General features: G+C 39.0%; 1 protein-coding gene across 2 annotated transcripts; it reads left to right on the top strand.

Moving 5' to 3' along the window:
• Nucleotides 1-14294: 14294 nt before the first annotated feature.
• Nucleotides 14295-120156, top strand: grin2ca (glutamate receptor, ionotropic, N-methyl D-aspartate 2Ca). Of its 2 annotated transcripts, XM_017705897.2 has the most exons (14): nt 14295-14936; nt 15354-15633; nt 45551-45992; nt 70839-71437; nt 75614-75728; nt 88655-88866; nt 99516-99684; nt 100867-101020; nt 102756-102881; nt 106991-107220; nt 112691-112851; nt 113155-113342; nt 113704-113936; nt 117853-119487. In XM_017705897.2, the coding sequence occupies exons 3-14, from the start codon at nt 45567-45569 to the stop codon at nt 119485-119487; spliced, it is 4248 nt and encodes a 1415-aa protein (XP_017561386.2). In that variant the 5' UTR covers nt 14295-14936; nt 15354-15633; nt 45551-45566. The 2 variants fall into 2 exon arrangements, with proteins under 2 accessions (XP_017561386.2, XP_037400704.1); XM_037544807.1 differs by lacking the exons at nt 14295-14936; nt 15354-15633 and having other exon boundaries at nt 45567-45992; nt 117853-120156.
• The last annotated feature ends 8771 nt before the right edge of the window (nt 120157-128927 follow it).

Here is a 128927-nt window from a genome sequence, read left to right as displayed (position 1 = left end):
TTTACTACGGAGCCACGCTGTTGTAACACGTGCAGAATGTGGTTTGACATTGTCTTGCTGAAATAAGCAGGATGTCCCTGAAAAAGACGTTGCTTGGATGGCAGCATAAGTTGCTCCAAAACCTGCATGTACCTTTCAGCATTAATGGTGTCTTCACAGATGTGCAAGTTACCCATGCCATGGGCACTAACACACCCCCACACCATCAGAGATGCTGGCTTTTGAACTTTGCGCTGATAACAATCCCGACAGTCCTTTTCCTCTTTGGCCCGGAGGACACGACGTCCATGATTTCCAAAAACAATTTGAAATGTGGACTCGTCAGACCACAGGACACTTTTCCACTTTGCGTCAGTCCATCTCAGATGAGCTCGGGCCCAGAGAAGCCGGTGGCGTTTCTGGGTGGTGTTGATATATGGCTTTCACTTTGCATGGCAGAGTTTTAACTTGCACTTGTAGACGGAGCGACAAACTGTGTTCACTGACAGTGGTTTTCTGAAGTGTTCCTGAGCCCATGTGGTAATATCCGTTACAGAATGATGTTGGTTTTTAATGCAGTGCCGCCTGAGGGATTGAAGGTCACGGGTATTCAATGTTGGTTTTCTGCCTTGCCGCTTACTTGCAGAGATTTCTCCAGATTCTCTGAATCTTTTGATGATATTATGGACTGTAGATGATGAAATCCCTAAATTCATTGCAATTGCACGTTTAGAAACATTCTTAAAACTGTTGGACTATTTGCTCACGCAGTTGTTAACGAAGTGGTGAACCTCGCCCCATCCTTGCTTGTGAACTGAGTCTTTCAGGGATGCTCCCTTTTCCTTAACCTGTTCACCTGTGGAATGTTCCAAACAGGTGTTTTCTGAGCATTCCTCAACTTTCCCAGTCTTTTGTTGCTCCTTTGGAACGTGTTGCAGGCATCAAATTCAAAATGAGTGAATATTTGCAAAAAACAATAAAGTTTATCCATTTGAACATTAAATATCTTGTCTTTGTAGTGTGTTCAATTGAATATAGGTTGAAAAGGATTTGCAAATCATCATATTCTGTTTTTATTTATGTTTTACACAACGTCCCAACTTCATTGGAATTGGGGTTGTATATGTGTATATTCAGAGTCGGCATATATATATATATATATATATATATATATATATATATATATATATATATATATATATATATATGTGTGTGTGTGTGTGTGTGTGTGTGTGTATGTGCGTGTGTGTGTGTGTGTGTGTGTGTGTGTGTTTTCTTCTTAAATATTACTATTTTTTTGTATTTAAATTCTATAAGGGGGCTATGCACCTGAGATTTTCACTCACTTTCCACCTGTGTAAATGTGATTTGGCAATAAACGTGATTTGATTTTAACTATATAATTTGCAACACCGCTTTTGTTCTCTTTTAGAACATTTTACTTTCTAGCAATATGTCAGCAGTGCTGTTTTAATTTTTCCCTTATCAGGTATTTAATTTCACATCCCTGAAGAACAGTTTGTGTAACCATCTTCTATCTGACATGAAAAAAGCAGTATGGGAATTTTTGTGCTTTAACACTAGAGAACTACCTGTGCTTATGTACAAGTGCCACCTAGTGGAAATTCACAGCATCATCTGCATGACCCACAGAGTCATAACACAACAGCCATTAAGCAAAGAAAAGATGACAAAACAACAGCAAAATGAGGCACAGAACCGCTTTAAAACACAGCATTTTAATAAGAGTTACAATACAAATAGCCAAAAAAGAAAGTTAGTTTCATTAAAAACTAAAAGATCCGAAACATAAAAAAAAATTTGTTGTGCATTTGTGGATGCTATTAAAATCTTACAGCTGTACAAGTCTCTTTAAGCCATAACATTACCACAGCAGCACTGAAGAAAAAGGCAGATATTTAAAAGAAAGCTGCCGATTTTTTTATAATTTCTTCATTATAAAATGAATAGGGGGTGATATAGTAGGGGTGATATAGTGCCTCCACTAAATCACCTCTACACATGTTACTTTATACATGTCACTTTATACATTACCAGTATTAAGATGTACACCTTCTACCTCGTACTCATGCCGCTGTGGTTCATGCTGCTGTTATTTGCACCCCTTTATTTGCACCTTCTATTTATTGTTTATGTTACTTGGGAATTAACTGGACCGTGAGTACAGCGTTTGTTCCACGTCATGTACCACATGTGATGCGAATGACAATAAAGTCTTATCTTATTAAGCTAAATTATTAGGGCAATCTTCGATTAAGTCATTCAGAGTGGTTTGATGTGAAACTTACTGACTCAGTGATGGTGGTGATATAAACTAGACGTCCAAAGCGATTGCCTGGAACATTGTTTTACAATCGTTTTGTGATTACAAATACCAGCTTTACATATTGTAAATGCATTTATGGTGGAGAAATACATGCAGGTTCACTGGTCATTTTGTATAGTAAATAAAATGTCTTTGGGTTTGGATGGTAAACATCACAGACATCCGCCTCTGTAATTTTCACTATGATTTATTTCAAGCCCCTCTCAATGACTTTGTTTACATCTCTACAATTGAATTAAAAAAGTTAAACTTATTTCCAACATGTTTATTTATGATTAGCATTAGCCTTAGCTTGCAGATGAGTTTGGGAAGCTAGAAAAGAAGAAAGTTGGAGTTAAGTAACCACAGGCTCCATTCATATGGACACAATTTAACCTTACTTAGATCACCACTGTTAACTACCCACAGTAGCCTGAAGTACCTCACTTGTGAGCAACTTTAAAACTCAGCATTTTTGGAAATGTTTCAATTTGTTTAGTGCTGTTGTGGCTTAGTAGTAACACAAAGGCACTTAATATTTCAGTGTTGTACTATTTCGGTTGTAAAAAAACTAAGCCCAAGAATGTGTTTGCGAAATAAAAGCAACAAATTCCTTGGAAGTACAGGACTTAAAACTTTAGTAGCAAACTATATTAATCATTGGTCTACCTATTGAGCAACAGGTAATAATAGTGAATAGCAACACTATTGAAACAGTCCCCTTTTAAAGAAAAGGCGATTCTTCAAGGGTGTGTTAGTAAAGGGAATGGGTAATTAGTGAATTCCGTTACATTAAGCTGCACCCACTGCTGACAGAATTGTCAGTAGAATGACAGATAGATAGATCACCTTATTAATCCCAGAGGGAAATTCTCCAATTGCAGCAGTACAAAGTACAATAAAGTGGGGTGCACTGGAGCAGCCACACATGAGCTGAAGGTCACTATGCTTAATGCAATAGAGCTATGGGACAGTGTAAGCGTGTTCTCTGGAGCTGGAGTCGTGTTTGTTTGCCAGAACTAATCACCCAACATCAGTACCTGACCTCACTAAAGCTCTTGTGGTTGCATGCAATCAAATTCTCACAGCAATGTTCCATCTTCTAGTACAATGACTTCCCAGAAGAGTAGAGGCATTTAGTGCAGAATATGGGGACAAACTCCAATATGGTTAAACTTGGTTGAGCATATATTGATTTATTGACAAATTTTAGGCATTCTTTTGACAGAAAATCAAATATTTAGACTTTTTATTCAAACAAAATGTTTTCCAACATTAAAAATGTGTTGCCCTTTGCCTGTGTTGCATCTTAAATTAGTTAAGAGTTAATGAATACATACTATCCAAATACCTTAAACATGATTCCTAGGTAGGTAATATTTCTCTTCACACAGAACAATAGAAACAAACCCCCTCTAAACAAAGAGCTCCTATGTTCTTTAATACTACATCCCCTCCGTTGGTCATAAGCACTGTTGAGCCTAGATGATACAAAGAAGTTGCAGATATAGGCAAGAGAAATAAAGATTCCACTCTGTGTTCTGATTTGCATCCAAATACAAACTAAATGTATGGTCCAATACTGTGCAAACACAAGACGTTTGTCTTCATTTATTACATGTCCAGTCAAAACAGCCATGAATTACTATTAATTACCTTAGGTTATTCATTCACATCAGCATCAGGGAAAAAAGCAGAAAAAAACATTTAGCTTTAAATTACATAGAAACCTTAAGAACTAACATTCACATCAATAATAGCATTTTTACTAACACTAAAAGTACTTAGTATGCATTAATTACAGCTTTCATTCTTGATTTTCTCCACTCTCTCAAAGATGAAGATGATTTTAAGTACTGTTTATCTGATGGGGACAGTTTTGGTGGCCTACCAGGTCTCGCATGGTTGTTAGGAGTTACATTTTCTCTATATCTATTGAAAACTTTACATACTCCTGTTTTGTACCCACTCCAGTACCATGACATCCATAAAATAGAGCAAAAATGTAGATCTTAAGTGAACCTTCAGTTCTGCACGAAATTACAAAATTGCTTTCTTCACTGCTGTCAGAGAAGCTATGACTGTTTTCTTTTGACTGGGTTTCAAGTTAAGTACTGAAATATCTCCAAGCAGAAACAAGGCTGGATATAAGGGCAAGTCTACTCTAAAAGAGAGGAGAGCAGAGAAGCTGTCATTGCACATGAGAATCTTAAACATGAGCATTTGTTGCAGATCTGGAAAAGTTAACACAAAGGATGGATAATAGTTTGCAAGGACATTACAATGAACAGTCTTCCATCCTCATTTCCAACAAATTAATGAATCACAAGGCAGCAGGTGTAGAGTTTGGCTGCTGTTCCAACATCCACAGCCGCTTAGAATTATGCAACGCAGGGTGGGAAACTCTAGACTGTCCACAATCTTCTCCCAGTCACTGACACCAGATCATCTCTGGGTAATGATGTGGTGCAACGGTCCAGTTTAGTTCTTGTGAAATCTAGGGTTTGCACTGGAGTCCACAAAAAATACCAAGCAAATGAATCACTTATATAAAGAATCGTCACATGCAATGAGTATGTATGAATAATAGAGGGAAACCCTATGTTTCGAAAATTACAGTAGCTCATCAAAAAAGTTATGAAAGTGCAAAGCTGAAAATATACTGAACATGGCAGCAAAGGGCAGGCATGGAGAAATAGTCCCATTACCTGTAATTGCCAACAGGAGAAGCAGCCTGTTCTCAGTGAACTAAATATAGTCAATAGGCCACTTGGTGTGATAATACACACGACACAGGTGGGATATTTTCCACCTGACCTGACCTAAAAGAGAAATGCTAAAAATGAAATCCATTACCACCAGCTAGATATGTCAATAAAGGACGGAGTAGCACTCTTTATCCATCAATGGAAGCAATAAGCTATGGTTTTTATACCTATGATCCCGATAAAAACAGCCACAAGTAGGAAGAGCCAGGGGGCAGAGAGAGAGAGCAAGAGAGTGGAAAAGGTAGAGCAGAAGTTGGAGGGAAAGGCTGGGTTGAGGACGTAAGCTGAGCTGCCGTTGGTCAATACTTAGAGACGTCTGGCTATATTTGGCGGCTCCCCTGAGGTCTGGCCAGTGCCGAGTTTGGCCCCTTTCCCTCCTTTTTCCCTGTTTCTGTCACAAGAGCAAGGCTAATAATACCAGCTGATTCGCTCCGACAGACGGAAGAGTGTGTACTCAGACATCAGGACTTCGGGCACATATGCCAGTCCTGCCATCTTCTTGTCAGTGTTCTTTAGCTCTCTGTCTTCCTGTTGTTCTCCCTCTCTTCTTTTTAGCTATTGGTCTCGTGTGCTTATCCACCTCTCTAGCATGCAAAATGTTGTGGCCAAGCCATGGAGGGGGAACATATGGTACTCTCTCCCTCTCTCTTCTATCCTGACACGTGTAGCTTCCTCTGCCTTGTGCCCACCTGTTCCTGCAAGGCCTCTGCTGTCACTCCACTAACGCTAGCGCTAATCTCTTCAGGGTCGCCAGCAGCTACTGCTGACGTGCTAACAGCCGCAATCAACACTGACCACTGCACAACTCTCTAGGAACTGATAAATCTTCCCCAGGACACCGACACTGTGATGAATGAAGGCTAGAAATGGGCCAGGTTTAGAAACTGGATGCATATTGTGATGATGGCATGTGTCCGATTCCACTTTGTTGCAATTTACAAATTTATCTAAAATAAATTTTAGATTTATTACTTCATAATTACATGTGTAGCATTTAGCCGATGCTCTTATCCAGAGTGAGGTGCTTTGTTGGCCACTCTGAATGTATCCTTTGCTAGAGCAAAAAGGTTGAAATCAAAAAGATGCTTGAGCTAAGATGCTGGCAGAAAGAACAGTCAGTGCTGATATCTAGATATGAAAATACTGAACAATAGACGGAAGACATTTCTCATGTGCAAATACAGGGCATTACAATAAGTGTTAATTTAAGGGCTTTACAAAGAAGTGGGTCTTCAGCCCATGTTTTAAGACAGAAAATAAAAAGTCCTTGATGTTTGCATCATGTCTAAAAATTGAAGAATGACTGGTGAAGCTACACTGTACTTGAAGCCCAAAGGACTCCAAGTCTTAATCACTGCCGTCAGGTAGGGAGCACCAGGTCCAGCTACAGGAAGGCAGTAAATGAGTGGCATGGGTAAACATAGGACACTTAAAGACAAACCGTGCTGCTGCACTCTGGATCAGGTTCAAGGACCTGATGTCATGCATAGCAACACTAGCCAGTAGTGAGTTGCAGTAGTCAAGCCTTAAGATGGCAAAAGACTGAACAATTGCTTAGATGGCCTCCTTCAAGAGAAATGGTCAAATCCTCCAGACGTTGCAGAGGAGAAATCTGCATGACCAAATCAGCAGACACCTTGAGCTGAGAATGATAACTGGTCATCCAAAATTCCCCAAGGCTTTGTGGATGGAGTTCTCGAAGGAGATGGGAAGATCAGGGCCACACCTATAATTCAAGGAATGTACAGCAGCATGGATTTGCTGGGGTTCAGCTTCAGCTGGTGGGCTGCTATCCATGAGGACATGTCAGACAGAGATTTACTCGTTTACCACATGCTGTTATCCAGAGCAGCTGACAAAAAATGCAAACAGTAAAAGTAAAAAAATACCCGGAACCACGTACCTGGAAATACTGCAAGATTATATGTCAACAGTGAGACGTTTCATAAGCACTAATAAGATGTGCGTGTTCAGTCTGCATTTGAAGACAGTGAGGGACTGTCCTCAGGACTTGCTGTGCAGGTGTGTAGTCCTGAACCAAACCAATACCTTGGACCTGGTAGGCTTTGGAACATGAAATTCAATCTTGAGCATATTAACAATATAAGTATAAATGCAAAACACAAATTAGAGGATTCAACAAGCCAATCAGTATGTAGAACTCAAGCAACCAATCAGACTGCGGCATTCATTTAGCCAATCGAAGTGGTGCTTTTAACAAGATAATCAGATCACAGGATTTAACAGGCCAGTGAGACTGCAATTAGAGCTTAGGACTCAATGAGCCAATCAGATTGCAGGACTCAACTAGCCAATCAATAAGAATGCAACAGCATGTAATTAGCCAATCAGCATGAAGTAGTCAAGTAGCCAGTAATATGGATTAACACACTATTAAAAGTTTAATTGTTCAGAATAATCGCAATCTTTCCAACTTGTAATCAGCTCCTGTCTGATGGGTCGTTATTTTTTTTTTTATGGATCCTGCATCAATTAGTTAAAGCCAACATTAGACCTTCCTCATCAAGAATGACAAGCAGCCATAGATGCTTATCGCCTCGGTGATTGATGAGGTCATTGAGAATGCGCCCTGCAGTCCTTGGCAAGCATATATCATCATGACATGACCAAGATCTCTCAGTGTAGACGCGACAGGATCATAAAACCACAGGCTGTTCATCAGATTCATCACTGAGAGATTTCAGGCAACACCAGGTTGAGAAAGGAGCTTTACAGGCTACAAGAACTTTATTGTATGTGATGTCTATTTTTCCTGGAGCGAAACTATCATTAAACTCTTGAGGCTGTGTAATCAGAAAACTGCGAGTCCTGGAGTGGTGCACTTTCTGGATTTCTTCTGTTTTCAGAGTAATACTGCCCACAATTACTGTGAATGAATAGCATTTTCAAGTGTGAGAATATGTGTGAGGTGAAGGCTATTTATGTGTCTTTGTGTGAAGCAGAGAAAATGAGTTTGTGAGCGATTGTTCATGCTTGTGTGTGTGTGTGTCTGTGTGTGTGTGGTGGGAAGAGAGGGGTTGAAATCATTTGCAGGCCCCTCAGGTTTTTAATGTTGCTACCCTGTGATTGGAGGAGGGAACAGGAAAAACACTTAACATACATTTCCACTGAAGTGCTGTGCTCCTCCACAACATGCATTTTGATAGCTTTGAATCATTTCCCTTGCACTCTGCCACAATGTGTATCTTTGATTGTGCAAAGACAGGTAAGTTATACAACTCCATAATGGACAGTATAAATACTTCCTAAGTAGTGCTCTTAATGTTTGTCATGTATAAGTTCTGGTCATGTCCTCAAATGAAATTTAACAACGCATAATTTAACATACTTTTCTATGTTATCTGAGGATAAAGCTGATATTTATTTGTCTTTGGACAGTATGAATACTGCCTAAATAGCTCTGTCTTGAAGATTTACCCTTTAAATGGCTAAAGATTTATTACACACATCTATAACTTAAGAATAGCTCAGCCAGTTTGCACTGAAGTCCCTTTAGTTACTGAATAATAAGCCTTAGTTTGTAATAAGCCTGGGATTTTAAGGGGTTAACGTGAAAGTCATAAAGTCTGGTCAGCTTAGTACAGGACTATTGCACATTCAACTCAACTGACTTTTCTCATACTGGTTCACAGAAACTACAATATGCCACACATGGATAATAAACTCATTTACACCAAACTGATCCACCTCAGGTGGTAGGATGGTCCTATGTCAGGATAAAGGCTATATGGCTACATCAGTTCATTCCATCATTATGAATTGAGATACAGCTTAAGAGTACATCTCCCACATATGTTCAAGACATCTTTAACTGTTAAAACCTGCAAAACTCACAGATTCCTAATATTGTGGCATCAGCAAAGAAGAGCCATGATCAGGAGGCCCTGTTAAACAATGCATTCACACAGTGACTCTCAGAAAAATGCTTGTAGATCTTGTGAAAGTTGTTTCTGAACATGAAGACTGCTCCACCAAACGAATGACATCTTATAGAACATAATTAGTTCCATACCTTAATAAGGCTATAAAAATAAGTGAGTCCTATACATTAAAGACATTATAAAGGAGGACTTTACATCCTCATTCATTAAATGCGGTCATGGCTGTAATGTTTTCCCTACTATGAAGATAAGTCAAGGATCTCATGACAGGTTACCCAATCAGGTTAGCTAAAGTTAGCTGCCTAGTGTTAACTAGAACATAGTCAATGTTGTGTAGGTTGGGAATACAGTTAATCATCAGCTCATTGACTTTTCTGGTGTTGTTAAGCGTCCAGTGTTATAAATCGCCATGTCAATGGTCCTGTGCTTGTTAATGACATGGCAATGTTTTATAGGCATCCGTGAAAACACTGGTGTTGTTGTAATGTTCTCCCTACACTGATGACTACCTTTTCGACTCATAAAGTGTAAAAACGGTCCAAGCACCAGACTAAATGCTTGACTGCTGGTCACAGAAAGAGACGAGAAAAACAAATACATCTTGAATGGCAGACAGTCATGAGAGCTAAGGGTTAACAGTACATTACATAGTCAGGCTCTGCAACACCACAAAACTCAGGACAGAAATATTTAAATGTTTAGATAACGTTCAGCATTTAAATGCTCAGCTAAAGTTTAGGGGTTTGGTCTCACAAGCCAGACTTCTACAGATCAGAGCAGACCTGCAGGGAATCTGGTACCTTTTATTGCCTACCATGTAGGGAAGAGGCTGTTTGACCGACATGCAAAATGATATAGCAATAGATCACTGTTTTGGAGCGACATGTAGGAGGGTGTAATTGTGAATATCTTTCTTGCTCTGAGAGGCTGTATTTTATTTTTTTTGTCACAATATTCAGTTCAGGCAGCTGTTTGCTATTTCTGACTAGAATTTAGCTGGACAAACAAAACTTCCCAGCCTGAAAAATTAAAAGAGCTGCACTGAAACTGTTGACGTTTTAGTGGTGGGCTTCTTAACAGTACTGTCACACGTATGCAGCTCTGACAGGTGAGAGTTAACTGAAGTGAAATCTTCACAGGCAGACGGCACTAGAGGAAGGGCCCAAAACTCCAGAAACCCAGGCTGACCCACTAGCTACTTCTGCAGATCTCGGACAACCCTTCTAAAGAGGACACTTGTTCAATCGGAGGGAAAAAGGACTTCCATCTGTGGGTCCTGAAAGGCCTCCATCTGTGAGTGTACCAGCTCCTGAATGGGATTTGGTCATCAAGAAATTATCATTAAACTAACAATTAGACTGAACTAGAACTAACATTCTACTGACTGATAAGACATAACATCATGCCATGTTTGGAAAAACGTCTCCCCGTCCACAAGCCAAAGAGTATTAATCATTCTGTGCACATTACGGAGATGGAAAGGAGCTAACTATTAAGAGTTCATATGAATGAAACCAAACGTCATTGAAACTGTTAATTCTACTGACTGATGAGACATAAAATCATGCTTAGGAAAAACAAAAATGTTCTGTTAAATAAGACTTTATTATTAAGACATTGATGAAGATCAGACTGCATGTTAAAAGATATCCATGTAGAACTACAACTCAAAGCTTCTTCAGCTTTTTAAAAAGAATAAAAAATATGTGTATGATGTTTCCTTACAGTACTTTTCTCAATCAAAAATTGATGAAAAAAAAGAAAAAGAAAATGTTTTTGTCAGGCTGTGGACGTTTGAAACATGGAGGCTAAAATTACATGAAAACACCTTGACAAATTGCAGATAATAACACATCTAAACTATATTTGTATGTGAACATATACTACAGAAGATAGACTACATGGCCCACAGAATCAAAATGTTCCCAAAATATGATCTGTGGCATTTTCGTAAGGCTATTTTTAGCCCTTCCCCAAAAAAGTAAATCGTTCTTTTGCTTTGTGTCATTGCTCCAGCCTCTTTTCCTCTAACCCGAATCTCTGACACGTAATCAATAGCTGGAAGCATTTTCTCTCCTGGCATGTATTTCTCTCGCCAGAAAATTAGCTGCTCGCAAAGTGTCCCCGTCCGCAAGGCAGAGAGAATTAATCATTCTGTGCACATTACGAAGATGGAAAGGAGCGAGTTAATATGAATAAAACCATACCTCATTGAAACTGTTAATTACCACCTTCACAGTCACTCACTGGGCTGCTCTATGTGTTTTGCAATCACTGTTAATTTACCTTTAAACTAATCACCATTAACATTCAAGCATTACACCCTGGCACATCAACTGCTGACAGGTACCCTCCAGGATTACTGTTACCTTTAGCACAGATGAGCATAAAGTCTTTGTTGTATCTGATTGAAAACAAAAGAGGAGAGCAATCTCAAAAGGAAAAAAAATCATATTTTTATCAAAAACAACACAATTATTGGCACCACTGCACCCCTGTGACACTTTGTAGAACCTTCTTTTGCCAAGCACTGAATGTTGTCTTATAATGCTGAATAGGGTGGGAGAATAAAACAGAAGGAAACTGAGACCATTCCTCTTCACTGTCTTCAGATCCTTAAGAGACCTGGGTCCAGGCTTGTGATCTATCATTTTAGGCTCATCCCGCACTGTTTCAATTAATTTTGTTTTATATTTTTGTAGCTCCAGCCAAGACCCCATCTTCCTCCTGGAGGACTTGATGATGTCCATATGCAACGTATCCTAACAAGATTCCCGGGGCCTTTGGAATGAAAACTGCTCTACAGCATCAAGCATCCACCACCATACTTCTCTGAAAGTAAGGTTCATTTCTATATGACCTCTTACAATACAGCAAACCCACCTCTGGTACTTACTACCACATAGCTCTATTTTTGTCTCATCTAACTATGGGATTTCATACATTTTCACCATTTTTCAGAAAACATACATTTACACAGAAACCTCCACTAAATATCAACTTTGCTTGAAACTGGGAACAACTTTGATTGAAACTGGGGTCCAGGTTCCATCAACGTTGTAGTGGTGCTGAGCATGTTCTAGGCACTTTTCTTGTTTGATGACAGCAGATATTTCTTCTGGCAAGATTTCTAAATAGTTTGTTAGCACTGAGTTGGTGACTATCGTTTTGGATGCATACAGCTCTGTAATTGTCCAACTGTATTAAAAGGGTTAGCCTCCTGATGTTCATTAAACCTCATTACAACTTTTTTGTTTAAAGCTTTTAAGCATTTGTCTTTGTATGCACATCCTTAAAACAGGATATGGACATTTCCAGGTGTGAAGCTATTTTTATAGCCATTGCCTGATTTATGAAGGTCAAAAACCATTTTGTCCCATTTCATTTGTGTATTCAGTGATCTTTCTCATGCTGATGGATGACTAAGGGGGGTTGGCCTTTGTGTCACCTCATATTTATACTCTGGTGAAAAAAGAAGACATAAATGGCCACTTAAGGGTTCCAAAAGGCTTCACAGTGTTTAAAGACAAAAATATGAAGGGGAGTTTATGTCAACTAGGTTTTGTTTTTGAATGTCTAGGAATACCAATGATTTTGACGTATACATACTTGAGAAAATTGCTTATTTTTATTCTGAAGCTTTTCTCTCAGAAAGGTTAGATTTCTCATATTTTAGTGTAAGATTAGTGAAACAACAAAGATCATGTTTTTCCAAGGGTGCCCATAACTCTAAAGGCTGCGTAGTACTGCTAGGAAATCAGAGACCATTCTTCCATTTATTTAATTTCCAGCCAAAATGACTATTAAGTCAAAGTTATAATTATTATTTTGCTTATTCTGAAAGGATGCGGTATAAAATAATAAACATGTATAAGAAAGGGGAAAGCCAAAGAATAACAAGTGGGAAAAAAAGGAGTTTTCAATACTGGAGTTCCAAAAGTTATTACAAGATACAGAGAAAATGAAACTCCTAACAACCATCAGATAAACAGTACTTCAAGCTTTTATCTGTGAGAGAGAGAGACAAGAAAATCAAGCTTCACTCTTGCTTCAGATCTGAAAAAAATCCACAGTTGTTTCTGTCCATCCTTCCACTGTGAGAAGACAACTGAACGCTAGGGGTCTGAAAGGATGTGTAGTTGTGAAGAATTCCATTCCTGGATAAAAAAAAACACATAAAATAAGCTACTGGTGCTCGCAGAACAATGGACTGGTCACTAAGTCAAGTGTATCCCTGTAAATGTATAAGAAAACCTGAGCATGTCACCCATAAAGAATGGAAGCTGTAATAAAGGGAAATGATGGAAATACTAAATACTGAAAAAATAAGATTTTTAGTGGAGGCTTCTGTGTAAGTTTCTGTCAATTATGTTTTCTGAAAAATGGTGAAAATTTATGAAAATGGTAAAAAAAAAAAAAACTTAATAATCTGTAATTACTTTCTGTTTTGACTGGAACTGAAATAGATGAAGGGTGGTTTCTGACTTTTGCACAGTACTGTAAATAGAGGCGGGCAGTATAGCAAATATATAATCATAGTATTTTTAGTTTTTATGATACACAGTATGGCCTGATATATATTTTTTGTAACATGATAATATATTTTTTGTAACATGATAAAAGACAAACTATTGCCACAATATTATATCAAAACCAATGAATACAAAGGTTTGTATTCAACATTTTACATGCTGTGCTGCACTAATTATAGTTAAAAAGGACTATTTATGCTTTTTAGTCAAATATGCAGTGGAAGTACTGACAATACCCACAGATATACTCAGAAAAGCATATTGTGACATGACATAATTTCTTATAATAACAATAAATATTATCATATTGCCCAACCCTAACTGTAAATGCACTGTGGGAAATTTGAAAGATTAAATGAACGTGGTCGTATTTTTGACATTCATGGCATTCTTGTGTGAGCATTGTATTTATGACAAGTATGGTTGTTTGTGTGTGTGTGTGTGTGTGTGTGTGTGTGTGTGTGTGGTATGCATTAACCCAAATCGAATAGACCATTGTCTGCTGGACCTGTTGATGACTGGTATCCTGCAAGCAGGGCAAATGAAGAGAGGGCAGACACAGCATCAGAATGACAGACAACATTGAAGAAACACGACGGAAAATAAGCGCCAATGATCAATAGCGTCTATTTGCTTGAGTACTATAAGTAACAGAGGGTGGTACTTCGAGCGGGAGGGAGAAGGGGTGGGAGAAGAGAGAGCAGAATGGGTGGGAGAAAGAGAGAGAGGGAGTGAGAGCGAGAGACAGACGCAGGATAAATCCTTACCACATAATGATTACGGCTCACAAGCCTTTGCTCTGACATGGAGTGCAGGAGGAGGAAGGATTACAACTGGACGCAGTAATCCCGAGGCCAGGACTGCACACTACAACTACAAATACAACTACAAAGACCATCTCCATCTACAACTAACAGCAAGTGGGGTGACAAAAAAAGAACCTGAACTCAGCTGCACAGATTTGATTATCCTCAGAGAAACTCGGTGTAAAGACAGAAAACTAAGGTTCCTCTACAAAGGAAAACACTAAGCCCATCCCTGGTCAGGAGTTGTACCCTACAAGAGGTGTCGGGCCGTGCCATCTGTCTGCCACTTTCCACACCCTGCCTGCATCTGGAGCCACCTCTGTACTGCTTTAATGGAGGGGGGACGCTGGACACGTGAGGGGAGAATAGGTGAACGAGGCAAACCGGAGGTTCGGGCTCTTCCACAGACTAACTGAAAATCTTCACTAACTGCTCCGAGAAGCCTCAGGTTTCTTTACTGGCACTCATCTGAGGCTCGGCCACTTTCATACGGGACTATGAAGGATAAATCTTAGTGCTTGAAAAAATGCAGTAATTAATACCTGATGTCGGTGATCTTTTGTAAAGATTTTGAGGCACTTTTTGGACTTCGCTTGGACACAGATGCCTATATGACTCAGGAGGTGAGGAAATCCCTCAAAAGACGTATCACCTTTTGTACCAATTCATTCATATTCAATGCTAAAAAACAGTGACTCTATGCACTGAGTGTATAAACTAGGTAAAAAAAAATATATTAACAAAAAAATATTAAAATACAGATGCCAACAATGGGCTCTTTGGTGTGATGCCATAGAACAGTCATTTGTGATTCCTTCAAGACCCTTTCGACGGCTCAGTTTTGTAAATTAGATAAAGAACCTAATTTAATTTTTTTATTCACACACAAATATAAACACACATAGATTTCTTGTGGTGCTCACCTGTGTCCTCCAAGATATAGATTTCTATGTATAATCATTTACCCCATCTTTCTCTTTCCCTGACTTTCCCTCTATCTCCCTCCTCCCATCTCCTCCCTCTCTTCCCTCCCCTCACAGAGCAAGATGATGTGACCTTCTGCCAAACTGCTCGAAACCATGCCACCGACACAGCGGGCTCCAGTGTCCACACTGAAATAGGCTCAAACAAGTGCGGACTGGAGAGAGCGAGCAGCGCAGAGAGACAGAGAGGGGAGAGAGAGTGAGAGTGAGAGAGATAGAGAGAGAGAGGGAGGGAGAGAGAGAGAGAGGAGGAAAAAAGAAAAAGAAAGAGGACGTTGGAGTGTGAAGGAGGAATGTGCTGTCAGGAGCCTGGGCTGGATGCGGTTTGCCGTCGCAGGTAACTAATGGATCACCTTCACTTTCTTCTGCTGGGACGTGTTAACAGTTAACTGTTTTTTGCATAAACTGTAAACTGTTGTTGGCATGTGTGTTTGTATTTGTGGCGGCAGACGTGTCAGATTTTTAGACGTGGGTCTGTGAGTTAAGTGCAGTGACAGAGCTGTGCTTGTGCTTGTGTGACTGCATGGTGCTGAGATTGTCCTGCTGTGGTGTAAAACAGGTGCTATATCTATTTAAGTTCATCCACAGGTAGGACACTTGCTGGGACAGGCTCCCTATCAGTTTTCAGTTTGAGGTGAAATGAAGCATAAGTACTACACAGCTATTCTAAGAGAGATGTTAGTAGCCTTTATGTGTCTGTAATTGAACTTGAAGTGGCATGAATCGCTAGCCTGAAACATGTCAATATAGCCCTCCACTCTGCTGTTATAAAGTTCCAGCTCCAGACTTGTTCAGTGTAATCAATCTCTGACTCTAGCATCTGTAGCATATTGATTACCATAAATGTATTCCCAATACTTTTTGACTCAAAATGCACTGAAAGTCAAGGTGTTTAGGCAACTGCCCACTGAAATCTATTCTAAGTGTATTTCAAACAGATAGGTTTTCAGTTTGTTTGTAAACACAAAAAAACCTGCCGACATTACTGTCTGTGGTGATCAACCATATTCTACTGATGCTTATAATGGTGATTACATAGAATAATACTAGAGTTTTCTGTCCTGGGACAATGAGGGAAAGGGGCTGGCCTGTCACTGAGAAGTGAGCTGGGCTCCTCAGAGAGCAAGGCAGTAACAATCTGCAGTAATTACTGCTGGGTCCAGTTATTACTCTAGCCAGAGCGCATACTGATGCATTTAGCATTCGGCCCACTGTGCAATGGGAAAGCGCACGCTACACCCTACCTGAGGCTGCTGCTTACTATGGGTGAAAGCACTTTACTGCCTTCTAATAAGAACTGGACAAATGAGGTGGGATGAGATGGAGAGAAAAAGACTGAATGAAAAGGAATGAACAATGTGGAGAAAAAAGAAAGAAAGAAAGAAAGAGCAGACCACAATGACAGAGCCTGAAAAAGGCTTAAACAAAATTTCAAGGAGAAAGAAAATATTACGCTTTGATAAGACCTAAAACATTTCCAACATAATGAACATGATGTTCCACACCATTAGCCCATGCATTTCTCATTTCATTGTTATTAGTTAAAGATCACAGATGGCTTGGCCTACAATACTGTAAAATAACCCAAGGTCACATGAAAGGCTTGTACATGAGTACGAAGTTAAGGCTAAAATATATATTTCAGAGATTTTCTCAGCTCTAGTGTATATTGTGTATGACTCTGTACAGTCTGTCATACTATAATTTTGTAGAGCTTTATGGCAGTTCTGGGCCAATTTCTCTAAGCCTTTCAGAAACTGCAACACCCTCTCACCACCCAACACACACACACACACACACACACACAATTTTCCCCTCTTTTCTTCTTTAAGTCACCCGTCATCTACCTTACCTGGCCATTATTCATGGTAACTGCTTTCTTCCCAAAAAACTGCAATTTCGTCACAGATGAAAATGAGCAAAAGCTTCTTTTCTGCTAGCAAAGTCCCGTGGACGCTGTGTCAAGTGTGGCCAGCACAGTTATAGCAAAAGGCCACTAGAGAAGAAAAATGTTTACCATCCATGGCAGAGTACCTGTAGCTGTATAAACAGCTGTAGCACAGCTTGCACTACTTACTAATGAACATGCTGGTGTGGTGTGGGTGGCTGGTACTGGTTTTCTATGAAGTTTGGTGCTCAAATAATGCAATTGTATTCAATTCCATTCTTAATAAAATGCTCATTCTCAACAGCGCATAACTGCACCTCCACCATGCATATTGTCACAATTTTGCATCACAATATCAGTGTTGGCGAAGGAAGTTCATGTAATCCAACAAAAGTAAATTATTTTGGTCAAATGCAGGCAAATCTTCAACTACGTCAACACATTATTAATATAATGTACATTCTTAAAAAATCTCAACTGGGTTCTGTAATAAACACATTGTTCTATGTATAACTATGAACACCCAAAGAAATCATTAAAATACGTAAATGGTTCTTTGTACGGTCAAATGGTTCTTCTCTATGATGGAAAGCCAGCTGTATATGGTTCTTTAAAGAACTCTTTTTAATGGTATAAATGGTTGTATATAACACCAAAGTATTAAGGAATATGTAGTGTGTCCAACTAGAGAAATAATGTCACAAAAAATGTGTTAAAAATGTTGTTAATTAACTTTAGTTTTTTTGTAGATTACTTAGAGTACTTTGTCCACATCATGCAGCTTTAGTGTGGTTGATGCATTGTGTCAGTAAGCAGGTCAAAGTGATTGAGGCAAGCTATGCTGAGTGTGTGGTACACAACAGTGCAGGTCAGTAAAGAGTTAAGCAGAGAGGCTGACCGGCTCAGTGGTGACTGCGCTCCGTGTGAGGACAGAACAGATGCATTGATCCCTGGGTATGTTGGCTCCACACGGCAAAGACCGGTCCACCACACAGCAGGGCGGTTACACACACACACACAGACACACACACACACACACACACACATTCTCATTTGCAAACACATGCATGCATGCTTGCAGATGCGTACACAATTATATACATGCAAATTGAAAAAACCTAAAGAAATAAATAGAATGATTTTATTGGTTCATGAAATCAAGTGTTATGACATCATGATTAAATACATCCCTTAATTTCACAACACGTTAGTGTAAAGGTCTTTACACACCAAGCAGCATTTATTTGGACATCAATAAGTGAATTTGAACATATGTACAACTGATGGTTTTGCACACCAAACTCAATTTTTCAGACAGAATTTTTTTTTTATTATTATTATTTGCCCTCCATTCGATTTTAGCCACCTTTTGCAGGGGACATGAACTCACTAACCAATCATGGTTGTCTCTTTTGTTGGCATAGCAACAACTAAGATGAAAGGTATACCAGACACAAGAATTCTTATGACAAAATGATTAGTTTGTCTTGCTTTTTTGTGTGAGGTGTTGGGTTACGGAGATCTGAGCTGTATGCAAAAGCACTCAGTTTCAGCTCCTGAGTGAACTGATGAAACTCCCTGGTCACCTTTCAGCTTTGTTCATTTTTGTTGACTATGCAAAAAAATGACAAAATGATGTGTACAGGGGGCAGTCGTGGGCTGGAGGTTAGGGAACCAGCTCTGTGACCACAAGGTTGCCGGTTCGATCCCCTTGGCTGACAGTCCATGACTTAAGCGCCCTTGAGCAAGGCACCTAACCCCCAATTGCTCCCTGGGCGCCATGGATAGGGCTGCCCACTGCTCTGGGCAAGTGTGCTTACTGCCCCCTAGTGTGTGTGTTCACTAGTGTGCATGTATGTGGGTGTTTCACTGCACGGATGGGTTAAATGCAGAGGTCTAATTTCACAATGTGCAAACACAATGACAAATGGTTGTTAATTCAATTCAGTTTTGATGAGTATGTGTCAGCCAAATACTTTGCACTCGTAGTGTTGTTATTATGTTCATACTCATTCCTGACTCAACCTAATATGTCACATAAGCAGATGTCTATGGTATCATGGCCACCAGGGCCCCCATACAAACGTCTGAGTTATTACTAGTAGGAAAGCCTCTAATCAGTAAACCTAATCCTGAAAGTCAGCTGATCATGTCTTTTAATAGTAAGAATAACACTAGCTTTTTGTACAGAGGCCTTAACAATTTCACAAATTGGCTTCAATCTGCTTCAAAACTTTTCAAGATTCTACAACTTTCTGCTGTTTATTTCCAAATTTTCAGTGTGATCTCAGACTTTGGGCTCCGCTGCATGTTATTAGGACTTTATAGCTTTAGGTTTAACTAGAACATGTTATTACCCAACAGAAAAACTGTTTTGATTGTCTTATTTTGGAACCATATGACGTGTGAAAACGGTGACCAGTAGACCAGTACCAGTAGAATGATTCTGCCTATTTATTATTTCTTTTATAATAAATATGACAATTCCACTTGGCTTATACATCCTATTTTAACAGCATTATACACAAACGCTCTTTTAAAGGCCACTAGATGAGTTGAGCCAGGCAGTGTTCAATTTCACACTCATCTAGTATACACTGTTAGTAATAAAGGTGCTGTGCATGTACATTTCTCATTAATCAAGGTACAAACAATGTAAATGTGTACAACAGTGGTTTTAAGGTCTAACTGTGTACCTTAAATAAGTTTTTCCAGGTAAGAAGTATGTATTTGTCCCTTTTCATAACTTAATGTTTTAAAACAGAACCAGGCTGGAGCCTGGAGACCAGACAGGGGTGTGGGGTTGATACGACTTACTTTTATGTCCCCTGACTAAAGGTATACAAACTTGCTCTTTTGGAACTTGAAGATGCAAGGTGAAAAGCGACTAGGCTGTAATGAAAGCTGAATTAACACGCAATTAACACTTGTCTGTATATCTACAAGACCGACTGTCTTTGGGTAAATTTTAAGTCACATATCTGCTATATCTTTCTGTGGTCTATGTATAGTATAATTTAACATAGTAATAGCAAAATGCTGAGTGGTGCAATACAGCGTGCACCAAATGTCGGTGACAGTGTGTGTACTTTCATTAAAAACAATGGTTTTGATTTATTGGCTGCATTTGGTGTGCGGTGACCTTCAGGAATTTACATCTTACAATGTTTCTGTTTAAAATCTTAGCCCAACAGAGGATGATGAGGGCTCTAGCCAACAATGATTACACCCCCAATTCCAATGAAGTTGTGACGCTGTGTAAAACATAAATAAAAACAGAATACGATGATTTGCAAATCCTTTTCAACCTATATTCAATTGAATACACTACAAAGACAAGATATTTAATGTTCAAACGGATAAACTTTACTGTTTTTTGCAAATATTCACTCATTTTGAATTTGATGCCTGCAACACGTTCCAAAGAAGTTGGGACAGGGGCATGTTTACCACTGTGTTACATCATCTTTCTTTTTAACAACACTCAATAAGCGTTTGGAAACTGAGGACACTAATTGTTGAAGCTTTGTAGGTGGAATTCTTTCCCATTCTTTCCCATGCGTCACACACTTTCAATAGGAGACAGGTCTGGACTGCAGGCAGGCCAGTGTAGTACCTGCACTCTTTTACTACGAAGCCATGCTGTTGAAATGTGTAGAATGTGGCTTGTATTGTCTTGCAGAAACAAGCAGGGACGTTCCTGAAAAAGACGTTGCTTGGATGGCAGCATATGTTGCTCCAAAACCTGCATGTACCTTTTAGCATTAATGGTGCCTTCGCAGATTTGTAAGTTACCCATGCCATGGGCACTAACACACCCCCACACCATCAGAGATGCTGGCTTTTGAACTTTGCGCTGATAACAATCCGAACAGTCCTTTTCCTCTTTGGCCCAGAGGAAACGACGTCCATGATTTCCAAAAACAATTTGAAATGTGGACTCGTCAGACCACAGGACACTTTTCCACTTTGCGTCAGTCCATCTCAGATGAGCTCGGGCCCAGAGAAGCCGGCGGCGTTTCTGGGTGTTGTTGATATATGGCTTTCACTTTGCATGGCAGAGTTTTAACTTGCACTTGTAGTTGGAGCGACGAACTGTGTTTACTGACAGTGGTTTTCTGAAGTGTTCCTGAGCCCATGTGGTAATATCCGTTACAGAATGTTACAGCCTTGCTTGTGAACAGCTCAGCCTTTCAGGGATGCTCCCTTTATACCCAATCATGACACTCACCTGTTTCCAATTAACCTGTTCACCTGTGGAATGTTCCAAACAGGAACAGTTTTTTGAGCATTCCTCAACTTTCCCAGTCTTTTGTTGCTCCTGTCCCAACTTCTTTGGAACGTGTTGCAGGCATCAAATTCAAAATGAGTGAATATTTGCAAAAAACAATAAAGTTTATCCGTTTGAACATTAAATATCTTATCTTTGTAGTGTATTCAATTGAATATAGGTTGAAAAGGATTTGCAAATCATCGTATTTTTACACAACGTCCCAACTTCATTGGAATTGGGGTTGTATTTTGAACTTCAATGTCTGCAAAAATTAGCTATTTAAGAAGAGACAGGCAGAAAAATCAAAGGATTGTTAAAAACAAATGAATAAAATAAGATATTAACGTAAAGAGTTACTTGCTTCTATGCACTTTCTGATGTTATTATGCACGGTTGTTGTTCACAGGCTCTCCATAATTGGTCTGACGCATCAGTGTTGTTGAAAGACAGTACACACAATATACTAAGAAAAGGGTATTGGGACATAATAATCAGTACAATAACGATGAATATAACATATCAAGTTGTCCACTCCTACTTTAGTGTAACCGAATCAGATTGATTCCATTTAGATTGATCTCAAAGAAGACATCAAAGTGGTTCTTTGTTTCAAATACCACTGTACTTCGAGCTCACACAGTGAATCAGGAGAAACTAATAGACTTTTATTGAAATGCCATTTCCACTAAAGAAGGTACATCGAGTACCTTCTGTATGAGTGACAACACCGGAGAAGAAACCAAAACTCAGAGGGTGTGTTAGACTCAACTCAGTGTGTGTGTTTGGCTGAGAGAATAGTCTGAAACTTCAATCAAGCGGAGCATTTTAAACAGATGCTGATTTAATCCTGCCTCCGCCCAAACAAGCGCACACACACTTGTGAACACTGAAAAAGATGTACTGAATTGACTTATTCACTTACAATATTTACATGATTAAATAGATTCCTGTTACTTTAATTATGCTCTCATATTGTCATGGAAATGTCATCTGTGTATCTCCACGGCAATTGGACAGATATTTCACAAGATTCACCCTGGTACAGTTTTTATTATGTAGAGGTAACTTTTTCAATTATAAGTGTTTCTCAATTACTGAGATTTGTGACAGTCACACCTATGTTATTTTAATCACCCACTTTGCTAAAATAGCACCATTTTGAAGCATGTAAATGAGTCACAGTAGCTGGCTTTCCAACTTGATAAGAGAGAATGTGAATGAATCAGCTTTCATCAACTACAGATCTGCGAAAATTCCTGAAGATGACATAATTGCGCAGTACGGCACGAGACAAGAGTCCCTCTTGCTGTGTGTCATACGCAACAGAAGGATGTGAACCTGTATTAGCTCATGGTAAAACAGGCCTCTGTCAGCTGTACATATCTGTAGTCCTAACAGTTTAGAGATGCTGGGCAGAACAGCCAATAATCCATTAATAATGGCTTAAGTTGCTGGAAACGTCACCTCAGCAACAGTTCCGATAGGACGTAGCGCCAACTTGATGTTGATTCTCACTACGTCATTGCAGAATGTTTCCATCACCATTTCTCTTTTATAAATGAACCAACTGTTTCACTTCCTCCAAGCTTAAAAACTTTATAGGCAATATTTAGACTTCATCACTTATGGCTTTTTGATTCTTTTTATACATATTTTCCAAAATCGCAAATAATGAGAGATGCCCATATCCTCTCACATAAAAAGTCAATTTTTGGAATATTTTATGCACATGAATCAAAATCATATTTCATTTCAGGTTTAAACAACAGAGAACTGTATTAAATTAATGGTGTATGTATTGATGCATCCGACCCTTAAGCTACTGTTACAACTGCTACCCATCAGAGGCAATCTGTGTAAAAAAGAGAATTTCCTCAAAGACTTCATGTGGAACTGCTGTACACACTTGAATCAAAGTGAATTCAATGAGTCACATTCACAAAACAATGCACAAACATGCATAGGACAACATGACTGCAGAGTGATGAAGAAAAATGAGTAAGCCTATAGTTACGGCGTTTACCTGCGTTGAAACGGGATGAAATGCACTGCCTTTGCGGTATCATTATTCAGGACAAAAGACACACACTGCTGCTGAAGTAAGGGCAATTACCATTTGAGCCAGTGACTGAGCTGAACAAACGCCAATAAGCCAAGATTGCACCGAGGACAGAAATGACATTGTTGTGAATGAGAGGGCAATGCACAGCCATCAAATGTTACTTTACTGGCCACTCAGGCAACCGCTCCATTTCTTGCCTATAAAAGCTGTCACGCCGCTGCTTGACTTGCTAATGAAGGAGCGCTGTGTCTCACCTGGCTCCAGCACATCTCACATTGTCTCCTTCCTTCTCACAAATGACCTCCAGTGCTGCATCACAGCTTCAGCGGCTGCTTTGTCAGCGAGCTGCTCCACAGCGTGCCACTAAGAGCCGATCAGCTTAATGAAATGTTAAAGATATTAGAGCCACACTCATGATAGAGAGCACTTTAAGGACAGCATTACCCACTTGTGTACACATGCGCGCACACACACACACACGCGCACACACACACACACACACACACACACACACACACACACACACACACACACACACACAAACACACACACACACACATTTGTATTGCTGTCTTCATGAGGTCTTCCATTGAACATCTGGATTGCTGTATTGTGCAGGACGGTGCAAAAGTCAGAGACTATTATTCATTCATTTACTTTCCCGTCAAAACAGCCAAGTATAATAAGATTTTCAGTATTTGTGTTCACCCTTTGCAGGGACATTTTTCCAGACCTCCAAAGTTCAGCCTTAGAAATTGGTTGCATTCTCTCCTTTTAACATTCCAAGTAATCTCATACACATTTAGAGATGTTGAGGTGTGGACTCTGGGGGGGCTGGGCTATTTTTTTCTGAGAACACCAGTAGCTTCTTTCTTTGATTTGCATTTTCTTTCTCTTTTGTCTGTTTCCTTTTTTTCAGTAACACATTCTTGGCAGCTACACATCCTTTCAGACTCACAGTGTTGTCTTGTCACAGTGGACGGATCGACAGAGACACCTGTGGATTTTTTTCAATCTGAAACAAGAGGGGAGCTTGAATTTCTCCTCTCTCTCAAAGATGAAAGCTCTGAATACCGTTTATCTGATAGTGACAGTTTTGCTGGTTTACCAGGTATTGCACGGTTGTTAGGAGTCTCATTTTCTCTGTATGGCTTCATTTTTAACTCCAGTTTTGGAAGCTTAGGTTAATTCCTTTTTTGAGTTTCCTATGCAAGTATATCTTACTTCCTTAGAAATATCTCCTGACAAATTCATAACTTGTACTTCTGACAGGAAATTAAATAAATGAAGGATAGTCGCTGACTTTCGCACAGCACTGCCAACATTAGCCTTAGTCTTAGAAATTAAGTTTTAATCTCAGTAAATAAAAGGTTCATTTGTCACACAAATGCTACATTTCCTTTTTTTTAACCGGGGACCTGTCAGATGTGCCCACATTTTTAGAATGGCCTTTGGTCTTCACCAACAAACACACACACTAACATAGGAATCAGAGGTCACAACATATAAAACACAAATATAGTTGTTTTATTTACTATCCAAAACCACCAATGCTCCTACATGTGTTTCCTAAGGTTTTTTAGACCTTGTGTCTTTCCTGTCTATATTGAAAGTCTGGGTCTAAGCTGGTTTTCTCTCTGACAGAAATGAATGGCGCTGGGATAACCGCTGCTGTTGTGTCCCATGGTAAATGAAAATGACACCAGTGTGTTTGCCATTAGGATCCTCTGATTAATGATGTTGTTAAGAAGAAAAATGGACACTGCTCCATGCAAGTTAACACTGAACTAACATCATAAGTCTGGCAACTTCATCCAAAATACCCCATGCAAACCAGCTAGCTTTGTGAGTTGGGGTAGACTTACTTTAATGTGCTGTCATTTCAGTGTGCAGGAGTGTTAACTTGCTAGTATTATGCATGACGTATTTTGTATGTTGCCTGCTAAATGACCTTATTATTCAGAGAATCCAGTGACACTCAGAGAAAAAATGCACACAGGACAAAATGTGTCGGCTTCAGGGCATTTTAATTTACCACGACACGACAGCGGCAATTTTTGAAAAGCCATTCATTTCTGTCATAATTAGATGTTAAATTTCTAATATCAGCATGATGCCAACTACAAAATGACACATGCCTTTAGAGGTCTATATGTAATGTTGGTAAGTGGGTCCTATTTGACCTTACAACACCCTGCATGTACCCCTCCGGGATGAATGGATTAGAAAAATATATTTGGGCCAAATCATTATCTTAAAATGATCATAGAACAGTGTTGTGGGTGTCAGGCTGTGTACTCGTAACCCTTTCATGTAATAACTTTCTGTGAAGAAGCTTTTAGAAGCATTAATCTCTTCAGACGTCTGGTTCCTATCACTGCAACTGTGAGGAATTGTGAGACTAAAGCTAACACTAAACAAAACCTCAGTAACTAAAAGAAGTATTTTTACTTTTGTACTTTTACTAAGAAAATTTGCTCGTTGAAAACAATTTTTCATTCTTCCAGGCAAACGTCCCAGCAACCCAAAAATATTCATGTGTTCTGTCAGTTTGGGGACATTTAGTCCTCACAAGCTAAATACACACGATCCCCCGCCCCTCCGCTCTCTTTCTCTCTCTGTCTCTCAAACACATTCACAGGTGTAGAACTGTGCAGGTTAAACAGCCACTACAAACTGATCAAGGTCATGTGTGTGAAGCTGTGTCCGATGTGTGTGTTTGTCAGATAAGCAGGCTGCTCCACAGTCACCAGGCTCTGCTGCCCTCTCTGACTGATCAGCCAGTGCCAAACAGGGTAAATCACAACTTTACTCTGAGGTGAGAAAATCTCTCCAGCGCTGTGCGAGAGTCCGCTAGAGCAGGCTGTGGAACCAGCCTCCCTCTCGTACGCTTTAATACTTGTGCTCAGTGTGTACACTAGAATGGGCCATGCACTTCTATCTGTATTCAGTCCACCACTCTGTCCACTGCTGGAAACAGAAAAAAACTGACAGGCCCTTGAGCTAAAAGAAAATAAACAAGAAGAGGACTGATTCTTTACTCTGCTTTCCTGACGCAAAGCTGTCTCAGAACTTCTAGCTCAAAGGGGAATTAGTGTAATTAAGATGTAAACAAACATATCCAGAGTGGTTTGATGTGAAATGTGCCAGTTACTGAGTGAGAATTGTGGTGATAATAGGAACCAGATCTCTGACGGGTTTCTTGCCCCTAAAAGCTTCCTCCCAGATATCTCTTACACTGTTTCCAAATAATGCTATGTGAGAATGTCTTTAACCTAAAAGTTTCTAAAAGCCATTCGTGGCAGATAAACAGATGCAGGGCATTCTAAGCAGGCCTAGATCATCAAGTTTTCAGCTACGCGCAAATGTTTGGTGGCCCCCTATCTGGCCATCTCTTTTTTTTCACATGTAAAAACTCAGAAGACTTGTAAAGATTTACCAGTCATTTCAGAAAGTAAATTAAATGGCTATATTTGTGTTAAAGAAATACTAACCCCTTAGGTCCTATCACCACCACTGAAGAGTCGCTAAATGTATGTACAATCCATAGTCTAGTTAATGATACTACTGTGCTGCTATTCTGGTTTTCCTTATGTAGAAGATGAGTACTATAATGAGCATCTAACATAATACCGGTAGCTTATTAGGTTTTGAAAAGGCAGCATGTCTTACACTTCATTTACAAAAACCTACTGATGTCTCTCAAAAAATTAAACCCTTGGAATTTCTTCTAAGTAATGTGAATCTGTATAGTTTCACTTTGTCTTTGCTTTACTTGAGTTCATACCATAGTGGTTTCCAGAGTGGTTCACCAAACTGCAAACTCATCCTCATTTTGGTTAACTATTCAGTGACTGAAAAATGTCGAGGAGTTTTCACTACAGCAAATCTGGTCTGGGATGCAGGTTGGTTGATCATTTTTAGCTCAACTGGCCTCGTAATACAGAAGTAAAAGAAACCGTGTTGTCAACACATGGCAGCCTCCTGAGTCATGTTTTAATGCCATGTTAGTGTGTCCATGAGCTAGAAAGTGGTACATTCATATTCAGATTAACAAGAGTAAAAGTGTATATCTGCGTGTGAGGGTGTGTAACATGTAGCCATCAGCTCAGCTGGTAGAGTCTAATGACATATGCGTATGGGGGATTCTGTGGCGGGTGCCACAACTTCAGCTTAACTAGGGTCTTATACTGATCCCCTACTCCACGCAATACACATTCACTAACACGGACACATGCTCTCCCCACATGCACTTAATATTGGTTACAGCCTCAAGAGTCCTACAGCCACCCACCTCTAAGTGTCCACACCTATCTGGTTTATGTAATTAATTTTATTTGGTTTGTGTGAACACTTCACAACTGAACCTCTGTCACCCAAAAATAGTGGGTTTTAGCTCGCTTCCAAGTAAACCATGGTTCTGTTTGATGCTGGTGGTGGTGATGATGATGGTCATAATGGCCTGCGCCAAACAAGAGAATTTAACATCAGAACAACTGATTAAAGACAGTGATGAAGTACGTCATGACAGATTATGTCCAGTAAAGTGTCATGTTTCCATTACTATTAAATGTCATAACACGTCATAGAGTTTGATGTCACAAAGTCTAACTACAGTACATTAAGCATGTGGCATAAGCTGTCATGACACCATACATTATGCCATCTGTCATGACAATTACCAGTAATGGAAACATACTAGTGTTACATTTATTACATCATCTAACATGACAAATTATGATGGCCTATAATTAGCATCTTCCACAACATTATAATATGGTTATGTCATAACAACATGTATGTCATGAGTCTCTATATTATCGTAGGCTAGCTTGAGTTAAAGCCAAAAATCTGTTGTAGAATCCATGCATACGCACCAAATTCCTGACCAATCAATGAACACCAATGAGCACTTCACTACTGCAGAGTTAAACCAACTGAACCAAATGAAAAGGATACAATGTCACAAAACCCAAACTCTGGTGCTGACTTTAGCAAACAAACTAGGTGTGTAAACAGCCTAAGACTCTATCTACAAGGTGAGCAAGCTACATCCACGATGCTGTGCAAGCTTCAGGTAGGCTAGGGCTACATATGTACAGTAAAATGGATTATTGGTGCCAGTATAAACCTACAGTGTCAGCTCAATCTGCCACCTTTCAAGGGTTACATATCATCAAACATGATGTGGTTTCTTGCTGACTATGTGAAACAAACCATTGCCTTGCCTGCCTTTACACTGTGAAAATTGATGTGAATGGTTTTTGTAATAGTTTTGGACATTGACTACCTATGGTCAGTTACCCTACATTAAGTTACATATATATCATCGCTATGCAAAATAAAGAAAGAAATAAAGAAATAAACCCAACAAAAACACAATTATATTTAAAAGAGTAAGTTTACAGAAGAAAGCAAATGCATTCTTAAATTTTAACGAGTTAATGCATAGAGATTTTATTCCAAGTAATTTCTGAGCATTTCTATCGGTCCAGGTTTGAGTGTAGGGTCACAGAGTTCTTTGCACATTTCTAAGGTCCTGGACCAGCTATACATTCATCTCACTGGACCACTGCCACAGCTGTACAACTAGTTATTACTTTGCAAGTAGGCACTCTACAAGCTATATATGTCCATTATTGTTTTTTGTTTCTGCCACTGCAAAAGGCATTTGCTCCAACATTCTGCGTGCTGATGTTATAAGGGTCCACATGAAGGAGAAAAATGTAAACTTATTTTAGACAATAGATATATACAGAACATACAGACGACAGCAGGGCTGTAGACATCATGCTAGCACAATGCCTTTGGATCTGCATTATCATTTGTTTATAATGCCACTGGATGTCATCCTGGAAGCAAAGGATCAGTTTAATTCTGTAATAAGCTAAGAGACAGCTAGCCTAATAGGGTTGGGACGTTTTTCTTAGAAAGTGGACTTTTTAATTATGAGCACTGGGTTTCTAGTTCACTTATTTTTTCAGAACTGAGGTGTAGCTCGCAGGCTAACCACCTGTAAACACCTAATAAAATGAGAACTAGTGAGAAAAGCTAGAGCTAAAATAGAGCTCTCCATAATTCTGAGAACAACTGTTCTATATTCTGGAAAACAAAGCTGACTACTGCAATTTTCCTTTTGTTGTTCTCCCATCCATGCCTCCTGCATTTAAACATGGCCTGCACTGCACTAGATTAAACACCTTTTTTTGTCTAGAATTGTTTTGTCTTTGGACCTGAAAGCTTCCCTCAGAGCCAAAGACAATGTTCTACAGCATTTTAAAGTTGTTTTGCATTTAATTGGTATGTGCGCAAAGGTGTAACATTAATCAAGCTAATTAGCAATGGGTATTAAGCAGCTGTCCCCACAGATCAGTTTTAAGAAGTGAGAAAAAGAGACGAGCGCTCTCTACAAGGCAAGGTTTCAGTTCTGTTTGTTACTTGTTAAAGCTAAGATAACTGAAAGTCATTTGAATTAGCAATGAACACTATCACATCATCCTGCCAGATTAAATGAACACAAGAGAACCATCTGAAGAATTCTAAAGGGTCTTCGAGGCTGACGATTTTTCTCTACTATCTTTGACGAGAGAAGGTGTTTGTGATGAGGCAATGTGTCTTGAGCCTTTACAATACGAGCCACTGACTCAAGTCACTGAAGAGTTAACAAAGTGGCAGAAAATGATTCACATTGAGCAGCAGTGGTGTCTGAATGGTAGGACATTCCCAAAACTGCGAGAGTTCGCGTCTAATGATCTGTTCAGCAGGTCAATATTCTATATAACCTGAGTCCTGATTTCTTAGATGCACTGAATCCTGAATGAATAAATTGGATTTCGTTGAACACTGTAAGTTTCAATCAGTTTGACATCAAGGTTGCAGACTGCATCACCAGTCAGCCAGGGTTTTCTGCAGTGGCCATAAATCCTTACATTCTGCAAGCTGTTTATCGCACTAAACCGGTGTAACATCTGATTCAGTTCCCTCTCAAATTCACACTCCCCTTGATAAATCGATCCTCAGATGCGCAAACTCACTGAACAGAAATCAATGGCCAGCTACACTGGAGCTTTGTAAAGCAGGGGAAAAGTTTGAGAAAGGCTGTACAGACGAAAGGCCTACACAGTTGGTAACAATGGCCATTTAACTTTAACCTTTCTTGAGCCGCTTCGCTTTCCATAGTTCCAGCGTTGCTTGCAATTGAGTACTGTTCAGTGAAGCGCGCCTGAGAGTTTGAGTTAGGAAAGAAACCATGAATTGAGTGCAGCACCAGCAGCTTTATGGAGACTCTCAAGAATCCTCACTTAATCAGTCCAACATCTTTATTACAAACTAAGCTTATGTTAATTGAGTTATTTACAGCTGGCACAGACAGCTGGCATATCACAGCCTTGTGAGGTGTTGCTGGGGCACTTAGCTTAGTGTGTGAGTGTGGTTGTCTGCTCGCTCAAAGGTCCTGTGCTTTCATATTTATGAATGCGGCACGAGTAGGGCGTCATCAGAGGCGGTAACACTGTTTGACTGATTTGCATGCTGTGAAGTGTCTTCATCATCCATGCCTATAGCAGACTTGAAACAGAGGAGCACTGCAGAGGCAGAGCTGACCATGATAAAAATGATATTTTTACAGTTTGGAAAGATGTGTTCACATTTTAAGCAAGGCTGACATATTGTATTACATTATTACAGAGGAATGCATTTCAGCTATTAATGAAAAAAAAGGTCTTATGGTGCGGTTAGAGATATTCAAGCCTAAAACCTAAAGTTAACATGACATTGGTTGTGTTATGCAGTATTCTGGAGTGCATTATATCATCATATTGTCCTCAAAAAAAAAAAATCAGCACTAATCCACCTCAATACAGATGTGATTTTTCAAAATGTACCTCCTTCAAGGTGCATCATCAGAAGGGGGTTTTCCTAGTCTTTAGAACAGGAAAACTTCCTCTAGAGCAGGGGCATTTAATTAAAATTCAATAAGGTTCAGTTAGAGAAAATTTCCTCAGGCGAAGGTCCAGAATATCCACTGCTCAAAAAAATAAAGGGAACACTTGAACAACACAATATAACTCCAAGTAAATCAAACTTCTGTGAAATCAAACTGTCCACTTAGGAAGCAACACTGATTGACAATCAATTTCACTGCTGTTGTGCAAATGGAATAGACAACAGATGGAAATTATTGGCAATTAGCAAGACACACTCAATAAAGGAGTGGTTCTGCAGGGGGGTCCACAGACCACTTCTCAGTACCTTTCTGCTTTCTGGCTGATGTTTTGGTCACTTTTGAATGTTGGTGGTGCTTTCACACTCGTGGTAGCATGAGACGGACTCTACAACCCACACAAGTGGCTCAGGTAGTGCAGCTCATCCAAGACGGCACATCAATGCGAGCTGTGGCAAGAAGGTTTGCTGTGTCTGTCAGCGTAGTGTCCAGAGACTGGAGGAGCACTGCCAGAGCCCTGCAAAATGACCTCCAGCAGGCCACAAATGTGCATGTGTCTGCACAAACGGTTAGAAACCGACTCCATGAGGATGGTATGAGGGCCCGACGTCCACAGATGGGGGTTGTGCTCACAGCCCAACACCGTGCAGGACGCTTGGCATTTGCCAGAGAAGACCAGGATTGGCAAATTCGCCACTGGCACCCTGTGCTCTTCACAGATGAAAGCAGGTTCACACTGAACACATGTGACAGACGTGACTGAGTCTGGAGACGCCGTGGAGAGCGATCTGCTGCCTGCAACATCCTTCAGCACGACCGGTTTGGCAGTGGGTCAGTAATGGTGTGGGGTGGCATTTCTTTGGAGGGCCGCACAGCCCTCCATGTGCTCGCCAGAGGTAGCCTGACTGCCATTAGGTACAGAGATGAGATCCTCAGACCCCTTGTGAGACCATATGCTGGTGCGGTTGGCCCTGGGTTCCTCTTAATGTAGGACAATGCTAGACCTCATGTGGCTGGAGTGTGTCAGCAGTTCCTGCAAGATGAAGGCATTGAAGCTATGGACTGGCCCGCCCGTTCCCCAGACCTGAATCCGATTGAGCACATCTGGGACATCATGTCTCGCTCCATCCACCAACGCCACAGACTGTTGCACCACAGACTGTCCAGGAGTTGGTGGATGCTTTAGTCCAGGTCTGGGAGGAGATCCATCAGGAGACCATCTGCCACTGTAGGGAGGTCATACAGGCACGTGGAGGCCACACGCAATACTGAGCCTCATTTTGACTTGTTTTAAGGACATTACATCAAAGTTGGATCAGCCTGTCGTGTGTTTTTCCACTTTAATTTTGTGTGTGACTCCAAATCTAGGCCTCCATTGGTTAATAAATGTGATTTTCATTGATGATTTTTGTGAGATTTTGTTGTCAGTACATTCAACTTTGTACAAAACAAAGTATTCAATGAGAATATTTCATTCATTCAGATCTAGGATGTGTTACTTGAGTGTTCCCTTTATTTTTTTGAGCAGTGTCATAACGTCTAACTTGCATCATGATTCAGTGCCATATATTGTAAACTAAAGTAGCCTTGTAGTTATATCAACATCTTATGCAATCAGCAACTGAATGTCAAATAAAATAAAGTATAATTTAGCAATATTTTAAGAATATTTATTGTCACTTTTAGAGTGTGCCATGTGAAATAACATCCCCTGACTCACTTTCTTCCCCCGACTGCTGCATTTCGCCTCGTCCCTCCACTATGTGTGCATCACTCACTTGAATCTTCACGTTCATCGTAATGCACACATCTGATTGACTGAGTAGCATCACATGTAATATTTATAACGCATGCGATTGGTCTGTCAGTCTCCTGGGCTGCTAAAGCTACCGTAAAGGCTAGAAAATGTACACAGATTAAAATAGGACCACCCCGTCAAAATTAAAAAAAAAAAAAAAAAGATCCGTTATAGGTCCAGGTCTGCATAGGACAGTGTCTGAGTCCGGACTGGGACCACAGTCCACCGATTAGAGATTACTGAAGCACTAATGTAGGAAGCAAGCAGGCATTTTAATAACAGATGCAGTCAAATTGTTCCATTTAAGCCGCAGCGTCCTTTTGATGCGGGCATGCCAATAAAGATTCTTTAAATTAAAGTGAATTATACAGAGTAGATGGGACATCATGATGAACTATCTACCTTCTTACAGTAATGACTGTGTTTTATGTTTTGTGTAAGAAAAGTGAGTGAAAGACCTGTTTTTTTTAGTTTGTTTGTTTGCCTCACCAGTGCAAGACCTACTTCACCTCACAAGTGGAAATAAAAGGAATAAAAGGCTCTGGCACTCATCCAAACGTCTAAAGTTTATCTTACATCACAGAAGTCTTATATCTACCTAAACACACAACCATTAGCACCTTTTAGAGGAAAGTAAAGGAACAGGCCACACTGAAGGGTTAATGGTGCTGCTCGGTTGGTCACTTGTTCCAATCGAGGACAGCTCTCCAAGGGGTATAAAACTGCAGACATAAATTCCTAATTTCACCCGTGCTGTGGGTCAGACTCTCAGCCAAATCACTTATTATTAGGAACCAATGTCACATATTTCAAACCGAGACATGAATTTAAGTGTGCCAGGTGTTCATTCTGGAGCAGGGTACAGTAATTAAAGCAGGCAATAAGGCTTCTCTATGGCAGTGACTTTGTTATTCAACATAATGTCTAGTAACATAAGGGCCAAAAATAACTTTCAATGTACGATTTTTATCCGCTGTAGAGCCTGGTCAATGTGTGCATGTTGATGTGTAATAAATTGCAGGCTTTTATATCATATGATATATCTAGCCCCAGGGAGAATCATGGCTGCTGTGAGAAAGTGTGTGATGGCAGTTACAATACTGCTCATAAACATCCTGATATCTTCCCTCATTTCATTGCTGTTGGATGAAAAACTCCATTTTTGTTCTCTTGTGTATTTTATTTTACACCCTCTAAAGATGCCAGCTGGCCTGACAATGCTGTGACAAATGGAACAAAGGTAGAATGAAAAGTTATCATTTTGGAGATACAAGGCTCTATTCCAACAGTGACAATATAAAATCACTGGTAGAGAGTATTTGTTGTGCCATGCTGTACTCTGTAGTGCTGTATTACTCTTGGCTCTCTTAGCATCATCAGTTCATAAACTTCATGATTGATTTTCTTTTTTAACTGCTTTTACATTCTAATTTGTCAGTGTTCTCACTTCAATACCCAGCACCCAATACACAAATACATTATGCAACCATAAGAAATCCCTGTGGTGCCAGCCTAGTCACTGATCTATGAGCTAATATATACAACCAGGTTAGTAAAATCAGCAACTATATACTGTGATATCTTACCTATATCAAAAGATGAAGACTTGATAACTCTATTTTGTTTCCAAATTACATTTTTTAACATCATTTGAAAATGCTAGCTGGATCACATTATATGAATATTCTGCCAAAGATAAGATCCATCTGTGAGAATGTAGTCCCTTTTGCATCATATGTCAAATCTGATGTAAGAAACCTGGGTGTACTTTTAGATCATATCTCCAGTTTTATCCCTTATTTTAATCATTTCTAAGTTTAAGTTCTAAGTTCTAAGGTTGTACTCTATCATTAAAAGCTGCAATTCATAAGATTTCCTGTTAAAACTAAAAGAAGTAGTGTTACTGAGTCAGGACCAAAAAAAAAAAACATGCTAATATATGTATGCACTGTATGCACTGCTAAAATATGTATGCACTGCTGTGAGTCACCCCGTAAAGCCAGAAACGATAATATAAAAGTCAGAAGCATCAGGTTAGATTTAATGACACTTTTTCTTAGACCACATCATTAGTACTGACATATAGACACAAAGGACCAGCTTGGTGTTCAGGTCTCATTAGCAAAATCACCATTTTTCTAATGAAGATACGATAATGATCATTTACTCCCATCCTCAGAAGATACATCCTTCACCGAATTTCTCTTTGAGTACTCCTTCAACACACAATCATCAGATTCATCTGCTCAGGGAAGGGTTCTGGAGCACAAACTTCTAATGCTATTTTACTAATCATTTAAATTTTACATTCTATTCTGTTTCATTCGTTACTATTTATCTTGCATGTTTCTGCTTTTATATAAAAAAACAATGGACTACAATGTGTATTAAAGTTATTATCACAACTACAAAAATTGCTTGGAATGAAATTTAATTTTCACTAAAAGGGTTTGTTATGACAGCAACAATATGCCTATTGAGATGTAAACAATGTCAGAGTGTTTAGACGGGAAATGGCACATTATACAAAACTTAAACTTACAGTGACAGGTCATGCACACAGACAAACACATTAATTACTATCCAATATATATATATATATATATATATATATATATATATATATATACTGACAATAGTAAAATAGTGAAAATATATGTTTTCTTTGGGGACTACTTTGCCTAACAAGACCCTTCATATACCTCTCAGTCACAAATGAATTTTTCAAACTTACATTTTAGGTCAAAAATTAAGTTTTTGTCTCAAAATGATCATGAATCAATGTCTCAGGCATTAGGCCGCATATTAATAATCATTTTGTGAAATAGATTCCTCCGAAGGACCTTTTCATTCATATCACACCACTGTGAACAACTGTGACCCAGTAAGTTTTTCTAGTAAAGCACTTTTACATCAAACCACTCTGAATGACTTTTTTCACATCTTAACCATTTAATCTCTTCAACTACAGCATTTAACATGTGTAAATCTGTTTATTAGGAGCGACGTGGCTGGTGTGCCTGTCATGTTCCAGTTACTGATCATATCACTGAAACCGCATGCACTTCGCCTTTGATCAATCTGTCTCTCATTTACAGGTGTTTTTATAAATGTGGCTTTCATCACACAGCAGATCTATCGCATGTCATGTAAACCAAGCACTACAAGCACATCAGAAAACTACACGCCTGCACCCTGCGCACTCTACGACAAGGCCCGGGATAGGAACAGGGAGAGAAACTAATATTACTGAGTGTATCAGTTTGATGTGCCTTCCCTCCAGGGTCAGAGGGGGTGAGATAAATCAGGACAGATGCTGACGGAAAACAGCATTCTGGAGGGAGTAGACATGAAGGGACAGAGAAAGAGAAGAGAGGAAGCCAGGATGGATTGCATGGATGTGACAGGCCATTACTAAACTTTATCATGAGGCCATAACGCTGGGGATCATTTCATCAGAGACAAAAGGAATAAATCTGAACCGCACTTGTCAGAGACTGTGACGGACAGCCAGACCCCTGGACACCACTGCTGGAGGTCATCCATTGACAGGCAGACGAAGAAAGCTGTGCTTTAAAGATCTGTCCATGTCACAGGTCAGCGGCATACATGCAAATATAGAGCTGATCTGAATAGATGTGACAATAATAACGATCCTTGAGACAGTTTTAGGATGGTTGTTCAGGGGACAAGATCCAGAAGGACGCGTCTTTCATCTGAAACAAATCCATCTCCCACCTCCCACTCATGCTGCAGTATATGGTATGATCTTAAAAATAAATATGTTTTTTGGAGCGATGCCTTAGAAGAACCACTTTTGACAATATGGCGAAAACATCATATCATATAATGCTTAATGACATCTTCTTGATACAGATCGTATTATTTTGACACACATGCATTAGCATTTAAAATGCATTTAAAAATAACCATCAATGATTTTGATTTGTTTCACTTACCGCACCTTATTAAATCCAGGACTAACCAACAGGATTTTGCTCTCTTTTCAATGAAACATGATATGCTGAATGTACTGAAGACATCCACAACTTGCTCCAGAAAGCACTTTGTTTATCAGCATAACAACATATATCACAATAATAATAAATAAATATCATCCCACTGTCCACCTCTATTTGGCAGTGGCTTTCAAACTGTGGGTTAAGATCCGCTGGGGGGTTGCAATGTGGGGAACAAGTGGGTCACATTGAAGATGCATTGATCAGTATATATTTTTTTCTTAGACAGCAGAGCTAAATGAGCTGTTTTAGACCAGAGGCAGGAACCACTACGTTTAGCATGCTAGTGCTCACAAAGACTGCCATACAGGCCGCGCACATCAGGAACGGTCATGTTCGAAATGAGGTTATCAAGCGTCACACAAATAACAACAACAGGGACAGCTTTCAAAAGTTTGGGTATATTTTTGCTTACATGCCACTTGAAGAACATATCAAAATACTTGCTGCCATGGTGTATCAGCTTGTTTTAACCTAAGGATGCCTTTAAGTCCTCCTTGGAGGTCATAAGTACAATAAGTTATGCGTTCAAGTGATTTGGCTCAGAAACAAAAAGGCCAGCTAGGAAAGGTATTTTTAATTTTCTTTTCTTTTTTTATCATCAAAGAGAGGACATTAGTCTGTGTTACTGGAATGGAATAAAGAGCAGACGATGCTCTACGTGTTTTATCCTGTTAGATGCCCTGAATCACATGACATATGCTCTTATCACAAACTTTTTGCACATGGACGTCAGTAAAAAGGCTTTGGTCTGCAGTGTTCACACGAGGCTGCAGAAAAAAAAAGCACCGCCAGTTTACAATACAAATATCAGTGGCTGCCATGACTTTCAATGATGCCCCAAACTTGGAAAGTCAGAGCTGATAAAATCCAGCTAGTAAATACAGCAGTATGGCACCGTTCAATTACAATATTTCTGATAGGGCTTGAACGGTCAATATTCAAAGGTTATTCAAGTTCAGAACCTATTATCTTACTAATCTCACTAACAACACGGATCCCCACAGAATAGAAAAATCCTAAAAGAGATCTCCTTAATATTTCTGTCATGACACCTGTATGAGTTCAGATGGCAAGACAAAGAGTCTCCTTTTGCTTGAATCTCCTTTTGCTCAGATACACTCCGTATCAAGAGGGATACAGAAGTTTTCAGAGAAATTGTTTAACACCCATTGTGGACACCAGCATTCAAAGGATGGGATGAGTTGGCATTTTTCATCCATAACTAGTCATCCAGTACCTTATCTCACTAATGCTCTTGCAGTTGAATGCAATCAAATCCCCACAGCAATGCGCCAGTATCTACTACAAAGACATCCCGGAATAGTAGAGGTTGTTACTGTAATAAAAAGAGAACAACCCCCTATCAGGTGTCTACAAACCTTTGGATGTATAGTGTATTTCTCTTCAGCAAAAGATGATCAATAATTTCATGTCTCCTGTTGAGGTTGAGTACAGATCTCATTAAAGTCATACTGTACTCAAATTTGCCAAGATTTTAACACTCATCTTCAACTGAACTTTCAGCTCTCTTTTACCTCTCCTGTATCTTATGTCACCTGAGTAATAAAAGGGTAACATTTGAACAATAAAATTTTCTACTCGGTCACAGCAAACTTAAAGAACATGTAGTGTCCAACTAAATATGAAATGTATTAATGTTTTCATATTGAAGCAAAGAGCTGAATAGATTAAAAATATAATGAGTCATACTGTCATTATTTTATTAGGACTTTTTGATCTTATTACACTGCACAAAATGTTTGGTGAGTCATATGATAAACATCATCTCTACAAGTTTGGGACCTTTATTTGAAGTGTAGTCTCAGGGTCACCTATAGACACACGTTCTATCTGAATACAGAGGTATGATGAAGCATTGTGAGACTGTGATATCGCAATGCAAAACCACGCATTGTGGAGATGTGACATTACATCATTCATAATTGGGCATTCTATTAATTATGGAATATGATGCGGCTGGATTTTCTGAGCACCAACGTTTGAAAACAACCAGCACCAGTCAACCACTCACTCTAGCATGTTTGGTAGTAATCTGTGGAACAACTTGGGCTCAGTCATAATTTGATATTCATTTGAATATTGTTCAAAATATCATAGAAATATGGAACTATCAACCCAATATTGCAAATCAAATTGAATTGAGGGCCAAATGTATTGTTACACCCCTAGATATTAGCAACATGTCTATATCCTGTATCATCCACAGTGTCTAAAGCTTTCAAAACCTGAAACTCCCACAGTGCTCTGTAACACACAGCAATATAGCTGCTTTTAGCCCCTGCAAGCTAGTACCAGGAATTTTGTAATATGCTGTGATTCTTGGGCAATAAAACTTGTATTCACTTTGATTTAATCTGATATGTCAAATATAAGAAAAGGCAGAGAAGCGCTTTTGGGTTAGTGGATTATTGCTTGGGTCAGTTATTGCATTCCTTTTTTCTTCATTTTATATTACAATCGAACTCATGGTTATTGGAGTGGTATTAAGTCAGAGTTGGTGGGAGGGGTGGAGGCGAGAGAACATATACTCTAAGGAATCAAAAAGAAAAAAAAAGGATTATGGAACTAAGACAACAGTCTTAGTAGTGACTGACAAGTCAGATTTGTATATTTGTTGATGTTTTTCCAGCTCCAGATTGAGCCAATCCCAGACTAAAGAAGCAGGCTTAATCCACAGTGGAGTAACCATTCATATGTTTTATTTATTGCAGTATTAAATATTCTAAAATATAAGGAAAATTACCTTGACAGGGTGATTTTCAATATATTTCTTTTTTTCCACATCATTACATTTTCCAGTGTCTCGCTAGCTTACAGCACATATCTGCTTTTTCACCTACATCTATGTAATAGTTCATGTATCTGCCCTGGTGTACATAAAAAGCTTCCTTCCTTGGTAGAGGAGCTACTTTTCTTGAGATGCTCTCCATCTCTCCCACTAGAGGGTGTTAAGCACTTCCTCAGCACAGCTTAAGAAGTCTTAGATCTTGACTCCTGTGTTTCTGAGACACTGCTGTCTGAAAGGAGACAGACACTGATTACTTTTTCTTTGTTCCCATTCTTTAAAGTTTGAGAGCAAAATGACATAACAATAATCATCCATGTCCTAATAATGACTGCTGCTGGAGCAGGAGAGATAGACGAGACAGGGCAGTGGATCATTTGGATCATTGAGTGCCAGGCTGATGCTTTGATCTAATCTAGTCTGTGTGCTCTCAGGCCAGCCCCAACTCTGAAACAGCAGAGAGAGAGAGAGAGAGAGAGAGAGAGAGAGAGAGAGGTCACAAATTTGAAAATTCCTACAGACAGAAATTGAGGATAGGCAGGGAGAATGACACAGTTCAGAGAGAGAGAGAGAGTAGAGATGTTTAGACTGGATTACATCTCTAGAAAGCACAAATTTGACATGGCTTTGCGCACAGCAATCTAATCTAATCTGGCTAGAAATATTTGGCAGAGCCTATTCACCTGCTACTGCTTCCAGCGTTGTCAATTGGCCTATCCATGCTCCGCCCACTTCATTCAACTGTGACGTTGGACAAAACTTCCATTTTACCTAATGAGCAAATAATTATGTGTTTTTTGGCAAAATATGTCAATTTTATGACCCCATCCTAATCTGGTCGACCATAGGCAGCAAAACAATAACAATAACAAGAATAAAGAATAAGCAAAAAGTAAGATTTGACTATTAATATACAACAGTGGACAGCCTGTTATGGACAGAAGCATTCAGACAAACCAATGATAGGCCTGTTAGAAGCCTATCAGAGTGACAAATGAGAAATAAAACTAAAGATGTATTTTGTATGCATGTGAAAGATGCTGGGACACACCAGGTGTAATTTATTGGCTACGTAATCAAACTTACGTTAGCACGGGGGCAAATAATCCACTGTTAGCATTTCATCATTTCAGTTAGATATAAAAAATAGTCCAGCTGTCTATCACTGCATTTTAAACTGCAAACAGATGGCCAGATGTACGTATGAGTGAAGGTGCAGCCCTAAATGTATCTTGATGTGACTGCACACAATGAGCCTAACTTCAGTGTTTGATTTACTAAGACTGCAGCACATCATGCAAACTGCTTGTGACCAAGCTAACTAACTACTCAAGAGATACAGGTTTTAAAAAGAGGCAGTGAGACAATCTGGCTGTCAACAAGCTTGAGACAAAACAGAAGATGAATGCTCACTGAGAACGATAGGAGTGTTAATTATAGAAGGCCTTTTTATTTAACTCTGGGTAGTGTAATGATAACATTCACAAATCATGGCATATTTTGTGCCGAGACGTCAGTCCATCAGGTCCTGAGAATTTAAACATTCTGACAAAAAAACATTCTTTCAGCACGTGTTTGAGGCTTGAGCCTCAGTGTAACCCCTGTAGCTTTTGCCATTTTTAAAGCAAGTCTCTCAGCAACACACCTTTTGAGACACCAGCACAAATTTCTGTCTGGTTTTAGAAGGTGAAAGAAAGCTGACGCAAAACTGCTTAAACTTTTGTAGTGAGTAGAATATGAAATCAGCTTATATCCCCACCCTCTTTTTGAATGATCTCACATTTTGTGCAGCCCAAATCCTCAAATACATATGCATGAGCAAGAGAAGCGTTGTTTTTTTGCATTGTAGCCTGAACACGGCTAATAAACATTAGGCGTTTAGGCTTGTGCGCCAGTTTCCTACATAATGTGGGCGGAACGCAGGCTCAGTAAATCAGGCCTTGAATGCTGCATCTTTAAAGCAACACTGTAATAATCAGATGTCAATAATAATTTGACCAAAAGTTTGACTTTGCTCATTTGGGTGAATGATGTTTTGGCCAACACTGTGTACGGCTTGTCTACTGTGGGAGGAACAAGGACAGATCATTTATGTAGCTCTGCAACTGCTAAACTACCTTAGCTAGCATTTTTTTACATGATGATCTGTTGATATCTAAACTCCACGAGAAAACATTGACATTTTATGGGCAGTCCTGGCTGGGGAACATTTAAGGAAGTCATTTTCTCTGCATTGATGTGTAAGATTCTGTGCACTAATTCTCACTAAACAGCTTTGGTGCTGGGTTCAATTCTATCACTATGATCTTTGGAAGTAGATCACATGGATCTTTTCCATTTGAACTAGACCCGAGGTAATCAAGTTTCCTCATCCGCAATATAATGTTCCTCATATATCTGTTTGCAATACACCTGAGCTAAATGGGCCATATTGACAGAAGCAAAGCGTTTGATTAAGTTGATGATGAGTCATTCAGCCAATCTGTTTAATTCTGTGCTTTGCTTTATTACAGTAATCCCTCACGTAGCCGACCTTCACATATCCTCCTCCTCTCCCTTCTTCTGTCATGATTAAATGCATGCAAGGTCAAACGTTTTTAGGATGTATGACACGTAGCATCACTTCTAGGGGGAATTAACTCTCTCTTCATTACTAATGAAGAATTTTCGTGCTTTATGGTGTTGCAAGGGCAGCCAAAGTAAAGATTATGTAAGGGTTAATTAATAAGTGACAAACAGCCTCAGTTCATATTTACAATGTCTAGATATAAAGGGAATATAAAGCAATTGCACCTAGTAAGAAATGCAATGGTGCCATATTAAAAGTACACTAACTACTGTAGAAGCTACGTGTTTTTAACATTACGTACTCTTGGACTGATCCCATATTACCATATATATATTTACAGCATGTAGTATGGACAGTAACACTTACAAGATGACAGTTGCTCCTTTCCTTGCTGCTCTACTTAAATGTAATAACATTTTAATAGCGTACTAAATTACACTGTAGGATAGACAACAATTATATTATGTTCAAACAAGCCTCACTGACAGCCTTCAGACTGTACTTCTGACTTCTGTTTATTTGATGACAAGAAAAAACAAGATGTTAGCACCAAAAATGAATGCAGTTGAACTTGAGATGATACATCGGCACAGGAATAAGCTTATTAAACATCAGAATGATGTAATTCGTTATAGGCAAGTTTGACACAGGAAGAAGCTTCAACTTATCATTGCTCTGACTTTTTGTGACTTTTCTGACTTTTGTCTAAAAAATGATCATAGAAACTTGTCAAGTTTACTTTTTTACAGTTTAAAATATATCATCTCCTTACAAACACAAGTGTGGTGCCTACTGAAAGTTGTGAATTCATGCTCCAAACAGAAATACACTTCTTGGTTCAATGAACTACAACTGAGTCATGACTACTGTTGAATTTCAGCATGTTGTCACTAATGATATGCGAGTTGTGAGTTGTGAGGGGACAAAATGAAAGACATTACACAAAAAAAACCAGTGTCTGGAATCCTTTACAATAGAAAGATCTTGTCATCCAATTGTGCGGCTGGTATAGGTATAGGGGAATTACACTCGGCTTCCCTGTCACATGAGACCACTTGATAAGGTGATACAGTTAGGCCATGAGGCATGACAGATTGGAGGATTATGGAGGATAATGTGGTGTCTGGCCCACAACACACGGTAAATTTGGTTAGCATGATAAGATTGGTCTTGCTTCCACTCAATCTGGCAACTAAAGCTCTAAAGTCTGTGTAAACACTGTCTTAAGATTGTGACAGATAACTAAGGATAGATTTTACACAGAGCACAGTTTCATACCGAAAGAACTGTTACTCAGTAGATAAAGGAAGGGTCACAAACAAGATTAAAGTGAGAGTTAACCGAAATTTCACAACTAGGATTTCATCTTTAAACACCATAAAAGGAGGTTACTACAGCTGCAGATATCTGACCAGACACAAACCTTGTTGGGACCACAACAGTGACCATTGGCTGCCTGTTGAGTTTTTTATTTGGAAGATTAAGTCAGACTGCCCTGTAAAATCGAGACCAAAAGGCACAAAAGACTGGAGGCGTAAATCCTCATGTTCTCCATTTGTTGAAAAAAAGGGGATTTTATTTCCACAGTGCCCACCATCTGTTGGATTGGGCTGTGCAGTTTTAGAGTGGTGGGACTGAGTGCAGCTGCTGTCCACAGACAGGGTGATCTGGCCACTGCCCTGCTCTGCACGTGCCTGCCTCTAAAAATACCACTTCTGTTTGCTTCATCCCCAAGCCACTAATGGCCTCTTATATATTCATTCAGGTCAGAAATGGGCCTAAAAGGTTCATAAGTAAAGGCAGACTAAAAACAAAAGGCAGGGAAGGCTAGGATTATGAAGCATTATGACTTTATAACACTACTTATAAATTATAACTATAACAAACTAGCTGCTGCTGACATGCTGTTCACCGACACTGAATAATGATAACAATGACATGTGTGTGTGCCTGAATATCATTGTTGTAAAAATCTGCAGGGATGTGTTTTCTCTCTTTTAAAGTTTAGTCTTGTTTGGATTTTCTATTTCTCATGATCCAAGTAATCCCAATGTTGTTGAGCTCTGGACTATGGTGGGGGTCAATCCATTGGACCGAGAACATCAACAGCTTATTTGTTTCATTTGCAAAATCTATTTATTTATTTATTTTTATACATTTTCTCACTAACAACTTCTTGACAACATAACAGCTTCTTGATAACATCCTGTCAAACTCAGTGTTAAATTATCTTCTCACAGTGGAAGGATGGACAGAAATACCTGTGGGTTTTTTTTTAGAACTCTAGCAAGCATGGAGCAAGAAGAAAGCTTTAAGTTTGGTTCATCTGAAGGTGACAGTTTTGTTGGTTTGCTTGGTCTTCCACAGTTTAACTCTTTTTTTCACTTATTTTCCTCTGACTTTCTCCATCCACACACAAGTGGATGATTTTACATTGAATCTTGTCAGAAACATCTTCTGAAAAAATATTTTGACTAGAAATTAAATACATGAAGGGTGTTTTCTGACATGTGACTGTATCCAAACTTGAACCACATATAAATATTACTCTAATCCTATCTGAAAAATTGTTTGAATAATCAAATTTGTGCCACGTCAAACCTGTAATGTGAAAGCAATAAATGAATATCTAAAAGGGGTACAATCTGATTAAATGGATCAGATTAGTGTACACACAGAACAGATCTGTCACATATGTCTGATTTGTGTCTGTTCAATTGTGGCTCACATCTTATTTGAAAGATCGAAGTATTGCCACACATGCCAATTTAAGCAAAAGAATTGATACAGATATGGGTGACTTCAATCTTGTAATGTGAATGTAGCCTAAACCTGATGTGTTCCTTGTCCCTCTACCCTTTTTTACCTGCCCTCTTCTTCTGTGTCCTGTATAGGCAGTAGGCGACTGAGATGGGCGTTCGTCTGGGCCGCCTGAGCGACACTCTGTGGCCGCCACTGTTGCTGCTGCTGTTGCTCTGTGCCTTGCCCAGCTGTCAGGGCCGACCGTTCACCATGGTCGAGCCCACCGTCAACGTGGCTGTGGTGTTCAGTGGCTCCGCCTACCAGCTTGAGATAAAGGGCCGCCTGAGCCGGGAGAACTTTCTGGACCTGCCAATGGAGGTCAACCCCATCACCGTTCTGGTGAACAACACCAACCCCCGGGCACTGCTGACACGCATCTGCGACACCCTGGCAGCCAACAGGGTGCACGGTGTGGTGTTCGAGGACAACATCGGCTCAGAGGCTGTGGCACAAATTCTTGACTTCATCTCCACTCAAACGGCTGTGCCCATTGTGGGCATCAGCGGGGGATCCGCAGTTGTCCTGCCACACAAGGTCAGAGTTGGTCTTTGATGCCACTGGTTTTGCAGTTTATGCCAGTTTCTAGAGCTGGCTAGACAGCAGTCGGTGACCTAGGCCAGTGGTCCTGAAGTACCCCTATCCCTGCACATTTTAGTGTTTTCCCTGCTCTAACGTAGCCATATCAGCTCAATGAAGGCTAGTTTGGATGGCTTCAGCAAAACATTAGGTTGAAAAATTGCTCTAGTTCTTTGACTGACAGAAGCAGATCAATTTTTTTTTTTCTAAATAATGACTAAAAGGGTGCTTGTCATTCAGCACTTTGGGTGTGGTCATAATTAGAAAATTTGAAAATGTGACATCATTTTGGGTGTGATCATATGTTACATTTTACCATAACCTGATATCACTGGGACTCATTCATTAACCATTCTTGAAATTTCTTCTTAAAACCCACTTATGTAGTTCTCACAAAGATTCTGACATTTGCCAAAGTTTTCTTATCTGGGGTTTGTTCTTAGGTAAGAACAGAACCTGTGCACATTCAAGAGCACAAAGGTGTGAACAATTTTGTGGTTTTAAGGAAAAATTCGGGAAGATATTGAGGAATGACGTCCATTGCTGTGCATGTGGTTATAATTTGAACTCTACCAAAAAGTGACATCATTTTAGGTGTTATCATAATCTGAACTCTACTAAAATGTCAGTGTTTTGGTTGTGGTCATAATTTTAACCCAACAAAATGCAATGTCACTGGCCAAATTAAGGATGGGCATTATGACGATATTTTATCATTATAGTTGCTCCACAGATATGTGACAACAAAAGCACTCTATCAATATGTGACATCATTGGGCATGATTCAGTGTGTGTGTGTGTGTGTGTGTGTGTGTGTGTGTGGAGGGACTGATTCCCGGGCACACCTATCAAAAATATATTTAATTCCTTGGATAGTTCATGGGATAGCTCATGAGATAAGGTCAGAGCAGAGAAAACACCAAATTGTGCAGGGCAGAGCAACTCGAGACCACTGACCTATGGTATATATCATATGCCTACTGAGATAATACTTACCAAAAATGGTTTACATTGCAGCCGCTACTCAATCAGGAAGCTGGCCGGCAGCAGGTAAACAAAATTGAGAACAATTTCTGTCATATTATAAGAGAGCAGTGGATATATGAAAGTAATGAGAGTTTCAAGAGTGAAATAGCTGTGCCTCCCTGAAGGTGAGCAAAACATTCAACTCAGGAAAAACCCTCCTTCCAGCACAGAACTGAGGCAATTACAGTGATGATTAGCAGAGTCGTTACTGTCATTATCGTTAACAGACTCAGTTGGTTGCCCCGTCTTCAGTGACTTATGGCCGGGGACAAAGAGTCAGAAGAATACAGATAATGCCCTCTGCTGTCTGCTGCCATGTGTACCCGTGCAAATCATTTACATGCATTAAGTGGACCACAACTTAACAGCTTGGCTACATTTAAGCATATTGATCATTTTCCATAATATCATAATCATACCACTTCAGTCAGAACAGATAGATATAAAAGTAAACTAATATCAATTGCAAATTACATTATGAATATTAGATAATAGCTTTAGACCATTTGTACATGATTGGAATACCAGAAAAGAGATGATACTTGGGAACTTCAGCTATTTTATCATGGACCTGTTAAAGAGACAGTGTGACGAAAAAGCAGACACACAATTTCCATCTCTCCTCAAATGTAGTCAGTTGGTTAAGGCACATTTGATGCATCTTTATTTCTGAGCTGGAGCTACAAGGCTAATGTACTAAGTAATGAATGCTAATTAGCATGCCAGTTAGCCTTATGCAAAAAAGTGCAAGACAACATCATCCTACACTCGCCTCAAACTCTGTGGACTTGTTACATAATCACAATAAACTGGCTTTTGACTCAACTGTTGAGTTTGTGCGGTGCGAGCATGAGTCAGGTCTTGAGTCTCTGGCATAAAGAAAATAACTGATGCTGTCAAAAGTTGACACAAAGCTCTCACAGGGTAAACTTCTCACATGTAGAACTTCAAACCTATAGAAGTTACTGCTGAAAAAAGTCCACACTGCACAAACATATATCGTCAGTACTATAACCAGTTAAGCTTAGTAACCTCTCTGTGAAGAACAAGGTAGGTGTACCAAATAGTACATGTTTACAATAGTAAATGATGCTACAGCCCTGCAATGGACTGGGGAAGGCTGCAGCTCCCCCCTGCAACCCAGAAGAATAAACATCTTCTAAGCTTAGATGTGTGTGTGTGTGTGTGTGTGTGTGTGTGTGTGTGTGTGTGTGTGTTACCACAAAAATGCTAGTGTTTTGAAGTGCCACAGACACGACTGCAAAGTCTGAGTTAACTGTGTGCAGCTAACCATAAAAGCTAAAATAAGAAAATACATCTCTGTTCTCAGCGTTACCTTGACAAGTCAACATGTTTCCACATCATTTACTGAGCAGAAAATACAACCCCAATTCCAATGAAGTTGGCATGTTGTGTAAAATATAAATAAAAACAGAATACAATGATTTGCAAATCCTTTTCAACCTATATCCAATTGAATAAACTACAAAGACAAGATATTTAATGTTTAAATGGATAAACTTTACTGTTTTTTGCAAATGTTCACTCATTTTGAATTTGATGCCTGCAACACGTTCCAAAGAAGTTGGGGCAGAGGCGTGTTTACCACTGTGTTACATCACCTTTCCTTTTAACAACACTCAATAAGCGTTTGGGACACTAATTTTTGAAGTTTTGTAGGTGGAATTCTTTCCCATTCTTGCTTGATGTACAACTGCAGCTGCTCAACAGTCCGGAGTCTCCGTTGTCGTTTTTTGCGCTTCATAATGCACCACACATTTTCAATGGGCGACAGGTCTGGACTGCAGGCAGGCCAGTCTAGTACCTGCACTCTTTTACTACGAAGCCACACTGTTTTAACACGTGCAGAATGTGGCTTGGCATTGTCTTGCTGAAATAAGCAGGACATCCCTGAAAAAGACGTTGCATGGATTTGCAGCATATGTTGAGCATTAATGGTGCCTTCACAGATGTGCAAGTTACCCATGCCATGGGCAGTATCACACCTCCACACCATCAGAGATGCTGGCTTTTGAACTTTGCGCTGGTAACAATCCGAACAGTCCTTTTCCTCTTTGGCCCGGAGGACACAACGTCCATGATTTCCAAAAACAATTTGAAATGTGGACTCATCAGACCACAGGACACTTTTCCACTTTGTGGCAGTCCATCTCAGATAAGCTCGGGCCCAGAGAAGCCAGCGGCGTTTCTGGGTGTTGTTGATATATGGCTTTCACTTTGTATGGCAGAGTTTTAACTTGCACTTGTAGATGAATTTTTAGATTTAACCCATAGTGGCTAAAATATTTCCTATTGCTTCTGAACAACTAAGGCAGTAAGTTAAAGTTAGTTAAAAACAAAAAAAAACAATAAATACATTAATTAAATAAACAATCAAATATAATAAAATATATAATAAATAAGAGTAACTAATAAACTAAAAAAATTAATGAACAATTATTTTAAATGACAAATGTTTTCCTCTGTCTGCTTTCTTTAAGCTGCTACTAAATTTGCTGTACAACCTTGTTGGATAGATGACTATAGAAAGAATGTTAAAGCAATTCTCCAATAAAAATCTCAATGGTCACCATTCAGAATGTAAACATCACAAAGTCTATCAAGTGGTCTTTTTGGTTCAGCAAGCTAAAGTCTTTTCACTGGATAACGTCTTTCTCTTCAGCCTAAACAAACATGTTTAGCCACATCGCCTGCTTTTTGAGATGCACTTTGCGCATGCACAAACTTCAGGTTTAAGCGTAATGTCAGCTTTGATCACATCAACTGTTTTTTTGTTACACTGGGGGTCTCGAGAATTTGGAAGAGAATTTCAGCTTACTCTCGTTTTTAGCTGCAGGCAATGCACTGTACGAACGTTAACCCACATGACGAGCCCTTCATTATGAACAAATCTTTAGTCTAAAGGATAACATTAAAGCACTACGCAGAGTAAACACAGTGTGTAAAGGGCAGAGGCAAAGCAACTTGGATTGGTTAGTTAAGTTGTAGATAGTATAAAATGTAGGCTAGCTAGCACAACATCAATTCAACTAAAGTTTTAAAGACTGAAGGGTTTCCTATAATGGAAGGCTGTGAGCTGCGGGGCAAAAGTATCGCATTGATGGCTGTGCATGACTGCAGCAAAACTGACATGAAAGCTTAAAGTGAAAGGTTTAAGTCATTTACAGAACTCAGATTGGTGGTCTTATTTTAATCAGGTCGGTATGTTTTTTTTCTGGCTGAATTTTCACAAGTCATAACTCTTGAGTCATGATTCAGTCAACATGTGTGCGACATGTGTGCAAGTCTGAATTGCTGACTCAAGTCCTCCATCTGTGAAGCCTGAACTTTGTCTGTATTTTTGTCCATTTGTTCAGATAACATCATACGATGTTAGAAATTCATTACTTCACAACTCAACGTGGTTTAGGGCAAGAGAGGGATGAATGTATGCAGTATGCACAATGCTGACTGATAGACACGATTACTTGTTAGCTACATTAGATGGACACCAAACCTTTTTTGGGTGATTGACCTCATTCTGAGCCAGTGGGAAAACATTTCTTTATTAATTTATTCATTTAGCAAGTTCACTTGATTTTTTATAACACTGCAAAGTTTCTGTCCAACATAAACACTGCTATAAGTCTAGTAACAATAACAGCCAACAATATATTGTGAGTCTGCAAAGCAGTATAATAATATGGGAGACATTTGTAACGTGGAATTGCTTTCGCAAGATGGGGTATTGTTATAAGTTCCTCAGAGGATCCAGCTTCAGGGCCAAACTTTAATTACAATGAAATGACTGCACTCACACACTAAGTTCCAAACAAATCTCTGTGTGAATGTACATTCCCTTAGTGTATGGGCAATCTCTATGAAACATGAGCTGCCCCATGCTCCATTTCCAAATGGAGCAGAAAAAGGGAATGGACGCTACCCGACACATTCCAGTATTTTATTGCTTCCATACAAATAACTCTGAACAAGGGCGGAGTGTACTATCAGGCCACAGCCCAGTGATTTCCCACATAATAAATACAACACATTTTCGGGGAAGGACACGGGGAGATGAAGCAGATTGCCAACTGCCACCAGCTCTAAATGTATAGCAGAGAGTGCAGCACTGTTTTTTAGCATTAGGCCACATTTGAGCTTTGTGTTGAGAGCGCAGACACCAATTGACCTATCCATGCTCCACTCATACATGCATACTTGTCTAGCAACTGTGGTGAGATTGAACAAACTAATTATAGGCCTGGGTGACAATAATTAGCACAATATTTTTCACTTTCTCTGAACATTGAGGCACACACTCTAACATGTGATAAAGGAATGTGAACCCAAGTTTCCAAACATATTTAGCAAGCTTTAAAGTAAATTAGACCTCTTTAGTTCTCTGTCAGTTTCCCGACACTGCAATTTTTACCTTTTAAGCATCCTCATGAGGTTACTTGTCAATCACCGCCCTATCACCCAGGCCTACTTCACAACCTTATTGAACAGTAGAAAAACTTTTGACCTAGGTCACTACATAACATTGGTTTTTCCAGTGTTAAATGCTAGGCTGCCATGCTGGACTGTGTTATTGTACCTAATCAAAATGAACAAATATGCCACAGTGCTAACACCAGCTCAAATACACGACAAAAAAATGACATCTGGTCTATTGCTGCAGGTTGACCTTCCATACAAAATAAATATCATTTCAACTGAATAACACACAATCGATTTAGTTATTTGGACATTGAGTTGTGCACAGGCCCAGCCTTATTTAGTGGAACAATGTCTTACCGAACAATCATCATGGTCCACTAAACTCACTATTTTGTACACCTGTCTATAATGGCAAGTGCCAAAAAAATAGTTAAAGTTAAACTAAACTTGCGCTGCTTGCTGTGTTACTGGTGTAAAAAGACTTCTACGAACATGTTGTGGGAGGATAAATTAGCAGATGGATTTCTTAACTGGTCCAGATTAGGTGATCAGAGCTAAATGTGGCTTTCTTGATGATTTTTTCCTGCATCTGTGACTCCCTTTGACAGATTTGTACAGTGCCATATATTTCTCACCCCATAATCTCCTTAGCAGCTTTTTTGTGTGTCTATATGAAAGTAAAGCTTGTGAATGATTTAGTCCGGGCTAAACACTTTCTCACTAGAATTAATATAATTTTTACTAATGTTGAGTAAAGCTTGTCCAAGAAACGAAACAACGGCTATGACACAATAGCTAAGAATGCATCTGTGGGCAGAGCACAGACTGGGTCATTTCCTTCCACTCCATTTGTTCATTTTCCTGGACAAAACAGTGAAAGAAGAGCGTGACACTAGCAAGGACATATGGCATGACTTTAATAACCAGTCTTATAAATTTACATTCAAATCTCAGAAGAGGGACAGAGTTCAATACACTGTGTGCGCAAGACAGAATTACATTTTTATAGATTTTCTGAAAAAAGGAAAAATCAAATAAGATTATGTAACTTGTCAAAGTGCTTTTAGTGGATGTAATATATGTGAACGGTGCATAAATTGCGAGCACTTCTTCATTCCATTGATTTGTTGGACAATAGACCTAAAACACTAAGTCAAGTAAGAGTGAGAAGATTGGATATTATGCACTGTGCAAGTCTATTAGATTCCAACAGCTGCTAGGGTAATAAGACCGTTCTTATTCTCCTCCATATGTTGCTGTAGTTCGCTCCCCTGTCCAGCAGCTAAATGGATTTTTGGAACTGTGATGGGGACTGTGGGCATCTGCGTTGTTTCTCAGGGGCTGCGAAGTGTCATTTGCAGCGTAATATACCTCCCAGAGGTCATTTACCCCATAATTATTCCACTTGGCAAACGCAACACTTGATAATTTATAATAAATTACAGAGTAAATAAAGCTGTGAACAAGACTGGAGCTTACATTGCATCATTTGTTTTATGTCCTAATTATTTGAAGAAATCATGTCTTTTTTGTTCAGGCATTCCATTCATTCTAAAAGCTGAAGTGATGAACTACACTCGTAAAAAAGATCTTCATAAATGGTCCTTTAGTAAAGGCAATGGCTCTATATAGAACCATGAACACTCCAAGAACCAACTATTTACATGCTTAAATAGTTCTTTGCATAGTAAATATGTTCTTGAGATTGACTGTTCAGATTCAGAGAATGTGTTGTATATGGTTCTATATAGAACCTTTTAGAAAAGGGTTCTATATATCACCAAAAAAGGTTCTTTTACTGTTACAAGCTTGACATGGCAACAACAGCAGAATCCTATTTAGTGCTATATAGAACACATTTCAAAAGGGGTCTAAGGGACCCTTTCTAAGGGACTCTTTAATCAAAAAGAGTTCTTTGAGTGTCACTGCAAGTATAGAATAATTTTCTTTACTAAGGAACCCTAAAGAATCATCTTTTTTTATATAAATGTAAGGCTGTCAAACTATTTCTTATAGCTACATGAGTGGACAAAATAAGCTTCATCGTATAATTTATTTTTAATAACTTAGTAACAACGCTTTCATCATGCAGTGCTCACAGTATCCGGTCATAAAAATCATGTGGTTTCCATAGAGTGAACCAAATTTCAGCACCAATGCTCAGTGACAGCAACAATGGCTGTATATTCCAACCAATAAGCGAATATATTACATGTATCATACATACAGTTAATGTATAAAAACCTAAAACAAATGAAAACTTTTGTGATTATAGCCCTTTTGCTCTCATTCATTCAGCTAACTGGGGTAGCTGTAGCTTTCCACTTTGCTGTTGCTTTTGTTATTTGGCTGTTTGTTGATTTATATATAGTTCTCCCCAGAACACCGTCTTCCACGTTCTGCTGCAGGTGCTTTAAAAGTCTTTTGAAAAATGTTTTTGAATAACAGGACTAGAGGAATTTATTACAATTTCATTACAGCAACACACAGTGCTCAAGCAGTCGGGTTTCAGCCTGTAGTTTGAAGGGTCAAACTACAAAAGTGTTAAAGTCTGTGAATCGTAGCTCAAAATGCATTTTCCTTCAGTATCACAATGCACTTTTGAGTGAGACATGTTTTCAGGCATAGCCACTGAACTAGCTGGGTGTTTTCACTTGGTCAGAAATTAGGGTGGAGGGAGTGGGACATTATATTAACATCATTATAATATTACCGATTTATATTAGTATATACATTATATAAAATCAGAAGACGTTTTTAAAGTCGCTACATTTTGATCAAAGATTACGGGAAAATAAGAATTTAGTCTTTTAAATGATACAGGATAAACTATCCTTAATATTACTACCAAGGTATAAAAGTTCAATTTTGATTTCAGACTGACTTTAAATGAGAATGGTTTTAATAATTTATTGTGGTAATGTGTTAGTATTGCAGGAAAAGCAGGAAAGCACTGGCCAGATAACTAATCTTAAACAAATTTCTCGGGTGGTCTAAGGCTTTTGTACAGTACTGTTCATCCTATAACAAGGGTTTGAAACCCAGCTGTGCCATATGACTTCTGTGACAAGACATTTGCTGTATTCTCAGTGGTATAGATTCACCGGCTCATCACTAAGCAACAGCCAGTCCGAGCAGCTAAAAAAACATTATGTAAGTTCTCTCGGGCTTCTACTCTTGTCATAACAAATATATGGCTTTGCACTGCTGAGGTACAAATAAAAAAAATGTATATATATATATTACCTGGAACACCTGCAGATTATCTTAGGCTGTCAACCAAGGTGATGTGCTTAGCAATATTAATAATAATACAATAATCACTCAAGTTAAAGCTCTAGTTGAAATACCTTTCAAATACCACCACATGCACTCTGACAGCACGCAGTGTAGCAATGTTTCACTGGCAGAGATTGGCGGAGCTTGTGTGTAAGTGTTTGAGGCACCAGGCTTGGTGTTGAGAGATCCAGCTGATGTGGCACTGCTCTCATTAGTGGCTGGCATGGCCAGGCCCCGTGGCACCATGACAGCTGTCACAGGTTCAGTCTGATTAATACCCTCCCTCACACTGCCACCCTGCTGCCCAGCCTGCCAGAGCAGGAGCAAGAGGTGTGTCTGCACAATAACAACAGCCCAGTAAAGTTTACATGATTTGTGACCAACACTGACCTTGACTCACTCCATTTTTAAACTGTCCACAACAATCACACTGCTCAAAGGGGTTCTTTGGAGCGTTTCCATAGAAGGACCACTTTTGGTTCCCTAAAGAACCTTCCAATGGATGATTTTTGAAGGCACACAATTGAATAGCTCTCTAGGAAATGCATTGCTCTTAGAACTCTTCTTCACATCTTTAATTTTAATACTGCAGTGGTGGTTGACACGACAATATAATGTAGTTACTGTAAACAATGTCACAATAAGGTGACATAAAACATGTGGTATTTAGCATAGTTTTTCATAGTAGTATGCATTTTATATTTAGCATATCACCCACCCTCAGAACATCATATACAAAAACATAAAGAGGAGAAGGCAATAATTGTCCATACACAGTTTCCATGAGTTTGACAAATTGTTGCATATCTTCTTAAAGTCACCTTTAAAGGCACTTGCATATAGCACGATACCCAAAATGCCTCATTATCTTTGTTGCTGCTTTCAAAAAATGATGCAGCAACTTCAGCAGCTGTAAACATTTCGCACACAATTTCACATGTGTCTCCAATGTCAACTGAACAAAGAATGAAGGGGTTTCTGATTTGATAGGTAAGTCTGTAGTGATTTCCTGAATGTCCATTGGTCAGTTTCACAAAAAATATAGACAGACATATAAATCCACCAATTACAGTAAGAAGCAGATGACATGTATTTCAAACCCACATTCATAGCCTCATATCTCCAGAGGTGAATCACGTAAGGTCTCATGATAAGATAGCATGGAAATGGCGACTCTACTTATTCACTGCGTCATGTGGCTAAATAGCCTGGTTGTTTTTGTTGAGAAATACCAACATATCAACATGAGCAGGGGTCAGTCTACAACTGACTCTTCTTGGCCAATTACTGTGAGAGCTGAAAAGCATGGAGTGGTTTTCATCATATTGCTTTGATCTGTGGCTACTGAAAAAACAATTGTGAAAAGTACTTTTAGGATCTCTGCTATGTCCCTTTATCGGGCAGCTCTGGCACCATCAGTTATAACTAAGTGGAGTCTAGTAATCAACTCCATTAACTCTAGCAGACAAGAGTTGGAGCCAACCTCAGAAAACCTGGAGTTGTGCATCACAAACTAGGCGTTCTTGTATTCTTGTGCCCTCATGCTTACAGTTCAAAGCCTTCCTCAAGTTGAATAAAAAAAACTCCACCTATTCAAATATTAATTGGCTATCAGAAAATAAATGAACTTTTTAACCAAAAGCACTGGATGAACATTTATGTATTTGACGTTTAATGGTTAATCAGGTAGACATTAACATCCCTTGTCCTAGCACATTTTTTACAAGGCCTCTCTGTGTACTAAGAGTTAAAAAGTGGTGGGAAACCTACAAACAGCTGGGCAAATTAACTGGGAAGGTCACCTAAGTGAAGATAATGATTGGGGTTAGTGTAAGATGCTAAAGGACAAGGTGGATATGGTTAGACTGAACCTTTTAATATAAAATGAAAATAAATATACTTCCTTACATGCTAACTACATACGTACTTAATCATCATGTGGTTGTGTAATGGCACTTATGTGGTACAGAAAAACAACAATAACTCTAGACTTCGAACAGTTGAGGAGTTCAGCCAGAATCAGATAAAACTCGATTTGACTATATGTCTTCACAATGGTGAAATAATAGCTTTTTAAAATCTCTTCTTCACTGTTGGCACTCTGCAAAAGGCAGGGGTCCACTTCAGATGGGCTTAAAAATGGCACGTATAATGATTGATTAATGGGCAGCAGTCCAAGCTAGTGGACGGAGTATCTCTGCCAACTCTGTGCCTTCATCCATTTCTCAGTCCATTCCCTGATTACCACAGGCCTGTTCCAGCAAAGTGAACCAGTGCAAAATTAGCCTATAAACCCATTTTGTCCTGGGGATATTTTGCTCAATTACTATGCTGATTAGGGCAATTAGAATACGCCATCATGGCCAGGTTTAATCTCACGCTGTGCTGAAGGTAACGCACTAAAAAGCCATCTATTGGCTCTTAAGCATGCAATGTGACACAATAAGCTTCGCTCAGAGATGCTTCTTGTATTGCATTCTCATTTTGTTATTCAAAGATTGTAATTCAGTTTAAGACTGCATAAACATCCAAATTGTGTTCTTCCTCTAGCAGTATATGTATGGGATCTAATCATCCAGCAGAGCAAGTGTCCATAGATCTGTTCAGTGATGAGAATTAAATCAAAGCACGTTCTCTATCACCAGTCAATCATTGATCGATGCTTTAGTCATGCTGCTTGCTGCACAGACACCAGATAAATCAATGATAGTAATCATTTCCGAGAAGCATGCACTGTGGATGTTAACACAGGAGATGCTGGCTGTGTACACGTGTGGCATTTGTAAGTAGTGGGCACTGCCTAAGAAGAACTATAAGCAAAAGATAATAAGGTTTTCTAAGTCTTCTCTAACACCACATTTGAGGGATGCAAACAGTATCGAGTACACTGTATAGAAGCAGTGCTTTCTTAAGTTAACAGAGGTAATGTTTTAAAAGCAATGTACACTATATTTCACTCACCCATCCAAATCATCGAATAGTGTGCAGAGGTCGCCAATTTCTGCAGTCATTCACTACAGACCTCCACTTCATGTGGCGTTCAGATTAGCTCAAGAACAGCATAGAGAGCTTCATGGAATGAGTTTCCAAGGCAGAGCAGCTGCTTCCTAGTCTTACATCACTATGTGCAATGCAAAGTGTGGAATGCAGTGGTGTAAAGCGCCTCCACTGGACTCTAGAGCAGTGGAAACGTGTTCTCTGGAGTGATGAATCATACTTCTCTGTCTGGGTTTGGCAGTTGCCAGGAGAACGGTACTTGTCTGACTGCATTGTGCCAAGTGTAAAGTTTGGTGGAGGGGGGATTATGGCGTGGGGTTGTTTTTCAGGAGTTGGGCTCAGCCCCTTAGTTCCAGTGAAAGGAACTCTTAATGCTTCAGCACCAAGAGATTTTGGACAGTTTCATGCTCCCAATTTTGTGGGAACAGTTTGGGGTTGCTATAGTTGCAAAGGGTGTGTGTGAAGGCAGACGACCTGAAAACTTTTGGCAACATAGTGTAACAATTCGTAACTGTTAACAATCCAATCTTATATCAGTATTAAAGCCTGAGAAATTTAACACAACCCAATCTCAAATTAATTTTCACGATGTGTGCATGTGGGTCATTTCAGCACGCTGGTTCTTTCACATTAATGGCAGATTTGAATCATTAGCTAAATGAGTGCGAAATAGAGTGTCAGAGAGATCGGATTTGAGCAAAAAATCTGACTTGAGCAATGAGGCTTCTAATGTGAATGTAGCCTTATGGAACTTCCAGTCAAAATGGCCTCTAGTTCAAGTTATTTATTTTTTGGAAGATATTTCTCGGAGGATTGGATATAAGATAATCCAAAACAAGAGTTTCCGAACCTGGAGTTCATTCATTAAACAAACAAATAAATAAATAAATAAATCAGATGCAGAGATGTGTTTAGGATGACTTGCCCTGTGAGAAGTAGAAAATGCAACCAACTTCAAAACTGTTTCAAAAAGTTTAACATTCAAAAAGTTACTAAACGATATAAAGAACACAAGAGAGTTAAACCTATGCAAGACCTAGCAGACCACCAGAACTCCTGCCATCAGATAAACAGCACTTAAAGCTTTTATCTTTCATAGATAGCAGATAATCAAGCTCCACTCTCGCTTCAGATCTGAAAAAAAAAAGCACCGAACTGTCCATACATTAGAACTGTGAGAGCATCCCAGCTGGTTTTATACCCGAGCGCTGAGGCTAGTGCAATAGAGAGACAGTGTGTTAGAGATGTATGTGTGTGTGAGTAGGTTCTGCTTCAATGGGTCACACTCTCTGTTCATTTAGCCTTACAACCCCCTGAGACACAAGACGAGAGAGAAACCCACTTTCCAGCACAATAAGCAGCGCCAAAACACTCTACTGAAACTGGAGCAGTTTACTCTCTACCCCATAACACTCTCTCTCTCTCTCACACACACACACACACACACACACACACACACACACACACACACACACACACACACACACACACATGCACACCAGTGGGAGAGATGGAACTGTTTTTAGGAAATGAGAAGATATTGAACAGCTGTAGATTAAATATAGCCTATCTATATCTATAGCCATCATTTGAAAGCTGAAATGGAGTCTGTAAGTGTGTTTACTTCTTGCATTAAGGCATTACGTGTCTGCTTCTTTTATTTATTTTAAGGTGGCATCACCGGAGCTCTGGAGTCTGTTCTAACTTATAAAACCTCAGAAAAACTAAATATCCTGATGCACTCTAAAACGTGCTAAACAACACATTCGGTCTCTAAATAGACACAACAGTGTGTTCAGTTGGAGAAGACATATTTTGAGTGACTTTTAACACAAAATGTGTTGAAACATTTCTGTACCCAATTAGGCTATGTTTACATTACAAGCCTCATTGCTCAAATCTGATTTTTTGCTCAAATCCGATCTCTCTGACATGATGGTTCACATTAGTTTAGGTTACTGATTCAAATCTGTCAATAATGTGAACGAACCAGCATCCTGACATTACCCGCGTGCGCACATCCTACTCAGTAACGTCACATGAATGAATCACGTGTCACGTATATCATCAGCAAACAAACTGATGAGCAGAACAAGCCTTTGCTACAAAGGTAATTAACTCTGAACAGTCTCAGCTGCATTATTAGAGAGTAAGACGGAAAAGGTGAGGTGTGCTGATTTCCACAGGCTTTAACTTCTTTTCGGGGGGTGGTGCCATGGTATCGCTGAATGATGGCACATGCACAGGGGAAAAACGCACCTGAATTCTTATCTTATTCTGTTCAGGTTAAAGTCGCATGGCCACGAATCTAGGACCACATATGAAAGCCTCTCAGGCTGGATTTATAAAGATCAGATTTGAGTGTCAACACAGCTCTGAAAACATCAGATCTGAGTCATATTAGGGCAAAAAATCTGATTTGTGCCACTTTAACCTGGTAATGTGAATGTAGCCACAGAAATAATGTATTTTGTGTTGCTTTTAACACAAAATGTTATAAACCAGAAAACAATACCACATAAAAAGTGTTAAAACGGATGACACAAGTGTGTTGTTATTTAACACATCATACTTCAGACTGTCATGTATTCTGAAAGTCTTCCAGTAACACAACATATTTCTGCCACATTGCCAGCCCATGAAGCATGTATGAAGTATGACAGATGGGCAAGAGGGATAAACAAATGAATGTTTTGTACATTAGTACTGTACATCAAAAACATGGCTTACCTATTGTAGAATTCAATAACTAAGCTGCTGAAAGGCATCTTCAGGGCCTATTCCTAGATGCAGTGAACAGCATGGTCAATATACGCTGGCACTCAGTAGATCAAATGTCTCTGAATAAAAGCTCTAGGATCAGCTCTCCACTGTCTGTATAATCATATTCATTAGGGGAGCACATGAAAGGCAAAACGAGTTCTTATATTAGCAATCCTACTCGGAGAAACTGAATACAACCCCTGATCTCATGAAACCCTCAAATGAAATGGTAATACCAACTTTCTCAGTGTGGCACAGCCTGATAGTCAGTCCAATATTATATGTCTTGTCACGTTTATACATGAGATTAGTGCTGGGGGCACTGATAAAATTCAATACCATGAATACATGATATTCATTATTTATATGATAGATAGATATTATATAGATTACATATATATCATGTATCAGATGACTTTTGTATTTGCATTAATAAAGTTAATGAATCCGTGCTTCTTGAGGTCTGGTGGGCTACTCTAAAAGACCTAATGTAAAATGTTTTTTACAAACCTAACATAGACCTTTTTAACTAGGTTGTTTTGTTGTGTCCTGCGGGAATTTTACACAGAACTGTAAACCATAGAGGAATAGTTTAGTCAATAATGCTAGTGCTGCTAACAATGAATGAAAGTGCATTATTCGCTTCTATTCCATGTTAGCAGTACTGAACTGTTCCTTTATCAGAAACCAGACTCTGAGAAAGGAAAGTCACTATTTAATTAGCTTTATTACTGTTGTTCTGAACTCACTAAATAACAGTTTTGTTATTTTGACTGTCAAAGGATTAAAGTAGTTAATCACAATGTATTGAATTTGCTGAAATTTGACCCTACAGAGACATTTTTACCTTTTTAAAAAGCAGTGCATTTTGTTACAGCTATACGAGTGGGCAAATTCGCTTGATCAGAATGATTGTATTACTACTTCAATAACAGTATATGAATCATGTGAACTGCCCTGAAAACCATATGATTTGCTTAGGGTGAATGCAGTTTTCCTGCAAGCACTGTCCAGTGTAGTCTGCAACATACCAGCGTCACCATTGTGTTTTGGTTGTAAATGATGCTTCAGACTCACTGTGTGGCAGCAGCTAATAAAATGTTGGTTTTATCAAGAGAATCATTAATGCAGCTTGCCACTTAAAAGCTATATTTAAAAGAGGCTATAGCCTCAAAGATAAAAAACACCTTAAAATATATCCATAAACATGAGTGTCCATATGCATGTGTTTCTCACTATTGATATTAAGTATTTATTGCTTTTTTTAATTAGAAAAAAATTATTTGAATCTTTTTGCAATAAATTTAACTGTTAAATCTCTTCATGTTAATATTTCGGGGTAAACTATAAGGATAAAACAACAGAATGTTGTTTGTCAAAAAGAAAGACATAAAAAGAAAAACCTCAATTTTGCTAAATATTTATACACTGTGTGCACAATTATTAGGCAAGTCTTATTTTTGAGGATTATTTTTATTAATGACTAACTACAGTGCCCTCGGTTAATCCAAAATGTTAATAAGCCTCAAACATGAATGTTTAAAAAAAAATAAAGTGAAGTTTTGGCTTTCTTAGGAGAATATCTGTATGTGCACATTTATTGGGCAACTATAATGGTGCAGAATTATTATGAAGCTAAATGAAAAACATTTTCCCATCTCACTTTTTTATTTTCATCTGTTCAAGTGAGAATTATAAACAAACAACTCAAAGCTTTCCAGTGAACATTTCTCAGAAAAAAAAATAAATTTGTGACCAGTATAGCCGCCCTTCTTTTCAACAACAGTGATAAGCCTTCCATTCATGGAGTCGGTCAGTTTCTTGATCTGTTGATGATCAATTTTTTGTGCAGCAGTGACCACAGCCTCCCAGACCCTGTTCAGAGAGGTGTACTGTTTTGCTTCACTGTAAATCTCCCGTTTAAGAATTGCCCACAAGTTCTCAGTTGGGTTCAGGTCAGGTGAGGAAGGGGGCCACGTCATAAGTTTTTCATCTTCAATGCCTTTACTGGCGAGCCATGCAGAGGAGTACTTGGATGCATGTGATGGAGCATGTCCTGCATAAAAATCATGGTCTATTTGAAAGATGCAGATTCTTCCTGTAGCACTGCTTAAAGAAAGTGTCTTCTAAAAACTTGCAGTAGGCTTGGGAGTTGATTTTGAGCCCATCTTCAACACGAAAAGGTCCAACCAGCTCATCTTTAATAATACCAGCCCATACCAGTACCCCACCTCCACCTTGCTGGCGTCTGATTGGAAGTGGAGCTCTGTCCCGTTACTGATCCAGCCATGGGCCCATCCATCTGGTCCGTCAAGAGTCACTCTCATTTAATCAGTCCATAAAACCTTTGAAAAATCTGTCTTCAGATCTTCTTGGACCCGTCTAGAGCTTCAGCTTGTGTGTCTTGTTCAGTGTTGGTCGGGATTCAGCCTTCCTTACCTTGGCCATGTCTCTGAACGCTGAACATCTTGTACTTCTTGATACTCCAGCTAGGTAGCAGTTCTGGAATATGACAGAACTGGAAGATAATGGGTTCCTGGTATCTTCACGCTTGATTCTTTTCAAATCCTTTGCAGTTAGTTTGGGTCTTTTTTTCTCAGCACGTTTCTTGCGACCCTGTTGACTATTTGCAACAAAACGTTTGATGGTTCTGTGATCACGCCCCAATATCTTAGCAATTTCAAGAGTTCTGTATCCCTCTGAGAGACTTTTGGTCATTTTGAACTTTTCAGAGTCAGTTCAATCTCTTTTTTGGCCCATTTTGCCTAAAGAAAAAAGCTGCCTAATAATTATGCACACCTTGATATAGGGTGTTGACCTCCTTAGGCCACACCCTCCCTCATTACACAGATACACATCACCTGCTATGCTTAAATCCATTAAGCATTAAAGTTTATCCAGCTTGGAGTTAGAAAATATGCCTAAAAATGATAATATGGTCAAAATACTCACTTGCCTAATAATTGTGCACACAGTGTATTGTAACAATTCACTTCAAAAGTACTTAGTCTGACCACAGTATATAAATTATGAATCAAAAGTTTCCAGTAAAAATTACTTACAGATTATCATTCAGCCTTAAGCTCCAGCACCCCCCGCGACCCTGAGGGAGAAGCAGCTTAGAAAATGTGTGTGTGTGAGTGTGTGTGTGTGTGTGTGTGTGTGTGTCTGTGTGTGTAAAGTAATTGAGTTTATTTATTAATTAATTACCAGTTGTTATAAACCCTACTTTCGGAGATCTACTTCCTTGCAGAGTTTAGCTCTTAATTGCATCTAACACCATTTGCATCTGACCACTGCTTCAAACTCTGAACAGTAAAAATACCATAGATATTTCTAAGTTGTGTACTGACTACCATTTTTAGAGTTATGCTCAAAATGAGCTAAAATTGTCACTACCAAAACAGTCATAACCAAAACATTTGGTAGTTACAGTAGTGTCATGATGCTGACACAACAGAATGTTTAATCATTTATTTAAAAAGAAATGAACATAATTAAGGTACAGAGTCATTCAAAGCAAAAGGATTGCTGTTTAAAGGCCAAGTCAGTCTAAAAGTCAGTTTAAAGCCCAGTCAAGTCCAACAGTCTGCCTTTGAAACAATTTGGTAGGATGATCCATATCTTAAACAAACAAACAAACAAACAAAAACCAACATAAACTTTTAGTTTTTTTCATTTTTTCAAGTTGGGTCCTACTCCTTGTAATGTTTTTGAGAGTAACCCCAGTAACATAATCGCATTAATATCTCATTAATACAATAACTTTGACACATATCTGTCAATACTGCTACAAATAAAAATCAGAGTTGTTCTATGACACCTAACACCTATAATGATGAAAGCTAGAGACGACATATCACCCAGTAGTTCGTGGCATGTTTACTATCCACTGCCATATCACATTCATAACATAAAAAATATCCACCATATTCTAAGCACATACAGTAGAGCATGTGGTAGTGACTTTAGTGCAGTGTCTCTGCAGTGTCCTAGTGGATGTACATTAGAAAGATCATGTGACGCAGTGAATGAGTAAGGAAGGGTGATGCAGTGCCAGGGAACGAGCCACCGCATGCTGTGAGTCACAGGCAACACATATGCCACAACACACTTGCACACGCACTTACACACACACACACACACACACACACACACACACACACACACATATACACACATACACACACATGCAGCAAAGAGGCTATGGAACCTGATACACAGATTGGACATCTATTTAAAGATATACAGGGGCAGTTTCCTAGACTTAGATTAGGCTTGGCCTTGGACTAAACTGCAATGACAATAGTACAAGTTTGAAAATGCAATTGCATTGATTTATAAGTTATAGTAATATTAAATTTGATATTTAAAATGATATTAAATTATATACATATATTATTCATTTTGGCCAAGAAATTCCTCAGACAATGTTTAATAGTGAAAGTGTGTGTGTGTGTGTGTGTGTGTGTGTGTGTGTGTGTGTTCACCCCCAAAAATAATTTTTAGTCTAGATTTAAGCCTAATCTACATCTGGAACATAAGCCCATAGCCTACCTAGGAAAACCAGCACCCTCAATCAGTATATGACAAGTACAGCACATGAGGCAAATGCAATTTGCTGCCTATTTAGCTGAAGCTGGAACTGGAGTATGAGGGTGAAGTGATGACAAAGAGCAATGTACAGTAGGAGCGGTAGAAAGAGGGAGGGAACAGTCTCCTCAGCATTCACCATGACCAGCCTGCAGCAGATCGTGACTCTTCTGATTCTAAAAGAGGCCGAGAGCGATCTCTCTTTGCATTTTCTATTATATCTGAGTGCTGGGCTATTCTGATTGAGTCCACTGAGTGTAGTCGCTCTCAAGAGTTCTTCATAGAAAGCTGTGATTAAACGAAATAAAAGGTCAGTCTGCAAGACCTTCAAAGCTTAAGTGTCCCCATCTCTGCATTCAAAGCCACTGATGACCACCATGTATGGCTTCTGTATTACAGAAGCCAGAAATGCACTTTAATATCAAATATATCAAAACATTTCTGAAGTAATTCTGTTGTAATATAATTACAATCACCAGCCACTTTATGAGAAACCCCTACTTTGTAGGTTGATGTATAATGTGTGTTAAACTGGGCGTAGACTACACGATTTTCCCAATGAAAATTTCACAATCTGAGGTGATCTTCTAGGTCGGGAGTTTGATCAGAAGTGATTAACAGCAAGGATGATCTGGTTGTGTGAGAGACCAACCTATAGCCTTCAGATCAAATTCTGCAGGGATCGGACGCCATCCAGTATATTAAAACGTTTGATTTTTAAAGTGGTCACAAGTCCTGTGTGAGAGGGTGAGCAATGTAACAGAATAAGTCATTTGGGCAACAGCCAATGAGAGAGCTAGGAGGGAAAATAAATGGCAAAGTGGATATTTAGGAGCTTCTTTTTTTTAATTTAACACAGGCAAAGTCGCTTGTAACGGTGGGGAGCGATGAGGCAGACGCATGTGCTGAGATAAGCAACCTTTATTATGAGCAAATCCAAAATGAACACAGAACTCCAAACAGCATAAACATAAAACAACCAGCGCAATCAAACAGTACATACAAACAACACATCCAATACATGCATCCAACAAAGACCAGCAAACACACAGGGGAAAACACAGGGCTTAAATACAACAGAGTTAATGACAGTTCACAAGACACAGGTGGAAAACAGGTGGAACAAATCAGGGGCAGAGTCAAGAAAACAAGGGGGCCAGACTGGGAGGAAACCAAACAAAGAAGCACATGGACATGTAAAGAGATGCACATGCAAGACCAAAACAAAAAGCACATGGAGGAGTGGGAGGAGCCAATCGTGACATCGCTCTGTTTACAATTGCATGTTAGCTGCCGGTTTGCTATAAACTATTTCTCCAGCTCTCACAATGACGTCTGCATTTTCCAACTCCATAATTAACCTTAGTTGTGCTCTCACTACACTTCTATCTGACACTTATGTATAATAGAAGCTTTCTTATCATCTAGCATGTGCTATTAAAAAATACAAGAAATTCTTTAAAAGACAGATATTAAGTGTATGATGCCCTTTGAAATATGTCAACAGTATCCTATGGTCAGAAACTGACCAGTTATAAATGCTGTAGAGGGTAACAAACTGCATGACAACAGATGTAAGTGTCTATGAAATCAGACCTATAAAGGAGATAAACTCATATTTAGTGATTCACCAAAACTGCTGACAATAAATAAACAAACATCAAAAAAGATTACAAGACCATTCTATAGTATATGTCATGAAATCCAATATCCTCAACAACAGAGAATGGTTGTTTAGGCAGGGAATTATTTCTAGTTATACTTTGCCCTTTGGCACTGTCATTAATGAATTCATTCAGCATTTCAAAAACGGAGGCTACAGGTGGCTCTGGTGTGTTCCCAGGGACTTTCTGCTTGTGCTATTTTGCTATACCCTGCATATCAAGCAGGATGTTTTGTTTTCAAGGGGTATCAAAGCCAAAGAGGAAGAGCTCCTCTTGATACTTGACATGATCAGAGATTATTAATCTCTCATTTAATGTCCCTCCTAGAAACAATTAACTAGATGCATGTTTTCACAGCTGCTGCTCTGTGTGTTTATCATTGTCTCTTATTACTATTAAAATGTGCTGAAGAAAAAAAAAAGTTTTGAGTCCTGACACTAAAACTGCCATATGCCACCACTAAAACACTAAGGCCAGAAACATACTTCATGCAACACTTTGAGCTCTGCAAACATAATTTTACACACTATGTCCTCAAAGACATCATGACACAAGCACAAGCTTAATTTTGAGCACTGCAGCAACAAAGAAGCCTGGCCAAGCTGTCATGTACCACCAGTGTGCTTTCTCCTGGTCAACTGTTATATCAGACCAGCATCCCTTGCAGAACTGGTTTCATTGTATAAGCATATACATGGTCCATCATTGCTTCTTTATTTGTAAAAGAACAATTATGAAATGGATAGTTCTTGTCCTAAAATCTGACTGGCTGAGCCGTGTTCAGCTGGAAAATCCATGATAATTGTGTTATGCCATGGCATGAAAAAAAACCCTTTGTGCTGTTTGGATAATCTTTGACTCTCATGCTGCTCACATAGACCACTGAGTATATTGATGCCATACTATCAAGGAACTACAATTCTTGGCGGAATACTAATTGATATTGATTATTATTAATGATAACTTAAATTATTTTGTGTTGGCCACCATTCTATTAAAGCAATAAGCCACTTGATTTTATCACAGGGAAGGGAATTTTAGAACACGATAAAATCGACAATGACCCACGGTCTCTTGTGGCTTATTGCTTTAGTAAAGTACTGTTGCCATGTTTAGCTGTTGTCTCCACTGTTAGAATAACAGCAGCTCTTGTTCTCAGGGGCTTGAATTCATCCTTTATTGCTCACATAGATACTGAGAGTTTTGACCACCACAGTAATGCAAGGATGCGCATTGAGTTTGGACAGAAGGACTGTGCAATGCATTTTTGGAAGCTGTCATTTGCCTATTTGTGCTGAGCATGTTTCCGGTCTAAGGGTGATTTTCCAGTCAGGGATTAAGCCAAATGCTAGACTACATTTTCCTGTAACTAGAGAATCTCCATTCAGAATGCTTGCAGTGCAAAGCCCTATTCAGATGGGATTAGCTTTATATGAGGTGGGGTAATGTAGTTATTACATTATTTCTCAGTGATTTCAGTCCCGTCTGAATGCGCCATGTCAGGTATTTTTACCATCTGCACGATCCTGTGTCAGTATGGCTTCTGGCACCTTTTACCTTTTGTAAAATTATAAACGTTAACAGAATAACGGCTAATTTAAATGTTCTGAGGCATTTTCTTCTCTTTTCAAGAGTAAAAGCAGTGTGTAAACTGAGTAGCCACTTCCATCGCTGTTATTTATACCCAGATTTCAAATCTGGTGTGAACTGGTCATAAACATTAAAGATGTCCTGTTGTGAACTAGCTTTTGCCCACCTCCTCAGGGAAAATGAATCCCATCTGAATAGGGCTCAAGACTGTGCTTAATCCCTGTCCCTAAACAAACAATTTGTACGAGGTCATTCAAAGTATACATGGGTACTGTGGGAAAAAAACAACACATCTAATCAAACCTAATTTAAATATATTTGAATGCACTTACTCATACACTGTGATGTCTGTTTTCCCTTGCTCCTCTAATTTGCCCTTAAAGTGTTTCATATTTAGGGCAAAGATCACTCAGTGAGAAAAGCTTTGTGATTTTTAGAGCATTGAAAGGGGTCAATGCATACCGGGTGGAATAAACCGGAACATCTCTTGTTGTCGCTTTCATCAGCTGACTTACCCTACTTTCACAATGTGCCAGAAGTTTCTTTGAAGGACACGAGACCGTAACAGTAAAACAGCATTTTGGGAAATGCTACTCTGCATTGTGAACATGCTGATGTGATGGTGGTTTGGCTGAAACCTCTGGCCAAAAACAGGACCTGAGTTCCCCAAGGGAAAACTCAGCTGCATTCAATACTGCCTTCCAAACAAAAAAAATCAATAACCTGTCATCTAAGGCCTGACATTACACTGAAATATGGACATATTTAATGTCTTATAAAAAAGGGTCAAAGGTCAGAATCGTGTTACAACAACCAAACAGGGTTTATGGGAGTTGAAGATATATCACTGTGGCAAATTTGTAAAATCATATGGTCCTGTGCAAAAGTCAGAGACCACCACTCATTTATTTAATTTCCAGCCATTAAATACAACTTATTTTTCACTGACAGGAAACAAAGCATATGAGATCTAAGGTGGTTTGGAGTGCAGGGACACTCCTAAAGACCTTTTTGACACTGTGGTGGCATCAGCCATCTTTTATGTAGTGGTCTGTTGGGGCAGCATTTCAACTGCAGACAGGAGGAGACGTGACAGACTCATTAAGAGGCCCAGCTCTGTCCTGTGAAGCACCGTAGATCCATTGCAGGTGGTTGGAGACAGGAGGATGTTAGCCAGACTAGCACCCATGCTGGAGAACAGCTCTCACCCCATGCATGAGACTCTGGGAGCACTGGGAAAATCCTTCAGTGACAGGCTGCTTCACCCCAAGTGTGTGAAGGAGCGCTATCGCAGGTCTTTCCTCCCTTCTGCTGTTAGACTGTATAACCAGCACTGCTCCCAGTAGAACCCCCTTCACCCCCTGTTAGCCCTCACACACCTACAGCACATAAACTGTCACCATTTACTCTGTGCAATATAATCAATACTCCATGTGCAATACGTGTAAAACATATCTACAATGTAAAGGTTTTTTTGCTTTTCTATTTATAATGTTTATATCGTTAATTCATCACCATTCCCATGTGCAATATGATCAATAGCTTATGTGCAATATTCCCTGTGCAACTGAGGTAAAATATCCTTATAGTGCATTTTTACTTTTTTATTTATAATTGTTTATATTTTAAATTTCTATTACTCATAATTATTTATGCTACAATTAATTGTCAGTTAAAATGTCATGATTGTAACATTTGTCATGATTTTCTCTCAAAGATGTATATATCTGAGTTTTGGTAGTGTATTCACTCTTGTACAGTTGTTAATACCCCATTTTTTCTGTCACCTGCCCCTATGCATGTGCTTTTGTTGTTGTTTTGTTCCTGTCTCCTCCCCATCCTGCCTCTTTGTTATCTGTCTCACCTGTGTAGTTTGTAGCCCTGCCCTCTCATTAGTCAAAGTATTTTGTTCATCTCAGTGCATTTTTATAATTCTTTTAGTTGTGTTTTCCTTGCACTTTTGTTTGTGCCCCTTTTGAATCAATATCTCTGCTCTTCTTGTTTCTGCTAATCTGTTTCTAGATTCTGTAAATTCTGATGGCAATAAAAACTAGCACTTGCAGCCAGCCTCCATGCCCACTATGTTACATCTTCCTTATGGCAGTTATTAAGCTTTATAGTTAACTGGACTACATCCTGGCTCTCAAGCCTGACAATACACAGTATGCTTCTGTTTATAAACACTGGACTACCTAGATGCATTGAGCTCAAGACATTTTGTACACGACATTTTGTACATCTGCCCACCAGTCCAGTCCATCACCCAGTACTAATACATACTTCCTTTGATTCACGTCAGGTTGTTCCTGGCTTCCAATTGCCAAACTGCCACTAATGCAACATCAGCCCAACACATTTGCAAGGCAGCACTAACTGTCAATTATGTTACATATCACAGTGGTTTGATTGATCATTATATTAACTGAAGTCATACTCTATCTTTTCTCTTCAGGGTGACGGCTCCACCTTCCTGCAACTGGGCTCTTCCATTGAGCAGCAGATAAATGGCATGTTCAAGGTGATGGAGGAGTACAACTGGGACAGCTTTGTGGTGGTAACCAGCCAGTATCCTGGCTATGAGGCCTTTGTGGACTACATTCGCTCTTTCACAGACACTTCCTACTTCCTTTGGGAGCTGCAGGATGTCTTGACCTTCGACATGTCGGCTGACGGCATGAACGACCTCCGTGCTCGTCGGCTGCTGCAGCAGATTGATGCTCAAGTGCTGCTGGTGTACTGCTCCCACGATGAGGCCCAGTACCTCTTCAGCATGGCTAAGGAGGTGGGCCTGCTAGGACCGGGCTATATCTGGATCATCCCCAGCCTGGCAGTGGGGAACCCCAACATCCCTCCACCAGACAGCTTCCCTGTTGGACTTATTAGCATCATTACTGACCGCTGGAAGATGAGCCTGAGGAACAGGGTGAGAGATGGAGTGGCCATTGTGGTTAAAGGGGTGGAGAGCTTCCGCAAACACAGAGGCTTTATTCCTGATGGACACACGGACTGCCAAACTCCGCTTCGGCCAGACACCAATGACACGCTTTTCAAGTGAGTGACAGGAGGGGGGTGTTGGAGAGTTAGAGAAAATATGCAGAAGGTTATTGTATACATTAAAGTAGGGATGTGCAATGGCAGCATAGGCCATCAACTGCAAATGCCAGGCCTTCCCAAATTTCTAATCATTAAAAAAAGTTTAATGATTTAAAAAAAAAAAGTTTTCCAGTGCCAATAAAAATATTACAAAATGTAAGGTCTTCATGGGCAAAAGCCTAATAATAAAAAGTTCACAAAGCTCATCAAAAATTCTCATTGTATGGACAGCATTAGCTCGCACCACTGTTTCTCCTAGTGATGACAACTTAACTGAGCTGTGCTAGCTTCTATAGGCTACCTATCTAGCTAGCAAGTCGTAGGACCGGTAAAGAAAACACTGTGAAAAGTGGCTGAAACTTTGCTTTCTTCTAGGCGTGTACACCTATTGCTGTAAAATGTAGAATGGCTTTTAATTATGGCCTTAACTGCTCTGGAAATATCTAACCCTACAGAGTAAATTGCGAGGTAAGCTATCATGTGCGGTCCTTTTTTTGCCTTTGATTACAGTGGGAGGGTAATTTGCTTTTTATGGGTTTAACTATATTGAATTTGGCTAGGTGTTGGTGGTCACTTCACTATTGATTTAAGATATTATCAGTGCTACAACTGATTGATACTGCTTATAGATTCACTTTACTGCTACTATCATTAGTTCTGTATTTATGTATTTTTTGCCTGATCCTTTGTCTTTATAAATAAGCAATTAGTTAAACTATTAACGAATTCTTCATCAACTGAACTAAAATGTAACTACACTTTAGATTTTTCTGCTTCACTGTAATTCTCTCCATCCTGTGTGTAGTGGGCTCTTTGAGTAAGTGAGCGAAAAAGGGAGATGGGGAGCCATAGAGGGAGGGTGAGACAGAGGCGGGAGGGTAAATTGATGATTTTATCAGTACTCCACCACACCAGTTCTGTTTAGTGGTGTGATACATTACTTTCACTCTTTTTTATTATTTGGCCACTGTTAACACAGTCCTGGCCCTCATACAAAGTGGCAAGTGAGAGAGGTATGGAAGACACAGCGACTAGATTTGAATGTTTTCATATATTTCAGTTTCTCCAGCTCCAACAGTAAAACCATTCCCTTATAAATACTCTCTTTGTTACTAATTTACCAGTTCCCATTCAGAATCAGGCATCAGCGGACATCCCTACATAACAAATACATATGGTAAAGCTTACAAAAGATGCAGACTTTAAACTAAACTCTCTTAAGACAACAATATTAATGACAAACACATTAGTGCGTTTTGTTTCTGATTGACTGTGAAACCTAGCACACCGTCTGTTCTAAAAACCACCATGCTGTGAGTATCATATCCTGCTTTAAGCTCAGGGATCAGAGGCAGAAATATAGAATGATAAGATATGTCCCGTCATGCCAGCGCAGCCTGAAAAAAGCAGTCTGGTGCCATCTGTGGAAGAGAACACGGAGCAAATCCTATTTGGTCTGAAAAAATTTTAATCAGCCAAAGGGAAGATGAGGACAGAAGACAGAGATGCAGAATCTGGCACAAGTCAAGGTCACTGAGTACAGACACACTGAAACTCTGACACACAGTGTGTGTGTGTGTGTGTGTGTGTGTGTGTGTGTGTGTGTGTGTGTGTGTGTGTGTGTGTGTGTGTGTTTGTATCTGAGACTAAGGAAGCTTTGACGTAAGGCAATACAAATGCTTAAAAGGCTTCTTGACAGCTACAAATCTATTCATGCCCACAGGGCTCAGTTGCCTTCTCACAGTGGAAGAATGGACAAAAACACTTGTGGATTTTTCAGATCTGAAGCAAGATTGCAGGTTGATTTTCACCTCTCTCTCAAAGATGAAAGCTTTAAGTACTGTCGGTAAAGATGATGGTAAGAGTTGGTGGTGGACCTTTCTTAGGCAAGTGTATTATTTACATCAACCATTTTAGCCCTTATATCAGTGGTTGGCCCATCCCATCTCAGACAAATCTCCCGAAAAAGTCTTAAAAACCTACTGCCTAACATGAATCAAATGCAATGGAATCATACAAGGTGTTATACATACTGATATACACGACTTTCACAGTTACCACAGCATGCTCTCCTTAACTACCATGTGTGAGGATATTCATTACTGTATTTATAATAGGGACCGAAAGTCTGAGAGCACTAGTGACAATGCTTCTATTTTGCATTCATTTAAATTATATTATCAGCATAAAAGTCTTAGTGAACAGCAGAATCTAACATTTTAACATGAATTTTATTAATTATTAATTACTATTTGTTCCCCCTCTTTTTTCATCACTAACAGTGTCAAAAGCCTCTGATGTATAGATCAAATCCACCTAAAAGTCATCTGAACACAAGCTTCAATGAAAAGCATAACACAAAAAAGATTGCTTGAATTTAACAGCGTTTTCAGTGTTTCAAAATTCTAAAACTTTCTGTTGATCATTTGCAGGACTAAAGGATTAAATTAAAACAATCCTAGATTTTAAAGATTAGCTTCTTTTTAATCACGTTTAATCACGGCCATTTAAACAGCCTCTCGTCCAATTGTTAAACTTTTAATCTAAAACATGCTGCGTATCACCTCAGAAAACATTCAATATGAGCAAGCTAAAGGCCTGTTTGCTTGTTTGATGTAAAAAAGAAAAAATGTAATGCAATGCTTTTACTGACGAGTACAACAGAACTTCTTCATTTGTTTCTAGGATCTTTTCAGTGAGAATAATACATATTGCCTTCCACAACACTGTTGGCAATAAACATCTAATTTTAAGATTAATATTAAGATAACATTTATATTAAGCTATTAGACATTGGTGAAATCATCTAATACTGAGGCTGTTCAATACTGAGCTGTTTGATTTGGAGCATGAACATATAACCCCATCATTTTCACCCTCACCAATTGCTTGTAATTAAGTCTGGTATTAGTGAGCTGGTGATTTAGTCATTTCACCTGTTAATGAGATTACAGCAGATTACCAGATTATACAGGCTTTGCATACAGATGACACACAACCATGCCCACATTACTCATGGGGCTCTCATCACTGCTGGGATCAGTGTGCGTGTATACAGAGGTGAAAAGGCACAAGAGGACAGGCTGTCCTGTGTGCAGTAGCCTCCAGACTTAAATGCATCATTATAGTCATCTTAATAGTTCAGCTGTGAAGCCATGAATCACTATACATTTGAGCACATGAGCACTTTGTCAGTGGAAAACAGCATTAAATGTCTGAATAAAATGTATTCATATTTATAAAGTGCAGAAGGCATCATTTTATCACCTATGCAGCTTTCCATATAACCAAACATGCTCTCAACACAAAGATAGCAACACTGAGCAGGTTACTGTCCATACCCCTCTCATCCTCTGGTGCTCTAAACTTAATACTAATACTGATACTTAATACTAAGTAATGTCAAACTAGGAAAATGAATGAGAGTGCTTATGTAGTGGTTTCAGCATTTATCACTCCAAACTTATCTGCTAATACGAAGTCATGAAACGATGCAGGGCACAGACCAGGCAGTGTCGTAAAACGTAATGCAGTGTACACAAGTGTGACAGTGGTGCACATGCGTGGTACAAACGCATGTGCACCACCACAGCTTGTGTAGCAATAGTGCTATTGCAAGTGAGTGGCTGAATTTCTTCTCTTTCCCACTTTCGTAAGCTTACCACACTCATTCCCACCTAGTATACTGAAGTAACAACTGTTCAAAGATCAGGCTTTGGTTACCAAAACCAAAACGAAGAACAGAATGCTGTAATCATTTGACCAAAAATATTCAAAACAGTGTTTGGTGTTGGAGTGTGAGTAATACTGCTGCCCTATTAGGATAGACTGGTGTTCAATTTTCCCATCTAGGCAAGCACACCATGCTACACCCATACGAGTACTTGGGCAAGATTCCTCAAGCTACTTTCACCTAAACTGAACTGTAAGTTGCTCTGGATATGAAGCCTGAAATGTGTGTCACTGTTACTGACAAAAGATTTGATTTTGGCAATTACGGTTATCATAATGTCAACTGTAATTTTCTGATCAAAATGCAGGTTGAAATGTTAAACCAGTTTAATGCTTTAATAACAAGCACATTTCAGGATTACAGATCAAAATGTCCACAACCTCTGTGATTTTCTTCCACAGGCATATGCTGAATGTGTCATGGGAGCACACAGACTTCTCATTCAACAGCGACGGGTATCTGGTCAACCCATCTATGATTATCATCACACTGGACCGGGAGAGGCAATGGGACAAGGTAAGGCTCAGAATACATTCAAATACACAGACACTTATGATTCATAAGGTCCAGTCACGATCATCCACATTACAGCCTACTAATATAATCGTGTTTATGAATATAGCCGACACTTGCTATTAAATATGGAAACATTTGCTTTATTGACACTAATTCTAATGCTTCTATGACACTTTCTAAAAATAGACTCCAATTAAAAATTCAAGTTTCTGTTTCTTCATTTGTCCGCACTCACACTGGGTCTTACAAAAATGCTTGCTCTTAGTCCAACTAAATCTGGGTACTCTACAAGAGGTTCCCAATCACTGGGCCATGAACCAGTACTGGGCCACAACAGTGCAGCAGTGAGCAAGGGGAAACAATAGCCTAAGTCCACTTTATAAAGACTTTGATTGCTATTATTAGGAATGTAATTTTATTTGAAGCCCCTGGGAGCCTAAATATATGTTTTCTTTATAATTGGGTTCATCATGCTTAAGTGGGCACACAACACACATGTACAGAGCATGTCCTGTGAATAACTTTCCTATGCCCAGTAAATGGCTGGTGTATTGGCCAACATTCTCCTGTCATAGGCACTGCTAATCTTGAGTAGTACCTTACGACAGCAGGGTCCTAACCAATCACGAGGTTAATGTGGAATTTTCTTGCCCACACAGCTTTACTAAAACTGCGTTCCCTTGGAGAAACTTACCGCAAATAAATTAACAATGAATAAAAGCTGACTTGACAAGGATCTTTTTTCAGACTTCAGTCAAAAACATTGTGGGCTGTGATTTGCTCAGTTGTAAAAACAGCAAAGAACCCGTGCTTTGGAACATACAGTAATATAATACATACATATAATATAATATAAAGTTAGTGTGCTGTTGAGTATATTCACAATGGCAGTTTTAGTGAGTTAATTAACAGTTATTACAATGTATATATCTTGTGCGCTGAGAGCTAATTGAAGTGGAATATTCTTTTCCATATTCTGATGGTTTAGAGTTACTTCTTAGTTCTTCTGAATTAGAAATGCAACCTTGAGCTGCATGTAAGTAATTATTGAGCTATTGACGTTTTCCGCAGGGTTGGCCTCTATTTATTTTGGATGTGCTGTATTCCACCTTAAGGTTTAGCTTGTGTAACTGGCAGGTCCTGGATATGAGTTAAATCAGGGCTGAGCCTGTGAGGTGTTGAGATGGAGGGCACTCTCGATGGTGCTGTGAAGTTGGGGGAGGGAAGGTACCATGAAAAATAGAACAAAGCCACCATATGAGAGGAGTGCCATAATGATTTGAATACATGGGCCAGAACTTGACATACACGTCAGACCATGTCTCACACACACATCTAGAGACATCATTATCATTTATTACCATTTCTTCCAGACACTGCAGACAGACCATTGCATCAATAGTCCTAAATCCAATATAGTCCTGCACTTCTGAAACTCTTTTCAGAGCTGTTTACAACCAGTTTGTTTGAGTGACGTGCTTGTAACTCGCCATGAAATGAGTCATGATTCAACTTGGAATTGAGACTGAAAAAAATTTTAGCTTTAGAAAGCAACACAAAGAAAACTGACCAAATTAAGATGTTAACACAGTAAATGAAAACCTTTCAAAATAAAACCTACAAAACCACTATACATATATACATACATAAACAGTACAAAAACCATTTGTGACTGTTACTGTGCCGTCTGGGCAGAGAGGAAGAGGCCATTATTTCTGATTCTGGAATGCTCTTTTTATTAAACAAGGTAAAAAAAGGGGCCTTTAAAAACAGCCCGAATAAGGAAGGTCACCTCTAGCTTTAGGAATCCTTTCTACTGCAGACAATTAACCCTCACTAACTAAGCCCAAACCCTGACATAATAAAAATCAAACAACACAAACACATCACAAACTAACAAACAACAACAGCAACAAATATTTTTTTTCACTTGAGGGGTGGCGTATGTGGCGCAGCTTTGCATACCATGCCTTCAAAGCCCTTTCTGCAACACAGAGCAAGTGGCAGCCACCGCAATATGATGTGCAATGGGATTTAACTCTCATTATAGTTATAGTACACATGAACAGTATGTACATCTATAATTGAGCAGCTAACATAAATGTAAGTTATTTATAAAATATGCATATTGCTGTAAATGAAAGTGCTGACTAGAGTAAAGGGGAAAACGTTGTTATATTCAGTGGTTGTGTCCATTACAACGTGTGTACTGTATGTAATAAAATGTACTTTCAGCAGTTTAAAGCAGACAGATGTGAGTAGGGTGCTTGTTTAGGAGGATGGCGAAAGGAGCTGTAGAAGTGACGGTTGGTCAGCGACAACTCTTGGTCTGCTGAGATATAAACTAAAATTCTGTACTGAAGACTCTGGACTCACCGTGGGCTTGTATGAATCAACGTGAAATCACTTCTGGCATGTGATATACAAGTAATATAAATAAACTTTCAAGGCCACCCTAGAAACCATTTTGGCTTTGAAGTACATAATGTGAGCTGGGTAAGGGCACTCACATACACACACACACACACACATATATATATATATATGAAATGATTGTAATATGATTTGAAATCATATAAATATATATATATATATATATATATATATATATATATATATATATATATATATATATATATATATATGTATATATACACCGTATTGTGCGAAAGTCTTAGGCACCCAAGACATTTTAAAAATCGATTTATTTGTGTAGTATGTGTTTATTTGCTGAGAAATATTTGAATAAACAAAATGTATAGCAATGTATTTGCAATGATTTGCAAATCCTTTTCAACCTACATTCAATTGAATACACTACAAAGATAAGACATTTCATGTTCAAACGGATAAACTTTATTGTTTTTTGCAAATATTCACTCATTTTGAATTTGATGCCTGCAACACATTCCAAAGAAGTTGGGACAGGGGCAACAAAAGACTGGGAAAGTTGAGGAATGCTCAAAAAACACCTGTTTGGAACATTTCACAGGTGAACAGGTTAATTGGAAACAGGTGAGTGTCATGATTGGGTATAAAGGGAGCATCCCTGAAAGGCTCAGTCGTTCACAAGCAAGTAACTTTGTGAACAACTGCATGAGCAAATAGTCCAACAGTTTAAGAACAACGTTTCTCAACGTGCAATTGCAAAGAATTTCACTGTCCCAACTTCTTTGGAACGTGTTGCAGGCATCAAATTTAAAATGAGTGAATATTTGCAAAAAACAATAAAGTTTATCTGTTTGAACATTAAATATCTTGTCTTTGTAGTGTGATCAATTGAATATAGGTTGAAAAGGATTTGCAAATCATTGTATTCTGCTTTTATTTATGTTTTGCACAACGTGCCAACTTCATTGGAATTGGGGTTGTAAATAGTGATTTTCTGGATGTTGGTGTGTTTAACTATTTCCAAGCCTCTCCTCGAGGAAGTCCAGTATTATATGTAGTTAAAAAGCAGCTCCTGGTTTGGCCAATCAGTGCTTCAGTAAATTGCACTCATGATGCAACTGATGATATTAACAAGTCTCTTTGGTGGCTGTGAAGATGTCAAGGAAAAATATGGACCCAAGAAATTCTTGTTACTTTTTATTGGTTTTAAGTTTATTTGAATTATGAATATGACTTTATTCTAATGTTTATTGTGATAAACTCACTGCTGAGGTAAATTGTTTAAAAATGTGCTTGGATGCCTTAAACATCTAGAGCTCTGTTCACAACTACATTATATTACTATTATTATAGCTTGTTACATATTATTTAATATGATTTAAAATCATATTAGCATCATTTCATAGATGTAAAATACAAATTTGTTTATGTCTAATAAAACCAAACAAAACCATTTACACCATAAAAGTTCACCTTTTTGGATACACTGTTGTTGTGAACTCCACAGCGCACACTTTAGACTTCTACCACATATTCTCATGCTGTTTTATGTTGTTTTTCATATTCACAGGGGGCCAATGTTCTCATTCAAAAGGAGATACCTGTGACAGAATTGTACTGACTTACTGATGATGTGCTGATATTTTATGGAAAAAAGAAATTAAGTCTCTATAGTTTTTGAAATGGGTGCAAGTGATGCGACAACAGACAGACAGATTCTGCTTATGCCCCTATACAGTCCTGCAGACTGTCCGCTGTATGATCTGTTAGAAATGCATGTATTTTCAAGACATTCAGGACATGTTCATTATGTGATATCATTATAAAGTGGCCATTGTGTGATAGATGAGTCCAGCTTTGGCATGATGGTGTAATTTTGCATGCAGGTGACACTCTGAGAAGAAAGTATTTCTCTATTATAAGCATGCATAATGAGACCATTTCTCTCACAAAGGCACTGATAAAAGCAAATGCGTTCCAGCCGTGATTTATGCACCATGAGCAAATCTATCCAACATAATGTATTATTTTTGAGTTTGAGCCACATTGTTCACCTGTCTCCAACAGCCAGCGAGTTGTTTGCTATCACTCCCTCACTGATAAGTCTCATCCAGATTATTTTTCCTGTCACCTATGAAGACTGACTCACAGTGACAACAGCAATACTCAATGCCATCAATCTCTATAAAAGTCGTTTTAAAAAAAAGGAGCACTCCAGCATTTCATAATCTAATCTAGATTTTCTGAATCATTCTATACACACTTATAACAGACAGTATTGGGAAGCTGCTGGAGCCAGTATCTTTATAAAACATCAGGAATTCTTCATCCGAAGGAACTCCAAAATGAAGCTGTGAATCTGAATTAAATGTTTTTTTGTTTTTTTTTGATAGGACTAGCTTTTACGAAGAGAATCTGTGTAAATAGTGGAATAGCCACTGGAATAGCTTTCTTACTGTGTTGTTCCCGTGTTTAGTAGTTGGATAAACCCTCAGTCAAAAACCTTCGTAAGACAGTTTCTCATTTCATTTACATTTACAGCATTTAGCAGACGGTCTTATCCAGAGTGACTTACAAGGAGTGCTTTGTCTATCTAGAGAAAGTATCTCGGCTAGTTACCAGTAGGTTAGAGAGAAAGTTGAACAGAGAACAGTGCAATACAATACAATACAATGCATAAGTGCAGTACAATACATTACAAGTAATACTTAATTCAGTGCTCATTTATAGTGCTGTATAAAGAGACAGTCTGTGTTTGAAGACAGTGAGAGACTCTGCTGTACAAACAGCCAGTGGGAGTTCATTCCATCACCTGGGTGCCAGTACAGAGAACATTCTTGACGCTTGTCTTCCACACATCTTGAAGGATGGCGGATCAAGCCGAGCTGTACTCAAAGCTCGAAGGGCTCGTGGTACAGTTCAAGATTTCACCATTGCCATCAAGTAGGTAGGGGCTGGTCCATTTCATTGAGTGTAAGAGTTGTAGTTTGAGTAAGTTGCGTGGAATAATCGCTTACTTAAATTTTGCAATTTGGATTAAAATTAGAGTGCTAATATCTCACGCTATGCAGGTATGACAGAGATTAATGTTGAAAAATGCTGGCCTATACTTTAAAAAATGAGTTTCATTTCATCTTCCTTTTTTTGCACTCCAGCTTATATTTTCACCCATGTCTAATGCTTGAATAAAGCGTATTAATGAATTACTTGCACATTCACAGGCTGATAATCAAACATGATTTAACTTACGCAGTGTACTTTTTCTTTATTTCGCAAAAAGAGTAACTCTACACCGTTAAATACAAACAGTTCCTAAAAGGTTTTTGGCTTGGATGTACCGTTCTAGGAAAAACATTTAATTGCTAAAGAACATTGACAATGTGTGTAGGTTCATGAGACTTTGAAAAAGCTCTTCACACTCACACATCTCACTTACAGAGGCAATCTTTAAAGACCCATCCGAAGAAAAGTTTTTTAGAGAACCAAAAGTTATTCTTCTGTAGCATCGCTCCAAAGAAGGCCTTTGGGCACCTTTAGTTTAAAAAGAAAAGTCACTGATGGACTGTGACGTCCTCACTGAAAGTTCTAGTGTAATTTTTGTGGCATGGAAAGCAAAAACTTTTGGAAGTAACTAATGGGAGTTTAGGCAGGCAATCTCTTTAGCAGATACATGACTTTCTGGGTATTCATTCCCTGTCCCTTGGGCCAGAGTCCAGTCTCTGGACTCACTGTCTCTGGTTCACTTGAGAGATGTGCAGCCCTCTGTATCTCCCTCACACATCTATCTATTTGTGTGCTGGCCTACAGAGTGACACCTCACTCCACTCTCTCCTCCTGCAGCAGAGGGAATTTATTAGGCAGGTAAATCACCGGATAACTCTTTTCAAAAGCAGTCCGGCTGACAGCTGACGATGACTCGTTTTTCATAACTGCGTCAGCGTCATCTCTCAATGACACCTCTTTTCCTGAAAAAAAGGCAAAGCAACACCAGGAACATGGAGAGAATATTAACCAGAGACGGATCTTCACACAAACAGATGAGACGGGGAGAAAGAATGAACATAAGGTGGAAAAGGCTCAGCCCATCTTATGCCTTCCATTCTGATTTAAGGCTGTAAAGCAGCACATGCCTTAATCTGCATTTTGACTCTCACAGAAAAGTGGAACACTGACAGGTCAGAAGAAGCCTTTTGATTTATATACCTGATAGTGGTGCTCATACAATCTGTCTAAAGCTGTTCTACACAGCTGTAAAATACTTGATATGCATACATATGACCTTACACATCAACTGCATTCTGCATTCATGTGCCAACTTATTAAATATCATTCATAGAATATCCTTTGGCAACCACGGCCTTCTGCTATTATTAAGTGGAACAATGGTTTAATGCAATCATTATAATATTTTTTCACTGAACACTCGGGTATTTTATTATGCATTAATGCTTTATGGAATTGTGTTGCCATTTAATAAAAGCAATAAGCCATTTAAGGTTAAAAGAGCTTTTCCACTCCATTCCATGCCTAACATTAGGCCTATGAGCCTAAAATGTAACATTTCAAAAGAAAAAAATGCAAATGCACATTTGAATGCAGAAAACATCCAATCAAATTTTTAAAGCTGCCTTTGCCTCCTTGCACATCGGAGAACATGCCAGTATTAACCATAAATATACAAAACTATGCATTTTTGCTTTCATTTGAATTATATGGAGCTTCACATACTATGATTATTTCAACATCCAACAGGTTTATATCAGCTTAATCATTCTAAATGGAGCAATATGTCGTTTTGTTAACCAAAAAACGCTAACAGGCAAAAATATGTTCCCAAGAGACTAAGAACTACTGGATTAAATACTGTGCTTTTGGGGTCAGTTTTATGCTGAGCTCCTCCTGGTGGATGTATGAGACACTGACTTTGAAATTTGGTATTTACTGCTGTTGTTTATCTTCTTTCTCATTTTCTTTGCAAATTAATATATGATTTTGAATGCATAACTTAACGAATGAAAAGGGCCAAGTCTATTTGATTTCTGATCCCGTCTGACAGCCCAACCTAGTGTGCCTGTTGAAATCACGGTGATGCATAGCCTATTTAGATTATTGCTTAGTTTAACAAAATTCAGAAAGTCTTTTTGTACAAAAAAGCTGGACCTTTGTCTTGTTTTTTTTATAATCATCAACACTGCTATATTTTAATAACCCTGCCATCACAGCAGGTTATGGAGAAATGTTCTAGAAAGACGTTATCACTTGTCACCACAAGCTCTGTATCTATGAAGGAGATTGAAAAAGTTTTTTTTTTTCATTGAAGGCTTTTTCACAGTTCTCTCAAGCTATAGCTACAGTGCTGCTTGAAAGTTTGTGAATCCTTTAGCAATATGTGAATTTCTGTACAAGTGTGACCTAAAATTTGGCCAGATCTTCATAACAAGATCATAACAAAAGATAAAGAGAACCCAATAAAAGAATCACCTCAAACTGTACACTTTTTCATTTGTTTATTGAACAAATTGACACAAAAATGAATTATATAATAAATATTATATAAAATAATGTTATGTGGACTAATAAAAAAACAATAGATTTGTTTGGCTTAAATGAGAAAAGTTCTGTTTCTACAAAAAAATGAATACTGCATTCCATGTCAAAAAACCTCATCCCAACTTTGAAACACGGTGGTGGCAGTATCATGATTTGGGACCGTTTTGTTGCTACTGCATCAGGACCGCTTGCCATGATCTGGTAGAACTATAAATTAGGGATTGAATCAATAAATTCTAAAGGAGAATGTTAAAGCATTCATCCATGAACTACACCTCATCACAAGGTAGGTTCTCCAGAAGAAAAAAATCAAAGTCTACATGATTTTGCAATGGAAAAGTCAAAGTCCTGATATTATTCCAATAGAAATGTTGTGACAAAATCTGGCATGGTGTTCATGCAAGAAAGCCCACCAACATAACAGAGTTCTGTAGAGAGGAATGGGCCAAGATCCCTCCAAGTCAATGTGTGGGGCTGATCAACAGTTACAGGAACTGTTTGGTTGAAGACAGTTCTACTCAAGGAGTTTCACAGGAGTTACAGGTTCATATACTTTTGCCAACAAACACTTTATTTTTGGAACACTTTGTTTAATTAATAATTGATGAACTATATCACTATGTTATTTGTGTTACAGGGTTATCATTATCCATTGTTGACTTAAATGAAGATCTGATCAAAATACTAAGATAATAATAATAAGAAGAAGTTTGGTGTTGCTATGCATTATGGTCTATCCTGCTCATTGCACAGCAGAGAAATCAAATGTATGCACGGATGGACAGACAAACAGACAGATGAACAGGCAGAGTGATTACTATAGGGCACCAGCATTTCATGTGGGGCTTTAATCACTGCCAGATGGACAGAGAGTTTAGTTTCAAGAGAGAGAAAACACTGCACAGCCAATAGATTCACTCCAAATCTGTCCACTGATATACACTCATAAAGCAACAAACTCAATTTAGGTTTTCTCCAATGTGACAAGTCCAGAAAAAAATGCTTTCAGCTCTCAAATATTCATTTTTGCAACTGTAGTCGAGCAAAAAATACTCTACAGGAGTCGTCCAAATTCCCTTTGTCCACTAAAAGAAATCCCCAAAGCAAAAACCTGTTGTTACACAAGTCACGCATCTACCATAAACAAATTTTGGCCATTGTAATTTTCTTTTTGGAAAAGCATGACAAGCAACGTGTACTGCAGATAAGAACTGCATGTTGCCTGTGAAGGCTTTTTGAAAGTGATGCCCTGCAGGCGACCTTAGCAGCTTAATTCTGTGAGCAGCCCAGTCGCTAACAAGCCACAGGGCGCAGATCTGTTTCATCTGAGCGCATTCGGATGAGATTTAGGCTTCACAGCCTTTAGACAAGGCCCATAAGCTGCACCGAGCTAAACAAGCGCATAAATCAATACAGACGAAATCTCAGGGCAGCCAGGTTATTTATTTTTATTTTTACTATGCGGAAAGCGCTGTGGGAGTTTTTTCCTGTTTCACAGGTGATTAATAAACATGAAAAAAGTCTAATATGACAGCACATTTGCTGTCCTTTGAGCCATTCAAAAAACGGTTGGGTGACCTCTTCTACGAAGGCTACCGAGACGGGGACTTCATAACACATGTATCGAGTTACATGGCTCCCACACCTTTCTGATTCTCTATAGCCACACGAGTTCCTATAATAAAAATCATCAAAATAATAACACAATATCTATAATAACTCACAATACTTTTGCTATGGGTACTTAAGTACATTTAAACTAAAGTAAAAATAAATAGATTTTAATATAAGGACCTTTACGTCAATATAATTTCATTTATTTCATAAAGCATCTTAAATAAGCTATTCATAAATGAAGTATGCTTTTAAACAGTATTTAGATCTTAAGTCATGCTCCTATGAAGGTAGCTGACAAGCAGCATTACAAACTGTCTTTGTGTAGACAAGGACGTTATTATTAAATCCAAATAGCTCTGATTTTGTTTTTTTAGAATACAGTCTGAATACTTAGATTGGAAGATTACTTTCTGACTAATTTGGTTCATTTGGTTCTGAGCTTTTACTGTATGATTTTTCTGGCTAGCAGTCTACACATTGATGAAGAAATTAAGCCAGATCAATGTATGCTATTACATCCCTGAATGAACACAGGAAAATAGACAGAGTACAGTTCTACAAAAATATTGCTCCTTTAGCCACAAAGTCATCAGCAAGTAATTGGCCAAAAAGGTTTTCCCCCCTGTCCATCTGTTTTATTTCGCTTCATTGGTTAAAACTTTCAGGGAATTGTCTTACTGCTCATAATGTATTCTAACAATTGCTATAATCTAAACATGATTAACTTAGATAATGACGCTGGAGTATAATGTTGGCCCTGACAAGTATTTAAGAACATGTGGCATCATTATTTTTGAAAGTAAACAACAACAGCATAGCACTCTTTATCTCCTTGCAGTGTTCTGACAATGATCTACTGGAAAACAATTCCATTCATTTGCTATGTCATCAGAATGAAAAGGAAATTAACCATGGAGGCTTAATCCCACGCACTGCATACAAAATGGGCAAAGAGTAAACATCCGCTAATTGAAGCAGATGGAGACAAAGAGACGGGTCTTCTGCAGTGTGCACTCTGGCAAGCCAAAACTAGATCTTTGATTATGATTTGAGAGAGGAAATATACTTCTGAAAGTCAAAGCCACGCAGGTGGTGTGATCTCTAGAGTTAACGACCAGATCATGTTTACTCAAAACAATAAGGCTCAGCTACACGCCACTTAGCCACGACGCTTTAAACACTGTTAAACCGACTGACTGATGAACATATGGAAGGAAAAGTCACTTTATCGAGTAAGATATACAACTCATGCACTCACTGCTGGCCTTTAATGTTGTTTCTTATGTACCTTGTCCATTTTATCAGGCCTGCCTCAAACTTCAATTCCAAAAAACTTGGAAGAGTATGGGAAATGTAATCTGTTTCAGTGTCTAGTAATATGTTTCACCTGTATTAAACTTAAAACAGTATAAAAACAAAATATTTGATAAGTTTATTCGGGACAGGAGAATGCTTACCACTATGTTACATTATATTTCCTTTTAACAGCACTTATCATAATAATCATTTGGGGACTGAAAACACTGAACCACTTTTGAAAGCAAAATGTTCTGGCATTCTTCCATTGTTCAGAAGTCTTCATTATGTACAGTCTTGATTGCATTTTGTGCTTCACACCGTGTTGAAAGTTTTTAATGAGTGACTGGTCTGGACTGCAGACAAGCTAATCTAGCCCCTCAGTCTCTAATTATGCAGAAATGCTGTTGTAAAATATATAGAATGTAGTTTGGTGTTGTCATGTTAAAATTAGCATGGACGTCTCTGAAAAAGACAGCATCTAAAATGTAGCATGCACTCTTCAGCATGGCGTGTGCCCATCCCCCGGGACCCGATGACGTCTGCAAGAGCCGTCAGGAAGGCAGGGCCTAAACTCAGAGTGAGGGCAAAGCCCGCCGAGGACGGTTGGTGGAGGAGAACCGCGAGTGAGTGGGGGGAGGAGTCACGTGCTACACTTAGAAATGTGTATATATTTCAGTGTTAATGGTGCCTCACACATGTGCAAGTAATTCATGCCATGGGTACTTAAACAACAAGAATATACCATGACATACCCTGACTTTTGAACTTTATGCTGGTAACAATCTGGATGGTTCTTTTGTTCTTTGGGCCAGAGAATGCAGCATCCATTATTTCTGTAAACAATGTGAAAGGCTGACTCATCAGACCATATTACTTGTTTTCAATGTGCATCAGTCCATTTCAGATAAGCTTGAGCCCAGTGGCATTTCTGGACCACATGTCGTTGTCATATGGCTTCTGCTGTGCTAGTACAGTCTTAACTTGCACTTGTGAATGCAGAGATGAATACTGTTTATTGACGATGGTTTGGTAAAGTATTCCCAAGCCTAAGTGGTGATTATCCATCACAGTAGCATGCCGGCCTTTAATGCAGTGCCGTCTGATAGATCAAAGGTCACAGCTGTGGTTTTTGGCCTTGACTTTTACACACAAAGATTTCTTCAAATTTCCCTGAATCTTTTGATTACATTAACCACCATGGAGGGGGAAATACCCCAAATCCTTCTAAGCACTCATTGAGTAATGTTGTCCTTAAACAGTTGAATTATTTGCTAATGCTTTTTTGGCAAAGTGGTGAGCTTTAACCCAGAACTGTTCATGAAAGGTGAAGCCTCTCCTGGATTCTCCTTTTGTCATAACTGCCACAAAGCAGGCATTATTAGGATGGTGATCATTTTGAGCACTGCATTTACATGGTAATGGCATGTTAGTGTGTGTTGTGCTTGTGCAGGTGCATCAGACACAGCAGGGTTGCTGGAGTTTTTAAACATGGTGTCCTACCATGTTGGTCTACCTTGATATAAAGTTAGAGATGACAGCCCACCTGTTGCTGCACAGTTTGTGTTAGACTTCTCTTCTTCTGTTCCTATCTTTTTATTCTCTATCTTCTGTTCTTTGATCAGTGGTCATTTCTGACTACAGGACGCTGTTGGCTGGATATTTTTGATTGATGGATTATTCTCAATCCAGCAGTGACAATGTTTTTAAACTACAGCAACACTGCTGTGTGTGACCCACTCTGTGCAGCACACACACACACAGACACACACACTCTAAAGTCACTGCAGCGCTGGAAATGATCCACCACTTAAATAATATCTGCTCAATGGGAGTTCAGTGGGGCCCTGACAATTGATGAATGGCATAAAGGAAGACTAATAAATTATGCAGTGAAACAGATGGGCTACAACTAGTAATTGTAGAACCACAAAATGCACTTAGACGGTAAGTGGACAAGATTAAATGGACAAGGGGGCAGTCACCATGTATGTATGGACCTGTAAATTGTGTACCAACAAACAAATGTGTTAAAGCCTCATATAAATCATTCTCTCCTTCATGCTCTGTAGGTGGGAAGTTATGAGTCGGGTATTCTACAGATGCGCTACCCGGTCTGGCCACGATATGGAACATACATGGAGCCGGTGTCTGACAACCGTCATCTGACAGTGGCCACACTTGAAGAGAGACCGTTTGTGATCGTAGAGGCTGTGGACCCCATTACTGGCACCTGCCTCAGCAACACTGTGCCCTGTAGACGTCAGTCAAACAAAACTGAGACGTAAGTAAGCTTAACCACTAGCCTTTAGTTACTAATGCCTTTTGTGGTTTAATTTCATTATGCTTTACTGCGGACAGCATCTGTACTGCTGTGCAACTGTTATATTTTAGAATAGGATAGTTCCTATGCTGGTAGATTCTGGAGGTATTATTTATTCAGGACTTCAGTTATTCAGGACTTAAGCATTTGTTTCAACCAGCTACTTTTATATTTCTGCTTGAGCTGCTGTTTTTTTGAAGAATACTTTTTTTTCATTGAGTAAGATGAAAATAATCTTGAATGGCATGAAAAGTGTATAATGGTTACAGTGGTTTGTATCAGAAGAGGGCATTAATAAGACTACTAATACTGTGTCCTGCAGTAACCAGAATGGTTCAAAACGCCTCATGTTTTGCCAAACATGCATTTCTCCCCAAATAATACTGACAACCTCACCAAAATACAAAGCACAAACCAGCAAGCTTTGTTGGGTGTAAGTGTGGCTGTTTAGTGTACAACAGAGTTGAAGCAGATTAAAAGTCTTTTGATGCAAAGTCAATTAAATGCGTAGATGATTCAACTTGCTTGTAGCAGGCATGTAGGAATATTCATATTATTTTTATCTAAATCACTAATTCAGTAGACCCAGTGACATTGAGGGAAAATGTATGTATCACAAAATGTGTTGGATTGGAACATCTTTGTTGAGAGAAAGTGAATTGTGATGGTTTATTTTTAAAATAAACCTCTAGTAACATGTTTGTTTTAAAGGACAAAACTCAGACTGGTCAAATAAAGTTTAATTTGTTTACGAATGAAATATATTCTATCATCATTTCAGAAAAAAAAGCAGTTTAACTGAGGGAAATGATTAGACCAGATGTATCTAAGAAGTAAGCTTACTGGATACAGGTTGGAACTACATTCTGCAGGAAGGTAGCTCGTCAGGACCAGGGTTAGAGACCACTGGGCTAGGATATCTCACATAAAATGGATTGGTTTTAGCAACGTACATGAAATGTACAATGTGAGGCTGTTTTATCTATGGAAATATAACTATTGTATGTAGGATATGTGTAGGATATAGGCCCTTAAAGTTACTCGGATGAGGACACTCTCAATCCTCAACATCCTCATAGGCTTCTATAGATAAGTCCATAAGCTCTCCTCTGTGGCCTGTTGTGTGCTTTCCTAGACTAGATAAGCAGAGGAGCAGAGTGCCTTCATCTTGGAAGTCTGTAGTCTAAAGCAGAGATTTTTTTGTGGTAACAGACTGAAAAACATTTGATACCAAACTGCAACAATGTATTGTATAAGCATGTAAGGGAGCTACAAGCCTCACTGTCAAAATCTACCATTTTATTACAATCAGTAATGCAAATGCAAAAATATTTTTTATTTAACTGGGAATTCCACCAATTTTTCTAAACTTCAGAATTATTCAGGCCTTAAGATGGAAGCAGAGTCATTCAGAGTAGTTTGAAGTAAGGTTAATTGTAGAGGCACTTTATAGACTTTGATTTCTGTATTGTGGTGGTGACACAAACCAGGTGTTATCCTTGTCGACAACACAAATATAGCCATTTAATTTTAAAATTTTAAAATCACCATTGAACCTAAACATGCCTTCTGAGTTTTTATATGTAATACTGACAATGGTAAAATAGTCATAAATGTGAAAAAAAGCCTGTATATACCCCTCTGCCATAAATGGATTAAAATCCATTTTAAGCCAAAACCGTATAACAAAGCTGTCATTAAAGAATGTGTCAGATATCAGGCAGCACATATCTAACCACTTCATGTAGTAACCTTCTGTGAGAGAGCTTTCAGAGGAACTAAACTCTTCAGACAACTGGTTTCCCATTACCACCACTGTGAACAATTCTGACTTTGTGAGCTACTCTACAACAGAGCATCTCACATCAAACCACTCAGAATGACTCTGTTTATGTCTCAGCCATTAAATATGTAGCATACATCACATCTGTGTATCGCCTTGTGCATTCATGTAGGTGGCTATTGGCTGCTTGCAGCTGAGGGTTGAAATTGAGTGAAGAAGTCAAAAATGAATAAACTGACAATATTTTCTTTGGTGGGCGGCACGGTGGCTAGCGCTGTCGCCTCACAGCAAGGAGGGCCTGGGTTTGATTCCCTGGCCGGATGACCAGGGTCCTTTCTGTGTGGAGTCTGCATGTTCTCCCCGTGTCTGCGTGGGTTTCCTCCCACAGTCTAAAGACATGCAGTCAGGTCAATTAGACATGCTAAATTGCCCCTAGGTCTGTCTGTCTGCCCTGCGATGGACTGGCGACCTGTCCAGGGTGTATCCTGCCTTCCACCCAATGACTGCTGGGATAGGTTCCAGCACCCCAATGTGACCCTGAGGGAGAATCGGCTTAGAATGTGTGTGTGTGTGTGTGTGTGTAGGTGTGTGTGTGTGTGTGTGTGTGTGTGTGTGTGTGTGTGTTGGGCCCCCATTTTCTTGGGGCTGCGAATAAAAATCATGGAAGTCAAAAATCGAAATGATATTATTATTATTATATTAAGATGTAAAACAAGAACAGTTCAACCAAAAAAGAAGAAAAAGGCTAAGGAAAAGGAGCCACATGTTCAGGAGAGAATAACCAGGAGAGCCGTGGCAAATACCATCACCAAATATCTACCAATTTAGGAAATCTGCTGAATTATGCTTAAAAAACATACAGCACGTTGCTAAACTGCAACCAAGTGATGCATGCAAACACTTCTATGGTAGCCTTTATAATGGGCACACACAACGACTAGTGCAGCAGCTTGCTTAAAGTTTAGTTTCACTTTGGGTTTTCCCTTTTCGCCAATAGAGTCATTTACAAAATAGGGGGTTTAGTGGGGCATAATTGTTTTGTGGTCTTCTGTAAGTTGTGGCATCAAGATCGCGCCATAACATAGCCCCAAATGTGCTAAGCCATGTCAACACAGTGCTATTGAAATAACAATTTTATGGCTTATAGACACAAATGTAACCACACACATTTATGTGGTGTTTGTTTATGTGTGTGTGACTGGAGGGTTGTGTTCATTAAAGGAGTTCCACTAATTTCTCAAGATTTCTGCATAATTCAATAACTGAGATAGAAACAAAGTCATTTACAGTTTTTATGTGAAATGGTTCATTGTAGAGAAATTTACTGTCTCCAGGTACCAGTGATTGTAGCTAAATGTAGCCATTTTATTCACTGTCCCAAACCACCAGTGAACCTACATTTTTTAGCTTTTATAAGTAATGTTAATATTCAAAATACTGATAAATCAGAAAATATAAGCTTTCTTTAGAGACGATTTTGCCTTAAAACTCCTTGCATAGTCCATTCAGCACAAAGCTGTTTAAATATAAGTTTTAGGCCAAAAACTACAATCAAACAATGTCTTGGGCATCAGGCAGTGTAGTCATATCTTTATGAATAATTCTGACTCTAAGATTTTCTGGAACATAATATTTCACATCAAGTCACTCATAATTACTTTGTTTACGCCTTTACCATCCAATTATGCATATATTTTGAAAGAAATCTTTGGAGGTCTCACTTAAAATCTCTCAACTATGATATCAGTGTTTCCCTTAACCATCTTAAACTATAGCCACTCTGCTGCCATTCCAGTTAGCTCAGGAATTCTAGCCACCTGCTCGGAGCTGAGTGCTCTTTTAGGTACCTGCTGGCTCTGAGATACAGAGAGAGACAAAACTTTACCCGTGGCACTCCTGAGCCGCCTGATGAGAGTAGGGTGATAATTAGCGCAGCTGATTAAAGTGGAGCCTCAGCCTTCAGTGAAAGCAAAAGAAAAGTCTCTGAGGGCTCTCAGTCTGCCTACAAACACATACAGACAAACGCACACATTGAGAAGATTGTGAGGCAATTAACTCTACAGAATAGTGGATCTCTCAGGGCTTTCTGCCAGGCCCAAATCACCTCGTGTGTGGCCCCCTCCAGCTGCACGGTGACGAGTCTTGGAAGCAAAACCTCTCACACATTGTGTGCTGTCACATTAAGATGCCTTTAGAGCCAAAGTTAACCGTCATAGCTGAACTCTGCCAGGTGGTGTGATAGTGACGGGGGAGCCGCGTGTTTACAGAGTCAGAGGGCGTTGCTCATTTACGCCCAGCAGTTCATTTGTTTTCTTTTGTTGTTTTCTTTTCCAATGACTAGGCCTCATGTGTTTGTATGTTTAATGCGACCCATTAGTCCCACTCCATGATACTACAGTTCATTAGTCTGGAGATGTGGGGGAGGTTACAAGGTGATGTGTCATTAGAGCATTTTGTTTTGCCTACACATCACTCTCACACCCTCTTCTGTCTCTTGAAATTCTGTTACACATTTTCTCTTCCCTCATTTCCAGGGATTTACTTGGATTATATAAGACCCAACAATAATCATATAGCTTCAACTCCAATAACATTTCATGATTATGGGCTTTTTCAAAAGTCACCGCAGCAGTAAATATTCTACTGTTAAGCTTGTTAGACACTGAACGTGATGAAAATTAATGATACAAAATCTCTGAATATCCAGACAATTGAGAACCAAAACTATCTTGTTCAACAAATGAACAAATGGACAATAACATCTATTTCAAGTTACGAAGAAATTTTTTGCTCATCACAAAAAAAGTGCAAATATCAATATCAGGCAGGTTTACTTCCAAGGAGCATGGGAAGTTTCTCCGTCTCATTCAGGAGATGAAAAATTGACATGCTCTTAGATGTCCAAAACCCAGTTTCTTTTGGAGATGCACATCCCATGTTTCCCCACAGGGTAAACTAATCCTTTTGACATGTCAAACAGTGTGTCAAACAGTCAAAGTACCAGCCCATCATCACGAGATTACACCAAGCAAACCCACAGCTATCAATGGCCAGGAAACCTAGAGGCCTCACTCTCTCACCGCTCAACATGATGCTAGGCAATATGGATATGGTGATGAGATGAGAGATATCCTCTAAACGTGTTGAGCTGTACAATGATGTAGACTTAGTGGCTGTTTGCAGTGGATTCACATGTCTCTGAGCATATTATACGCATACACAATGTACATACTAGCATGTGCACTGTATGATATAGAAAATCTAGCCAATGGTTGGGTTATTGGACTAAATAATATTGGGGTGAAAACTGTTGCTGGAGTTGTCACCATGCCAGCACCAGCAGTATTTGGCCAACTGAGCTCATGCTCACCAATGTTTGCAAAAACAAAACAGGGTAAATAAAACAATGAAACATTTATGCCATCTTAAAAATTGAGTTTGATATGCAAAACAACATTAGTAATACACTCAAGTCCAATTAATTGCTATTCAATGTGTAAAAGCCTACCTATATAAGCCTAATGTCTACCCCCAGAGTAAATGCCAGGACAACAAATTTACACAGTTGAACAGTAAACACCAGTCACGCTAAAGATTATGGCGTTTATGTCAAATCTAGTTGATTTTATACTATAATGAAAAAATAAGATTAAATAAATATATGTAAATATGAATATATGATTCAGGACTGGCGACCTGTCCAGGGTGTATCCTGCCTTCCTCCCGAAGACTGCTGGGATAGGCTCCCGCACCCCCCCTGCGACCCTGATGGAGAAGCGGCTTAGAAAATGGATAGATGGATGGATGAATATATGATAATAAAAAAATAAGGTTAAATTAAAAGTCTCTATAGTGTTACAATACTGTGGTGATTTTAACTTTATTTCCAGTATGTTGTAAAAATACTACAAAACTACAGAAAACCACAATAATTTTGATTCAAACTGTTCATCCACGCTTATTCTCACAAGCCAGATTTTCAGAGTCTGCTGTATTTTGTCACTTAATCAAAATGGTCAAAAACTGCCTGCTACATCCGGAAAGCCAGTTTAGCTGTCATGCAAAATAACCAACCGCAAGCCACTGTTTAATGTTGATGATGATTTTCAGAGACAGAAATGTGTAGGCAAAATCACAAAGGTATCTTCTTAAAAGTGTACAACATTCAAGGAAAACTCTTCAATTGCTTTTAAAATAATGTAATCCATGAAGGTCACCATTGTTTTTCCCCATCAAGCCAGTACACCACCCTGTAACAGTCAGCATGCAACTGCTAGCAATCAAATGTTTCCCATTGGACTGATTAAACCTGCTGCATGCAAGTGAGTACACATGGACGTGTAGGTAATCAGAATGCAAGTGAAAATTCCAGCTTAAAGTGCAAAGGATTTCATCCATTCCATCTTCATGTGGGCAGAGAGTCTGAGGCTAAGACCAATACTGACTCATCCTACTAATTTCTTTTCTCCATTCTTCACTAATGGGAACGCACGCACACACACACACACACACACACACACACACACACACTTACCTCATGCTCTCTTGATTATCTGCTACTTGTTTTGGTTTCCTGCTGCTGTAATCTATGATGGCCAATTAACCTGCACCACCAGGCAAAGCCTGTCCTCCAGCATCCACATACTGAACTGGACTTTTGGTTCACTGCAGGCAAGGTCAACTAACGGTGAAAGAAATTAGGGCATGCTGACGGAGATTCCTCACATATTGCATCTTCTTCTTCTTTTGGCTGCTCCCTTTAGGGGTCGCCACAGCGGATCATCTGCCTCCATCTTGCCCTATCCACTGCCTCCTCTACTTTTACACCAACCATCTCCATGTCCACCTTCACTACATATCTCCATGTCCACCTTCACTACATTCCTCACATATTGCATATGTGCCATAAAAGCACACAGTGCACAGCACCCCCAAACTGAGCAGAGTGTCATAAACCAAGCAGTCATGGTATTAACTGTAAGAAAAGCATATGTTCAAAAGGATTAAGTTTCATGATGGAATAACTTATGCTACACACTTTATCTGAGTTCTGTTGGCTCCTTTTTGCTATGGCAGTGCTGAGAACCGTTTGGTCTCACTGCTGCAGCTCCATAATCCTGTTACTGTGAAATGGGAGGGCATTTCACTCACCACGTCCCAGTAATCCATATGATAAAGCTTTAGAATTGATTCTTATCCCACTGCAGCTCTCACTTTCTTTAAGGCAAAGCTCAGGCTGCTCACTTGTTTTTTATCTGTAAAAGTCAACTGCCTAACGCATGCGTCTGCATGTTTTTCTTTTTGAGGAAAGAAAGCATTTGTTCTTCATCAAGCATTTTGCTGATGGCATATGGCAAGAGCCATAGTTAAAACACAGAGTGTTAACTAAACTAAAATGTGGAAGTAAAAAAAGAGATGAAGTAAATAGTAAAAGAGTAAAGCCATGGTTTTTCCCAACGTAGTATCCCAAATGTTGAAGAGGCAAGACATGCTTTATGTCTTACACTTGCTTCTTTAGTTTTGAACTGGGACTATGGAGCTAGTGCAGCTAACAAGTAACGAAAACTTATACCCCCTCAATTAGCATTGTGCAAACTGCAAGCCCAAATTGTCACGTACTTGCATCAAAATAAAAAGTAATCAGCCTTGTCAACCTAATCCACTTATCCGCCACCTTGAAGTCAGAATTTTGTCCAATTTTTTACCGAATTTTCTCTTCAATTTATGTCCAGTACAACCACCCTAGATAGGGTTTACCCTGCCACACAATGCTACAGACACCCATGTTAGATAGCATCACTGTAAATGATGGTAAAGAAGGGAGGGCCAACCAGGAAAGCAGGTCAGTTATACTCCCTTAGACTCTTGGCCATGGATGGCTGTGTCATTGTCAATTGAATGGATGGTCTCCTGACGATAGGTGAACGCTTACACCAGACATTAAGCTGTCTTCCTAGACACATCTCTACAGAGAATAGCAATTTCCCCTCTTCTAATGAACTGAAATCAATTCATGAAGGCCTTGCTGATTACCAGATAAGCTGACTGAAGTGTGTTTAATTTGGCAGAATGTTTAAGTTTGCAGAGCTGAGGCCCATAAGGAACTCCCAGGAGTTTGACACACGTGGCTTAGATGACTATACCACTCGGGAATATTTTGTCTAGACTTTTATAGACAAGACTACATCATACTATGCGAGAAAACACATAAGTAAGTCTATGCAAGATTATTTAAACAGTAGCTCCAATACAAAACTAAAACAGCAAACTTCAGACACCAGGCATTCCTTAATCAATCAACTAACTGTAAGCTAACGGGGACATTATGTAAATTTGACTTTTTTGCTTTAAAGGCCTGAATAAACCAGCCAAACACCAACAAATATTAATAAACATTAGTGTGACAACCTTGTTTAATTGTTTAAGAGAGTCTAGGATGTTCTCTCCCAATGAACTCCAATTCTGTAAGACTATCATTTCTTTTACAGACATAGTAAAGAAAACTGCAATGTCAGTGTTTGTTGCACAATGTTTGGTCAGTGTGCTTTGTGAAAAATTTTATGGGATACAATGCGCACATATTATTGAGCTAACTTGTGATGCCTCTGTGGTGGACAAAGCATGTGTAGAATTTGCACGGCATCAGCTTTTATCCAGCATAAGTTAGCCCTCCATCAGCCAGTGCAATAATCCAGAGTTGCTCTCCTGCCTTTGTTTGCTGGTGATTAATTTGCGTCGGATTTGTTTTGGCTAGGCCCGGCTGTCCTTCCATCTGTTGTAGCTGTGACATAACACGAGGACCTGCCGCGACAGCCCGGTACCCACCCGCCCACTGCTGACGTCACCCATCCTCTCGCGCTCTGCCACTGTCCCTCCATCTCGGTTTCTTTCCGCTTGCTTCTTCTTCCTTTTTCCCCTCCTCTACGCTACTGACTGGGTTTCTGGCACTGGTGTACATGTATGCGCTTGAAGGTTAAAAGAGAAAGGCAGCAAAAGCTGAGCTATAACTGTAGTGGAAGGTGCACCATCACAGCTTTGGAACACAATAATGCTGCTCTCCGTTTCTCTGCAGTAAGAACAGAATGCCTCCACGGATGCCACCAGAATAGCTAAATGGATTTTATAGGCTCTCCTGTAATCAGGTCCTCATGGCACAATGTGCATTTGATTCAAATCATCTATCAGCCATGCACTGCAGACTCATAATCAACGTAACATGAGCTTAGCCTAGTAAACAGTGTGTCGTTAATGAGGCACAGCCAGTGCTTAAAGTGCTCATCTCTCACATGTTTACACACAAAAATGGCCACTCCACAGCAGTGGCAAACCAACAAACCCCACACGACAAATTAGCAATGCAGAGAGTGATCATGATGAAACTGAATTTGTGTTTGAAACATGCTGTACAAAAGGCTTAAAAACAAACCTGAACCCGAGACACAGCAGTGACATGAACCAATTCTGCCACCCTACAACGAGAGCAGTAGCTGAAAATGGGGAGTAAAATAAGGTCCAGATAGCGTTTAGGCTAAAGCATTGATTTATTTCTTGGCTCACTTTCATGACTAAATTACAAAAGGACTGAATCATGAAAAACTATCAGATCATACTGTACGTGCAATACAGTTCTTCATTGCATCAGCAGAACGTCACTGAAACCAATAACAGGCTCTTTTCAGATGTCTCAGAGGACCTGACAGATATAGCATGCGTACTATATTACATGTCCAGAGGTTTGCACACACCTGCTCTTTCAATATTTCTTCTGAAATGGGTATTAATAGGGAGTTTGTCCCCCCTTTGCTGCAGTAATTCTGGGAAGACCCTTGAGATTGGAACACTCCAGATAACACCGTTGCAATGTTCCATAACTCAATGCTGGGGGGCTTTTTATACCCTTCTGGATGACACTTGGCATTGGTCATGATGACATTCGGCTCGGCTTTTATGCGGCTGCTCCAGACAGTCCCAGTCTACTAACAAAGCTTGTCTATGGAGATGAGTAGTTTGTGTAAAACTGAACATCTGTGTCAGCGGTGGATATGCCTTAATGTAGCAGAATTCACTGAAGCTAAAAGGCTGTCTGGATACTTTTGAACATACAGTGCCAGAATTATAAAATTCAGCAGTAATCACGCTACAACATCATCATGATAATTTAGTCCTGTTTACACCGTGGTGGTGATCAGCACAGTTGCTGGATTGGTTATGGATTCATCTCATTATATTCGCCACAGTACTGCTGAATGAACTTAATGTTGCCTACCAAAATGATGGCAGCACAACATCATCAGAATACAATCAATATATGTAAATGGGTTAGAACTAACGACATAATAGTCATTGACATCTTCTACTCCTACAGTTATACTTACAGCTTGCCATGTTACTCAACCCAAACAAATCAAAATGTGCCTTTTATATTTATTGGTTAACTTAATGTGTGACTAAACATGTCTCAAATTCTGTTGAAAAGATAATTCAATCCACATCAGCTTCTCACTGGGAAGATTACCATCAGACTAGTAAAGGAGCTTATTTCTCTATTCTTTTCTTTATTTCTTGTGTTCGGTTATGAAGAAAATGAGGAAAGAAAGGTTAAATACACAGGCAGTCCTTGTTTATGGATAAGCACGTTGTCAATATCTGCGCTTAACGCCACAGAAAATCAGGCAGTGCATGTTAATAAACCTGTCCATTGTGTGTGTGGGCCCTATGATCTTTGAAACAAAGGATCTACAAAGAAAGCATTTCTTCACTACTACCTTTAAAAGTGTATAGTTTTGTAAAACAGTAGGCAATAAATGTCCTTTCTTTTTCCCTACAGGATCATTGGACATACAGAACCATACACCAAACTGTGCTGTAAAGGTTTTTGCATTGACATCCTGAAGAAACTCTCCCGCAACATCAAGTTCTCCTATGACCTCTACCTTGTCACCAACGGCAAACATGGCAAGCTTGTTCGAGGCGTTTGGAACGGCATGATTGGAGAGGTGAGACTTCTTTCACTGTCTTTTGATGCATTTGGTCTAGAGCATCAGGTTAATCATTTTATATGAGTGTGGAAGCAGAAAATACTGAATAAACCGTTTCATCCCCTGATAGGTTCCTACTCTTATAGGCAGAGTGAGTGGTCTCTATGACGTCAAAGCCAAAGGAAGAATCCTGGCTCTAAATGTAGTACAAAGGCTGTATATTTCACATAGGAATTGCGGCTGGAATTTTAACTTCCTTAAATCATGTCATATATCATTCAGATCAATGTCAGATGTATTGTGTGCTTTGGAGGTTGTGATGTCATCTCTTGTTTTTCCTTTTGTTTTCTTTCTTGAGCAGAGCATCTACTGGGCTTATTCGGTTATGCTGTAATAACCAAAGTAATAACAGGAGCTAGTATGTAAACTATAACTGTCCTCAGACACACATCAAAGATCACTGTAGTTTACTGTATGTCAGTCAGCATCTAAACAGCATATAAAAATGCAGGTAGAAGGTAAACTAGCCTGAAAGGCCGTGATTATACCAAATCAACTGCTTAAATACACACTAATCACAGCATGTGGGTCAGGATCGTAACTATGATCATCAGGGCTACAGCGTAATTAAAATGACAGTTTTTTGTATTCAAAATGTCTTGCAATTTACTTGTTTACTCGCCGCTTTAATCTCTCATAAGTTGGTGCTCTCAAGGCAAGTCACTCCCAACAACTGGCTTCTAACATTAACCTAAATTTTGCCAGTAGACTACTTAAGATTTCAGAGTTATAAATAATGAATATACCACACTGCAGGCTAAGAAGGATCTATCTAAAAATGATAATCACGGACGAGATGCATTATGAGTAAGCGTGAGATAGATAGATGTCTGTGTAGTGTTGATGGAAGCTAACCAATGAGGTGTGTTGTTAAGACATTGAATCTTTCTGTGAGTTATGGATGTACAACTGTGTGCGTATCTGTACAACTACCCGAACAAATATTACAGGGGGTTGTGTGAGCCTGTCACTGCACCAAACACCACTGCACTTCTCAGTCAAATTGCTTACAGTTTATCATACAAATTATATTTGACCTTTTTAGTGAGGCTATGTGGACGTTCTGATAAAAACACATGTACATAAAAAAAAAGAAACTCTCCACTTTATATTTTGTGTGCTTTTTTCTCTCTTTTTAAGGTGGTCTACAAGAGAGCAGACATGGCCATTGGTTCTCTTACTATAAACGAGGAGCGCTCGGAGATCATTGACTTTTCTGTGCCATTTGTGGAAACAGGGATTAGCGTAATGGTGGCCAGAAGCAATGGAACAGTTTCCCCCTCTGCCTTTTTGGGTATAAACTTTTATAACTCCTCCATACTAAAGGCTGCAGAACATGAGTGCATGTTTTATTCACAGAGATAAGTCTGTAACATTTTACTCACTCTTTATGCTAATGTTCTAGACACAAATGAAATAGAATCGAATGTGAAATACTAAATTACATCACTTTGTGTTCAAGCAACAACCTTTAAATATGCAACTAATGTGACCGATCCATGCTTGGTTCACAGAAAGTTGGCCAAAAATTCCACTGAACCTAATAAGAAACTGCACTGCATGAGAATTTTTAAAGCATGTTACTAATTTCAAATGACATTAAAGTAGGTAAAGAGTTAATGAACAGCTTAAAATTTGTTTATTAATAGATATTAATAAGGTCATAAACACTTCAAAAAGCATGAAGAAAGTTATATTATTAAAAGTGGCAAAGTGAGCTGCTATATTTGATGAGCATGAGTAATCTGATATGATATGATATGATTGCAGGTTTAACGCTGACTGATGATAAAGACAAAGTAAAATCAGTGACTAGCAACATCTGAGCTTTCATAGTATAGTGTGTTTGCTATTATGCAAACAAAAGGGCACTATTTCCCTTTTTTATGTGTTGCAACTGTTTATTACTGATTTGAAGGTGTGTGTGAACTGATTAATAACCATTAATAAACTATTTTACAGTTATTTAGCACCATTCAGGGCAGTAACCCTAGTTTTGCTCATAAAATACCATATAATATTAGAATAAATGGAAACACTAATGCAGAAAATATTAACAAGGTTTCAAAAATCAGACGATATGCTACGAGCTAGTTTAAGAGCACTGGTCTGGTTCCAGATTTCTCAGATATGTTCAATTCAACATAATGAAGTACTGATTAGCCAGACCAGGTATTGGATGCTAACTACAATTAATACTGGGCTTCCTCAGGTAGAGTTCTGGAAAATGAAAACACTGACATACAAAAAAATATCACTATTTACTGTAATAATGTTATTTAATTTATTCTAATATTAGTGGGTTTTTTCTGCGCACACTTAAACATAAACAGGTATCTAAAAGGCATGCACAGTACTTTATACTTCAAGTTTATTATGCTGGTATTTACTGTTCTACTGTTCTTGAATTTGTGAACCTTTGATTTTTTATTATTTTCACACATTTTTATTTTATTATTTATATATTTACGCAATATGTAGAAAAGGTGTAGCCAAGGAACTCCATTGCAAGACATCCAACAATGGGTTTTTATTTGGGTGGTGGATCATTCTCAGCACTGCACACACCACTGGTGTGGTGGTGGGTTAATGTGTGTTGTGCTGGTATGAGTGGATCAGACACAGCAGTGCTGCTGGAGTTTTTAAACACTGTGGCCACTCACTGTCCACTCCATTAGACACTCAGCAGTTTGTGTTGGTCATCCTGTAGTCCTTCATCAGTGGTTATAGGATGCCTCATAGGACGCTGCCCACAGGACAGTTGGGTGGTTATTTCTGATTGGTGGACTATTCCCAGTCCAGCAGTGACGCTGAGGTGTTTAAAAACTCCAGCAGCACTGCTGTGTCTGATCCACTCAGACCAGTGAGGACATCTTATACACATTTGAATTAAATGAATTCAAAGCAACACATATTTCAGTCTGAGCACATAATATAGGCATTCGCTGAATAACGGTAACTTATTATGTTATATGTCCAAACTGTATGATATCAACTGCATCCAGTCCTGCTAATCCTTTTACTTACAGAGCCCTACAGTCCTGCTGTGTGGGTGATGATGTTTGTGATGTGTCTGACCGTGGTGGCAGTGACCGTATTCGTGTTTGAGTACTTCAGTCCTGTAGGGTACAATCGCAGCCTGGTCAGTGCCAAAGGTGAGTACTCATGATACCAGATAACACTCCAGAAATGGGGACAGCTGTCAAAGATAGGCCCAACCTAAAGGAGCACCATCAATCTGAAATGACTGGCCTGACAAAACATTAGCCTGCGCCTGACTGAAAAGGTCATTTTCAGTGTGCAGTTAGAGTCATTTGCTCAATCTTCCTCTTAATAAATGTTCTAGCTCTGGCATTTGGGACAAAAGTGTGAATAATAGCACTTAAAACAAATGCATTAACAACATATAAAGCCAGACATACGTGAGCGCCGCATAAATGTGTCCTGATCTACTACAATCCCAAATAAAGAGTAACTGTGTGTAATGTGGTAGACTGAACACGGAGTTAGTTGGCATTTTCAGAGTGATTTACAAAAAATAATTGCGTAGATCATGACATGCAAAAAGGTAAGAAAAACTATATTTAACTGAGATGTTTGTATGTGCTGACTCTTCATTCTTTATTATTCCACTCTTCAATTATTTATTTTTCAGGCAAATTCATTTAAATGGATTTACACTTGGTAGTCAAATGCATCCCTGATTGGTCAGACACGACTGTAATCCTTCTAAAAATGCATCTCAAACCATTTCCTTAAGTGGTTTGAGCAATCCGATTTAAATCCGTTTTAAATGTGTCTTGGTTGCGTTTATACTAGCATTTTTGTGGAGAATCTCTATCCTGATATCATCCTGACACTGCATGAAACAACCGGGTATAAATGGGGTCAAAGGAAAGTGTGAGAAAAACAGAAGTTTGCAAAACTCAGAGTTCAAAACAACTGAGCAAGACCCGGTAGATCATGAAAACTGTCACCATCAGATTAACAGTATTTAAAGCTTTCATCTTTGACCATGTTCACATTACCAGGCTACCAGAAGCATCAAATCCATTTTTCCCATGTAACACATCTGATTTTTTTTTCCCCAGAGCTGGGTGGATATATAAATCCTATTATAAATCTTTTCGAATCAGATCTTTGCCACTTTCATATGTGGTCCTAGACTAGATACATGCAGTATCTTGCAAAAGTATTCACCCACATTGGTGTTTTTCCTGTTTACAACCTTTAATTAAAATCATGTTTGCACCATTTCATTTACACAACGTCTACCACTTTGAAGGTGCAAAATATTTTCGTTTGTGACACACAATAATTAGGACAAAAAAAAAATAAAACAACAACAAAAAAAACAGAACTCTTCAGTGTGCTTAAGTAACCAGGTTGTAGTGGTGCGATATTCTTTCCATTTTGGTATAGTGGATTTAATGGTGCTCTATGGGATGTTCAAAACTTTGGGATATTTTTCTTTTACCCAACCCTGATCTATACTTCTCCACAACTTGGTTTCTGACCTGTGTGGAGAGCTCTTTGGTCTTCATGTTACTTGCTTATTGGTGCTGCAGACTCAGGGGCCTTTCAGAACAGGTGCAGTTATCTAACATGTGACAGATCATGAGTCACTCTGCACACAGATTGATCTTATTCAACTAACTATGTGACTTCTGAAGGGTTGCAGAAGATCTTATTTAAGGGTTTCATGGAAAATGGGGTGAAAACGTGCAGATTTCATTCATTCATGGCATTTTTTTCATTCCAATTCAACAATTTGGACTATTTTATTAGGTCCACTACATAAAATTCAAATAAAATGTCATGCGACCTTAAAAAGAATGGTTAGATGTTTTAGATGTTTTATTCAATTCATGTTCTTTTTCCATGAGCCATCATTCATTGTTAACGTGGAAGCAGAACAAAGGAAAATAGCATAATGAAAAATAATTAAAAAGGCATAATAAAAAATTCACAAAAAGGGCTGGAAGGTAGTTTATGACATGAATGAACTCAGTTAGAATGAACTCTAGTTACAGTACAGATCTAGAACAAATACATCTTCTGTAGGACTAGAAGTGACATAAATAAACAGCAGGTCATTTATAACAACCACAAACATACACTATATTTCCAAAAGTTTTATTTTCGCTCATCTGGCTTCACATATATATGAATGTGACTGAGATCCCATTCTCATTAATCCATAGGGTTTAATATGATGTCGACCCACCCTTTGCAGCTATAAGCAAGCAGTGTATTTATATAGTGCTTTTTACAACAGGTGTTGTTACAAAGCAGCTTTACAGAACAATCAGTATTACAGAAAGAAAAAGAAAAGAGAAAACCCAGGTCCAAGCCCTGTGAGCCTACCTCTGGAGCAACCTCCGTCCTACCTCCGGAGCAACAGGAGGAGCACTGCCAGAGCCCTGCAAAATGACCTCCAGCAGGCCACAAATGTGCATGTGTCTGCACAAACGGTTAGAAACCGACTCCATGAGGATGGTATGAGGGCCCGACGTCCACAGATGGGGGTTGTGCTCACAGCCCAACACCGTGCAGGACGCTTGGCATTTGCCAGAGAACACCAGGATTGGCAAATTCGCCACTGGTGCCCTGTCTCTTCACAGATGAAAGCAGGTTCACACTGAGCACATGTGACAGACGTGACAGAGTCTGGAGACGCCGTGGAAACCGATCTGCTGCCTGCAACATCCTTCAGCATGACCGGTTTGACAGTGGGTCAGTAATGGTGTGGGGTGGCATTTCTTTGGAGGGCCGCACAGCCCTCCATGTGCTCGCCAGAGGTAGCCTGACTGCCATTAGGTACCGAGATGAGATCCTCAGACCCCTTGTGAGACCATATGCTGGTGCGGTTGGCCCTGGGTTCCTCCTAATGCAGGACAATGCTAGACCTCATGTGGCTGGAGTGTGTCAGCAGTTCCTGCAAGATGAAGTCAGACCTGAATCCGATTGAGCACATCTGGGACATCATGGCTCGCTCCATCCACCAACGCCACGTTGCACCACAGATTGTCCAGGAGTTGGCGGATGCTTTAGTCCAGGTCTGGGAGGAGATCCCTCAGGAGACCATCCGTCACCTCATCAGGAGCATGCCCAGGCGTTGTAGGGAGGTCATACAGGCACGTGGAGGCCACACACAATACTGAGCCTCATTTTGACTTGTTTTAGGGATATTACATCAAAGTTGGATCAGCCTGTCGTGTGTTTTTCCACTTTAATTTTGTTTGTGACTCCAAATCCAGGCCTCCATTAGTTATAAATTTGATTTCCATTGATGATTTTTGTGTGATTTTGTTGTCAGCACATTCAACTTTGTACAGAACAAAGTATTCAATGAGATTATTTCATTCATTCAGATCAGATGTGTTATTTGAGTGTTCCCTTTTTTTTGAGCAGTGTATATATTTAAATATTTTAGATATAAATATATAAACATATTATATTCAGCAGGAATTTTGCAGCAGCTTCTCTGGTTCTGATTGTGGTTTCACATCTGGATTTCATCTGAAAATACATCTTATATACACGTTTAATTCTCTCATGCTTACATCCCCATCAATACTGATACTGCGTTTAACTGCAGCACAACAAAAAATAAAAGCTCAGTAATGAAGAGATAGTGATGTTAATAAATGAAGTTCTGTTTTTTGCCACACATTCTCTAGAGGTGCAATTTGACTTCAGGCAAAAAAGTGGTGTGAAATAAAAACATGGACTATGAGCAACTACTACTCCCGCATCAAAGCATATTTTGCGCTGTCTCTTTTCATACACATACATCTGATGCTGAGAGCTGAAAGTGTTATTTAATTAGAAAACATTCTTTCATCTAGTGATTGTGGGTCTGTACCTCCATGTATACACAGTGTCTGCTGCCATTATTAAAGCAATTCCCCCCAACAACACCAAGACACTGATGCTCATTTAATCCTGTGGAAAAAGTAATCAGCTATAGTTTCATGCACAACATTTGAGCAAAAAGCATTTTCTTTGCACCTGTAAATATAGCAGGCATGTTTTTGTTAAACACATCTGTGTGTCCAGTTAAGGTCATTTTGAGATACTTTAAATACTGTTTTTAAACATGTGTCACACAGTGTGTTAAAACAGACAACACAAAGGTTGCGAGAGTGTATGAACTCTGTATGAACAATAAATTGCTTATACAGGATAGTAAAATATACCAAATGGAAGTACTCATGTTTAAGTGAAATGTATCTGAAAACAAGAATATTCTTCTTTTTAGATCCCGGGGGGCCAACCTTCACCATTGGGAAGTCAGTGTGGCTGCTGTGGGGTATTGTCTTCAACAATTCCGTCCCTATTGAGAACCCAAAGGGCACCACCAGCAAGATCATGGTACTGGTGTGGGCTTTCTTTGCTGTCATCTTCCTGGCCAGCTACACAGCTAACCTGGCTGCATTCATGATCCAGGAGCAATACATTGACACAGTTTCTGGGCTAAGCGACAAAAAGGTAAGTATAGCAAGGCTATGACTTAACAATTTCTGTATACATTCACTCCAGAATGTGGAGAAAGGCAGGGTGATTTATTAATATGATAATCAATTGTACATCAACAGACACAAGCTGTGAAATCATCCCATGATTGAAAATCAAATATTTATATGCTTATGCATAAATCACAAATGATATGCTGCAAGGGGGCATGGGATTTGGTAGCAAACAATTATAAAAGTATACAAAATTATTAAGTATTTTAAGTGATTCGGTTGCAATAATATCTAATTTTATAAAAACATGAAAACTTTCAAAGAGTCATGACTTGGAGATCTCAGATTGTGTGTCATTTTGTATTTGGCAACATACCCCAATACAGAAATCCAGGTCTAAGGGTGGTGGCTCACACTGCATCTTTCTGAAGGTCGTAAGAAATAAGGTGCATCACACCTTTTTTTTCGTTCTGGGGGTCTCACAGTTGCTAAGCAACAGCTAGCAATAGCTAATTGGCTAGCTAAAGCCAGACTTGCTTATTAATTATAGATAACATAACTAAAACTCAATGCCAACATCCCAGCTGTGCTAACAAGCTACTGTTTGGTGTATATAGACAAAAAAATACTACTATTAACAAGCAAATGTTGTTCGAAAAAATTAAGCTAAACTAAGAACCTGCTGTTTGTTTATGACGTGATTACGATCCGAAAAATCCTGCAATCAGTATGTAAAGGCCTGTCTCACCCTTTATCTGACTTCTTAACACAGAAAATGCTTATGATGTAGGTACTTCATTGCTTTGAGTATTTTTTTTTCTCCACTACTTTTTCCAACTTTGATTTCAACTCTCCACACAAATCAGGCCATGATAATGCTAACTCCTTCTAGCATCCCTATGAGATTCTAGCATATTGATAGTGCTTAGCTAATGGCAATTTGCATGAACATTTTTTTTCTGGCAGTTCTAGATTAAACACAGACATTTGAAGCTTCTACAAGACATTCTACATTTTACTTTAAGCTTGAGACAGGCACATTAGCATATGATTGATTAGGCTTCCAGTCACATTCACAGTCAGTACCAAATTTGGGACTTCCAGAAAGCTGAGAGTGAGGATTTTTCTCTCACAGAACTGGTCCCAACTATTGATTATCAAAACTCGACTGGTTGATTCTTCTGTAAAGATCCAGATAAAATAATGTAAAGTATTATATTATATTTTAAACTTATCGGTCATCGTGTTATCTAAACTTATGAGCATATTATTACTGAGTTTACTGTTTATTTTTTTGTAGTGGCATTAAAAATGGTAGCTAAGGGCTGTAAGTGTTTGTTAAATGATTAGTAAAGCCACAAATCCTTTAGATTAATTTTATCTACTGAAATTGTTTTATTCCACTGGCAAATAATTTTGCATATTTAAGACAATTATGCAATTGAAACAAGTAAATGGATATAGATATATTAGCATATACTCTACCTTGCAGAATCACAGTGACTTTCAGTAGAGAGGCTGGTATAGAGCTGCATTTCTAACAACCCACTGATTAGGCTGCCACTCGTATTCACAGTAACATATCTGGGACTTTCAAAAGGCCCAGAGTGATGTTCTTCCCACAATACGGTTCCACATATTGGAAATCAAAGTATGATTGGTCGATTCTTCTGTTGCTTTGTAATTATGCAAAACGTGTTAACTTAATTCCTAACCAATAGGAGATCTTGTTTCACTATATCTACCTAGACTCCACAGAGAAAAACAATTCTTGACTGGTCAATATTCTGCTTGGTGTTTCATGAAGTTAACATGTTTCCATCTAAAACTTGACAATGAAATAAGCAGTGCTGCAATACTTGCAGATTTTGAATACAAGTATGATTATATTGAATAATAATCACCTAAGAATTACAGACATGTATTTTAGTATGTATTTGTTTTTAGTTCCATGACATAATTAGGCCTTATCTGATGGAAGGCCTAGGTCACCCTGAGGGTTCCCCTCCAACTATTACACTATAATATAACAACAAGCTACTCAAATTATAACCTACTACCCCAAAAGCAACCAGAACACTTGACAGGTTGCCAAAATTATGTTAATTCAGTGCAGAGGAGTTAACAGCAATGTTAGATTACATGTAGCAATATTCATGTATTGACTCCATAATGACCTTGTAATTCAGAGGCTCCAGTGACATTTTCCGGAAAAAAATGTATGTACAGCAACACATATCAGCTTTGGAATGTCTTTGTCTGTGGCAGGATTTAACAGAGGTGATCTCTAAAAATAGCTTAGATGTCGAGTTCTGTTTTTGGGTATGATGCCAAAAAAATGTGTTTTTATAAGTGTAGAATTCAGGGCTGCACAATATGGACAAAATATCATATTGTGGTTTTATCGCTGCATCAGTGAAGCCTTGATGTGACATGCAAGTGCATTATTTTGAACAAAATTATTCAACATGGATCAAGTAAATCCAATTAGATCAATCAAAAACCAATATCTGCAATACTGATATTGCAGTATCAGTACTACAAAGGTTAACACAGTGACACTGATTAAAAGACTATATATTTTGCAACCATAACTGAGACCACCAGGCCAAACAAAAATCCTGACTTGCAGACGCTTTGCTTTTAGCATGTCAGGATTAAGAACTTTTCACAAAAGAAAAAGTTCAGCCTGTCCAGCCTTCACTGAGATTCCTGCAAACTCATTACAAATTCCCTCTGCATTCTCTATTGAATTGGATTCCCTTCAGCCACAGAGAGAGAATATCTGTCTATACTCAGTGAAATAACATTTGCCCGACAGAGGAGCGATTAGAGTTATTAAATGTGCGAAGGCTGGGATGTAAAAGAAAACACATATCCTTGGCAAGTTTAACTGCTCCAAATGATCTTCATTCACAATAAAATTAATTTAAATTAAAACACTGCCAATGCAACATTAAATTAAATCGATAGATTTTTCACAGTGCACACACATACTGTCCAGTTCTATAATAATACTGATAGCTGTAACAGTGCAGATGGGAATGTTCTCTGGACCAGTATGTAGCTGAATGTTTGATGACTCACAGAACAACAATAAAAGAAGCAGTTAAATGAGTTGAGTTTCTACTCCACACTGTACAAAGCTCTTTGGCATGACTGAAGTCATTCCCAAGAGTATACTGTCATCAATTCCAGCCACTAGAATTATTTGTGGTGTATTTAGGCCTGGGGGAAGCCTGGGGGCACAACATTAAAAATAAATGGCTCAGGGGCAACAAGTAGCCTGAAGGCAGATACAGTAATGAAAGATATTAATTTAATATTTCACACTACTTGGTTATGTGGTTCTCTATACGTGCAAGCAACTTCAGCACCTCAGCATTTTTATTATTCAACTTACTGCTTGTATTGTGGTGAGTACATTGTAAGCATTTGTCAACTAATTAGTAAGGTCACAAATCATTTTTATGTCATTCTTACAGCTCGATTAAATACCTAATATTTCTAATTTCAAGATTGATATAATATTGCCAGATCAACTAACTGTCTATAGATGATTTTTACTTTTTGAGTAATTGTATATACTGAAAGTGTCTTGAATTCAGAATTATAAGCCATGTTTTGCACACTGTGGAATTAGACCTCCGCAAAATGAGCACACTTGCCCAGAGCGGTGGGCAGCCCTATTCAGCAACTGGGGGTTAGGTGCCTTGCTCAAGGGCACTTCCATCATGGACTGTCAGCCGAGGGGATCAAACCAGCGACCTTCCAGTCACAGGGCTGGTTCCCTAACCTCCAGCCCATTCTACTGAAAAAATAATTAACTTATTTCAAGAAGTAATGCAGACATATTTGCTTTTATGTACGAAATAGTATTTGAACCTATATTTGAAAACAAATGTGTCTGAAAATACACTAAATACACCCTTATATTCCCCACTTGTTAGCCAATTACCAGTGCTATGATAATGCAGCTCTAACTTAGAAACAGACATGTCTTCCATTTCTTGTGTTTAATGCTTATAACTGACATGAATATGTACAGTCATATGCAAAAGACTGAGCATCCCTGGCCAAATGGCAAGGTCCTTGTGATTTTGTGGAAATAAGTACCAATCCTGGTCAATTACTTGCCTTACTGGCAAATGTTATGGCATATTTTATAGTATGTTCTCCCACATATGAAACTCAACAAGTAAATGGAAACTGCAGTAAATTTAGCAGAAAATGTCATGTTTAAGTTCCCTGTATAGGATGTGAACTTATTTTCTCACTCACTGCAATAAGAATATGCCAGGGAGCATATAATTTGACCAGGGACACCCAATCTTTTGCATTTCTCAAATCTAACAACAAAACATGTAGCTAAAATCCTGACCGGATCATTTCCTATAGGCATTTTGACATTTATGTGTCCAGCAAAAAGTTAATAATGAAATAAAAAGAATAATTTAATACTTGTAGAGTTTACATGTAATTACCACAATTTTTTAAAATAAAAAAAATACAAAACATGGAATTTTTAGTGTCCAGAAAGGGTTTCCCTCTGAATTGAGTGTTCCAGAGGCCCTCAAGTGAAATGAGTAATTTTTAGTGTCCAGAAAGGGTTTCCCTCTGAATTGAGTGTTCCAGAGGCCCTCAAGTGAAATGAGTAAAATCATCTAGTAAAATCATCTTAAATCTTAAAACATAGAACATTTTCAATGTTTTAAGATTTAGGATGATTTTACTAGCTGAGCAATCTTTTTAGAAAGTGCTTTGCAGTGTCCTCTACTCTGAAAATCAATGTTACTTATAACACAGCTCCTCCTGCTTCAAGTTATGAGGTACTATTTTTTTATGTATGAATTCTGTGGTGTTTTCATGAACATGGACAAAATTGGATATAAGCAAAAGAGAATAAATGAGCTGAAGCTCATTTTAAATGGAAGCAAAAAGAGGAGAAAGGAATATTAAATTGTCTTGGAACACTTGGCCTTGCAGCAGAGCTAATTTCTGTTCATTGTGGGGCCTAATCAGAGATTTGGATGTTGGAATTAACAAGGAGGAAAATTACTGAGAATGTAACCTTAGCTGACCAGTTAATTGACTGAATGGCACTCTGCGGCAGAGAGAGACTCAAGATATGATGACCAACTGTCTTCAGCCTGATTTGATCTATATTAGGTTTTTTTTTCTCCTCTCTGGCTGCTATAAGGATTAAGCCCAGTTAAATTCTCAAAACTAGTTGGCTTTAGCTTTGCAGTTCACATATGAAGACTGGAGATATGGAATCCTGAGAATCCTTGGATGAAAGAGCAAAGACAAAAAGTAAATTTAAAGTAAATCCACATAAAGAAATCCAGCTTAGAGTGAACATTCAATCCTTCTGTCGACCAAAGCCCCTGCACTTGGGGTTACTGTGGGTTTAAAATATACGTGCCTTTTAAAGTAAACCCTTGTTTGTTCCTTCAACGTGTTAATATTGTAATATGTCTTGTCTAACTCAGTTCCAGAAGCCACAGGAGCAGTATCCACCATTTAGGTTTGGTACAGTCCCTAATGGCAGCACAGAGCGAAATATAAGGAGCAACTACCCTGAGATGCACTCACACATGGTGAAATATAACCAGAAAGGTGTGGAGGACGCCCTTAACAGCCTCAAAACCGGGTACATTACATCTTAACACTCTGTGATTCCCGAACAGCCCATATAAAAAAATAACTGTGGTAATACAATAAATATGATTTAATAGTTCTGTGTAATTCTTCTGTGATAATTCATAATACTTTCATCTCCATATATTACCCTGTAATACGGTTTTACAATGATTTATATTAGGTGTACTATCCTGAAGTAAACTGTAGTAACTGTCTGAATTCATTACAATAATATGCCGGTATGCTATAGAAGTTCCTGTAGTATTACTATAGTACTTTTTCTTAAGGCATGATTCCCATTTCTTCTACACAGCAAGCTTGATGCCTTCATCTACGATGCAGCTGTGCTGAACTACATGGCTGGGAAAGACGAGGGCTGTAAGTTGGTGACCATCGGCAGCGGCAAGGTCTTTGCTACAACAGGCTATGGCATTGCCTTACAGAAGGGCTCACGCTGGAAACGCCCAATCGATCTTGCTCTTCTTCAGTTCCTCGCAGATGGTAAGCTCATACAATTCTCTAAAAAGTTTGCTTGGAACTTCACAGTCACTGAGTGTTGAACAGGGTGGCTCTTGCAATATTAGTCACTGCAGTGCCTGTAAATGATATCTAAACTTAAGACGCAGAACTAGGCTGACGACAAAGTCTTACATGTACATTACAAGACTGCTTCATTCTCTATCATTGATAGAGTTATCTATCAATGTAAGAGATGTGGAAGCCAAGACAATGTCATGGAAATAAAATCAATAAAAGAAGCCACTTGTAGTTTATTGACAACAATGTATTGATCATGTTTCCCTCTCCCTCGCTTTTCCAATCTGTGGAGCGTTTTACTGATAGAAATATACTTGTGTTCCAGGCGACACTGCAAAGCTGCAGACAGTGTGGCTAACAGGGATTTGCCGCAATGAGAAGAAAGAAGTGATGAGCTCCAAGCTGGACATTGACAACATGGCAGGAGTGTTCTACATGCTGCTAGTGGCCATGGGCCTTAGCCTGTTGGTCTTTGCTTGGGAGCACCTGCTCTACTGGAAGCTACGCCACTCTGTACGCAAGTCTGAACGCCTGGACTTCTTACTGGCCATCAGCAGAGTGAGCACTTGCTACTTTTCTATTTTGCAAAAGTTAAGAGGAAAAAGTTTATGCTTTGCCTAGTTTGAACTAATCCAAACCAATTCTTGAGACGTTATCATTTAAAATAATCATGAATTTAAACATTTTAAATCAATAAATAAAAGTCAATAAAAATCCATTAAAAAAATCGGTACAGCTTTAGAATAAGATTACCTTTATAAATTGTTTATGAATGGCTTAAAATAAGTTTATTAACAGTTATTTAGGTCATAAGCACTTTCAAAATCATTAATAAGCAGTTATAACACATGAATAAAAAGGTGAGCTGTTATAACTGATGATTTTGAATATGTGAAGAAGCTGATAGTTTAATTCTGACTGATGGAGAAGACAAAGGAAAACCAGATAGAACTAATAGACAAACGTCAGGTCACTGTTGCCCTTCAGACTGGTTGAAATTAGTTTATTAATGGTTATTAATTACATTATAAACACTTTAGGTCTCACTTAATTTGGATAGTCCACTATAGTCCCCTGTAGATTATCTACAGATGTGCAAATTGTTAACAAACTATCCATTGACAATCAGTTGATTCTAAGCAGTGGTGGGGTTAGGGCTAGTATTTGGACCAGGATTAGGACTAGGACCAGGGTGAGGGCTGAGTTTAAGTTTTAGGTTGAGGTTAAGGTTAGGGTTAGGTTTAGAGCAGGTTTAGAGTTAAAGAAAATGATGGCCAGTTTAGTAGATATTTAATGGAATGTAACTTGAAAGTAAATGAAGTATCTAAAGTGGACTCTCCAAATAAAGTGTTACCACATCTTATAATAATTATCAATAAGCAGTTATAACACAAATAAAAAGGGCTGTGTGAACCTACATTCATTTATACTGTTAAAGTTCAGATTTTGATGCTTATTCCTTAACCCATCAGTCAGCATTAAACTGATGGCTTCATCACGCATTCATATTCATCAGATATGAGCTCACTTTTTTTTATCAATGTTATAACTGTCTTATAAATGATTTATAGTATGTTTACGATCTAAGTAATAATCATTTAATAAACACATTTTAAATCATTAATAAGGGTAGTCTTATTCTAAAGTTCTACCAAAAAATCCATACTTCTTTTATATCTTACAACTGTAAAAACCGCTAAAACACAAAATGCTATGTTTATTATGTTCACTGTAAATTCTAGAGCTAGCACTGGGATGGCAGTGGTGCTGTTACAGCAATTCCCAGTTAGGGCTTTAACTCTCTATTGCACGATGCTGCCTCAGGGTACCAAACTCATTTTTCTGATGACACACGTTTCTACACTGGAACATTTCTGATTTTTTTCTGAAAAGCTTTTTTTAATCTTTTTTTCATCCTTCTAAAAATATGATTCCTATCATATCATATCCTATCATATTCCTTCCTGTGTGCAATTCATTTTTAAATATTTTTGTATTTTTGTTTATTTAGGAAATCTAACTTACTTCGCATTAGCACTAGGCAATATTAATGGGCAGAAGCCTATTTTAGTCAATTCGGTCATGTAGCAGTCAGCATACTGCAAGTTTTACTAATGTCATCAGTTTTATCAAGTCAATTCTGTTTTAAAACTGCTCGATTCTTTTTCATGCATTTTTTTATGCTTATTCAAGTTTTAACTGTTATTTGTGGTTTTAAATGAACATTTGGATTTCAAGAAATCTAAACAATACTTCACAATGTTTCAGCATGGTCACACAGCTTCAATGAAAGTAAACAAACAGAAATGCTCTCCGTTTGTACCATTTAAAACATCAGGGGGCGTATTACAGAAAATTCTTAAGTCAGATCTGTTTTGTTGTCATGGCAATTTCAGTTAAGACTGAAGTTAGGACAGAAGCCATTACAGAACAGTTCTTACACCTGTAATCTTATTTCCAGATAGAAGAAAACGGTATTACAGAAACATCAAAATATCTTAAACATTTTCTTAACTTACGGTAAACCCCAGAGCGTCTTAACCTGTTTTTATTGTTTGTTTTTATTGTTTAATGCAGTGACAGGCAGCACAGTTCACTGTAAGTAACATAATGATGGTACATTGATCGACAATGAAAATGGTGCTTTGACTTGAGTTTATTAAAGCATTTTAAAGACCTCAGATGCTGCAGACATGATTTCCATCGTCCCCTCTCATTACCTTCATGTGTTAATGTTGATGTAAACTCGTCAGATACAGTATTACAGAGATGGAAGCGAATAATGAGGAGACAGAGCTGAACTGGTTTCTGTTTATTGGGAGGAATAACGTGCACTCGGCTAAAGCGTCTGGGAAATTAAACGATCCTCTGGTAAACAGCACAAAGCGCCGACTCAACATTCTTAACTCTCAGTTTATCACACTTTAGTTTTATTTGATCTAGTTAACCTCAGTTATGGTAGCCGACGTTAGCTGTCTGGCTTACTAACTTGAGTATGTGTTTACTGGATTCAGCTGTGCGTGTAGGCTCGGTTGCTAGGTAGCAGACACGACAGTTGATTGTCGGCTTCATTCGAGTACGTTAAGATTTCTCAACTTGAGATAAGAAAAGACGCTGTAAGATAAGATTCTTAAATTAAGATATGTTTCTGTAATACTGTTTTATAATAATAATAATAGTAAATAATCTTTAATACGAATTTGTGAAAAATCTTATCTTGACCTGTCAGATCTTAAGTTAAGTCAGAAAAAGGAAATCTGTTTTGTTTTTTTTTCATAAGATGCGCTGTATCATTTCTTACCATTGTTCCACAATGTCTCAAGAAACCTCTGTGCACATCTTACAAAAATTACTTTGGATCTTTTTTATAAATTTTGAATAATTCATGCATGAAAAGTGAGTCAAACTTTTTTAAACACTGCTCTTAATCAATGTTCTGTGCATCTATTCACTCTTTGTAACTTTTTTGTACATAAAAGCCCATTCTTAATGTCCAAACACTCAGAGGATACATAAACTCAATACTGCACAAGAAAATAATAAAGGGGTTTTAACAAAAGTGTCACCAATCTTATCCATAAAAAGGCCACTGAGGCACATATTTTCATCTCAACCAAGCAGACGCACACTTAATTTAGCTAATCAATACTCTGATGACTGAGAGCAACTGAATGAAAATCTGCAGAAATGCCGGCCCTCAAAATAACTCAGTGTGCCACATTAAAACAATACATGACTGTGCAGTGCTTTACTCTTTATGTACAGTTAAACTGTAAAATTAGTCTGTCACAGTTTTCATAATTTGCTTTTATATGTTATATGATCTTGACACATTAGATATTGATGCTGAATAGTTAGAGGGACTTACAGTAACAGTTTTTATGGTCATAGTGCTAAAAAAAAGTCAAGGGCATGCTGGATTATGTTTGAGTACAATGAAGAAAACCCATCTTTTTTTAGGATTCTCAGCACAGTTGTGGTGTTCCATTTTTAAAAATGGAATACTAATAACCTCATTAGGAGAGTATCATCTGGACACAGTGGCAAAGATGATGTTAAAATAAGCAATGCAGTGTGAGATCGAATTTGAAAGTGGAATTTATCAGGTAGAATAATATAGTAGAAAATGGATATTACAAATGCATGGTCAGCTTCTTCTCCCATCATCCCATTTTAAATGTTGTTTTAATGCACACCAGCTACTGAACAAAGCAGTCCCAATAAACAGATCCAAGCACTTTTATAAGCACTTTCAATTCACCTCTGACGGTTCCCCAGGTAAATCTACACTTCATTCGTCGCAATGAGCAGAGAGAATGTTCATATGATCAAAGCGAATGAATCACTATAGCAGATATAACTTCATAAAGACATGAGGCAGAAATAATACATATTTTATGTACTATTTGAAAGGCATGGACGCTGTCCTAAATACTTGATATCAGGTTAATTTTTCCTTGTTGTTTCTCTGTAGGGAATCTACAGCTGCTTCAATGGTGTGGAGGATACAGACCGCAATGGAAGCATGCAGAGTCCAGATGTCACCACCAATTACACCCAGGCCAACATGCTAAAGATGCTTAAGACAGCAAAGGACATTGTATCCTCTGCCAGAGTGGAGAACTCCTTAGACAATGCTACTAAGACCATTGAGAATTTGAGCCGCCGAGGTCCAGATGCTACTAAACCTTGCCTTCCAACTCGCTTGATAAGCACAGATTCTAGTCATGGCCGTTTGCCCTACATCTCCAGTGTCACAGACAACCATGCACCATACCCTCACACTCCCACGTTCCCCTTGCATTATGGAGACAGCGGCACACAGCCTTTGCTTGAGAAGCCTCGGGTTGTGACGAGGCCTACCCCTCTACGCTACACTCTACCTGCCCGGACCAGTCACCATCATATATATGAACGGACACTTCCTATTTCTAGTTTAAGCAGTCCGCATATCGCTATGAGGGACCCACCACCCCCCACAGCACCAAAACCCCACCACAGCGGCAGGTTTTACATGGACAGCCAGGCCTGTCATCAAACCTCCCCCTTCCTTCCTTACCGTGAGTTCCACGTCCCTGACATCTATGTTGAACACCAGGAACCTTCTGGGAGCCGGAAACTGTATGCTGAAGGTCTAGGTCGCAAAAAGAGGTCCCACAGCTATGTGGCTCCATCCCCGGAAACTCGTCGCAGGAACGACTATGATGAACCAACATCCTGCCTGGCTGAACTTAGAGCCAATCACCTCCTGGATAACCATGCCCATACCACTCCTTGCATGGGAAGCCACTACCAGAGACCCAGTGGCAGCTGCAACTCCTGCATGAAACCATACCTGGATCCAGAAATGGATGATGTTCCTTTGCTGGGAAAAGAGAAGCTGAACCGTCGCGCTTCTTTTCTTAGGGCCACATGGGGTGGTGACAGGATCCGGCACCTAGATGAAAAACCTTCAACTTCTGCCTCCTCCTCCAGTCGCATCAACATGCCTGACTTGTTCCCTCGTGTAGTGGTAGCTAATCCCAAACCCTCAAAGATGTATTCTAGTGCTGGTAACAACCTCTGCTACAACATGGCAGTTGAGCCAGCCTATCTAGACCCAGCCCATATGGGCTCCTACCCGTACAAGCCTCAGAAGCTCAAGTACTCTCAGTCTACCCGCCTGCCTTCATACCGGGAGGCAATTCTGCAGAATGCAGCTGCTCTGCGACGATCTTCTTCCACAGTAGTGCACAGACATTACTCCACCTACCTGAACTCATATACTGACCTTCCAGTATATGTGGGTCCACTGGCGCAAGGACCTGCACACTTCTATGATCACTCCAAAGACATGTGCCACCTTTTCCCTTGCGTCAACCACTGCCCGGATGATGCAGCCCTGCTACCCCGGTTAAGTGGCAGGCCTGTAATGTACCAAAACACTGCTTTTGGAGGCTACGAGGGTGCTGGACGCTCACGCGATGAGCCACCATTGCAGCCACTGCACACTTTACCAGCTTCCTCCGGGAACAGGGACCGCAGGCAGGTTTTGGTGGCGCGAAGGGTGAATAGTCCCTATGTGCCAAAGCCCTGGGGCAGAGTGTCAAGCCTGGAGTCTGAGGTCTGAAGCCCTTCATATGGGTGTCTCGAGGCTCAGAGACTTGTCTCCCTATGAACTTAGAGGCAGAAATGCCTGGAACAGCCAAGCAGCCTTTGAATCTTGCAAAAATCTAAGCTGTGCTGAAGGTGGACTAGAAGTGATATTCTCAGTGCAATAATATTTAGGGCAGCAGGGATGGGAGCGAGGGCATGACCATGTGACTACTGCTGGGACATCAGTATACTTTAAATGCTAAAGAAGTAAACACAATATTGAATCATTCTTAATATATTAAAATTGAGCTTATCAATTATTTAAACAAGTTTTTAAATGTCATTACATGATTACAGTCATTCTCTACAGACAGACAGAGCACGTTGCAAGGCAGCTTTAGACTACAAGGTTTAAATTTATTTTCATGGAGCTTTTGTTTATGGCCAAACCACATTCCGCAATTTTGAAGTCAAAACTACAAAAGCACTGCAGAATTTTATAAAATCAACCACTCAAAAATGTCTTCCAATTTTTTTTTAAGCCCAGGGTTTTGAGAGGGATGTCTGTTTGAGGCTTTTTACTTGCACCAATGATGTAACATGATTTTAAGACTGCTGAACTTCCACTGATTCCGTCGTCTGTATTTCCACAATTATTTCGCTGTTTAATAAACAAATTGGTGGCTTCAAGAGCCTTTTGGAATGGGCTCAGATGAGTTTTCTGTTCAAAAATATTTTTAACACGTGTTTGTTTGCCCAGCTGTATGGCATACCTACAAAATTCATACAAAAATATATGCAATACCTCCGAAAATGTATGAGACCAGCATAAATCCGCAAATGTGGCAAAGTTTGAAAGCTCCTAGTTACATCGCCATTCAAAACCACAAAGCAAGAGAAATACTATCCTCCAAGACAATTGTGGTTAAAGCCCTTCACCTTGCCACCGTATTCCGTATTTTTTCAGTTTCTTCTTGAAATTTTATTTACTAAGTTAAACAAATGCCACAACATGAAGGTGATACGTGCATTTATGTGCTCTTTCTGTTGCAGCAGTAGGATTGATGGGGAGGTCTGTGATCTTTTTTTCCCTGAAGGATGATTCAATGCATGCAGATATAATATCACAGGGAGAGGGCAACCAGCACAGGATGATATCAACAGCCATCCATCAAATTCCAAGCACAGGCAGCAGAGAAGGCACAACCATTTATAAGTCAAGCAGTGGACTCAAACTTTGACATTCAGCATGGCTGTGATTGCTGTTTACATTATCTACAGCATCAAGGTTACTGCTACATACTGATGTAAAAGACATCAGGCTGTTACTGAGATAAGACCACCCAGTTTTTTTAAACTCACTGCATCCTTTTGTTGCTGATATTACCACTTTTGGTTCATAACTGCCAATTAGCTGCACAGAAATATACACAGGATTTTCAATAACAGATTTTGTGCGAGATATATCTAGGACTGAAACCAGTTGTTGAAATATGCTGCATCCATGAGAATGTTCCATCAAAGCTGTACATGAGAAACCATGCTGAACCACACAAAGTGAATCAAACCCAGACCAGTTCTGAAGGCCTTTATGGGGTGATGGATACACACATAAAGGTGCCATCATATCTCCAGGGCAGTATGTTGTGAACTAGACCCTGCCTTTCCTGAGAAATGGGTGAATCTGAAACGGGGCAACTATCTCTGGAAATGTGATTTCCAACAGAACAAAGACAGAGATTAATGCCTTTGGCACTTAATAAGTGTGAGAACTACTTCATAGTTAATCAATATCCCAAAAATGAACCTTAAAATAAAAAGGCTAACTTTGCCATGCAGCTCCTCAACCTACTTCATTCATTTCACACTTTAATTAACAGCATTTACTCCATCATTCTCTTTCTTCCCAAAGTGTTTAATTCTTGGGAAAGTTGAGGCACAAAGAAAAGCAGTACATACAAAATCCTGCCTCAATATTCCAAGTGAAATATCAGCTAAGATTCTATCTAACCTGAGGGAAATATTTTATGAATACAATTTCACTCTTGATTCCCTCTGCGGACCGCTTCATACATTATTATTCACACTCACCGAGAGGCAAAAAATGACTACATTTGCAGACTCTGCTGCACCTGGTGTTGTACTGTGGTTATGTATCTGTTAGGAAGAATAACCTAAGTCAACCAATATCCTGCCAGAGCGTCATTCAGTACATCCCAGAAAAAAGTGTATATATCACATATATCAAGTCTACAGCCTATGGTTACAATAGTAATTCATCTAATATGTATTTAACAGACAAGAACTGAGAAATATTTGAACAAGCAGCCACATGATGTGTGCTAATTCACAGGGAAGCACTTTGCGGTCAGTAAACTAAATACAGTCAAATGAACTGATTTTTCTTACAATGCATTTTCGTCGGTTGATATTCAAGTGAAATGCAATATTCACAGGTAGCTTGTATCTTCATTTTTGACTTTTGTTTAGCCCACTTTGTCAGTGGTTATGGTTCCTCCTGTCAATCATAAAAAACTTCAGTTCACTGTTATTCTGCTACAGAGTGTATAAAAACAGCTGGTAGGGATGAGAGAAACCTGTCAGAGCATAAAGGCTTAGAAACATATCTAAATTGCCATCTTTGCAGCACCATCAAAGATGTCAGGTTAAAACTGAAGCAGGCAAGAGGTCAGACCATCTGGTTTTATGACAGTATAGTTTTGCAGATCATACATCATTCATGCTCAAAAAAGACATACAGACATACATTTATAATACCTGACTGCAATCATTGAGAGGCAGAGAAAAAACTGCACAGTATATTTCCACAGTGACACAATTTTTGTACACCACAACAACAGATTTGAAGTGAAGCAGTCAAGATGTGACTAAAGTGTAGACTTTCAGCTTTATTTCAAACCATTTAACAAAAATATTAGAGTCATTTTTTACGTAGTTCATCAAGTTTCACAGGCTCAAAAGAAATTGAACAAACTAACACAATTATAAATACAAGTATTTCATTCTTGGAAGCAAATCCTTTGCAGTCAATGACTGCCTGAAGCCTGGAACCCATGAACATTACCAAATGCTGAGTTTCCTCCCTTGAAATGCTTTGCCAGCCCTATACTGCCCCTGCCTATAGATGCTACATGTTTGAGGGTCTTTCAGCCTTCAGTTTTGTTTTCAGTAAGTGAAAAGCATGCTCAGCTGGGTTCAACTGTTCATTTAAGAACATTCCATTTCTTGGCCTTCAAAAGCTCTTGGGTTGCTTTTGTGGTATGTTTTAGGTCATTATCCATCTATACTGTGAAGTACGGTCCTATCAATTTTGCAGCATTTGACTGAATCTGAGCAGAACGTATAACTCTGCACCCTTCAGAATTCCTCCTGCTACTTTATTAGCAGTCACATAACACTGCCTCCACCATGTTCAACAGATGATGTGGTATGCTTTGGATCATGAGCCCTTCCTTTATTTTTCTTCTCTTCCCACAATTTTAATGAATAGTTTAATCTGTTCAAAGAATCTTCTAGAATGTCCTTGATTAGATGTTATGAAGGGGTTTGCCTTCAGCATAATTCTACAATCATCCACTTTAGTGTTCTGCTGTGGTCTTCTAGGCCTTTTAGTGTTGCTGAGCTCATCAGTGCATTCCTTCTTTTTAAGAATGTACCAAATTGTTGATTTGATCACTCCTGAAGTGTAAAGGGCAAAGTTAAAGTATCTCTCTGACAGGTTTGTTTTCTTAGGACTACATATTGAGAGTTCCCATTAACAGCTACCAAATGCATATTTAACACTTGGAATTAACTCCAGGCCTTTTATCTCAAATCCAGTGTGGAGGTGTGCAGGGGTAAAATTATGTTGCGTCACTGTCCGAATACTTATGGACGTGACTGTATGCTTTACAGTTGATGTCTTCACTCCTCCCTATCTTAGCACCAACACAGGTTTAAAATCTGTGGGAAACACTGATTCACGTATTACCACCAACATTGTGCAAAAAAAGGTGCCACAGGTATAAAATAAGGCATAAAAAATGCCTTTAAACGCTGTATTTGAACAAGTCAAACTTAAACAATGCATTGACATTGTTAAAAAAACTGCCATTACCATAGTGATCCCTAGTAAACATAAATTAATACAATACAATAAAGGCATACTGGGGCAAAATCACATAAATTACTTTTGTGTGGTTTATAGTTAATATACAATGGTTGTTGTTTTCAAGCTCTCTGCAATTGTCTTAAATCTTTGTTTATGATACATGCAGTGTTAAATAAGCACTGATGATACCCATAATATACTCAAGAGCAGGTATAATTTATCATGACAGCAATAACACATCACTTTATTGCCTTCACCTACAATGACTTACCTCTTGTGCTTCATCTAAATCAGCATGAAAAACGTTTTCAATCTACCAAAAGAAATATTCCTTTGAAGTACAGTACTGTCTTGCAATGAAGCGCTGAGAAAACAAGCAAGCATTGACCATCTACTTTGCAGCAGTCCATGTGTGGAGCAAAGACATAGAGAATGGATTTAGATTTTGATGGAGCATGGAGGTTGTGCGCTTGAAGAGTACTCTTATCTCCATCAACCTACTGTGTTTTTAAGATGTGATGTGAGGAGCTAACATCCATCTATCTCTCTCTCCGTCTCCCTCTCTCAGTTCATGGTGGGGTTCAGCCATTCCTCATGCCCCTGTTGGAGGGCTGGAAGGGCTCCAGCTCTGCTAACAGAAAAGTGCAAGCAGGAAGGGGAGAAGGGTGTGGAGGTCAGCATGCTGAAGGGCAACTGAATGAGCTGATTAACCCCCAGGGATGGCCAGCTTAATCATGGCTGCTCAGGATGATGCGCGACAGGAGAGCGAGCCAAACGGCAGTGCGGACCTGTAGTGCCCCTGATCATTCAGCATTCTGAGCTGGAAGGAAAGAGCAAAACGAAAGAGGCATAGGGTCATTACAAAAACCAGACTCAGCAAGGTCTACAAGGGGCAAATCCTTGAATAGTCCGTCTATAGCTGCTATGATGACCGCAGACAGAGAGAAAGAGTGAGGGAGGGAGGGAGGGGAAGAGAGAGAGAGAGAGAGAGAGAGAGAGAGAGAGAGAGAGAGAGAGAGAGAGAGAGAGAGAGAGAGAGAGTTACTTTGGAGTAATGCCACAGAAGAAACTTTTAGCTCCCTGAAGAACCAACTGACTGTTCTTTAGAGAACCCCATGCTGTAAATGAGATTTGCAAATGTGAAGAAGTTTAAAGAACCTCCACGTAATGTAAAGCACGAGTGTCCAATCCTATATCTGGTGACCTAACCCCCTACAAAGTTTAGTTTTAATGCTGTCTTAGCACATTTCCTGTTTGCATGTCCCTGGCCTTTTATGAATAGGTATTAGGTGGGCTAAGCGTTAGAAGAGGGCTGGAAATAAACTCTGTAGAGTGAGCAGATCACCAGGTTCTATACCAATTAAAAATGCCAGAGTCATATGTCCAAGCAAGGTACCATTTAGGAACGTTTATTTTCCCTTAGTATCCCTGCCTTGCATATTTTTGTATTTTTCTGTACTGATACACCAGAGTCAACTAATTAGCTAATCATCCCTAGCAAATCAGTTCTTTCTGTCTGTTGCTGTGTTTCACTATAACTATAACTATATATATATATATATATATATATATATATATATATATATATATATATATATATATATATATATATATATATATATTTAAAGGTCTACAAGCCCAAAGTGGGTATAGTAAAGCAGGGAAATATTCAAATATGTGGGACGGGGACAGTCGACACCAGAGTTGAGAAGCAATGCTCAACTTTCATTGTTTCTCCGTCGTCTTCTCTCTCTCTTCATCTATCACAGCAGGTGTAGAAGGAAGGTTGAACAATTTGATCCTTGTGGACCTTGCTGATGTTGGGAACCATTGAATTAAGGAGACTATATCCACAATAGAAGCCTAAGCTGTCTTTCAGTCTTTCACTCTCAATATTTTGAAACACTGTGCAGCCAGTATGCTGACAGCAAAGAATTTTCATTAAAGGAGCTTTGCTTGGATTTGTGCAATTCATTTCCACAAGCACTGGCTTACTGTTAGACCAACTTTCTGCCTCAACTTCCCCTGATTTATTGTATCACCTCAAAGAGAAAATTCTATCAGCAAAACGGTGGAAACAAGAAGTTAGAGGCTCATGTGATAATCCATCCTCCTACACCTCTCCCCCTCTCCCTTATCTGCACACTTCGATATATGTTTTCCAGTGACAGCTTCTGAGACACAACATACATAATCGGATAGTGGCAGACAAATGTGGGTGCAGGTATGGAGAATTAAATGAGCTTGTGTAATCAGCGCATGCGGTGTGTGTGTGTGAGAGAGAGAGAGAGAGAGCAAGAAAGGGAGGGGTGGATGGGCCTGTGTTAACTCATCAGCCTTTGCTCTGGTGGGCGGTGTCTCAGGACAGAGTGGGTGTGGCTGAAGGTCAAGTTACTGAAGGTGAGATTAATTACTGCCTTGTCTAGGAATTGGACCACTTTCAGGCCAGAAATCAAAACCTCAACCACAAATACTGGGGGTGTAAGTGCTAGGAAAGAAGGATGACAAAGAGTAGATTAATTTACACTTGAGATATGACAGGCAAATGTTCCTCACGGCGAGCAATCAATACTTAAATCTATATCAATTATCATTTTTTATAAGTGTGCTGACGCACATCCTGGTTTTGAGATGCTTAATGGCTTGGGTTGGCATTTTTGACATGATGCTTTTCAGGCAGGTTATGCAACAAGGGCAAAAGACTTGACAAATGAAGACTACATTCTATTAGTCAGTTGGTGCTACGGTCGCTAATCTATCTGCAACAATTCAACTTTAATTTAAGTCTGGTGACAAGAGCATGCCAGGCATTAACAAAGCTTGTGCAGTATTATCACACATTATTAAGGATAGGAATCTAAAAAGTGAAAATATGTACCAAAAAAAAAAAAGTAAGGTCATTGTGTCTGTCTCATTGCGCTAATATCTTTTAAACGACCATATTTCAGGCTGACCTTATTCATACATAAACTTTGAAGTTTATAAAATTCCACTCATCTTCACCACAGGTTGCCTCAAATAAAACTGATAAAGTGACAAAGTTGTACAACAGCAGCAAACATGTAGAAGAGCACTTAAGGCCTTTAGAGTACCTGGCAGTAACCCAGGCTTTAACGGACAGCCTCTGGCCTCTCTCCGGGTGCTGGCCTGGCTCTGCATTTTCAGGCAGATGCCTTGACATCTGGGGCAGGCGATCAGTGTGTGGTACGGTGAGTGGCACATGAGAATTAAAGCCATGGAGGGTCGGTCCATGGTCAGCGGTGGCAGCAGATTGCGGACCATGATGGCATCTGACTCTCTTCATCTATTATCCCTGGGGCACAGATGGGCCTGGCTCCCCCTAGGGAAGACCCTTTTGATCGGCCTTTCAGTTGCCCGCTTATACCCCAATGCAGGCAGTGAAGGGCATACAGGCAGGAGGGCCATGGCTAAATGAACTTCTAAGAACTAAATAGCCAGTTACAAGTGGCAATCGCTCGCAATGAGAAGTCTGATGATTTACAATGATGACATCCATGAAGCCCACTTATTAGCCTGATATTTCCATAGGTCTACTAAATTGACTTTTCGACCTGATAAATTGGTTCCGCCTTTACCCTTCATTGAAACGGGCATGCTATCAATTAACAGCAGTTTCATCAATTAACCTGTGCGGTGGCTTCAAGTAGTCATCTTAATGTGCTTGATCTAAAAGGCCCCCTGATGATCTCATCATCTCTTGCAAATGTTTATGCCACTGAGTGCACACTTACACACACGCACACACATAGCTTGGCACTATCTACCATGAAACTATGAAACAGCATTCTCTGCACAAGCCGCCACTGAATAAATTAGCTCACACTCCATAAATTTTCCCAGATGTTCAGAGTCACCTTGAGAATAGGGCTTTGGATCCCATCACTGCAGAGAAGAAGAAATGAGAAAATGGGAAAGAAAGACGGAGGGAAGAAAGTAAAAGGCTGAACAGAGGCAGAGGCAAACTGACAGAAGACAAAGCTCAGAGAGAGACAATGAGCCAGACATGGGTCATGCTATTGTGGATACACTGATCCAACAAAAACAAATCCTTTGAAAAGTTTGATAGATGAAAATGTGGTGTCGGTACCAGGAGGCCAAAACCACACACAGAAAGAGGCAGCTTTCACTTCAGCTAAAAATACGGGACATTAAAATTCACAAATTCCCCCCATTACTTACAGTTAACGAATCATCATTACATTGGAAGCATTAAAATGATCGAAGCGTGGGGCCAGTAGCTACACATCTAATGGGGCCAATGATTCATGGGGCTGGAGAGAGTTCTGCACACTGAGGCCTGTTCCAAATCCAATCACCTTCATTTCTCATGCCTAACGGCCATGATAATTCACTTGGCAACACTCGGTTACTGTCATGTTTACCACCTTCCCTTCTCAAGTAAAAAAAAGACCAAGCTGGTAGTGGCAAATTAATGAAATGACTGTATTGAGACATAAGGACAAAGATGTGCACTCTGCCCTGCGTCTTAAAGCAATGATTTGAAAAAGATATGCAAAACCCTGCATCAGGGTTTCCAAAGAGGACATGTACACAACACAACAGACACCATACAAAGGTATTGGGACACCTACACATTACACCCGCAGGAGCTTTTATGTTGTCCCATTCTAAATCCATAAGCAATAATATAGAGTTGGTCCCCCTTTGCAGCCAGAACAGCTTCCATTCTTCTGGGAAGCTTTCTACAAGATTTTGAAGTGTGTATTTGCCCATTTATCCAGAAAAGCATTTGTAACGTCATATACTGATGTTGGACGAGAGGGCCTGGCTTGCAATCTGTTCTAGTTTATACCAAAGGTGTTTGATGGGGTTGAGGTCAGGGCTTTGTGCAGACCAGTCAAGTTCTACTGCACCAAACTTACCAAATCAAGACTTTATGGACCTTGGCTGTCAAGTGTTGGCCAAAACTATGCACACAGGATGAGGTCATTTTAATTGATTTATTTTCTGCTGAAAAGAAAAACTAACAAAACATAAGTTCAAAGATATTCTATGTTCTATACAAAAATGCAAAGAATGCCACTCAGTGATGAATGCCACATCAAACCAGCACAGAGAGTTTCACCCCTGTGTTCAGCTGAACTTTTAATGTTTTTTTGATATACCTCAAATACCTGTATCCCGGGTTTGAGCAGATTTTGCTTCATTGTTCTTGTTCACCCGAGTAGCTGGGATTCATCCATCCGGTCAGCTTGGAATATTAACTTTCAAACAAAAAGAGCAGTTACTGTAATCCACAAAATTACTGACTGATCTGCCTTTGCTTAGAGCTTCAGCAAGAACTCCAATTGCTTGCATGTTCCTTTCAATGCATAAATCTG

Source organism: Pygocentrus nattereri, chromosome 14, assembly GCF_015220715.1.
Source record: "Pygocentrus nattereri isolate fPygNat1 chromosome 14, fPygNat1.pri, whole genome shotgun sequence".
NCBI classification, from domain to species: Eukaryota; Metazoa; Chordata; class Actinopteri; order Characiformes; family Serrasalmidae; genus Pygocentrus; species Pygocentrus nattereri.
The sequence above is the reverse complement of the archived record's forward strand: the minus strand, read 5'-3'. Positions and strand labels throughout refer to the sequence as shown.

Excerpts from the sequence above, each read along its gene's own strand:
- grin2ca (XM_037544807.1), top strand. The coding sequence starts at position 45,567 with ATGGGCGTTCGTCTGGGCCGCCTGAGCGACACTCTGTGGCCGCCACTG. Across the intron at positions 71,438-75,613 it reads ACCAATGACACGCTTTTCAA|GCATATGCTGAATGTGTCAT; the intron begins GTGAGTGACAGG and ends TTTCTTCCACAG. Across the intron at positions 99,685-100,866 it reads GGAACGGCATGATTGGAGAG|GTGGTCTACAAGAGAGCAGA; the intron begins GTGAGACTTCTT and ends TCTCTTTTTAAG.